Raw genomic sequence first — 144179 nt, 5'->3', positions numbered from 1 at the left:
ACATTCCCGAGAAAACTCAATTGGGATAAAACCCGGGTGAGGGGAAACGAGTACGGCTCGGAGAATATTTTTTCTTAAAAGTTAAAGTACTTGAGGTGGGCGATTTTCAAGTTGTTTGGTAGTGATTTTCCTTCTATCGTTTCTAGCTGAAATGAACATTTGTTTGCTATCGCCGTGATTTTGTAAAGGTCGTTGCAATTTGTTCCCAGTTTGCCTTCTCGAGGGTCCTTGCTTGCCTATGTTTTGGCCTTGAGTACGTAGTCCCCAACTTTGAGTGGTCTGACTTTGTTTTTTGTTGTAGTAGTGTTCTTCTTGTTATTTTCGGGCAATCATCCTTATGTAAGCCATATCTCTTCGTTCTTCAGCTTCGTCAAGGTCTTGCCTTCTACTTTCGTCGTTTCTTGACCCACTCTCCTGGGAGTATCTCAGGCTTGGTTCTCCGACCTCAACTGGTATTACTGCATCAGTCCCATAGACTAACGAGTAGTGTGTTTATCATGTCCTTGTTTTTGGCATTGTACAGTATGCTCATAGCACTTCTGGCAGTAGTTACGGCCATAGCCCCTTGGCTTTCTCGATATTTTTCTTCATGATGTTCAGTATTGATTTGTTGGAGGATTCTGCTTGTCCATTGCATGTGGGATGGTGCGGACTAGAGAGTATTCTTTTGATATGCCATTTTTCGAAGAACTCAACGATCTTCTCCCCGGTGAATTAGGGTCTGTTATCACAACTAATTTCTTGACAATTTCCTAATTATTGTATTTTCTTTTCTATTTTAATAAAAAACTAGCCCTAGGCAAATACAACAATTAGAAAATTGTCATTGTCTTCCTTCAATGAAAGGAAATAGACTTTGCACTCTAATGTAACGTACTATCAAAATTGAGCATAATACTCAAATTGATATCACATTATGCCTACTAAAACTTTGTAGTTGTCAAAACAGCCCAAGTGAGTCCATGTCGACGTTGTATCTACAGTTCAAAGCGTCCCAGTTCTAGAGTTAAATTTGATTTGCGTGAATAGCCGCCTTTCAAAAACTTCACGTCGACCCACCAATTTGGTAGTTTGGTACTGTAGCATACGGCACTGTAGCATACGACACTGTAGCAGACGTTAGCTTTTGAAGACTTCAGGCTTGCTTCCCAAAGCACATGCCTTCCTCTTGCATGTGCCCATTCTTTCTCCAAGGATCATGTTTTGAGGCTTGTGTATACCAACATTGGGAGATGATCCATGTATTAAAAATTGTACCAACTCCTCCACCCAATGTTAGCTTTTTTAAAATTCCAATAGGGCCTTGTTTGTCCAGACCATTCAGCTGATTTCCAGTGGACTCCAATCCTCCTTCCCATATTTTATCATAGGCGTGCAAATTAATACTAGTATGGAATTTATTTAATGCTCATTTGACTCCTCGAAATCCCGCCAACTCCACATGTAGCATGCTTCCTTCTTGATCATCAACAATTTGCAGATTCCAAGCTTGCAAACTCATGTGATGGTGTAAGCATCACCTCGATCCAGCGTTACCATTGACTCTTTGTCAAGACATCTTTTCCAGTAGCTCTCTTTTTATGCGTGACATTGCCAAGCTTTTGTATGTTTTTTACTGTTGTTGTGCCTCTATGCCTACCTTGATTGACGAAATCCCATGTAGAATCATGCTTCCATTAAAAAATCCATAAACAAGCGTGCAAACTAGCTGTTGGACGAAGCATGCTTTAATATAAAAATCAAAAAACTGCATTGGCCTTTGTTGCCACCTTTTCTCGAAGACATTCTTTCTGCACATGCTAGTTGTGTTTCCAATGCGTTTTGGTTCTTGTTGTGCTCGAAATGATGATCAATCATTTTTATATTCCTAGATCATGTCTCGAACTGAACCATGCGTGTGTTTTGCCCCTTTAAAATTGCATTTCCTGCTTCTGTACAAATGCATGTAAAGTAGTGAATCTCGGCAATTGTCCAAGCTATTAAAAGCTGCGTTTGCTTTTGTTTAAATGACATATTCTCCTCGAAATTAAGCACTTCTGCACCATGCTGGTTATATATCCAAGGAATTGAAAGCATGCGATCACCCCATGCTGGTTGGGTTTCCAATGCCATTAGTCTTTGTTGTTTTGCTCGATTATTGATGTATTTTTGTTCTTTAGCAAAGGTTATCTCGAAAAGTTGTTGCATTGAGTGCCATAAGCAAATGTAGTGGCACCTCCTGCTCTTCCTTTTCTCTTTGATTCTTATCTCATATCCACCTTCACCCTTAGCCTTGGACATTGCATCTTATCTTCATTAACTAACCTCCTTCCATGTGCATCTAGATTCCAGAATTGTTGGCATTCTATTTCTCTATGATCTCAAGCATAATTAGCCAAGTGATCTGCCAGCTTGTTCCCCTCCCTATGAATATGAGTAACTGGGTAACTGCCCCTATTCATTAGTTGCATCATTTCCTCTACCTGCTCAGATATGATCCATGGTGGTTTCCAGATCCCATCCATTATCGTTTTTAATAACATTGAGTTAGTTTGAAGCCATACATGAGAGTATTGTTGAAATCTGCAGAACCTTAGTACTTCTACCATGTCCTTCGCTTCAGCTACTGTGTTTGTTGTCTCCTTAATCTGCTTCCCTACTGACTTGACTATGTCACCATTTTCATTTCTTATACAAAAACCTATTGAGCTCTTGCCTGGATTTCCCCTCGATGCACCATCCGTATTAACTTTTAGCCATCTTGCACTTGGAAGTTCCCACATGACTTTGGTAACCTTAAGTTTAGGAGTGAAATTTTCCATCATAACTAATAGATCTTGTCGTTTGTGAGGTACCATTTCCATCCCAGGCTTTCTCACTTTTACCAATGCCTGTAGACTTGATGAAACTTGATAAATCACCTTGCTAGTTATCACAACGTCACTATACTTCATACAATTTCTTCTTTTCCAGAGTTCCCAGACTACACACGAGGGGAGTGCTTGCATTACTGGTTTGAGCCTTAAGCACACATTTGTAGTGCAACATTTTATGATTGCTTGGTGCAAAGTAAGTCCCTCCACAGCTATTCCTGCCCTCGATAGAAAATACTTCCAAGTTGTCCTTGCAGTTTCTGATCTAAAAAACAAGTGCTGAAGAGATTCCTCATCAGACTGTACACAACACCAACATTTTGATGGCATGCAGTAGCCTACCCTTTTCAGAAATCATCTAAAGGTAGCTTTGCTTTCCACACTTTCCACATGAAAAATGCTATTTTAAAAGGCAGTCCCTTTACCCAAATCATCCTATAAGTTGTTCTTGATTTGTCTCTTCTTCTCGTATAATCCCATGCTGACTTAACACTGAAATATCCTCTTGTTTCCAGCATCCAACAAGGCATGTCAAGAACCTGCTGAGGTGAAGGTGGTTTGATTTTCTCCAGAATGTGTACTGTTAAGTCTTCAGGAAGCATTTCAAATAGCCTGTCCACATCCCACTCACCATCTAAGGTAACATCATGTACATTATGTACATTTTCATCAATGCCAAAGTCCTGAGGAACTAAAAAATATAGTGCCCCAAGACCTGTCCAGTTTTCATACCAAAATAGTGAGGATCCCATTTTTGTTTGCCAAAAGATTTGATGTTCAATAAGATCTCTGCATTCCAACATTTTTCTCCAAATGTGAGACCCCTTTTTCCATGGAAAAATTACAGAATTCAATTTTTTACAGTATTTTTGACATACGAAAGAGCTCCATAGGCTTGGTTTTGTTCTAAAATTCCACCACAACTTGCTGAATAATGCCTTTGCTACATCATGCAGTGACCTGAAACCTATTCATCCTTCCTCAACTGGCATGCATAAGGTATTCCATGAAGCACAATTCCTACTAGTTCCTCCTACAGAGCTGCTCCAGAAAAACTAAGCAAACAATTTGTGCAACCTATTTATCACATAATTTGGAGGGTTTACAACTGATAATAGATGCATAGGCATGCTTTGCAGTACATGGGATATGAGAACTATCCTGCCCCTACTGATAATAACTTACCCTGCCATGATTGCAGTTTGTCCATTACCTTAGTAATTAGGGGCTGATAGTATTCTAGCTTTCTCCTTGCATAAAATATAGGACAACCTAGATATATGATAGGAAAATCATTCATATGAATGTTTGTGATCCTTTCCACCTTGCTGACCACTTCCATGTCTGTTAAATGATGTAGGTACACAACTAATTTGGTTTTGTTCACAAGCTGCCCAGATGCAGCTTCATATGCATTCAACACTGGCATAATCAACATCAGAGATGTTTCATCTGAGGATGAGAAAATAATCATGTCATATGCATACGCCAAATAATTGATCTTTAGACACCACTTTGGCATCCCAAATCCACAAAAAAACAGGTTAGTATGTAGTGCATTGAGACCCCTAGATAATGCTTCTGCTGCCAAGATAAACAAAGTTGGAGATACAGGATTACCTTGTTTTACTCCCCTTGATGACTTAAAGAACCCATGAGCTTGACCATTGATTAGAATAGAATACCAATTGTTTGAAACTAATCCAAAGACAATCCCTATCAACCTTTCTGTGAATCCCATCTTTCTCAGTACCTTGGTTAGGAATAGCCAAGATAATCTATCATAAACTTTGGTCATATATAGCTTCAGGATGACATTAGGTCCAGCCTTAGTTCTAAGCCTAATGTCAGTCACTATCTCCTGAGTTAGAAGGATGTTTACTACAATATTCATGCCCTTAACAAAACCTGACTGTTCCTCCGATATCAGAATTGGGAGAAATTTCACTAGCCTTTCATGTACCACCCTCGATATAACCTTATTTGAAAAATTACTGAGGCTTATTGGTCTTAAATCAGAAAAAGTGGTAACTTCTTTTTTCTTTGGTAGCAGAACTAGGTTGGTGTGTGTTACACACTTGGGTAGCTCATGACCATTGAAAAAGGCCCTCACCATGTCGTACAGGTCATCCCTTATTATGTCCCAACAAGAATGATAGAATTTGCCTATCATACCATCTGGCCCCCAGCACTATCACCATTAAGTCCGAGTACTGCACTTTAACCTCCTCTTTTATTGGCTGCTTAATCAATTCTGCATTCTGCTCAGTGTTAACCAGATTAGGAACATGCTCTATGATATCAAATGATGAAGGAGTAGATGCTTCTATGAACTGTTCCTCGTAGAATTTGATAGCCTCTTCTGCAATTTCTTGTCCTTCTTCAATCCAGGCTCCTCCACTATTTTGAATTCTATTAAGCTGAAGTCTCTTCCTCCTACCTCTCACTTGTGCGTGGAAGAACTTAGTATTCCTATACCCTTCCTTGAACCAAGTCATGCCTGCCTTTTGTTGCCAATATTTCTCCTCTAGTGCAAGACATTTGATCAATTCTGCCTGAACCTTTTGTAGCCTTTCCCTGTTCATCCCTATAGGATTTGCTTCAAATTCTGCTTCATGAACCATCACTACCTCCTCCATGCTTGCTATCTTTTGGAAAATATCTCCAGATGTAGCCTTGCTCCACAATGAAAGGGCCTTCTTTAATTTTTTTAACTTGTGATTAAAAAGAATATAAGGATTTGCACTGAAATCAGCTGTCCAATTCTCTTTCACCACATCTTTAAAAGTCGCATGTTCCACCCAAAAATTCAAGAACTTAAAAGGCTTTTTTATTGGTGGAGTCTCAATATCACACTTCAGATACATTGGACTATGATCGGAACCAGTCTTTGACAAATGTTGCACCTCTATTCCTGAAAATGTTTGTTGGAACTGAACATTGGCCAAGCATCTGTCTAGCCTTTTGAATATACAGTCTTCCTCTGCTCTCCCATCCAACCATGTAAATATGCTACCTTTAAATCCAAGGTCGAAGAGATTGCACGTGTTGACGCAGTGTCGAAAATCATCAATTTCATTCAAAGACACAAGTAACCCACCAAACTTCTCTTCTTCGTCCCATATTACATTGAAATCTCCTCCTACAAGCCATGGTGCATCCATATCCCTTGCCATTGCATATAATGAATCCCATAATTCTATCCTCTCAATTGCATCACATTTAGCATATATCAATATTAGGACAAACTCCACATGCTTTTCAGTATGAAACAATCGTAGTGTTAATTGTTGTACCATATTGTACATAACAGCTACCTCAAATACCTCATCTATGAAAGCCCAGATCTTGTTGGAAACATTTGAAATTGCTTGTGCAAGTCCTATCTTGTTTCTGTACCTTTCCAGTTTTTTTGCTTGTTGCTTTGGCTCCATTAATCCTACAAATTCATAGTGATTTTTCCTGTGCATTTTTGTCAATCTTTCAAAGGCCTGCTGTGTGTTGACTGACCTTATATTCCAAATGAGAGCATCCATCACTGATTGTTTGATTTAGTTAGCATTCTCCTTGTGTGAACTGATTTCTTTGGGGAGGCCAAAGCGGCATACAATATTCTTCCATATGAAGGCGATCACTTCTTGCTCGCGTATCTGGGTGAATGCTCCTACTTCTACCTACTTAGAGAAGTAGTCAGTTAAAACCAAAAAAAAAATTGTATGTAACCTCACCTTGTTGGAAGGGGCCGATGATGTCCATCCCCCATTTGATGAAAGGCCATGGCGAGGTGATTGAGTGGAAGTGCTTGCCCGCTTGGTGGATCATAGGGGCATATTTTTGGCATTGCTTGCAATTTCTAATGAAGTCAATGCCCTTTTTTCATGGTGGGCCAGTAATAGCCTGCTCATATGAGACATCTAACCAGAGCCCGATTGCCTAAATGTGCTCCATAGTAACCTTCATGGACTTTTTCTAGAACACGTCGTGTCTGGTCCGAGCCCTAGCATTTTTCTAGGGGGCCGCCATACGTCCTTTCATGAAGGTTGTTGTCAATGATGTTGTACCTGTCCGCTTGCATTTGAAGCTTCTTGGCTTCTTTTTTTATCATCATGGAGCATGTCGTCCATCAAGTATGCAACAATATGATTGCACCAGTCCCAAGTTATGCTTATAGTTCTTACCTAGATTTGATCGATCGATGAGTAGAGGAGAGTGACCATGTTTCCTTCTCTGGTTATGCTTTCGGTGGCTGCGCTAGTTTGGCAAGGCCATCTGCTTTGATATTTTGTGCTCGATGGTTCTGGTCGAGCTGGTACTCGTCGAATTTAGGTAGCAGCCTGCAGATCTCGTCTTGATACTTCTATAACCTTTGCTCTTTGATTTGGAAAGTCCATGTGACTTGGTTGGCCACGAGTTGAGAGTCATAGTGTAAGATGAACCATCTTGCTTCGTACATGAATGCTAGTCTTAATCATACAATCACGGCCTCGTACCCGGCCTCATTGTTAGTCATGTCCGGATATCTAATGGACTGGCAAATTACTTTTCCCATCGGGACCTTGGGAACGAGTCCCAATCCGGACCTTGATGCATTAGAGGCGCCATAGGAGTACAAAATCCATATATCTTGTATTAGATGAGAGGTGTTGGCAACTTTTATTTGGACTTCAGACATTATTTTTGCGCTGAAGTCGGCTAGTACTATAACTTTATCGTGGCTCGCGATTGATATGTGATATCATGTTCGCTTAACTCTATGTTCCATTTGGCCAGTCTGCTAAAGACAGTTTGGGCTTATGCAAAATACTTCTTAAGGGGAAAGTCATGACTACCGAGATGGGGTGGCATTTAAAGTAAGGTCTAAGCTTCTGTGAAGCTATGACCAAGACCAGAGCCAATTTTTCGAGGTGGGGGTACCTCTTTTTGATGTCGACTAAAGTTTTTCTAATGTAATAGATGGGAGATTGCGTACCTTTATTTTCTTGGACCAGGAATGCACTCACCGCCACTTTTGATACTGCCAGATGGACGAGAATGCGCTCTCCAGGTTCAGCTTTGGAGAGTAGTTGGGGCGACGATAGGTAGACCTTTAGTTCTTTCAGGGCGTCGACGCATTTGGCGGTCCATTGGAGGCCGTTGTCTTTTTTTAGTACGCTAAAGCACTTATGGCACCTATCGGAGTACCGCGAGATGAATCTCGACATGGCGGTTGTACGGCCGGTCAACTATTGAACCTGCTTTTTGTTGCTTAAGTTATCTAGTATCCTTTATATAACTTTGATTTGGTCGGGGTTGACCTCGATACCTCATTGTGACACTAAGAAACCCAAGTATTTCCCCGAGTTCATGCCGAATGCGCATTTCTCAGGATTCAATTTTATTTTGTATTGCCTGAGTATGTCAAAATCTTCTTTTAGGTGGCCGATGTGATCCTCTTTCCTTTTGGACTTGACCAATATATCGTCTATATAGACTTTCATAGTTTTGCCGAGTTTATCTTTGAACATCTTTGTCACCAACTTTTGATACGTCGCCCCCATATTTTTTAGTCCGAAAGGCATTACCCTGTAGCAATATTTCCTTAGTGGGTGATGAAGGTGGTCTTCTCCAAATCTTCCTCCACCATGAGGATATAGTTATATCCCGAGTATGCATCTAAGAAGCTTAGCAACTCATGCCCGACCGTTGCATCAATGAGTTGGTCGATGTGAGGAAGTGAAAATGAATCTTTTGGTAGGCTTTGTTTAGATCTGTGAAGTCCACGCACATCCGCCATTTTCCTTTCTTCTTTTTCAACATGACCACATTGTCAACCCATTGGGGGTATTTTGACTCTCTGATGGAGCCGTTTTCCAACAACTTTTCAACCTCTTTGTAGACTGCACATTTATGACTGAATTAAACATCCGCCTAATTTTTCTAATCGGAGGGTAGAATGGGTCGATGTTCAGCTTGTGTGTCTCTATCTCCTTTGGGATACTTGGCATGTCTGCATGGGAAAAAGCAAACAAGTCTACATTACTGTTTAAGAATTGACGGGATTTACCTAGTTCTTGAAGCTTGTGGTCGATGTAATCTTTCCTGTTGTGGTCATTATCATCAAGTTAGACGGGGTCGATATCTTCTACAGTTGATCCTGTGGCTTCTACGATTTTTGGATCTTTGACCACGTCCTTCTTCTCATCACTGCTCGACCTCAACCCCGTTGAATGTTATGTTTCGTTAGCTTTATCCTTCGTCTATTCGGTGTATGTGCAATCCTAGGCGATGCGATAACATTCTTGGGAAGTGCGTTGTTTTCCTCGAATGTTGTGTACTCCCCATGGGGTGGAAAATTTGGTGATTTGGTACAATCTGGAATGAATGGCCTATATGGCGTGTATCCAAGGCTGACTTATTATATGTTGTACATTGTGTCCTGGTCCATAATGTGGAATGTGGTTTCCAGGGTGACGCTACCTTCCAGGATGGAGAGTGTGATTTCTACGGAGGTTCGCTCAATTGCATTGTTAAAACTGGTTAGTGTGATGCAGTGTGGCACTATCTTATCCTCGAGTCTCATATGTGAAAGTACTCGAGGGTGGATAATGCATGTGTCGCTCCCTGTCTACCATAATTCGTCTCACATCTGTATCTAATATGCATAAAGTGATAACAAGAGCATTATAGTGAGGAAAAACCAAATCCTTGGTATCACACTTATCGAAGATGATACTTTCTTCGAGTTCATCGTATTGTTCGTGAGTGATCGATCAATTGAGTTTGTGGGTGGTGGAGAACTTCACGCTATTAATCGAAGCGTCATCACCCCCTCCGATGATCATTTGAATGGTTCGAGTTGGAGAAGGTGGTTTTGGTGGGACATGGTATTGTTCACTTCCTCGAGCAAAGTTCGCTATTCCTCGGTCTCTCATCAGCTCTTTCAAGTGGGATTGGTGAAGCATGTTCACGACCTCTTGCCTCAGGGCGATACAATCCTCGGTTTTGTGAACCCATTCCTAATGGAATTCGCAGAGGGTGTTTGACTTTCTGGTGCTCGGATCAGACCCCATCTTCCGCGGCCACTTCACTTTTGGGCCGAGCTTCTCCAGTGCGTAGACTATTTCTGAGGGAGAAACATAGAAATTGTGAGCAGATAGTAAGGGAGGCATACCTCTCTCATTTCGGTGAGTCCCTAGATGGGCCTTCGTCGTGACGAGAAGGCGCCATGAGGGCGCCTCTGATGTAAGGTTGATGTCTTTCTCGGTTGGGTCAGGGGCTTGCTAGATCTCTTCTGTTGTCGTTTATTCAATACTTTCAAGACTCGGCTTGTACTGAGGTCATCCGTTGGGTATGTCCATTTAGATTGTCTTTGTCAGCTCGAACTTCGACGCAATAGGCATTGTATATTTCGTCCCAAATGGTTGAGGATATTTCATAAGCCGACTTAGTAGCTTTCTGCTCGCCCTTGAACGGCTTATGTTCAGCCCGTTCTGGAAGGCTACCACAACCATTCCTTCCGATACATTTTGTAAGGTTATCCTTATGCAGTTAAATCGAACAAGGAAGTTCCTCAACCCCTCTCCGGGTGATTGTTTGATGGCGAATATATCATTTACTCTTACCTCCTCCTTCTTGGCTCTGGCATGAGCCGTTACAAACTTGTCATCCATTTCCTCGAATGTTTCAATTGAGCATACAGATAGTTGTGAATACCAAGTTAACACGCCCCCAGTAAGGGTTTCGCCAAACTTTTTCAATAAGATGGAGGGTACTTTCTCCTTGGCAAGGTCGTTGCCTTTTACTGCAGTGACAGAGTGAGTCACATGATCCTCAGAGTCTATCGTGTCATTGTATATTGTTAGGTACGGAGTCATTTTGAAGGTTTTAGGTATGGTATACGGTGCGGCTTCATCATTGTACGGTTACTCGATGAACCGGCTAACGTCTCTTTTTAGGAAGAGTTTTGGGGCGCCCGCTATTTTTTCTACCCTTTATTCGTGCTCTTTCATTTGATCTCGGAGCGTTTTGTTTTTGTTTTCCATATCTTCCATTTTTTTCATGATGGCTACGAGGGCATCGGTACATGTATCATTAACATTGTGAGTGATACCTACTGCGAGCGGAGGGGGCCATGCTATTCGACTGCTGTTGGTGCAACGCAAGTTCTTGTGCCCTTTTCGATTGTCTTTTGAGTGGGTTTGTCAAGGATGTCGGTCAGTGCATTCATTAGCCAAGCCTCAAGTAATTTTTTCACCGCCAGTGGCACTTCTTCCGTTGTGGACATGGAGGCTCCTTTACTATGGGATGTTGTTATGCTACCATGGGGAGGGGGTGATCCGTTCCTCCTGGGAGAGGTATTTGGTGTCATATCCTCACCCTCCATTTTGGAGACCTCGTTGATGGTGTTAAGGAGCTTGGCGGTGAGGTCGGCTACTGCCTTCCTTCTTTCTTCTCCATTACCTGCCATGTTAGATCTATGTGTACAAGAAAGTGTAGGGTTTTGCATTTTTTTGGTTGATTATAGATCTAGAAAAGACTAAAGTTTAACTAGAAAATCCACACAGACGGCACCAAATTGTTTGACCAAAAAATGATTATCTTTGGCTAAACTAATTAATCGATATTCAAGGGGTTAATTCTAGTTAAATATAATAACTTTAGGTCTAAGATAAGCGATGTGGGAGATATAGAAATGGATGAGGCAGATTTAATGCACTATGTATTGAATGCTACGGATGCAATAACGTGCTAGAAGTGTTAAATATTAAATAGCAATAAATGAAACTCAATATAAATAAAGAGGAAGATTCACCCAATATTGAATAAGGTGGATGATTCCTTCCTCTGACAATGATGAGTGACAAGTAACTATAAGAATATTGAAGACTTTTGAGGATCTGGTGGAAATGACATGGAATAATCCAAAAGGATGAATCTATTTAGAAATATGTTCTTTGTATTTCTCTAGAGAGATTGCTTTTTAAAAGAGTTCTTATCACCTAGAATATTACATGCCCTTTGTCTTATCTCTCATTCCTTTTTATATGGGACATCCCCCAAAGAACCCTAAAAGTACAAATACAGAGAATATTCAATGGAACATTCCCTCTAGGATCCCAATACATAACTAGCCGCTACTACTACTTCTTGATACTCGATCTCGGCCGTGACTGACTACTCAGCGACGTGTTCTGTCGATCACTGGTCGTCCTCGGCCAAATTGCTCATGATAATTATGAATAACTCTAGATAATCACCTTTTAGTGTTGAATTTCCTTAGTCAGATTTTGACCCATACACTAATTGTAATTTACAAGTCATAATCAAGATCCAATTTGGCGATTCATAAGTCGCATTCAACAGTTGATATTGCATACGCTTCGTATTCATTAAACACGATTTGTAAGTCCCATTTTATCAATTACTAAATGTGATTCACAAGTCACATTCAATAAATTCTAATTTTAAGGTCGTATTCAGTAAATAGGGTTTACAAGTCCAATTTAATATAGGATCTCAACTGAGGTTTACATGTCGTATTCAGTCATATTCGTGAATGTACGAGTACTCGATATCAGCAGAGGTACTTGGAACCTCTACACAAGTTTTCGAAACCTCATTGCTTTACCATGTGTATTCGGTACCTATCTGTGCTCAACACGAATACTTGAAACATCAGCACAGATATTCGGTACCTACTCATATTTGATAAGGGTACGTAAAAACTCAGCACGGATACCCAATATTAATTAGTTCATTTATAAGCATTCCAAACTCATTAATCTGTCAAATTCCAAGTAAACAACATTAACAATGTGGCTTTAGGTTTGGTGAGTGTATAGGTCCAAATTTGGCAACCACGGTAACGGACAAGCAAGACATAGGACAGGGTTGACCACGACACAGCGACCGACGGTCGTTGTGATAAAGGCCGACGATCAAAAGCGGGCAGCTAAGATGAAATAATAACGGTAACTTGAACTTAGAGAGAGACAGGAAGAATATTCCTTTTGATATTCTCTGTATTGTACTTTTTAGGGATTTTTGGGGAATGTCTCTTATAAATAAAAGGAGATAAAGAACGATTGGGGGATCTGCCTTTTGAGAACTAAAATACACATTGTAAAGTCAAGAGAGAGAGATACTAAGGAATTGTCTTATTCATTTTATTCAAGCGTATGCTATTCGATCTTTATACATAAACCTCAGAGATTCCACATTCATATCAACGGTATACATTTTCATGTCATCAGAAGGAAGAGACACCCAATCACACAATCATTGGGTGATAGTTCCTTTACACTATAACCATTGTCGTTTCTTGCAATCATTGCACATTTATGATATTGCATTTTTCGTCTATCACAATATACTAAATGCACTAATTAATGCTTTTACATTCATCCCACTACACAAGAATCTCGTTCTATTTAGTTTGAAATTTATTAAGCTCAACTAGGATTCACCCTATCAATTTGTGATTAACTGATTTAGCATTTATTTGCTCAAACAATTTGGGTCCGTCTGTGTGAAGTTTTTAGTTGAAACTATAGTTCTTTTTAGATCACAAAAAAAAGCACATTTCTTCCACGTTTTGCACAAACTAACCATGGTAGGAAAAGGAGATGCAAGACTAAAAGCGATAGCAGCCGTCACTACGAACATTCAGAACATCATCAACGAAGGTGGCAGGGGAGACAACGAGAATGTGACACCAAACGGTACTCCCAGGTAAAGTATTTCACCTCCCCCTCATGAAAGCGTGACGATTTCACGCGAAAAGGGAGCCTTCACATTCACAGCTGAGGAAGCACCACCAGCACTGAAAAAACTATTAGAAGAGTGGCTAATAAGCACTCTAAACAATATACTCGACTGACCTGCCCAAAGGGAAAACGACAACACCACGTAAGCAAATACCATAACAACTATTGATGAGCAGCCCCTTCCTCAAACAGGTAACACTTACCCCACTGTGGATGCAGGTAACGATGCGCTCGCAGCCTTACTAAAGAAAATGGAAGAATTGGAAAACGAAAACAAAGTGCTCCGCGACCAGATGAGAGAATACCAAGAAAAGGTCGACAAGATACCAGGTGCCCCAAAGTTACTACCAAAATGAGACGTTGGCCGATTCATCGAGCAACCATACAGCGAAGAAGCGGCCCCGTACGTATTCCCAAAACCTTCAAAATGCCATCGTCCCTGAAGATATGCGATGGTACTACAAATCTAGAAGATTATATCGTCCACTACGCTACAGTGGTGAAGGGCAACGATCTTGCGAAAGAGCAAGCACCATCGATGCTACTGAAAAAGTTTGGTGATACCCTAACAAGAGGAGACCTAACCTGGTATTCACAACTGTCGGCGCTGTCAATAGAAATGTTCAAGAAAATGGCCGACAAGTTTGTCACCACCCATGTAGGGGCTAAGAATGCGGAAGCCAGGGTGAATTACATATTCGTCGTTAGGAAATCCCCTGGCAAGGGACTCAGGGATTTCCTCACCCGATTTAATAGGGTAAGAATGAGCCTACTGAATGTATCAGAAGGGATGGCAGTAGCGGCCTTCCAGAACGGGCTGAGCAGGAATGGGTCGAGAGCAACCAGAAAACTGTTAAGCAGGCTCATAAAATACCCTCCCACCACCTTGGAATAAATCCACAATGCCTATTGCGCCGAGTTGAGAGCCAACGATGATGACCTAAACAGTCCAATCCAACAACTGACATCGGTTCAAGCAAAATCGAGAAGGGATCATTGTGATGACGGTCGAAGAGATCAGTCGGGCCCCCTCTCAGCCGAGAAAGACGTTAACCCTACGTCAGGACAGCCATGCTACCATCTCCTCGATATATGGAAGGGTCGCCCAGGCCGCACACAAGGACTCAGCGAAACAAAAAAGGTATGCCTCCACTCTTATCCGCTCACAATATTTGCGTTTCCCCTTCAGAAATAGTGTACGTACTAGAGAAGCTCGATACGAAGGTGAAATCGCCGCAAAAGATGAAGTCCGACCCAAATACTCGAAAGTTGAATGCCCTTTGTGAATTTCACCAGGAACGAGGTCACAAAACCGAGGATTGCATAGGTCTGCAACAAGAGGTAGTGAGAATGTTAAACCAATGGAACTTGAAAGAGCTGAAGAGCGATCGAGGACGAGCCAACTTTGCCCGCGGACGTGAATTACCCTAAGGACCTCCAAAGCCGCCCTCTCCAGCTCGCACTATCCAAATGATCATCGGTGGAGGCAACTAAGCAACGATCAACCATGTGAAGTTCACCACCATACATATATTGAAACGGTCGATCACCCACGAATGGTACGACGATTTCGGAGACACTATCATCTTCGATAAGTCAGATATTGACGGTTTGACTTTCCCTTATTTCGATGCTCTTGTTATTACTTTACGTATTTTAGACACTGGTGTAAGAAGAATAATGATAGATGACAGAAGTGGCATGTGTATTATCCACCCTCGAGTCCTTGCACAAATGAGACTTGAAGACAAGATAATATCGCGTTGCATAACACTAATAGGTTTTAACAATGCAGTTGAGCAAACCTCCGGGGAGATAACGCTACCTGTTTTGGTTGGGGGCGTCACCTTGGAAACAACATTACATGTCATGAACCAAGACACAACTTACAATTCCATTATAAGGAGGCCCTGGATACATGTCATAAGGGTTATCCCGTCTAGCCTCTACCAGGTAATCAAGTTCCCTACTGCATGGGGAATATTCAGTATCAGGGGCGAACAACGCACCGCCCAAGAATGTTATTACATCACCCAGGATTGCATGTACACCCAACAGATAAAGGGAGCAGACGTAGAGGCATAGCGATTACCGAAGTCGTGGACTAAACTCGACCTACAAATAGACGTCATCAAGGACCCTGACATCGTGGAAGCAGCCGAATCAATAGTAGAAGATCTCGATCTCGTCCAACTAAATAACAACGACAACAGCAAAAAGGCTTACATCGGGCATAAACTCTCAGAACCAGGTAAATTTCACAAGTTTTTAATTGACAACACCGATCTGTTTGCTTTCTCCCATGTAGATATGCTAGGCATCTCGAAAGACGTGACCACACACAAGTTGAACATCGACCCACTTTATTTGCTAGTACGACAAATAAAAAGGAAATTCAACGCCACAATCAACGAGGTCGTAAGTGACGAAGTGGAGAAGCTCCTCACTAATGGTTCTATTCGAGAATCAAAATACCCTCAGTGGGTCGCTAATGTGGTCATGGTAAAAAAGAAAAATGGAAAATGGCAGATGTGCATAGATTTCACAGACCTAAACAAGGCGTGTCCGAAAGACTCCCTCCCACTGCCGCATATTGACCAGCTCATCCACGCCACAGCAAGACACGAGTTTCTAAGCTTCTTGGACGCCTACTCAAGCTACAACCAAATCCTCATGGAGGAAGAGGACCAAGAGAAAACTACCTTCATCACTCATCAGGGAATGTACAGCTACATGGTCATGCCATTTGGGTTGAAGAATGCGGGGGCAACGTACCAAAGGTTGGTCACCTAGATGTTTAAAGATCAAAGTCTACATCGATGACATGCTGGTTAAATCAAAAAGAAAAGAAGACCACATCGATCACCTAAAGGAAGCCTTCGGTATACTACGGCGGTACGGTATGAAACTGAACCCCAAAAAATGCGCCCCTTTTTAGCATAACCTTAGGCAAATTTCTCGGTTTCTTAGTGTCACAAAGAGGCATCGAGGTCAATCCAGATCAAATAAAAGCCATTGAAGGGATATTTGGGGTATTGACTGTCACACCTCCTTTTTCACCCGCACCCGCAAAGGCGTAGAGGGAGTTTTTCCAATTAAAAGACAATCGAAATGGGATTTTATTTAAAGATTCAGAGTCGCCACTTGGGAGATTTATGGTGTCCCAAGTCACCGGTTTAATCCCGAATCGAGGAAAAGATTGACACTGTATTACAATCCGCGAACCAGAAATCCGAGTAAGGAATTCTGTTAACCCGGGAAAAGGTGTTAGGCATTCCCGAGTTCTGTGGTTCTAGCATGGTCGCTCAACTGTCATATTCGGCTTATTTATCTGATTTTAATACATGTTTAACCTATGTGCAAATTTTTAACTGTTTACCGCTTTTATTATTATTTTTTTATCGAGAATTGCAACATCGTGAAAATACATCTCGAACCACGTCACATCAATGCACCCGTGGTTATTAACACATTTCAACTCTGTTGAGATTTGGATTTGGGTCACATAAATGTGCACCCGAGTTTAAGAAGATAACATTATTAAATACGCGCCTAAAGCGACTAGCGTATCATTATTTTGGGTAGGGCCGTGAAATTTTGCTAAACGGCCCATCCCGAAATCTAAGTAATTTTACCAACATGTATAGAGGGCCCCGCAGCTTGTGTATTTTTTGTTTGTCGAGGCTCGTCTCATTCATTATTTTTAAAAGGAATTTGCATTGTCGTGGAAATGCATCTCGAACCACGTCACAATCAATGTATCCGTGATTAGCGACACATTTCGACTTCGTGGAGATTTGGATTTGGGTCACATAAATGTACACCCGAATTTAAGAGAGTAAATTATTTAAAGCGCGCCGGAAGTGACTTGCGCATTATTATCTTTTGGAGAAGGCCGTAAAATTCGCTAAACGGCTCGTCCCTAAATCTAAGTATTTTAAAACAAATATTTATTGAGGGCCCCGTAATTTTTGTATTTTTTATTCGGCGAGGCTCATCTCATTTTTATTCAAGGATATCCTAAAGCGACTATGATTTTCTATTTATTTGTCTCTAAGAATAAAGAAAAATCCTAATCAATTAGCATTAAAAGTTCGGGCTTCAAGTTCAAGTCCGGGTCCAAACAAAAGGAAATACCTTCTAGTTTGAACCCACTACCTAAATTAAGATCCGCCGCCTGCCGTTGTAAATATTAACAAACCAGCTACCATTTCGATCCAGTTCAACTTTACCTTTATTATATGAATTGGATTATTGGAATTAACTATGTGGAATACAAAGCCATTTTTGAGCTCTTTTTACGATTTGTTGAAAAATGCATCAATGCTTAAAAACTGACATCAAGCTGACATTAATCACTAAAATTTGAGAACTAACATTAGTCACTAACATTATTTACATTGCTATTTAAAATGATGTTATTTACTCAAGTGAACTCGCAATTTTAGAATTAGACCTATTAAACCAACATGCTGATTTCCATAAACTATTTGAACCCGTTTTGTGACATAAACTATTTGAAACTATTTCACGACTACTGAAAAAAGAATTAAATACAGTATATTTCATAACTAGTAATCACCAACTAAGATTAAGTACAATTGATATTACATGTTTGTAGAAATAGATTCAATTAGTCCAGCTTATGCATTCCAAAGTCATTCCAGTACATACTATGAAATATCAAGTGAACTACTGCTTATACATCAAATTCTACACAAAGAAACAGGGGAAATTCAGAAATCCATTCCAACAACTCTTTACTTCCTTTCCATTAAATTTGAGAGCTTTAGAACGTGTACCTGGATAATGGAAATACAAGAAGATGAAGGAGCAGTCAGCAACAGTAATAACACAGCAACGCAGTGACAGAACAACCCAGTGACAGATTAAAAAGGAAGGAACCAGCAGAGTTCCAGCAACACCCAATGAAAACAGTAGCCAATAACCAATAGCAAACTCAGGAAGAACCAATTGAAACCCCAGAAATACTAAACAGCAACACCAATAAAACAGCAACAGTACTAGTTCTGATATTCAGCAGTAAAAGAAAAGACCCACTTTTAAGTTTCTTAGCTCTCCAAACACTGAACCTTTTGGATTAAAAACCAGCCTGTTTTTTACTCTCAAATTACTGAACTTTTAAATGTTAAAATCCAGCCTAGACTCTCTAAAAAAACTGAAAGAGAACCGATTTTCTTTCTCCTCCAAAAACCAGCCCCTTTTTCTCTCTTGAAATGACCCTATTTATAACCCAAGAACAGGTATGGACAACATATTTTAATCAATCCTTTTTAAGCTTTTCATACCATTATGTTTTGTTCCCCACATTTTCATGCCTTGTTCCCCACACTTGTATGCTTTGTTCCCCACTAGCCAATGTCTTGTTCCCCACTAGCCAATGTCTTGTTCCCTACTAGCAAATGTCTTGTCCCCCACTATGTATTATACAATGCCTTATTATAATATTATTAGTGCTTAGTAGACAGAGCACTCAAATTAATCATTTTTAAAACATTAAATCCCAAAATACCCCTGAAACTATTGAAATTACCATTCTACCCTATCAGCTATATCCAATCCTAAGTGAGAAATCCTAACAATTGACTAATTAAACACATGAAACTAACTCCCAATCAACGACATTAAGATTCATCAAACTCAAAATTTAAGCTTGAAACTCAATTCAGACCAAATATCATCAAAATAAAGACTCAGTGATTAAACAACACACTTCTAGATTAAACCTAAATAAGAACAAATGAACACTGTCAACATACTGAATGAAAACAAACTGACTTCATATGCAAGAAATGATGAACAACGACAAGAAAAGAAACAACATAACATAACTAAGAAAAGATAGAAACTAGAACGAGGCAAGATAATTAAAACAAGCAAGAAGAACAACAGATTCATGAACTTGTACTGTTGCTCACTACATTCGATCATGGAAACACGCAGCTCATTGATATCAGTTTAACCAAAAGACAAGATGAAAAGAAAAAGGAGATGGACCTTCATTGTTGCCAAAAATGAATTTCCCAAGTGATTGAATACAGAAAACTCTTTGAGCAGAGCTGTATAGCAAAGTCAAACAACGAACAAAAGTTTCAAGCTAATGTTCCAAGAAACTCGAGCAAATCTGGAACCAAGACCCCGTCGGAAAACTCGAACTCGCGGACTGAAAAATGAGTCATTTTTTTAATGGAGGGTTTTGAAGGTTTTGAACCAGAGTTTCATGGCTGCTCAAGCATGATGACTGGCGGAGTGTTTGGTCATTTCTGTGAAGGTTGCTAGTCGACGATTGTGGAGCTGGAGGGGCGGACTGTTGGTGACTGGTTGATGAGTGACGACGTTGGGTTTGTTTGGACGTCGATGGAGAAGGATAGATCTCGCGACTGGAGGGTCGTTGGGCTATAGGTTGTCGACGGGAGGTGGTCCGTGTGGCAGTGGGGTGGTCGTTGGTTCGAAGAAGAAGGAGGAGGGAAGCCATGGACATGGTCGTGGGATCTGGAGGGGTCGTTTGGAGAAGAAGAACAAGAAGAGGGGGCGGGTGGTTTAGGGTTTTTTGTTAGGGGTTTGGAAATGAAATGAAGAAAGGGGGTGGTTGTTTGGGCTATGGGGCAGACCGGGTCGGGGATAGGGTATGGGCTGGGTAACCGGGTTTCAATTTCAAAGGGGAAGAAAAATTGTTTGGACTTTAAATTGATTTGGCCCAAATATGACTTAACACTCTTTTATTTTGCCTTTCTTTTCTTAAACTAATAAAACTAAAAAATCCAAAAATCCTAAATTAACTTATAGGACTAGATTAATTTACAAAAGTACTACTAACTTTTAATAACAATTAACACACACAATCAAATAAAACCACATAACTTGGACATGAAATGCTAAAAATGCAAAACAATACATTATTTTGTGATTTTCTTTCTCTTAAAAACAAAACATGGTTCAATTAATTCCTAAGTACACAATTAAATCTTAAATGTGCATGCAACATATATTTTTATATTTTTAATTAATTAAAACAAACTAAACATTCACAGACAAAAATAATTATCCAAAATGTCTCGCAAAGTTCTCAAAATTGTACCCAAAGGCAATTTGTTTTATTTTTTGATTTCTTTGGGAGTAGTGTTCGTGAAGCAAAAATCACGTGCTCACAGCTGCCCCTCTTTGTTCGAAAACACAAAGAGTTTTCGTGCAAAGATAAAGTGAGCGGATACGAGCGATTTTTGCCTGTTGGAATACTCCGTGTGAAGCATTTTTGAAAAGATTTAACCGAACCTTTGCTTCACAGGTTTCCTACATATCCCTGGCTAAAAGGGAATCAGGTTAATGTAGTTCGGGAAATTTTGGTAGCTGAGACTACCATGGGACTGCAATGTTACTGTTGTTACTGCTGCTACATGCCGTTGCTACTACTTTTCGATCTCCTTATTACACCTTGCCAAAAGAAAACAAGAAGCTAGACTTAGACTAATGATTACAGAATCTTATCTATCTCTGACTTGCTCTTGTAGTCTTCTTTCTGATTTGTGAAATGGGATTCCTGCTGGGTATTTTTTGTTGTAACCCTCCGCATTACTAACTTCTGGCTTGATCTTGAAATGTATTCCTCTATTCTGCAGGCGGGCTCCTGACTTCAACTTGAATGTGTACTCCTTTGTTCTATAGGCGGACTCCTGACTCCAACTTGACTTTAAAAGATAATACGGCCTCCATTCTCCAGGAAGGCTCCTGACTTCTTCAACTTCAAATATGACAACCTCTGTTCTAACAGGCGGGCTCCTGACTTCGTCAACTTAAAATATAACAACCTCCGTTCTACAAGCGGGCTCCTGACTTCGACTTGAAATTGTAACAACCTCCGTTCTAACAGGCGGGCTCCTGACTTCAACCACAACTTGAAAATATAACAACCTCCATTCTACAGGCGGGCTCCTGACTTCATCAACTTCAAATATAACAACCTCTGTTCTACAGGCGGGCTCCTGACTTCAACAACTTCTTAAAATGTAACACCTATGTTCTTCAGGCGAGCTCCTGACTTCATCAACTTCAAATATAATAACCTCCGTTCTACAGGAGGGCTCCTGACTTCAACAACTTCTTAAAATGTAACACCTCCGTTCTTCAGGCGGGCTCCTGACTCCAACTTAACTTTAAAAGATAATACAGCCTCCATTCTCCAGGCGGGTTCCTGACTTTAATAATTTAAAAGTTAATGTCTCCATTCTCCAGGCGGGTTCCTGACTTTAACAACTTAAAAGATAATGCCTCCATTCTCCAGGCGAGCTCCTGACTTCCAACACGACTTAAAAATACAACACCTCCATTCTTCAGGCGGGCTCCTGGCTTCAACTATTTCTTAAAATATAATACCTCCATTCTACAAGCGGGCTCCTGACTTCAACTACAACTTGAAAATATAACAACCACTATTTTTCAGGCGGGTTCCTGACTTCAACTTCAACTTGAAATGACAATAACCTCCGTTCTAACAGGCGGGCTCCTGACTTCAACAACTTCTTAAAATGTAACACCTCCGTTCTTCAGGCGGGCTCCTGACTTTAACAACTTCTTAAAATTATAACACCTCCATTCTCCAAGAGGGCTCCTGACTACATCAACTTCTTAAAAATATGACAACCTCTATTCTACAGGCGGGCTCCTGACTCCTTTAACTTAAAATGTAACACCTCCGTTCTACAGGCGGGCTCTTGACTTTAACAACTTCTTAAAATTATAACACCTCCGTTCTCCAGGCGGGCTCCTGACTGCATCAACTTCTTAAAAATATGACAACCTCCATTCTACAGGCGGGCTCCTGACTCCTTTAACTTAAAATATAATAACCTCCGTTCTACAGGCGGGCTCCTGACTGCATCAACTTCTTAAAAATATAATACCTCCATTCTCCAAGCGGGCTCCTGACTTCTGTTATGACTTAGAAAGATAATACCTTCATTCTCCAGGCGGGTTCCTGACTTCGACTGCAACTTAAAGATATAATACCTCTGTTCTCCAGGCGGGCTCCTGACTGTGATAACTTCCTAAAATATAACACCTCCATTCTCCAGGCGGGCTCCTGACTTCATCAACTTCTTGAAAATATAACACCTCTATTTTTCAGGCGGGCTCCTGACTTCAACCGCAACTTGAAAATATAACAACCTCCATTCTCCAGGCGGGTTCCTGACTTCAATAAACTTTAAAATATAACACCTCCATTCTCCAGGCGGGCCCCTGACTTCAACTATAACTCAAAATATAATACCTCTATTTTTCAGGCGGGCTCCTGACTTCAATAAACCTTAAAATATATCACCTCCATTCTCCAGGCGGACTCTTGACTTCAACAACTTCTAAAATTATAACACCTCCATTCTCCAGGCAGGTTCCTGACTTCAATAAACTTTAAAATATAACACCTCCATTCTCCAGGCGGGCTCCTGACTTCCACTATTTCGTAAAATATAATACCTCCATTCTCCAGGCGGGCTCCTGACTTCAATAATCTTTAAAATGTAACACCTCCGTTCTTCAGGCAGGCTCCTGACTTTAACTATTTCGCAAAAATGCATTTTATTGTTGTTTCTCCTTCCTGCGTTCTAAACCATTTTTCTTCTAACTTGAAATTATATTTTTTAGAACTGCTTCCCTCTAAACTGGTGTTTCATTCCTCTGAAAACTGTTGGGGATAACACCGGTGTTTTATTCAAAAATATGTTATTTTCCTCCTTCAAAGATTACTTCCCTTAAAGCTTGTTTGGCCTTCTTCTGAAAACTGCTGGGGATACCATCTTTCCCCAAACTTGTGTTATCTTGCTTCTTCCCCCAAGTGGGTACCGGACTTCCATAAAATTTTCAAAATGAAAGAAAACTTTCTGCCTCAGTTTGACAATCATTCTTGTTATCATGATGTCTTTTCATCATCTATAACATTTCCTGTCCCTACTTCAAATCCAAAAAAAATTTGTTAGTTTAAAATGTGGCGAATGGTCGTGTCACTCCTGCTGAGGATGGTTTTCTCTTTCTCCTTTCCCGACTTTGTGTTTTATTATAAAACTTGTCGGGGATGATATTATTTGTTGGGGATGATATTCCTGCTGGGGATGGTTTTTCTTTTCTCTTCCTTCCCCGCTCTGTGTTGTCCGACCATCGCGGAACTTGGTCGATAATCTGTCGGAGTTGTTCCTGTATATCGCAAATCTGCTGGGGATCCTCTTGGAATTTGATCCATAACTTTTCAACTGTTGTTTTTTTCTATTTTTCTCCAACTTCCCCTGAAAATTCGGTCCTCTTGGAATCTAGACCCATTCATCATTTGGTCTTGAGACAAACTCCTTTTCGTTTTGGCGCCTTATCTTTGGCCCGTCCTATCCACATTGTGTTTTTGCACCATCTTGGCAACTAGTAATAAGCTCTGAAAATCCTTTTCAAAAACAAGTTGCTGGGGAGGTAAAGTCTTTAAACCAAGAAATGAAAAAGTGATGATTTCAAAAGATAGAAAAAGAAGAAATCTTTCTGAACAAATGCTGGGGAAAAGGAAAGAAAAGAACTTATCTGAATGATATAACCAATCCCAACGATCATGTCATGCATTCTGGATTAATCAACCTAGTCTATTTGTATCAATCAATCTTTCGGACGGCCTCATCTTGCTGGGGATAAACAGGCACTCAACTCTTTGCCAACTGCGGATCCTTTCCGCCAATCTTGTCTTGTCGCCTCATAGTGTCCTTCGAGGGGTTTTCACTAATAAGACTCTCTCATTTCTTTCAACTCCCGTCGCCTTATGGTGCCTATGAAGTTTTTCACCGATAAGACTCTCTCATTTTATTTCTCTCAACTTACGTCGCCTTATGGTGCCTGTGGAGGTTTTCACCGATAAGACTCTCTCATTTTATTTTATTTTATTTTTCCAGATAGGGATCGGAGTGTTACCGATATGACTCTCTCTTCTGGGGGTTCTTTCGGCTACCAATTTATTTCCAGCTTATGATCCTCTTCTCTGCTGGGGATCAGAGTGTTATTCCCGACTTCCATTTGCATGACTTGGCACTTCTCGGATACTGATCGGGAGGTCTTTTTTGGACATTAATATGGGTTTTTGTGTATGGCTAATAGAAAAAGGGTAAAAGGTTCAAAATAATTTTGATGGGTAAAACATTACAACTCTTGGAATCAACTTTCTTTCCCAAAATTATAAACACAACTTCTGCCCCAGTTTTTCTTGCTTGGGGATTTTTTTGTTTTTTTGTTACACTATGACCGAGCCGTGAGGCACCTACGTATCCTCTTTAAGGAATCAGGTCAAACGTAGTTCTCAATTCCTTTGTTTTTCTTGTGACTTTTCTTTTGTCTTTATTATCATTATTTTTCTCTTCTCTTTTTCTTTCATTTTCATTACTGATTCCAAAATAGGGGTATGAAAGAATAAATAAGACTCAAAAGGGGAAGCAAAGGTTAAAGTGTTTGGATAAAAGAAAGAATTGCCTCTGTCATTTCATTCTCCGATAAATGCCAAGTACAAACAAACAACAATTACAATTAAAAGAAATCATACATAATATCTCTTAATTGCGTTAGAATTGATAGCCGTGTCAACGCATTTCCCTTCGATATCTGTTAAACACAGAGTGTCATTGGACAACACTCTGGTTACAATGAATGGCCCTTGCCAATTCGGGGCGAACTTGCCTTTTGCTTCGGCCTGATGTGGCAGGATTCGTTTTAACACCTGCTGGCCCACTTCAAACTTCCGGGGATGCACCTTTTTGTTGTATGCTCTTGCCATTCTTTTTTGATATAACTGGCCATGATACACAGCTGTCAATCTCTTTTTATCAATCAAGTTCAACTGCTCCAAACGGGTTTTGACCCACTCGTCATCATCAATCTCAGCCTCAGCGACAATCCGAAGGGATAGAATTTCGACTTCTGCCGGTATTATTACTTCAGTTCCGTATACCAACGAATAAGGAGTTGCACCTACTGAAGTACGCATAGTAGTGCGATATCCCAACAATGCAAATGGTAGCTTTTCATGCCATTGTCTGGACCCTTCTACCATCTTCCTTAATATCTTCTTTATGTTTTTGTTGGCTGCCTCAACTGCTCCATTCGCCTTGGGATGATATGGGGTGGAATTACGGTGTGTGATCTTGAACTGTTGACATACTTCTTTCATCAAACTGCTGTTAAGATTAGCACCATTGTCCGTGATGATCACTTTTGGGATCCTAAATCTACAGATGATGTGGGAATGAACAAAATCTACCACTGCTTTCTTGGTTACCGACTTGAAAGTTTTAGCTTCAACCCACTTAGTGAAATAATCGATGGTCACCAGAATGAACCTATAACCGTTGGTAGCTGCCGGCTCAATAGGTCCAATGACATCTATGCCCCAGTACAAATGGCCATGGCGCTAATATTGTATGCAATTCTGTCGGCGGAGAATGAATTAGATCTTCGTGTATCTGACACTGATGGCATTTCCGCACGAAACTGATACGATCACGCTCCATAGTGAGCCAATAGTACCATGCTCGAAGAATCTTCTTTGTCAATACATATCTGCTCATATGTGGCCTACAAACTCTAGCATGTACCTCTGTCATAACTGTCGCGGCTAGACTAGCATCTATACATCTCAGCAATCCCAAATCTGGTGTTCTTTTGTACAACACTCCTCCACTAAGGAAAAATCCATTTTTCAGTTGACGAATGGCTCTATTTTGATCTCCGGTGGCCTGCCCCGGGTATATCCCCATCCTGAGGTATTCCTTAATATCATAGAACCATGGTTCGTCATCCAGTTCTTTCTCTAACATGATGCAATAAGCATGCTGATCACGAACCTGGATATGCAATGGGTCAACATAAATTTTGTCTGGGTGGTGCAACATCAATGCTAAAGTGGCCAAAGCATCGGCGACCTCATTATGAACTTTTAGGATGTGTCTGAACTCCACCGATCGAAATCATTTACTCAGATAAAGCAAGCATTGTCGATATGGTATGAGCTTCAAATCCCTTGATTCCCATTCACCCTAAATCTGATGCACCAGGAGTTCTGAGTCTCCCAAGACCAAGACGTCCTGTACATCCATGTCTGCAGCTAGCCGTAGACCCAAAATGCATGCCTCATACTCAGTAATGTTGTTGGTACAATAGAAACGCAGCTGAGCCGTAACAGGATAATGATGTCCTGTTTTAGAAATAAGTACCGCTCCTATTCCAACTCCCTTCGCATTTGCGGCTCCATCGAAAAAAAAGCTTCTATCCTGGTTCCTTGGTCATTTCCAACTCATCTATATGCATCACTTCTTCATCAGGAAAATATGTCCTCAAGGGCTCGTATTCTTCATCAACAGGATTCTCAGCCAAGTGATCAGCCAATTCTTGGGCTTTCATGGTCGTCCTCGTTACATAGACGATGTCAAACTCCGTGAGCAATATTTGCCATTTCGCCAATCTCCCTGTGGGCATAGGCTTTTAGAAAATATACTTCAATGGATCCAAGTGTGAAATGAGGTAAGTAGTATATGATGACAAATAATGCTTCAATTTTTGGGCCACCCAAGTTAGGGCGCAACATGTCTTCTCGAGTTGAGTGTACTTAATCTCGTAGCCTGTAAACTTCTTGCTGAGATAATAAATGGCTTGCTCCTTCCTTCCTGTAATGTCGTGTTGCCCCAGTACGCAGCCAAACGAATTCTCCAGGACCGTTAGATAAAGAATTAACGGTCTTCCCGGCTCAGGTGGAACCAACACAGGTGGATTTGATAAATATCCTTTGATTTGGTCAAATGCTTCCTGACATTTTGCCGTCCATTCTACCGCAGCATCTTTCTTCAGTAGCCAAAAAATAGGTTCACAAGTTGCTGTGAGTTGAGCAATAAACCTGCTGATATAATTCAACCTTCCCAACAGACTCATTACTTCTGTCTTGTTCTTCGGCGGTGGCAAATCTTGGATGGATTTGATCTTTGACGGGTCCAACTCAATGCCTCGCCGACTGACGATGAATCCCAACAGCTTTCCAGATGGAACACCAAATGCACATTTGGCCGGGTTGAGCTTAATATCGTACCTTCGAAGTCTTTAGAAAAACTTCCTTAGGTCTGCTACGTGGTCTTCCTGATGCTTGGATTTTATGATCACATTGTCCACGTATACCTCAATCTCTTTGTGTATCATGTCATGAAACACAGTAGTCATTGCTATCATGTATGTTTCCCCAACATTCTTCAAACCAAATGGCATTACCCAGTAACAATAAGTCCCTCACGGCATAATGAAAGCCGTCTTTTATGCATCTTCTTTATCCATCAGAATCTGATGATACCCAGCATAGCAATCCACAAAAGATCCGATCTCACGTTCGGGACAATTATCGATCAAGATATGGATATTGGGTAATGGAAAGTTATCCTTTGGGCTTGCCCTGTTCAGATTGTGGTAATCGACACACACCCTGATCTTCCCATCTTTCTTCGGCACTAGCACCACATTAGCCAACCAATCAGGATATCGAGTGACCCGAATAACCTTTGCTTGCAGCTGCTTTGTTACTTCCTCTTTAATCTTCACATCATGTCCGTTTTGAACTTCCTCAATTTCTGCTTGACGGGAGGGCATATCGGGTTAATGGGCAATTTGTGAACCACTAAATCCGTGCTTAACCCCGGTAGTCATCATACGACCATGCAAAAACGTCTTTGAACTCAATAAGTGCTTTGATTAGTTCTTCCCTGATATTCGATGCAATGTGGATGCTTATTTTAGTTTCTCTGATATCATCTACATCCCCTAAATTGATGGCTTCTGTGTCATTTAAGTTGGGATTAGATTTCTCTTCAAACTGGCTTAACTCTCTGTTTATCTCTTCGAAGGCTTCATCCTCATCGTATTCCGATTCATCATCATAATCGACCTCTTGTACAATTAGTTCGGAATCAGATTGATTTTTTAGACTGGGTTAAAGATCCGTTGTGAATGCCATATCATTAGAACCAATATAAAGAGAACTGTTCAAAAAGAGAAAAGAAGAAAACAAAATTAGAAGAAAATAAGAAGAAAAAGCTTTCACTTTATTAAAATACGGGATAACAGAGCTTCACACCTTGCCGAATACAAAACAAAACTAGATTACAACCCTGGAATAATCCAAAAACGAGAAAGAAAAATCAGAGCCCACTACCAAGACTCCCTCCGGGTAGGAAGGGGAGTAGCTATCCAATTGTTGATATTTGCCATAGGCCCCACAAACTGTACATCTAACCTACTGGACCCTTCTCCAGCTTCTATCATGTTGACATCGGTGAACAGCCTTTCAAAGCCCTCATTCAAATCTCCATCTATCCCAATCAGTGATCCGAGAACTTTCGGGACCGACAACTTTCTGATACATGCTCTGACAAATGATCTAGATAGGTGCGGTATTGGCTTAGGAAGGACCACGACTCTTTTTTTCAACTTGCGAGCCCATCTCACATCAGCCGTTGTAGGCTTGAACCCCAACCCAAAGGTGTCCAGATTTTTGGGCAAAGAAACCGGCTGAACAATACCCTGAAGATCAGCCCCTAAACCTTTTTCTGGCACAAACCCGTTCTTCAACATCTCCGAGGCTACCATGACAGTTGCAGCTGCTATTCTGGGAAGTGGGAGGTCCTCGCCTTCAGCATTTGATTCTCTGTCCTTTCATCCTCGACACTTTGGTCTGAACTAGTCATGCCTTTTAGTATGGGCCATTTAGATCTTGTTTGGTAATGGTAATATGCCAGAACGTTCTAACTAACTGGTTCGAAATCTCTTAGAAAAACAACAAACTTGTTAACGTTAGAGTTTAACACATATTGCAATTTCACGTTGGGGGATGCAATGTTCCTAGGCAGTTTAACCATTTCTAACATGTCTTTGCTTCGACTGCATGCGTCATTCCGACTTACTTTGTTTGTGCCTCGTTTAAGTGTTTCTGAAACTTTCTTTATCTCTATTTTTATTTTTTATTTTTCCTTTCTTTTATTCACTTTGCCTTTTCTCTTTTTCTTTTTAGTGGTGGTTGTCGCACCTCCTTTTTCCGCCCCGCGAGGGGTGAAGGGAGTTTTTTCCAATTAAAGGACAATCGAAACGGGATTTATTTCTTTATTTCAGAGTCGCCACTTGGGAGATTTAGGGTGTCCCAAGTCACCTATTTTAATCCCGAATCGAGGAAAAGAATATGACTCTGTCTATTTAACAGTCTGCGCACCAGAAATCCGGATAAGGAATTCTGTTAACCCGGGAGAAGGTGTTAGGCATTCCCGAGTTCCGTGGTTCTAGCACGGTCGCTCAACTGTTATATTCGGCTTGATTATTTTGATTTGCTAAATACATTTTTTATTGCATGATTTTATTGTTACCGCTTCTATTTAGATTTAAAGTCCCTTCTTTGAATCGAATCACGCGTACGTATATTCGTGTTATAAATTATATTTTTTAAAACATGCGGAGTTGTGTCACGCGCACGTGTACACAATAATATAGATAATATTTTTATTAAAATAATTATTTTCGAAATTATGCTTTAAATAAAATCAAGAATATTCGCCCTTTTTGTATAATTAAGTAGTGAACCTCACATCTCGGGTTTTTATGAAATTAATAATGATATTCTCCGAGAAATCCCTTTTATTAAATATTCAATCGAAGTTGCGCGAACGCATAATCCGAATTGCCTTTAGAAATATAATTAGGTTACGCGAACGTATCCCTAATCACAAAAATATTCTTGATGGTAGTATAAATTTGTTTACAAATTGTTTATTATATCCACGTATTTTTATGTGAACATCATGAGAAATAAATATTCTTTTAGTCTCTAAATTCCTTAAAGAGAATTTACAATTTATTGGACGTTGGTCGCAATTTATGTTTTTCGCGTATGAATACCATTCGAATTTGTGGAGTAAAAATAAATGTGTGATTAATACTACCATTTAGTGAATACAATATTTGCCTACCCAAATAGACAAAATGCAAATTACGTATAAAAATTGGGAAAGAATGGATGTAAGGAAGTGATATTTTTGAAGAATTTTCATTGTTCTATTTGAAGCGAATGCTAAAAAAAATGTTATAATCTATAAACCTAATCACCTTCTACATTAATTGTTTTTTAATCCAAAATTATAATCGTTTGATTAATTTGTTTATGATGGTAGATAGGCATCAAGTTGATAAGAAAGGGAATTATTATACAAATCGATTGAATAAAATTGCCTTACATGCAACACAATTGTCCGTCTAAAACATTCATAACACTCTAACATCGTAACGAGCTATATCAAATCACCTTCCATATATGATTATATATATACTCATCATCATGCCATATATGAACATACAACTTATATCAATCTAAACCAAAATCAGATTTTTTACAAGATATACTAATAATGTAATTTCTTGATACTTCCATTCTACTTTACATTTAGCTAACAATATTACGGGATGTAATTAATGGCCCATTTTATGTCATGTTCCCTACCTTGATAATTCAATCATGACTTCACTTAATGAAAATTCCGAAATAGGTGATATTATTACAACACTTATACGAACTTTAAGAGGTAACAATTATCTTATATTCATCACGACAAACATACTACTATATTAATCAACTGAAACAAAACCAAATTTTAAACTAATGAACTTGAACGAATGGAAAACAGAATTATAATTCCCGAACTTCATTAATGTCATGTTGAAGCTTTTCATGACATGAATTTACAGATATGTACCTGATATTGGAAGCAAGAAAATGAAGATGAGAATCAGCGGCAGTAATAACAGTACAACATCAACAACTGCCCAGCAACAGTAACAACCCAGTACAAACCGGTGGAGTAGTAATCCCAAAAACAAAAGCTTTAAGCTTTAAATGAAACAACAACCATTAATACTAATTTCAAACAAAGAAAGAAAGCAGTAGATTTTTTAGCTTTTATTTTTATTTTGAAAGCTTAAATATTTTTCGGAATTTTTCTCTCTTCTATTCTCTGTCCGTTTTTTTCTCTATCTGTGTCTGTATTTTTTCTCGTATCTTTTATGTTCTCTCTGTATTCTTGTTTATTGTGTTCAAGACTTCTTCTTATAACCCATCTCATAAACCTTTCAATTAATTAAAATCCATACTTTTTCTCTACCCAACCCATTATCTTTCCACTCATCCCCATTACATTAAATAAACATATCACACCACCCCATTATATTTTGTCCCCCATGCTTCATTTAAAATAATGCAAGATTCCCCTTTAAATTAAATCTTGTCCCCCCTTTATATTAAATAATCATATCACAACCCACCCCATTTCATTTTGTCCCCCATGCTTCAAATAAACAATTTACAAAATGTACAATTCCTAAACTACCCCTCACGACCTTACTGAAATTACCAAACTACCCCTGAACGTACTACAAATTACCAAACTACCCATCAGCTATAACACATCAATTAATCAAACTTAACCAAAATATAGACAATATGATCAATTTCTAACAATGTTCTAACAACAATATGAACACGGATGAACATCATAACAACAATATCACATGAACACGATTTTAACAATATTTCAACAACAAATCACATGAACACAAATTGAACAACAAAGAACAACTAAAATTTGATTGAACAATATTTTAGCAACAAATAATCCTATTTTCGGATTCAACAACAACAACAAACAAAGTATGAAGATTTCTAAATTCAATCATATTGAACTTAAAATCAATTCTAACAACATTACAACAAACAATTCTTATATTAAACTTTAAACAAGATTATGAGAACAATTCAAGAAATAATCATAAATGGTAAACAAGAAATCAAACTATACAAAATTCGGATTCAAGATCATCCAAACAAAGTATGAACATGAATGAATCTATTTTAAGCAACAAAACATGACAGATTCAATGATTCAAATAACATTACTAATTTCTGGAAAATACATAACAACATGAGACAAATTGAAGAGATAATTAATTAAATTTCAATTTGAATCTAACAAACATTAAACTAACACATGTTCACTTAAACAATAATCCAAACATGAAAACCAACGAATTAATCTGAAAATTAATTTAACAACAACACATGAACATGAACAAAATAAAACATCAAATATCTAACCATAGACATGAACAAAACAAACATTTGCCGATTTTAGATTTGAAAATATCAAAACAAAATACGGATAAAATAAAACTCAAAATCTACTAACTGGATCGACACAAAATATGTACGGACTGTTTCGATGAGCCTCGACCAAAACTCGACCAAACGACGACGAACACATCTAAGAAGCAACGCCGACTTAAGGGTGCGGGCAGCAGCGAGCAGAACAAAAGCAGCTGGGTGCGTTTGGTTTGTTTGCATGAAAAAGATGAAGTGAGGCAGCAGCTCGGAGAAGATGAAGCTTCGACCAAATGACGACGAACTCGACGGAACGGAGCAGCAGCTCGGAGCAGATGAAGCTCGGAGAAAATGAAGCTCGCAGAACAGGAGCAGCTAGCCGCGACGGGGTTTTTTGGACGTGACTGAGTTTGGACAACGCAGCAGCGGCTGCTCGAGTTCCGACGAGGGTGAGGAAAATGAAGCGACGGGTTTGAGCCAACATTTTCGTGCAACTGGAGCTGGTTTTACGACTGGTTTATGGAGCTAGGATGAGGAGCAGCGTCGACGAGCCTCGACGAGCGTCGACTGGCCATGGCGAGTTGTGCGACGAGGAGGACGAAGAAGAAGCAGCCATGGATGGGCTGCTGCGTGTGTGCGTGTTGTGTATGGGGAGGCATCTATGGTTGGCCAAGGCTTGGGATGAAGGTTTGGGAGAGGGGCAGCCATGGAGGGAGTGTCCGGGAGGGAGTCGGACTGGTGGTTTCGCGGTGGTCTCGTGATGGGTGGTGGACAACAGGCGAAGCTATGGGAGGTAGCCATGGATGGGGTGTGAGGAAAGCTTGGAGAAGAAGAAGCAAAGGGAGGGGGGGCGGATGTGTTTTTTAGGTTTTTTAGGGTTTTTGGTTTTTGTCTTTTGTTTTGTTTTGTTTTTATTTTGTAAAAATGAAAAAATGAAAATGAAGAGGGGGAGTTGGGTTATGGACTGGGTCGACCCAGTTCGAAATGGACTGGGTCGTTGGGAAGATTGGGCCATTTTTTGGGCCTATGACTTGAAATTGAAGAAGAGGCCTAATTCCGACTTTCTTTATATTTTCGCTCTCTTTTCTTCTTTTATTTTTTCTAAAACTAAATTATAAAAATACTTAAACTATTATTAAGAACTAAATTAAGTTATAAAAGCGCAAATTAACTCCCAATAACAATTAACGCACAATTAAGTATTAATTAAGCATAAAATTGTATATTTGGACATTAAATGCTAAAAATGCAAACGATGCCTATTTTTGTAATTTTTAATTTTTGTAAAACAAATTTAATTACTAACAATTGTAGAATTAAATCCTATATGCAAAATGCGACATATTTTTGTATTTTTATTAATTTAGCGAATAAACACGCACAGACAAATACAAATAATTCTTCAAAATATCACAAAATTGCACACCAAAGAAAAATCATTTTATTTTTGAATTTTTTGGGAGTAATTCTCATATAGGGCAAAAATCACGTGCTTACAGCTGCCCCTCTTTGCCCGAAGACACGAAGGGTTTTCGTGCAAAGATAAAGCGAGCGATTTTTGCCCATCCGAGTACTCCGTTGAAGCATTTTTTTTTTGAAAAAGATTTGACCGAACCTTTGCTTCAAAGGTTTCCTACATATCCTGGGCTAAACAGGAATCAGGTCAATGTAGTTCGGGAAATTTTGGTAGCTGGGACTACCGTGGGACTGCATTGTTACTGTTGTTGCATGCTATTACCACTGCTTACCGATCTCCTTGTTACACCGTGCTTAAAAGAAAACAAGAAGCTAAGCTATACTGCAATTTTTCTTGTTGCCTTGCTTTCTTGTCTGCTTGCATTTTTTTTTCGGTGCTTTTCTTCTTTTTGACACATGCACTTGAGTTTGTGCTGTGACCTCTTGTTGCAACCTTCTGTTTCCCGGTGCCGGGGAATTTTATTGTTTCCTGCTGGGGATTCCTATTGTAACCCTCTGTTTTATTGTCCTTTGACTTGATCTTGAAATGTATGCCTCTATTCTATGGGCGGGCTCCCAACTTCAATACTTGAAATTAAAGACTGAATGTATGCCTCTGTTATCTGGGCGGGCTCCCAACTTCAATACTTGAAAAGTAAAGACTGAATGTATTCCTCTGTTATTATGGGCGGGCTCTCAACTTCAACACTTGAAATGTAAACGTCATTCCTCTCTTCAGGCGGGCTCCTGACTTCAACAACAACTTTGAAAATAATCGTCATTCCTCTCTTCAGGCGGGCTCCTGACTTCAAACCATACATCGCCATTCCTTTCTTTAGGTTGGCAAGATTTCAAACACTAAATCGCCATTCTATTCTTCAGGGGGCTCCTGACTTCAACAACTTCTTCTTTTTTTTTCAAATTCAAACTTCTTCTTTTTTTCAAATTATCCTAATTATCCTAGGAGAAAATTCATCAGACTAGGATTTGATATCTTATCTTAGGAGAAAGATTCATCGGACTAAGATTTGATATCTTATCTTGGGAGAAAAATTTCATCAGACCAAGATTTTGACTCTAGGAGATAAATCGTCAGACTAGGTCCATTTTGTTGTGATCTTAGGAGAAAGATTCATCCGACTAAGATTTGATATCTTATCTTGGGAGAAAAATTTCATCAGACCAAGATTTTGACTCTAGGAGATAAATCGTCAGACTAGGTCCATTTGTTGTGATCTTAGGAGAAAGATTCATCCGACTAAGATTTTATCTTGGGAGAACAATTTCATCAGACCAAGATTTTGACTCTAGGAGATAAATCGTCAGACTAGGTCCATTTGTTGTGATCTTAGGAGAAAGATTCATCCGACTAAGATTTTATCTTGGGAGAACAATTTCATCAGACCAAGATGTTGACTCTAGGAGATAAATCGTCAGACTAGGTCCATTTGTTGTGATCTTAGGAGAAAGATTCATCCAACTAAGATTTTATCTTGGGAGAACAATTTCATCAGACCAAGATTTTGACTCTAGGAGATAAATCGTCAGACTAGGTCCATTTGGTTGTGATCTTAGGAGAAAGATTCATCCGACTAAGATTTTATCTTGGGAGAACAATTTCATCAGACCAAGATTTTGACTCTAGGAGATAAATCGTCAGACTAGGTCCATTTTGTTGTGATCTTAGGAGAAAGATTCATCCGACTAAGATTTTATCTTGGGAGAACAATTTCATCAGACCAAGATTTTGACTCTAGGAGATAAATCGTCAGACTAGGTCCATTTTGTTGTGATCTTAGGAGAAAGATTCATCCGACTAAGATTTTATCTTGGGAGAACAATTTCATCAGACCAAGATTTTGACTCTAGGAGATAAATCGTCAGACTAGGTCCATTTGTTGTGATCTTAGGAGAAAGATTCATCCGACTAAGATTTTATCTTGGGAGAAAAATTTCAACAGACCAAGATTGTATCGGGAGGGAAATTCATCATACTAGGACTTTTTATCCTAGGAAAAAAAAATGTAAAGTTCAATGATTTGAGAAACTTACCTTCGTAATTCCTTCTTTTCTTTTCTCCTTCCTTCGCGCTGCTTTGTTCTTGCTTGCTGGGGATAATACCACTGCGGTAGTTTTCTTTCTTCCCCTCCTTCAAATTCAATTTTTTTTTCAGAATTTATTTTCTCTCAACACTGCTGGGGATAAAAGTGTTATCTTCTTGGGATAACGTCGTTGAGGATAACGTTGCTGGGGAATTTTATCCCTTCAAATCGATGCTTCATTCTTCTGGAAGCTCCTGGGGATGATAATGGCTTTTGTTTTTCTGAGCACAAATGTCAATCCCTTTGTTCTGTCTGCTGGGTATCAATTTCCTCCATTGAAAACTTATTATAATGGGGCAACACTGGTTCAAAAGACCACTTCTCTTGAGACTGGTGTTATTTTTTATTCTTCCTCAAATGGGTACCTGACTTCCAGAAAATTTTCCAAATGAAAGGAAAATTTTCTGCCCCAGTTTTACAGTCTCCCTTATGGCATGCATTTCTGTCATCAATGCCATTTCTTTTACCTGTTTCAAAACAAAATTTGTTAGCTTAAAGCGTGGTAGTTGGTTGTGATACTCCACTGGGACGGCTTTTCCCTTTTTCCTTCCTTGCTCTGCATTCCACAAGGGATGATATTATTTGCTGGGGATAATCCTTTTCTGCTGGGGATATCCCTCTTCTTTCGTGGCATGGCTCGGAGACTTGCATTTTCCCGACCTTTTAGTCTCGCATGAATTTTCCAAGTCATGCTTATTGCTCTCCTTGTTTTGTCCACGGGCCTTGGCCTTGAGGTTTTAATAACCTCTGATTTTGGCAAGGATATCCCTCTTGACACTCGTTGATCCTTTTGTCAATTCCCTTTTGCTGGGGATATCTTTCTTGACATTGGCCTCGTGCTTGTTCCTTCCTGACTATATCACTTGGATGTATTAGTCAGATCTTATCTTGGAAAGCTGATGGCCTATTTTGAAGTCATTTCCTACTGGTTCCGACCAAACAGACTCTACTGGGGAAATTTCTATGAAAGGAAAAGATAAAAGGGAACAGAATAAAAGACAACGGAAAAAGATGACTCTTTAACAAAAGAAACTATAAATAAAAACCTATCAAACGCAGACACCGACTCTAATGGTCATGACATGAATATGTGGCCTATCCTCCGTCGTCAATCGTCTTTCAAGATCTTCCCTTGATTATCCTCCATCTGATTCCCAATCTTATTCGACTTGTAGTGCCCAAAAGGTTTTCACCATCAAGTCTCTCTCATTTTGGTTTTTCTCTCAGCTTTCATCGCCTTATGGTGTCCGTGAAGATTTTCACCGATAAGACTCTCTCATTTATATCACTTTCCAGCTGGGGATTTGGAGTGTTGCCGGTATGACTCTCTCTGCTGGAGATTAGAGTCCTTTCTGCTGTGGAACAGAATGTTATGTTCGTCGGTAAGATTCTCATTTGTCTGACTTGGCATCTTTTGCAGACTGATCAGAAGGTCTTTCTTTGGACCGTAATGTGGGTTTTTTGGATAGGCTTAGAAAGAAAGAGTATTAAAGGCTCAAAAACAAATCAATTTGGGGTTCAAAATTACAACCTTCGAAATCATATTTGTTTATAACAAGCGCAACCCTTGCCCCAGTTTCTTGCTTGGGTATTATTTATTTATTATATATATTTTTTAAATTTTTTTGTTACACTATGCATATTACGCACATTATGCGCACTATGGACCCTATGACCGAGCTGTGAAGCGCCTACGTATCCTCTTTGAGGAATCAGGTCAAACGTAGTTCCCAATTCCTCTTTTTTCATTTGACTTTCTTTTGTTTTTTTCATTTTTCTTTTTCTTTTTCTTTTCTTTTCTTTTTTTTTTTTGATTTTTTTCTTTACCTTCCAGACTCGTATTTCCTAGTCGTTGCTATTGATTCCGAACGAGGGGTATGAAAGAAAATAAATAAGGCTCAAAAGGGGTAAAGAAGGATAAAGTGTTTAGATAGCAGAACAAAATGCCTTCGTCATTCCAGTCTTCAAAACATGCCAAATGCAAACAACACAATTGATCATAGATTTATAGTCTCTTCCGATGGTGCTGGATTTGACAATTATGTTAAACACTTGCTTTTTCATTTGTCATTTCTAAAGCACCGTTGGGCGACACTCTCATTCTCATGAACGACCCTCATGCCAATTTGGCGAATCTTGCATTTAACGGTTTTCTTTAAGTTTTACTTGCCCCAGTTCCACATGACTCGGGCTTCAAATAATTTCAAACTGTTCTTATTTCCCTTAAATGCTTTGATCACCTCTCCAGGGTTTTATGATTATCTTTAAGGACTAGGCCCAAACTGTGTGCGCATGTCATGTCACTAGAATCAGCGCTTGAATAAAAATGATAAAAGGACTAGTCAAAAGAAAACTGGAAATAATAAAAGACCGGCTTTTGTATTAGACTACTGGCGAAATGGTTTAAATAATAAAACAAACAAAACAAGCAGAATAAAATCCTAACACAGCCTTGACAAAACTTAAACAAACTGATATGACAAAATGGAAAAATAAGAAGGTTTGACTCGAGACAATATTCGGATTACAACCCTAAGAATAATCCGGACAACAGAAATGACAACAAAATAAGCCACCACAAGCTTCTCTCTTGCTAACCAAGGAACAGAGCGTCCTCCCATTTTATCAAAGTTGGCATCTTTAGCCACTGAGCTTTGCAGTATTGTCCAGACCATTTCCAACTTCGATATCATTATCATCGGTTAGCGGCTTTCCGGGATGACTCTAAAATCCCATGTTACCAGGCATCCTCCCTATAAAGTGTGCATCATGATGTGCAGGTAAAGGATTCTGCGCAATATTCTGGGTGTCATTACCTTGGATTACAATCAGATTTTCCTGGATCATCCTTTCTATTTCTTTTTTCAAATCCCGACAACTTTCAACATTGTGCCCCTAGGCATTGGAATGGTATTCACACCTTTTAGAAGGGTCAAAGCTTCTTGCACGTGTGTCCAGATGATTTGGAGGAATAGATGCAATCATGTCGTGATGCTTTAACCTCTCAAATAAGCTTTCATATGACTCTCCTATTGGTGTAAAATTATCTTTCAACCTTCGTTCCCCTTTATACTTCTGGCTTGGATGTGGGTTATAGGGCACCTGAAAGTTATGTGGAGCCTTCTGGAGATTTTGTGATGCTCGTGCTCACCTTCTGGGGCATTTTGGTGGTCGGGCAACATACTGAGGTGGAACAATAGAGTGTTGTGGGTTCTGAGGGGGATAATATTGCTCAGGGGATTCATAGATAACTTTAGGAGGCTGCTCATACCTTCGAGATGTTCTCCTAGGACCTCTTCTTGACCCTGATGTCATCATGATTTCTTCAATCTTCTCATTTGTGTCGCAAAAATTATCAGACTCAACCCGGACAGCGTGAGTTGCAGCTTTAAAAACTGCTTGACTCATAATTTTTCCTGTCTTAAGACCATTCTCTATTATTTCTCCCATTTTGATTGCTTCCGAGAAGGATTTGCCAACTGCGGACATCATGTTCTGAAAGTAATCTGGCTCTTGCGCTTGAAGGAAGACAATTATTAGCTCGTGGTCATCCATGGGTGGCTTAACTCGAGCTGCTTGCTCTCTCCATTTAATGGCATATTCCCTGAAACTTTCACTTGGTTTCTTTTTCAGGTTTGAAAGGGAAATGCGGTCTGGGGCAATGTCGACGCTGTATTGGAACTGTTTGACAAATGCTTGTGCCATGTCGTCCCAGACATACCAGCGAGACGTGTCTTGATACATAAACCATTCGGAAGCTACTCCCGTAAGGCTTTCCACAAAATAAGCCATCAACAATTCTTCATTTCTTCCCGCACCTCTCATTTGATTGCAATACCTTTTCAGGTGGGCAATGGGATCTCCATGTCCATCATACTTTTCAAATTTGGGAGTCTTGAAACCAGGCGGCAAGTGGACATCGGGGAACATACATAGATCTTTGAAGGCAACACTCTTTTGACCAGACAACCCTTGCCTGTTTTTCAACCATTGTTCTAAGTTTTTCACTCTTTGGGTCATTTCTTCTTGTACCATCTTTCGGGCAGGCTCTTCAATCTTTACAGGAAGATCAAACGAGTACGGGTGGTACTTAGGAGAGTGGTACTGCTCTTGTTGTGTCGCAAATTGTGACTCATGATAAGGCTGTCCTTGCCCACTGGCCCATGCTTGACACACTCTGGTCATTTGCTGTTTCAGTATTCTATTTTCCGGCACAATAGACTCTTGTTGAACCCTCTGAACAAACCGACCAACTCAACTTTCTTCACAATTCAAAACAAAACATGTTAGAATGGACTCAGTCGGTTCTTATTACTAGCAACATCTTTTTCCCTTTTTTTCATTTTCTTTTTCATTTTTTGTTGTGGTCGAATCTTATGGAGATTGCCTACGTATCATGACCCCGCATGAATCAGACCTTGCGTAGTTCGGACCAATAAAAGATAAACAATACTAATTTTTTTCAATTTTCATATTAAACAAAACTGGGTTTCAAAGGTTTGAAGATGACCTACAAACTCGAAAATCAAACAACCCACATATTCTAATTAAAAGATTTACAAACTCCAAAAACAAACGACCAGCTTCTTTTCACGTTTGACAAAGACAACCAAACGGTTATTTTTCAAATGTGGCCCCTTCCAAATTTTGAGGCCGGAGAGGATTATTTTACGACACTTTACAAACTTGTTCATTCTTTTACAAAAATAGCCTTTCAACAATTGAAAGATACTCTAGGGCTATTTCGGCAAGAACGGTTTAAGACGCGGCCGAAGCTGGCTCGGCTTATTTTGACCAAAAATCTAAACGGTATTCACCTGACCGTTGACTCTCTTTTTTTCAAGTTATAATAAAAACCGGGTGTTGCAAACACGGCCCTTCAGCGCCTCGGGGACGAAGATTTTTTTTAAGGCTGTGTAGGTCAAATGGACCAAAAATCCTAAACATGACCCAAAAGGTGGCTGTTTATGCAAAGTCAGCCTTCCGGCGTCCCTTTCGGGAACATTCGGCTATGTCTTGATAAAACAGCATCACCCGACTTCTTTATGACAAAATTAAAATTTGACATATTTTTTTTTTTGTTGCTATTTTTTAGCAAAAGGGGGGGGTTGGACACCACCCGACTTATTTATGACAAAATTAAAATTTTGACACGTTTTTTATTTATTTATTGGTTTTTGGCTATTTTAGCAAAAGGGGAAGCTGGACACTTCCCGACTTATTTATGACAAAATTAATTAAAATTTTGACACGTTTTTTTATTTATTTATATTTTTTGGCTATTTTAGCAAGAGGGGAAGCTGGACACTGCCCGTCTTATTTATGACAAAATTAATTAAAATTTTGACACGTTTTTTTTTATTTATTTATATTTTTGGCTATTTTAGCAAAAAGGGGGGTTGGACCCGATGAGGGTTGCCAACGTATCTCACATCCGGTGAGAATCAAACTCGCGTAGTTCGGGCAAGTCGTGAATAAAGTAAATGAACTAATTTTTTTTTTATTGGAACTGTGAAAGAACTGCTCAAAGGAAGTATATATTTTTTTTTTGTTTGATTGATTTCTTTTTGAAAGAAAAACTCGTAAAAATTCCTTTTCTTTTGATTTGAACTTTGAGAATTTCAAAAGTAAAAGGAAGTTTTTTTTTTTCGAATTTCCATTTGTCTTTTTTTTTATTCTAAAGAAAAAAAAATATTTTTGGAATTTTACTTTTGATAAAAGAAATGCTTCTAAAAAATATTTTTTGAATTTTGAATTTTCTTTTCAATTTTGAAAGAGGAATCAAAATATTTTCGGATTTTTTTTTCTTAAAAGAAAACATTTTTATTATTTTTGTTTTATCAACAATGGAAAATAAAGATATTTATATTATTTTTTGCAAGACATATTTTTTGGAATTTTATTTTGAATTTTCTTGGCAAGACAAATACTCTTTGCAACAAATAAAGATATATATATCTTTTGGAAATAAAAAAAACTTTTCGGATTTATATATATATATATATATATATATATATATATATATATATATATTTGCGACAAATAATGAAAGACCTTTTTTTTTTTTTTTGCATTTTCATAAGCAAATAAAATAAAATAAACCATTTTAAAATAAAGACTCTTTTTTTATTTTCATTTTCTATTTTTCCTTTGCTTTTAATAAAACAAACTAATAAAACATTTTTTTTTTCATTTTCTCAAAATTTCGGCAGAGTTTTGAAAGTTATTTGGGCATTGGGTTTTTTTTTTCAAAAATAAACAGTCAATTCCCTAACCGCTATTTTTTTTCAATTTTAAAATATTATTCATGATATTCAAAAGTCAGTCAACACACAAATCCGGATCAAATAAATGCGCAAGTAGCAGCAAGTAAGATGCATCAGGATGGTCATTTCTTTTTGGTACACCTGTCCTAGACAGACCCAACCCCTGTGTTGAGTCTCCAAAGTCAAATGCACGTGATGCAAACAATCGCTCCTACTAGGGATCCGGCATGAAGCTGAGTTATTCTAAGTGAAAAAAACCTGAGGCATATTGATCTAGCCCTGGCTTACCCAAACGGACAGTTTGAGCCGAAGCGGGGGCAACGTACCGGGAGCACGAAAGTCTACCCGGCCTAGTTACTTGTCCCAATTTCGTCTTATTTGATATGACTTTAACAGAAAGGTGGGTCACGCGCACGTGTGTACCATAAATTTAGAAGACTCAGAAAGAAGGGGGTTTCGTAGCAGTTGTATATATTCATAATTCAAATAATATTAAAGCGGTAAAAGTGTCATTTAGCACATTGGGCATATATCATGTAAAAAAAAATCAGATAATAAATAAAGCCAACTATAACAATTATTTTAAGCTCGAATTCTTGAACCCTGAACCAGTGGTTCTGGGTTTTATCCCCAGCATAGTCGCCAGAGCTGTCGCACCTCCTTTTTCCGCCCCGCGAGGGGTGAAGGGAGTTTTTTCCAATTAAAGGACAGTCGAAACGGGATTTATTCTTTATTTCAGAGTCGCCACTTGGGAGATTTAGGGTGTCCCAAGTCACCTATTTTAATCCCGAATCGAGGAAAAGAATATGACTCTGTCTATTTAACAGTCTGCGCACCAGAAATCCGGATAAGGAATTCTGTTAACCCGGGAGAAGGTGTTAGGCATTCCCGAGTTCCGTGGTTCTAGCACGGTCGCTCAACTGTTATATTCGGCTTGATTATTTTGATTTGCTAAATACATTTTTTATTGCATGATTTTATTGTTACCGCTTCTATTTAGATTTAAAGTCCCTTCTTTGAATCGAATCACGCGTACGTATATTCGTGTTATAAATTATATTTTTTAAAACATGCGGAGTTGTGTCACGCGCACGTGTACACAATAATATAGATAATATTTTTATTAAAATAATTATTTTCGAAATTATGCTTTAAATAAAATCAAGAATATTCGCCCTTTTTGTATAATTAAGTAGTGAACCTCACATCTCGGGTTTTTATGAAATTAATAATGATATTCTCCGAGAAATCCCTTTTATTAAATATTCGATCGAAGTTGCGCGAACGCATAATCCGAATTGCCTTTAGAAATATAATTAGGTTACGCGAACGTATCCCTAATCACAAAAATATTCTTGATGGTAGTATAAATTTGTTTACAAATTGTTTATTATATCCACGTATTTTTATGTGAACATCATGAGAAATAAATATTCTTTTAGTCTCTAAATTCCTTAAAAAGAATTTACAATTTATTGGACGTTGGTCGCAATTTATGTTTTTCGCGTATGAATTATATTCCTCAAACCATTCGAATTTGTGGAGTAAAAATAAATGTGTGATTAATACTACCATTTAGTGAATACAATATTTGCCTACCCAAATAGACAACATGCAAATTACGTATAAAAATTGGGAAAGAATGGATGTAAGGAAGTGATATTTTTGAAGAATTTTCATTGTTCTATTTGAAGCGAATGCTAAAAAAATGTTATAATCTATAAACCTAATCACCTTCTACATTAATTGTTTTTTAATCCAAAATTATAATCGTTTGATTAATTTGTTTATGATGGTAGATAGGCATCAAGTTGATAAGAAAGGGAATTATTATACAAATCGATTGAATAAAATTGCCTTACATGCAACACAATTGTCCGTCTAAAACATTCATAACACTCTAACATCGTAACGAGCTATATCAAATCACCTTCCATATATGATTATATATATACTCATCATCATGCCATATATGAACATACAACTTATATCAATCTAAACCAAAATCAGATTTTTTACAAGATATACTAATAATGTAATTTCTTGATACTTCCATTCTACTTTACATTTAGCTAACAATATTACGGGATGTAATTAATGACCCATTTTATGTCATGTTCCCTACCTTGATAATTCAATCATGACTTCACTTAATGAAAATTCCGAAATAGGTGATATTATTACAACACTTATACGAACTTTAAGAGGTAACAATTATCTTATATTCATCACGACAAACATACTACTATATTAATCAACTGAAACAAAACCAAATTTTAAACTAATGAATTTGAACGAATGGAAAACAGAATTATAATTCTCGAACTTCATTAATATGTCATGTTGAAGCTTTTCATGACATGAATTTACAGATATGTACCTGATATTGGAAGCAAGAAAATGAAGATGAGAATCAGCGGCAGTAATAACAGTACAACATCAACAACTGCCCAGCAACAGTAACAACCCAGTACAAACCGGTGGAGTAGTAATCCCAAAAACAAAAGCTTTAAGCTTTAAATGAAACAACAACCATTAATACTAATTTCAAACAAAGAAAGAAAGCAGTAGATTTTTTAGCTTTTATTTTTATTTTGAAAGCTTAAATATTTTTCGGAATTTTTCTCTCTTCTATTCTCTGTCCGTTTTTTTTTCTCTATCTGTGTCTGTATTTTTTCTCGTATCTTTTCTGTTCTCTCTGTATTTTTGTCTTGTGTTTAAGACTTTATCTTATAACTCATCCCATAAACCTTTCAATTAATTAAAATCCATACTTTTTCTCTACCCAACCCATTATCTTTCCACTCATCCCCATTACATTAAATAAACATATCACACCACCCCATTATATTTTGTCCCCCATGCTTCATTTAAAATAATGCAAGATTCCCCTTTAAATTAAATCTTGTCCCCCCTTTATATTAAATAATCATATCACAACCCACCTCATTTCATTTTGTCCCCCATGCTTCAAATAAATAATTTACAAAATGTACAATTCCTAAACTACCCCTCACGACCTTACTGAAATTACCAAACTACCCCTGAACGTACTACAAATTACCAAACTACCCATCAGCTATAACACATCAATTAATCAAACTTAACCAAAATATAGACAATATGATCAATTTCTAACAATGTTCTAACAACAATATGAACACGGATGAACATCATAACAACAATATCACATGAACACGATTTTAACAACATTTCAACAACAAATCACATGAACACAAATTGAACAACAAAGAACAACTAAAATTTGATTGAACAATATTTTAGCAACAAACAATCCTATTTTCGGATTCAACAACAACAACAAACAAAGTATGAAGATTTCTAAATTCAATCATATTGAACTTAAAATCAATTCTAACAACATTACAACAAACAATTCTTATATTAAACTTTAAACAAGATTATGAGAACAATTCAAGAAATAATCATAAATGGTAAACAAGAAATCAAACTATACAAAATTCGGATTCAAGATCATCCAAACAAAGTATGAACATGAATGAATCTATTTTATGCAACAAAACATGACAGATTCAATGATTCAAACAACATTACTAATTTCTGGAAAATACATAACAACATGAGACAAATTGAAGAGATAATTAATTAAATTTCAATTTGAATCTAACAAACATTAAACTAACACATGTTCACTTAAACAATAATTCAAACATGAAAACCAACGAATTAATCTGATAATTAATTTAACAACAACACATGAACATGAACAAAACAAAACATCAAATATCTAACCATAGACATGAACAAAACAAATATTTGCCGATTTTAGATTCGAAAATATCAAAACAAAATACGGACAAAATAAAACTCAAAATCTACTAACCGGATCGACACGAAATATGTACGGACTGTTTCGACGAGCCTCGACCAAAACTCGACCAAACGACGACGAACACATCTAAGAAGCAACGCCGACTTAAGGGTGCGGGTAGCAGCGAGCAGAACAAAAGCAGCTGGGTGCGTTTGGTTTGTTTGCATGAAAAAGATGAAGTGAGGCAGCAGCTCGGAGAAGATGAAGCTTCGACCAAATGACGACGAACTCGACGGAACGAAGCAGCAGCTCGGAGCAGATGAAGCTCGGAGAAAATGAAGCTCGCAGAACAGGAGCAGCTGGCCGCGACGGGGTTGTTTGGACGTGACTGAGTTTGGACAACGCAGCAGCGGCTGCTCGAGTTCCGACGAGGGTGAGGAAAATGAAGCGACGAGTTTGAGCCAACATTTTCGTGCAACTGTAGATGATTTTACGACTGGTTTATGGAGCTAGGAGGAGGAGCAGCGTCGACGAGCCTCGACGAGCGTCGACTGGCCATTGAGAGTTGTGCGACGAGGAGGACGAAGAAGCAGCAGCCATGGATGGGCTGCTACGTGTGTGCGTGTTGTGTATGGGGAGGCATCCATGGTTGGCCAAGGCTTGGGATGAAGGTTTGGGAGAGGGGCAGCCATGGAGGGAGTGTCCGGGAGGGAGTCGGACTGGTGGTTTCGCGGTGGTCTCGTGATGGGTGGTGGACGACAGGCGAAGCTATGGGAGGTAGCCATGGATGGGTGTGAGGAAAGCTTGGAGAAGAAGAAGCAAAGGGAGGGGGGCGGATGTGTTTTTTAGGTTTTTTAGGGTTTTTGGTTTTTGTCTTTTGTTTTGTTTTGTTTTTGTTTTGTAAAAATGAAAAAATGAAAATGAAGAGGGGGAGTTGGGTTATGGACTGGGTCGACCCAGTTCGAAATGGACTGGGTCGTAGGGAAGATTGGGCCATTTTTTGGGCCTATGGTTTGAAATTGAAGAAGAGCCCTAATTCCGACTTTCTTTATATTTTCGCTCTCTTTTCTTCTTTTATTTTTTCTAAAACTAAATTATAAAAATACTTAAACTATTATTAAGAACTAAATTAAGTTATAAAAGCGCAAATTAACTCCCAATAACAATTAACGCACAATTAAGTATTAGTTAAGCATAAAATTGTATATTTGGACATTAAATGCTAAAAATGCAAACGATGCCTATTTTTGTAATTTTTAATTTTTGTAAAACAAATTTAATTACTAACAATTATAGAATTAAATTCTATATGCAAAATGCGACATATTTTTGTATTTTTATTAATTTAGCGAATAAACACGCACAGACAAATACAAATATTTCTTCAAAATATCACAAAATTGCACACCAAAGAAAAATCATTTTATTTTTGAATTTTTTGGGAGTAATTCTCATATAGGGCAAAAAATCATGTGCTTACAGTGGTCGAATCTTATGTGGATTGCCTACGTATCATGTCCCAGCATGAATCAACCGTGCGTAGTTCTGCCACAAGTGCGGAAAATAAAGACACCATTTTTGGATTTTTCAACCTTTACTAGCAAAACGTTTTATTACAAGGCAAAACATTTTTGAAAGGAAATTGACAGACTTGATACAGACTACAGACTTTATGCCAAAAAGGGAAATACAAACTCTGGCGGACAACAGACTCTGAAGACAAGGAAAATACAGAATAAAACTATGAATGTTTCAGAGTTTTGAATTTCGGCACCCGCGGGGCGTCGTTCGGCCTCGCCGAGGGTTTAGGTGTAAGGTTCCTTTCCAGCTGTTCCAATTCATACATGATTTGCTTCACAAATATCATCACCGCCGAGAAGAAGGTAGTACGGGTCATGTTTTCACATTCCCAACATTTCCTGGTGACAGCACGTGCGATAGTCAGAATCTTGTTCCTGGTTCGGTCTTTCTCTAGGAGTAGGCGTTCTATCTGATCCCCTCTAGCCTTCAAAACCCGAGAATCATGCAGATGTTGTTTTCGTAACTGCTGTATTTCATCTTCCATTGAGGCCATCAGATTATAGCAGTGTTTACTCTCGGTTTCAAAAGCCTTGGCTTGTTTAGCCGTCTCGCTCTCAAGGTTGATCACCTTCCTTTTTAGACTGACAATGGTCTTTTCATGATCTTTCCTTGCCTGCTGTAAGTACTGAGTGCGCTCTTTCGTTCTCTTTGCCCATTGTGCCTGGAGTCGTGCTATGGTATCCTTAGATTTCTTCAAATCATCTCGGCACTCACCGATTTCCTTTTTCAACCCTTTTATTAACCGCTCATCCGACCGACTCCTTTGTTGTTTGTCAGCATCTCTCCTCATTTGTTGGATTTGGGCTTTCAGTGCCTCATTTTCTTGAGCTAGTTTTCTCTTTTCTTCCTCATCTGCAGCGATATGCAAATCTTTCTTAAATTTCAAATCTATAACTTGCCTCTCCAACTTGCCTATAGTAACCCTGTACTCGTGCTCTTTAGCCAACCAATCCCACTGTTCTTGCGACGCCTTGACGAATTCCTGGATATGGGGTCTTTTAGCCGGCCTTTCATGCTCAAGTTCTCTCTTGTACCAAGCAAGGTATCCTGGCGCCACTTCGCCTTTGGCCCGATCCTACACGCATGTATCTGCTTTTAAATATTTGTATTCACTCTAGGTCTGACAGACTCTTGCTTCAGGGAACTGTCCGTCAGGGTTAATCTCAATTACTTGAGTACTAAGATCTTCCTCCTGTGGCACTGTTTGGCATCTCTCAAGTTGTCTCAAAACTCGATATGGCGCGTAAGGCTGAATGCTCTTGAGCCCCATCAATAGGAAGTGGGTCCTAGCTGCCAGCATATGGATGACCTCGTCAACGGGCAACCATCCTAGTGTCCACTGTATTTGGCTGGCGTTGAGGGCCCGAAAGAATGATGTCCACGCCGTAACTCCCTCGGGTAGACTGACCCCCTTGATTCTTGTGTAGAACTCTTCTATGCAAGTTTTCTTCGAGGATCCATAACTCAAGAGCTGGGAACGGTGGCAGAGATGCTCAGTCATCCATATTTGTAGCAACAAGTTACACCCCTCGAAAAAGTTCCCTCTGGCTTTGCAGGCTGTGAGAGCTCGGAAGATATTAGATACTATTATAGGCGCAAGAGTGCTTTTGTCTTAAATGAGCAAGGTGCTAACGACCCCGGCTATTTTCAGATCAATGTTTCTGTCTTTCCTTGGAAATACCAAAAGGCCCAAAAAGGTTATCATAAAAGCCACTCGTCTATGCTCGTCCCATTTCTGACGGTTACTTTTGCTGCATAACTTGTTACCCGGGTTGTTGAATCCTCCGACATGACCGTATCTGTCGTATATGAAGCGCGGATTACAAAAACCTGCGGCTAAATCTGGGTTATGGACCGTCCTGGGTATCTTTAATGAATCTAAAAATCGATGCACAGTGATAGCTCTTGGAGCAACCAGGTATTTTTGCCTTAACGGAACCTCAACATTTCCGATGTACCCTGCTATTTCCTCCAAAGTCGGTGTGAGTTCAAAATCAGAGAAGTGGAAGACATTGTGTGTCGGGTCCCAGCAGGTGACCAAAGCTCTTATGATATCCCCTCGAGGCTGGATTTCCAATAAACCCGTAAGACCTTTTAGATATTTCTTGACCTCATCTTCCCTTTACCACCTAAATCATCCCACCATAGCCGTAACTTGAAAGAGATTTTAGTCATTATTGAAAAAGGTTCATTTTGCATCATGCTTATCCTGCACATTTATTAAGGTGATTAAGACATAAAATTTATTTGACTCAACAAATTGACTATTTTTTAATTTTTCACAGATTAGAAGGAAGATCCGGTTTCGCACACGACTTTTCAGCACTTCGGGAACGAAGATTTTAAAGCTGGGTGAGTCAACCGGTCAAAAATCCAAAAATGACTAAATGTGGCCGTTTATGCAAAGTCAGCCTTGCGGCATCCCTTTCGGGAACATTCGGCTATTCGTGCCAAAAACGGCATCACCCAACTTATTTATGTTGACAATTAAAATTTGACATTTTTGGCTATTTTTGCAAAAGGGGAGGTTGGAACCGATGAGGGTTGCCTATGTATCCCGCACCCTGTGAGAATCAAACAGGCGTAATTCGGGTAGATAAAACAAACTTCTTTTGAAAACAAGACTCTTTTCGATGGCAAATGAAACCATTTTTCATAAACAAGACTTTTTTTTTCAAAAATTCGACAGAGTTTCGACGCTATTTGGACATTAATTTTTTTCGAAACAGGCGATTAACTACCTCTATCTCTCTTTCCTCAAAGTATTCAAAAGCCGGTCAATATGCAAGTCCGAAGCAAACAAATGCACAGGTAGCAAGTTGGATGCATCAGGATGGTCTTTTGTCATTTTGGTACACTTGTCCTAGACAGACCCAACCCCTGTGTTGAGCCTCCAAAGTTAAATGCACATGATGCAAACAAACGTTCCTACTAGGGATCCGGCATGAAGCTGAGTTATTCTAGGTTCATAACCTGGGTATTTGTTCTAGACTGTGTACCCGAGCGGACAACTTGAGTCGAGGAGGGGGCTACGTACCGGGGACCCGCGAGATCGTCCGGCTTTGTAACTTGTCCGGCCTCTTTCTTATTTCAAGGTATGACACTAACAGAATAGGGAGTCTTAACCAGTAAGCACATCCCCGGAGGTAAGAAGAGAAGGGTTTTAGCACAGTTTATATATAGTTCAGATAATATCAAAGCGGTAAAAGCAGCATTTAGCACATTTGGCCCAAACATGTAAAAATCTGATAATAAACAAAGCCAAATATAACAATTTATCTAATCTCGAATTCTGAACCCTGAACCAGAGATTCTGGGTTCGTTCCCCAGCAGAGTCGCCAGAGATGTCACACCTCCTTTTTCACCCGCACCCGCAAAGGCGCAGGGGGAGTTTTTCCAATTAAAGGACAATCGAAACGGGATTTTATTTAAAGATTCAGAGTTGCCACTTGGGAGATTTATGGTGTCCCAAGTCACCGGTTGAATCCCGAATCGAGGAAAAGATTGACTCTGTATTACAGTTCGCGAACCAGAAATCCGAGTAAGGAATTCTGTTAACCAGGGAGAAGGTGTTAGGCATTCCCGAGTTCTGTGGTTCTAGCATGGTCGCTCAACTGTCATATTCGGCTTATTTATCTGATTTTAATACATGTTGAACCTATGTGCAAATTTTAAATTGTTTACCGCTTTTATTATTATTATTTTTACCGAGAATTGCAACATCGTGAAAATACATCTCGAACCACATCACATCAATGCACCCGTGGTTATTGACACATTTCAACTCTGTTGATATTTGGATTTGGGTCACATAAATGTGCACCCGAGTTTAAGAAGATAATATTATTAAATACGCGCTTAAAGCGACTAGCGTATCATTATTTTGGGTAGGGTCGTGAAATTTGCTAAACGGCCCATCCCGAAGTCTAAGTAATTTTACTAACACATATAGAGGGCCCCGCAACTTGTGTATTTTTTGTTTGTCGAGGCTCGTATCATTCATTATTTTTAAAATGAATTTGCAACGTCGTGGAAATGCATCTCGAACCACGTCACAATCAATATATCCGTGATTAGCGACACATTTCGACTTCGTGGAGATTTGGATTTGGGTCACATAAATGTGCACCCGAATTTAAGAGAGTAAATTATTTAAAGCGCACCGGAAGTGACTTGCGTGTTATTATCTTTTGGAGAAGGCCGTAAAATTCGCTAAACGGCCCATCCCTAAGTCTAAGTATTTTAAAACAAATATTTATTGAAGGCCCCGCAATTTTTGTATTTTTTATTTGACGAGGCTCATCTCATTTTTATTCAAGGATATCCTAAAGCGACTATGATTTTCTATTTATTTGTCTCTAAGAATAAAGAAAAATCTTAATCAATTAGCATTAAAAATTCGGGCTTCAAGTTCAAGTTCGGGTTCAAACAAAAGGAAACACCTTCTAGTTTGAACCCGCTGCCTAACTTAAGATCCGCCGCCTGTCATTGTAAATATTAACAAACCAGCTACCATTTCGATCCAGTTCAACTTTAGCTTTATTATATGAATTGGATTATTGGAATTAACTAAGTGGAATACAAAGCCATTTTAGAGCTCTTTTTACGATTTGTTGAAAAATGCATCAATGCTTAAAAACTGACATCAAGCTGACATTAATCACTAACATTATTTATATTGTTATTTAAAATGATGTTATTTACTCAAGTGAACTCACAATTTAAGAATTAGACCTATTAAACCAACATGTTAATTTCCATAAACTATTTGAACCCGTTTTGTGACATAAACTATTTGAAACTATTTCACGACTACTGAAAAAAAGAATTAAATATAGTATATTTCATAACTAGTAATCACCAACTTAGATTAAGTACAATTGATATTCCATGTTTGTAGAAATAGATTTAATCAGTCCAGCTTATGCATTCCAAAGTCATTCCAATACATACTATGCAATATCAAGTGAACTACTGCTTATACATCAAATTAAACACAAAGAAATAGGGGAAATTCATAAATCCATTCCAACAACTCTTTATTTGCTTTCCATTAAATTTGAGAGCTTTAGAACGTGTACCTGGATAATGGAAATACAAGAAGATGAAGGAGCAGTCAGCAACAGTAATAACACAGCAATGCAGTGACAGAACAACCCAGTGAAAGATTAAAAAGGAAGGAACCAGCAGAGTTCCAGCAACACCCAATGAAAACAATAGCCAATAACCAATAGCAAACTCAGGAAGAACCAATTGAAACCCCAGAAATACCAAACAGCAACACCAATGAAACAGCAACAGTACTAGTTCTGATATTCAATAGTAAAAGAAAAGACCCACTTTTCAGTTTCTTAGCTCTCCAAACACTGAACCTTTTGGATTAAAAACCAGCCTGTTTTTTACTCTCAAATTACTTAACTTTTAAATGTTAAAAATCCAGCCTAGACTCTCTAAAAAAACTGAAAGAGAACCGATTTTCTTTCTCCTCCAAAAACCAGCCCTCTTTTCTCTCTTGAAATGACCCTATTTATAACTCAAGAAGAGGTATGGGCAACATATTTTAATCAATCATTTTTAAGCTTTTCATACCATTATGTTTTGCTCCCCACATTTGCATGCCTTGTTACCCACACTTGCATGCCTTGTTCCCCACTAGCCAATGTCTTGTTCCCCACTAGCAAATGTCTATTCCCCCACTATGTATTATACAATGTCTTATTATAATATTATTAGTGCTTAGTAGACAGAGCACTCAAATTAATCATTTTTAAAACTTTAAATCCCAAAATACCCCTGAAACTATTGAAATTACCATTCTACCCTATCAGCTATATCCAATCCTAAGTAAGAAATCCTAACAATTGACTAATTAAACACATGAAACTAACTCCCAATCAATGACATTAAGATTCATCAAACTCAAATCACAATTTAAGCCTGAAACTCAATTCAGACCAAATATCATCAAAATAAAGATTCAGTGATTAAACTAACACACTTCTAGATTAAACCTAAACAAGAACAAATGAACACTGTCAACATACTGAATGAAAACAAACTGACTTCATATGCAAGAAATGATGAACAACGACAAGAAAAGAAACAACATAACATAACTAAGAAAAGATAGAAACTAGAACGAGGCAAGATAATTAAAACAAGCAAGAAGAAGTACAGATTCATGAACTTGTACTGCTGCTCACTACGTTCGATCATGGAAATACGTAGCTCATTGATATCAGTTTAACCAAAAGACAAGATGAAAATAAAAAGGAAATGGACCTTCATTGTTGCCAAAATGGATTTCCCAAGTGATTGAATACAGAAAACTCTTTGAGCAGAGCTGTACAGCAAAGGCAAATAACGAACAAAATCTTCAAGCTAATGTTCCAAGAAACTCGAGCAAATCTGGAACCAAGACCCTATCGGAAAACTCGAACTCGCGGACTGAAAAATGAGTCATTTTTTTAATGGAGGGTTTTAAAGGTTTTGAACTAGAGTTTCATGGCTGCTCAAGCATGATGACTGACGGAGTGTTTGGTCGTTTCTGTGAAGGCCGCTGGTCGACGACTGTGGAGCTGGAAGGGCAGACTGTTGGTGACTGGTTGACGAGTGACGACGTTGGGTATATTTGGACGTCGATGGAGAAGGCTGGAGCTCGTGACTGGAGGGTTGTTGGGCTATAGGTTATCGACGGGAGGTGGTCGTGTGGCAGTGGGGTGGTCGTTGGTTCGAAGAAGGAGGAGGAGGGCAGCCATGGACGTGGTCGTGGGATCTGGAGGGGTCGTTTGGAGAAGAAGAAGAAGAGGGGGGGGTGGTTTAGGGTTTTTTGTTAGGGGTTTGGAAATGAAATGAAGAAAGGGGGTGGTTGTTTGGGCTATGGGACAGGCCGGGTCGGGGATGGGGTATAGGCTGGGTAGCCGGATTTCAATTTCAAAGGGGAAGAAAAATTGTTTGGACTTTAAATTGATTTGGCCCAAATATGACTTAACACTCTTTTATTTTGCCTTTCTTTTCTTAAATATAAAACTAAAATTCCAAAAATCCTAAATTAACTTATAGGACTAGATTAATTTACAAAAGTACTACTAACTTTTAATAACAATTAACACACACAATCAAATAAAATCACATAACTTGGACAAGAAATGCTAAAAATGCAAAAAATACATTATTTTGTGATTTTCTTTCTCTTAAAAACAAAACATGGTTCAATTAATTCCTAAGTGCACAATTAAATCTTAAATGTGCATGCAACATATATTTTTGTATTTTTAATTAATTAAAACAAACTAAATATTCACAGACAAAAATAATTATCCAAAATATCACGCAAAGTTCTCAAAATTGTACCCAAAGGCAATTTGTTTTATTTTTCGATTTCTTTGGGAGTAGTTTTCGTGAAGCAAAAATCACGTGCTCACATTGATCAGCAATAAACAAGTGCAAAAATTGGCTGGCCACATAGCCGCTCTGTCAAGATTCATCTCACGGCCATTCGACAGATGCCACAAATTCTTCAACATGCTAAAAATAGATAACGGGCTCCAGTGGAATTCAAAATGTGTCAATGCCTTGAGAGAAATAAAGACGTACCTGTCCTCGCCCCCACTACTCGCTAAAGCAGAGCCCGACGAGCACCTCCTAGTATATTTGGCCATCTCGAAAGTCACGGTAAGCGCGGTGCTGGTTTGCGAGAACAAAGGTATGCAATCTCCAATTTATTATATTAGCAAAACATTGATCGACGCCTAAACGAGGTACCCCCACCTCGAGAAGTTGGTCTTAGCATTGGTTATAGCTTTACGAAAGCTTAGACCTATTTTCAATGTCACCCCATATCGGTAGTGACGGCCTTCCCTCTAAGGAGCATCCTACATAAACCCGAATTGTCGGGAAGACTGGCCAAGTGAGCCATCGAACTAAGTGAGCATGATATAACATATCAGCCGTGAACAGCGATAAAATCGCAGGTACTCACCGACTTTGTCACCAATTTCAGTGCCAAAATAATGCCCGAGGTCGAGCAGGAAGCTTCTCGTACATCCCCTGGGCAATCCAACCTCTGGTTCCTTTACATTGATGGTGCATCCAACGCGTCAGGATCATGACTGGGACTCATACTCGAGGTCCCAATAGGGGAAGTTATCCTCCAGTCCATACGATGCCCCGATATGACTAACACTGAGGCCGAGTATGAGGCCGTAATTGTAGGGTTAAAGCTAGCTCTCAAGTATGCAGCACGACGTCCTCAGATGTGACTCACAACTCGTCGTCAACCAAGTCACAAGGACTTTCCAAATCAAAGAATAAAACCTACAAAAGTACCAGGTAGAAATTCACAAACTACTGCTGGAATTCGATGAATGCCGACTCGACCAGATACCTCGAGCTCAAAACATCGAGGCGGACGGTCTCACCAAACTAGCAGCTGCCACCAAAAATATCACTAAAGAAAATGTGGTCACCCTCCTCCACTCATCAATAGACCAACTCGAGGTACATTCCATAAATTTGACTTGGGACTAGCGCAACAGCATCATGACATATTTGCAGGAGGGAATACTCCCGCAAGACAAAAAGGAATCCAAAAAGCTTCGAATACAAGCGGTCAGGTACAACATCATAAATCACGACCTATACAAGAGAACGTTCAGGGGCCTCTTGGCCAAATGTCTAGGGCCGAGTCAGACCAAGCGTGTGCTCGAAGAAGTACATGAAGGCCACTGTGGTGCCTATGCAGGCAATCGAGCCCTTATCATATTCCTCATTCAGGCAGGATATTACTGGCCCACTATGAAAAAGGAAGCCGCAGATTATGTCAAGAGATGCGCAGGGCCAAAAGTAAGTGCCTATGATACATCAAGCGAGAGAAAACCTCCACTCTGTCATCTCGCCTTGGCCGTTCATCAAATGGGAATGGATATCGTCGGACCCCTCTCAGTGGGGTGAGGTAAGACACATTTCCTTTTAGTTTTAACTGACTACTTTTCCAAATGGGTGGAAGCAGGTGCGTTCCCCAAATACGCGAACAGGAAGTCATCACATTAATATGAAGGAACATCATATGCCGCCTCGGCATCCCCAAAGTGATCAGTTGCGATAACAGACCCCAGTTCACCTGGAAAAATACAACTGAGTTCTTCGACAAATGGTGCATCAAGCAAATGCTCTCCATGCCATATCACCCCACTGTAAACGGTCAAGTTGAATCCTCCAACAAAACCATATTGAATATCTTAAATAAAAAGCTTGAGGAAGCCAAAGGGCTATAGCCGGAGTTGCTACCAGATGTATTACGGGCCTACCACACCACTCCAAAAAACAAGCACCGGCGAAACAACCTGTTTGTTCAACGCTGACAACTCTGCCTCTAGATCTTGGATCCGTTCCTCCAACCTTGCTACCTTGAGCGCAGATGTCTCTACCTCATTGTCATGCTTAGACCTACAAACACGAAGGGCATCTTCCAAAGCTACTACCTCAGAAACAACAGTCACCCTGCCCTTCTCAGCACGAGCCAATTCATCAGCCTTAACTCCCAGTTCACCCCTCAGATCGACAACCTCCACCTCTCTTCGACCAAGCTCAGCAGTCAAGGTGGCAACCCACGCCTGAAGGTCGACATTCTCGGCCATCACCCCCTTGCTCACTTCAAACTTGTCCTCTTTGGCCTTAAGGGCTGCCTCAAGTTCACTACATCATCCAATAGACGTCATCAGCTCTTCATCCCGCTCTTTCAGCTCTTCAACCTTCTACGCTAACTCTTTCTCCTTCTGCTTAAGCCTGTCACAAAATAGCTGAAAACGGTTGTCTTGAGTGAGGACATAAGCCAATGTGTGATGCTTGGTGCGGTACCCTTTGTACTTAGAGGCCACCTTCCCAAAAACAGTCGCCCTTAGCCTTTCCCTTCGGTCGTGCTCGTTGCTGGCTTTATCGCCGCTTGTGTATGGTCGGTTTGGCATGGTCGATTGTAGTCCTTGATAATCCGGGTGAGATCGAGTGTTTAAGTAATTCGAGTGAGGTCGAATGTCAAGCCATTCGAGCAAGGTCAAATGTTAAGCCATTCGAGCGAGGTCGAATGTTAAGCAATTCGAGCGAGGCTGAATGTTAAGCCATTCGAGCGAGGTCGAATGTTAAGCAATTCGAGCGAGGTTGAATGTTTTCTTTTGGCAATGTCCTTTGTCCGTAGATGTGTTATCTCGAGTAGGGTTAAAATGTTAACTTGTTGTAATTCGAGCAAGGTCAAATGCTTTCTTTTTGTGATGGCCTTTGACCGTAGAGGTGTTATTTCGAGTTAGGATCGAAAAGTTAACTTGTTGTAATTCGAGCGAGGTCAAATGTTAAGATGCAAAAGAAAACGATGGAGGATAAAATGTTGCTTTATTTCACTTTGTTGGAGAATATCTTGATGGAGTACAAAATGCTGCTTTATTCCATTTGTTGGAGTACTATACATGTCTATTTCATACATATGTTAGAGAAGTTTCCATGTATCTAGTCCCTTCATCGTTCGGCCTGGAGAGGTCGTCGGTAGGTGGGGCGCTGAATTATACTTTGAACTTTGAGACGTCCCCCCCGTCGCCTCGTTAAAAACCTCCCCGGGAAAACCCAATTGGGACAAAATCTGAGTGAGGGAAAAAGAGTACGACTTGAGGGACGTCCTTTTTCAGAAGTTGAAGTATTTGAGGTGGGCAACATTCTAGTTATTTTGTAGTAGTTTTCCTTCCATTGTTTCTAGTTGGAATGCTCATTTTCTTGCTGCCGCTGTGATTTTGTACGGTCCGTCCCAATTGGTTCCCGGTTTGCCTTCTTTTGGGTCTTTGGTTGCTTGTGTTTTGGCCTTGAGAACATAGTCTCCGACTTTGAGTGGTTGTATTTTGGCCTTCTTGTTGTAGTACCTTTCTGCTTGTTGTTATTGGACTACCATCCTTACGTAAGCCATGTCTCTTCGTTCTTCTACCTCGTCGAGGTCTTGTCTTCTGTTCTCGTCGTTGTTTGGTCCGCTTTCGTTGGAGTATCTCAGGCTAGGTTCTCCGACCTCAATAGGTATCATGGCGTTAGTTCACAGAAACAGCAAAGCAGAACAAAGTAAGTACAACAGCCCTACGCCGCGTCATCCCCCACAGTATACTCCTCGTTATACTAAGAATCGGAGGCGAGCCTGTCCACATCATCATCATCATCATCATCGACGTCATCCCCGCTGGGCGTACCAGGATCATAACTGCAGGCCTCACGGGCTGCATGTGCTTACCCGCAAAGCCATGCCGGAAATACTTCACGATAGCTCCACGTCACTCATAGTCTGAAACGCCGTGCTCTCGAAAGCAGCGCACAAAGGGGAAAATGCCGACGCTGCCTGCTCAGAGTTTTCCAAAAGGTCGTAATCCACAGGAATGACCACATGTCTATTAAGACCCTTCCTCCTCACTTCCACGTAGGTATGTCGCTCAAAGAAAGCTCGCACATCTTTGGGATCGATGTTCGAGCCCGAACAATCATCTTCCGTGTGCAACGCTCCGTCTCCTTCAGTAGTAGATGACACGCTACCTTCAGTAGATCGTACAGGTCCCCTGCCTTGATATACCTCTTCCGCCCTAGGGGACCTCCCCGCCAAAATGGTGTCCGCCATAAAAACGGCCCCCATGCATGACCTAGGAAAGGATACCACTCTCGAAGCAACAATTTTTCTCTTTTCAATATCGGTGGCGACGACCTTCTCGAGCTCCACCCTCCTCCTCTTTCTTGACGGCGATTCATCCCCGTTGGAAGATTCATCTAGGAGATGGTAGGGATGTCGAGAAGAGATCTCGTCCGAGGAGGGTCTCTTGTTGGTCTAGTATGAGTATGACCTCCGCGGACGGACTCAACTAAAGTAAATTGCATCCCCACCGATGCAACGTCCTAGCAAAATGCCGGGATTAGAGCCTTCTTTTTAGAAATCCGTCGGCCTGTCACCACAAAGAGATCATATCAATAAACGATGACATACAGCCGAAGGCCGGGGCAAAAGAAACACTTACCGGAAGGAACCTTCGGTCCAAAGCATTTGAGGAAAGCAGCCCAATCTCGAATCCTCACTATGTGAGGTAGTAAGCGAGCTACCCAATCCTCAATACCGACGACGAGAAAAGGTGCATGTCTCTCAGATGTACAGAAAAGTCACAGGTGAATAAAAATCAGAGAGAGCAAAAGTAGATAACAAGCGTACACCACCAACACGTACGGTTATGATTCCATTGCTCTGGAAATCCAACGGGGTCCGACACCATGTGCTCGATTTTGATGAAAAAATTACTTGTGCAAATAATTCCGACTCGCCCTGTCATCCGTTCCAACCACCAATCCCCTGGTCCTATGATGTCACAAATGTATTATGGTACCCCTAGAAAGCTCGGGGAAAATAAATGTAAAAGGTGGTGAATGCTGACCTCACACCCAGCCAACTCCGCATACTTCGTCAGTACTAGAAAGATTTTATGCAAGTAGGGAGACAATTGTGCCGGGCAAACTTTGTAAAACCCACATAACTCCTCCGCCAGCGGAAGAAGAGGGAGGTTATGACCAATCACGAAAGGATACACATAAAAAGCACAATACCCTAGTCTGTGGACTTCCACAATGTCCCTCCCAGCCGAAACCATCTCGACATGAAGAGGAATATTTTACGTAGACTGGAGTTCATTTATCTGAGATGACCCGGTTTCAGAGATCACCAAAATGGGAGAAGGAGCAGGTTCCTTGTGGAAATCGTTTCGAGACATAGGGTTTCTGAGAAGTTTTTCTTCTACAGTAGGGAAGCTGTCACCCTCCTCAGCCGCGATATCCTCGCCACCGGAAGGAGGGGCCACTGATAACGGAGTGACGTCGGAAACTTCATCCTGTGCACGAGAGGTTCGAGGCATCTTGATAATAGAGGGTGTACTAGTAAAACTTGGAAGGAGGAACGATGACTGAACGAGAGGACAAGAAAAACAATCAGAGGAACAGAGCTGGGAATTGAGAAAGATGGTCAAAGGAGAGTAATGTATACACAAGGAAGGAAATGGCAAAAAATTTCTAAAAAAATGAAACCCTCACCTATTTATAGGGCTAAATGGCGCGAGAATAAAAGCGGAAGACCACCAATAGCGTTAAAACCAAAGCGACAAGCATTCAGACGTTATCTCGGGAAGATGCATAATGATGACGCGTGTGGGAGTGACGTCACATCTTGATAACCACATTAATCAGGATTTTGCCGGATGCGTCACTCTCTCGATCCTGGTCAACCCCATGTAATTTAGTAGCCAATTCTCCCACGACGGAAATGAACATTGTCTGCTTATCAAGGACGTGCAGGGCTACGACCTCAACAAGCGGAGGGACTAATTGTATAGGTCCAAATTTGGCAACCCTGGTAATGGACAAGCAAGACATAGGACAGGGTCGACCACGACACAGCGACCGGCGGTCATTGTGATAAAGGCCGACGACCAAAAGCGGGAAGCTGAGATGAAATAATAACGGTAACTTGAACTTAGAGAGAGACATGAAGAATATTCCTTTGGATATTCCTGTGTTGTACTTTTTAGGGTTTTTTGGGGAATGTCCCTTATAAATAGGAAGAGACAATGAATAATTGGGGGATCTGCCTTTTGAGAACTAAAATACACATTGTAAAGTCAAGAGAGAGAGATACGAAGGAATTATCTTATTCGCTTTATTCAAGCGTATGTTATTCGATCTTCATCCATAAACCTCAGAGATTCCATATTCATATCATCGGTATACCTTTTCACGTCATCAGAAGGAAAAGACACCCAATCGCACAATCGTTGGGTAACAATTCCTTTACGCTATAACCATTATCATTTCTTGCAGTCTTTGAACATTTATGATATTGCATTTTTCTTCTATCATAGTATACTGAACGCACTAATTAGTGCTTTTACATTCATCCCTCTACACAAGAATCTCGTTCTATTTGGTCTGAAATTTATTAAGTTCAACTAGGATTCACCCCATTAATTTTTATTAATTGATTTAGTATTTATTTGCTCAAACAGTGAGTGTAACTAATCTTTATCCAATCAATCAAACAAATTTGAGCAAATTGTGTCATGACCCTCAACCTATGGGCTATGACAGCTCTACTTGCAATGTGTTTTGCTTTTTCTCTTCTCCTTGTATAAGCAAGTCGAGAAACAATTGGAAAACTAAGAAAAGATAGAGGGTGTATTTGGTATGAAGGAAAATATTTTCGAAAAATATTTTTTAATTTTTTCACATTTGGTTGGCTTAAATGTTTTGAGAAAAATATTTTTCTCATGAACTCGTTTTTCTCTAATTGGAGGAAAATATTTTCCCTATCAAGGGAAGGAAAAATATTTTTCAAAATTCTTTTCCAACCTTCCTCCCATTCCCCATCCCCACCAACTCACCCCCATACCCCCATCCCACCCCACCCCACCCCCACCCTAAATAAAAATATTATTAATAGTGCTTTCTTTTCAAGTTATAGATAGAATCTTTTCATTTCAACAAATGAGTATTTTCTTTTCATGATATAAAAAAAGTTTTTTTTTCATTTTAACAAAAAAAGTACTTTCTTTTCATGATATAGAAAAATATTTTCTTTCATTTCAACAAAATGAGTACTTTATTTTCATGTTATAAAAATATTACTTTATTTTTCAATAAAAAAATATTTTTTTAAGTTATGGAGCACTAACTTTAACGTTGTTTTTGCGTAAAAAAGTAAAGCAACACATTAGTTACTTTGAGTTTGTGGAAATTTTTAGAAGAATAATTAATTCTTGAAGAAAACAGAGTAAAGAAAATATTGGGTATTTGGAAGGAGAGGGGGGGAGAGTACAGGAAACATAGGGTAGGGCTGGGCATATATCGGGTATAACCGATAGCTCGAACCGAAAAAAGCTTATTGGGGTATCGATATTGGATTATTGGGTTAACGATTCGGTAATAGTTTAGTATTTTTTTCACTATTGGGTTATCGGTTTGGGACAGGATTTGCCCAATTTCTTAACGGTTTAACCGATAACCCAATAAGAATTAGTACTATGTCAGTTGTGTTTGGACAACTGTTGAATTACTAGTACTCTTGTTGCTCTTGCTAGAATTGGACTCTGAAAAAAGACATTGATCTCTTGATTATGGTTTGGCAGAAAACCAAAAAATTGTTATTTATGTTCTTGTTAACTGCTATTTCTAGCGAATTGGAGATGGAATGCTTGTGGAGTTGTAGTATCAATTTTTGAGATTGCACATGTCTTGTATTTGTCAAAATGAAGCATGCTTCAAATATTAGTTGTGGCCAGAACGCAGAAGTGACGGTACCTGTGAGCACGTGATTTTTGTTTACACGACAATTACTCCAAAAGAAATCGAAAAATAAAACAAATCGTCTTGTTGTACAATTTTAGAATTTGCGTGGCATTTTTGGTAGTTATTTGTAGTTTTTGTCTGTGATTTGTTTAGTTTTATCAATTAAAAATACAAAAATATATGTCGCATGTAAGTTTAGGATCTCGTTCTACTATTAGGAATTAATTAAATCGTATTTGGTTTTGAATGAATAAAAAATCACAAAAATATTACCTTTGGTAATTTTGTCATTTTTATCATTTAAAGGTTGATTTTTGTTATATGATATTGTGGTTAATTATTACTAAAAATCAATTAATGTCTTTTTAATATAATTGTAATTTTGCAACTTATTTTAGGATATTTGGTAGATTTAGTATTTAGATTAGAAATTAAAAAAAAAAGCAAAAAGAAAAGAGTGCAAAATTGAGGAAAGGATTCGGACCTGGGCTCGTTTTAAACCCACAAATCAGGCCCAAAACACACTGACCCAGTCCATCCCTCAGACACCATAAAGAACGACACCATTTTGGCACCCTCCATCTGAACCGTTAGTCAAACAGATCCAACGGTCCAGTTCAGGTCCCTCATTAATCCAAACGACGTCGTTTAGGCATGACCAATCAGAGCCGTTCATCCCATCCAATCCAACGGCTCCAGGCTTTCCCCAGATACCCGACCCACTGATACCCGGATTGACCCATTCCCAACATTAAACCAAACGATGTTGTCTCTTTAAGTTGAGAGATCAAGGTCGTTGATCATCAATGATCCAACGGTCAATATTCAACCCCCGTCCCGTATATGAACTTTCCCCTCTCACCCCCGCGCCCTAAGCCAGACCCCTCCTCCCTCATCTTCGTCTCTTTCAGAGACTGAACCCAAACACCCCCAAGAACCCTAGAGCCGCCCTTCCACCCCCTCACCGTAAACCCGGCGGCAACGATGCCGGCGACCACCAGACTAACACCCCTAGTGCACCTCGACCCCCTGGACACGGATCTGCAAACCGTTGGTCTCGAATCTTTCCCCATCGTCTCGAATCTTCATTTGAAGATTCGAGCCAAACCCCAACCTATGCCAAACCACCCCAAATCCATACCAGTTACTCCCGACCTCCCTCGTGACCAAACCAAGCTTGGTTTGGTTCGAATCTAACCAGAAAACTCCAAGTCCCAAATCAGCCCCAAGAACCCTAGGAAATCCAGAACCTGAGGGTTTTGTCCAATTATACGAAAGGGTTGGGGTCTAATAGACCTTAATCGAGGTGTTCTCAGTTGAGAACACTTCGATTAAAGTCTGTTCAACCCCAAAAGAAGTCCGAGTCAGAATCCAAGACGGGTTCGTCTGATCTTCAATTTCTTAAGGTATTTTTTTTCTTTTCCTTGTCAGTTCCATGTTGTTTTCTGTTGATGTTTGTTTATGTGTTTAAATGTCAGTTGAGTTATTTTCATTTTGTGTCGACTATTCTGTCCACCTTGCCCGGACCTTTTATTTGGTCGAATTTTTTCCTCTATTCATTGATGAGTGTATGTGTTTAACTATATAATCGATTGAAATGAGTTTTGATCGATTAATTAGTTTCCAGGGCAACTCTTTGTTTTTGACAGTACAACTTGAATCACCTGTTAATACTGTTCGATTCTGATCATTTGCTACTGAGTGTATGTGTTGTAATTTGCGTAGTCGATTTGATATATGTCGTCGATTAGTTTCAGTTTGGAATGGTAGTAATCTGACTCGTGCTGTTTAATTTTGTTTACTGAGGCATTGTTTGAATTAGCTGAGAATTGATTATAACTATTTGTAGTTTGTTAGTTGAATCAAAATCATCTAAGGATTGGTTATAGATGCAGTTTTAATATAGATTCTAGAGTTTAGTTTGAATTGATTGCTGGCATGTTTACTCATTTTAGATCTTGGACAACATGTGCATTGTAGTTTATAATGAATTAAAGTAGAATGGACAGCATGTGCTGTCAGGACATACTCATGTTGTCCATACTTGCTTTAATTAATAAAGGATAAACCTTTATAATAAGGAAAAGAGGGCTGTCAGGGGGAATCTCATGGCGAATACTTTTCTTTTGAATTGTGAGTGGAAAAACAGAAAAGAGAACATGGGGGGTCAGTTTTAATGGGCTTGAATAGGCTGTGGAATGAAGTCATTTTTGGCTATAAAAAGGGAAGGGTTTTCAGAACTAAGGGGAGACACCAAAACAGAGAGAGAGTTTTTGACATAACATTTTGGGACACCAAGAGCTTTAAAAAACCAGAAAAAGACAGAACCCAAGAACTGAAGAAAAAGAACTAAAAACCAGAAAGAGAGAGCAGGTTTAGGACCAAAAAGAGATTTGGGAACAAAGAAAGAAGTTGAAAGCTTTTCTTTTCTTGCCTTTTGTTTTGAAATCAACATTAACTGCCTCTTTCTATTCGAAACTTGGGTTTCTTGCTTTAAGTATCCAAAAACCAGAAACAGTTGTTCCACTGTCATTGCGGATACACCTATTTCTGTCTGCCTCAACTGAGTCTCCGGAGTCTGTTTTGGCTCGGATTTTGAGTGCTATTTGCATTGAGTTTTATGTTGTTTCCATTTGCTGGTTGTATTCTGTTGGTGGTTACTGCAGTGGCTGTTTGTGTTGTTGTTGTTGTTGCATACTTCATCTGTTGATCCTCCTCTTTTCCTTCTTGTGTCCAATATCCAGGTACACATTTGAATCTCACACTGATGTAACAGTAACAATGAGTACGAAATGAAAGACGCGAAGAATTTTCAATCATTTGGTGTTGTACCTATAGTCTTATAAAGTGTTAGTAGATTTGTGTAATTCTTTAGGTTGTAACTCAATAGGAAAATACATTAGGTAGATTGAACTTACTGAAACTTAATTTGTTCAATATTGTGATCTATAGTTATTTAGTTATATATATGATATGATTATGTAACCTGTGGAATGCACTAGTAGTTAGTATATCGATAACTAGGCTTCACCTTTAGTCGTATTTTGCGCATATAAGGCAGAATGTTTCCAACCTTGCCAAATGCAATATATCTTTCAATCATTTGAGTTAACTCTATCAAAAAATTGGATTCCATTAGGCAGTTTATAGGACAGTGTTCGAATCCCATTAATAACATCCTCTAGTAGTTAATTCCATTAATCTCATAAAAAATAAGTTAGTTTAAATTCAACTTGGAGAACGTTTAGCGTTAGTTTAGCATTTTATCAATCTTGTATGCAATTTTTTAATTAAATTAAAAGCATGTTCGCTCATGGAATAAGGCATGAAATAATTCTCCGTCTCACAAATAATTAATCTCATAATTAATAAGAGGTTGCAGCTGGCCAAGCATGTAATTTAATTAGCGTATATTTTCTTTCTTTCATTTTTAGAGACAAACATAATAGAAAAATGTAGTCACTGTAGGTTTATCTTTTCAAAAAACTGAGACGAGCCTCGCCAAATACAAATGCAAATTGCGGGGCCCTCAATAATTGGTTGTAATAAATATTTAGATTTCTCGGGATGGGCTATTTAGTGAACTTCACTGCTTTCCCTAAAGATAATAACGCGTTAGATTCTTTAGGCGCGATTTAATTAAATTACCTTCTTAAATTCGGGTGCGCATTTATGTGACCCAAATCCAAATCTCAACGGAGTTGGAATGTATTAACAACCACGGGCGCATTGATTGTGACGTGGTTCGAAATGCATTTTCACGACGTTGCAATTCCATAAAAAATAAATAATAATAATAATAATAATAATAAAGCGATTTAAACCTAATAAAAGCACACAATCTATAACATGTATTACAATCTATAACATGTATTAAAAATCAGATATTTGGCCATTGTAATAATTTAAGCGACCGTGCTAGAACCACGGGATTCGCGGGTGCCTAACACCTTCCCTCGGGTCAATAGAATTTCTTACTTAGAATTTCTAGTTCGCAGACTTCATTTGGAAAGTCTAATATTTTCCTCGATTTGGATTCAAGATAAACCGGTGACTTGGGACACCAAAAGCCAAACCTTTCCCAAGTGGCGACTCTGAATTAAATAAATAATCCCATTTCGAATATTGTCACTTATATTGGAAAAACTCCCTCACGCATTTACCCTTCGGGGCGGGCGCGCAAAAAGGAGGTGTGACATATACTATATGTGAATTCTTCTATTTTTTGTTTATCTCCAATGAATTGTCTTCTCTTTTTTACATAACTCTAGATTGAGTTATCTTATCGGGTAAATCGATAACCGAAGCGATAATGGTCGATAACTGATTAATCGATAGCCGATAACCGATATCCTATTGCTTCGGTTATCGGTTTATCATATTTGTAAACCGATAACCGATATGTTAAACCTATAATATTCGCAACCGAACCGATGCGACCGATGCTCACCCCTAACATAGGGACTTGGGGGAAGAGGGCAAGAGATTAGCATAAAAAAATATTTTCTACTATCTAATCAAATACTAAAAAATATTTTCGGAAAAAGAATTTTACTCATCAACCAAACAAGAGAAAATAAGTGGTTTTCCTCGTACCCAAACACACCCAGAGCGGACACGAAGTTTCCTCGTACCCAAGCTCAAAACAATGTGTCAAACAAAAGGACAATATTGTCTTTTGACCTTTTGTGAGGGCAAATATGAGAATGGTAGCTTGGCCATTTCAACCTGTACAACGGCTACTTATTTGCTGGCCGTTAGATAAAATCATAGTATTATGTGGGAAAAGAACAGAAGTCACTGCACGCTCCACTAGAAGTTCGAGTGCGGAACCAAAATATGGTTTATTTTTACTCAAAATACTCAAATAAGTGTAAAAAAAAAGTTACCAAACTATATATAACGCCACTAATAGTGGCGCTATACAGTAACGTTAACTGTACTGTTACTGTATAGCGCCACTATTAGTGGCATTATACTGACAAACTTACATAGCGCCATTAATAGTGGCGCTATATGTATATTACCTGACCCCACCAATAATGTCTGGGTTCAGTAATTTAAATGCGTATAAAGCCACTTTTGTGGCGCTATATACAAAAAAAAAAACCTCCCCGGCTAGCCATTTCCTATATAAACATCGTAGAATCGCCACAACTTCATTCAAAAAAATTTTTTAACTCTTGTTGGTTTCTATTGTTGTTAAATTCTCCAGCATTTTTTCATTATGTCTGAAGAACGTAGAATAAGAGTATCATTATATTGGGGGGGTGAGGTTGTGATGGAGAATAACTCTGTGGGCTACAGTTTACCTGCTAAGTGTAATGTTAAATTGCCACTTTCAATGGAGTACGAAACATTGATATCGTTGTTATGCAAAAAAATGAGTGTGAGAAAACGTTCAGTGATACTCAAAGTAACCGGAAGATATCCGTATTCCGTTACGCCGCAAGGGGTTGCTTTTTACTCAGAGTTTAACATCGACGATGATGACACTTTGAGTGATTTCTTGAGGACTCCGGACAAATGCCGGGAATTTCTTGTAATCACAATGTTGGAGATGTACGTGAAGATCGAAGACGTTCCAAAAAATGAGGTTGTGCATAGTAGAGATAACCCCCAGTCATCGGGTGGTTATTCTGGATCAGTTTTTGCCGTACATGTTCCAGATGAAAGAATTTTTCTTGATTTAAATTTATCACCGTCGGCGAATGAGCAGCGAGAAAATAATTTATACCCTGCTTTCCATAATTCACAAGAAGAGTGGTAAACTTCAATTTTCATTTGTGTTAATTATGTATATTTTTGCGTATTGAATTAAATTTTAGCGCTCATTTATTTAATAGGGGGTACCGGCCAGATATGAATTTTACAAGTGACCCATCCGGTAGTCATCACCTAACTGAAAACGTCCATCATGGAATGTCATCACATTACAACTTGTAAGTGAAAAGCTACAGCCATATATAAAGCATTTATTAATTTAGTAGCTTATATTTTTGTTGAAATGTGCAGTGAAAACGAGCAAGTTGAACTACCCGTACTCACTCAATTGCCCAAAAACGACGTATTACATCAGGATCTGGCAGATGAACAGAGTGAGGAAGAGAACAGCGATTACGATAACAATGCCGATGAATCGGGAGACGAGACACCATTTGCTCGTGAGGATGGTGATGAAGAGGACGAGGATGAAGGACCGGATTTGAAGAGAGCCCCCCATAGACGAAAAGTGAACGAGTCTGAAGTGCCGTTTCATTCAAGGGATTTTCCTTATATTGATAACTTGCCAGCCGTGCCGGATGTGGAAGCTCTCATAAGGAATTTTGATGAAATCCGGACAGCAATGTGGGATGATTCTAGACCAACGGTGCTTGCAAAGGGGATGCTTTTTCCTGATAAAGCACGCGTAAGCAGGGCTTGTAAAATGCACAATGTTAAAGAGTGTCGTGAGATGCAGGTATCGGAGTCAAGTCTGACGGTATACAAGGCTATTTACCGCAGGTGGTTTTGGCCATGTAATTGGATGTTGCGTGTGTCGAAGAAGAAAACAGGTATGTGGAAAGTGGGTAAATACATTCCCACCCACACATGCGAAATGGACACTTTCAACGGGAATCACTTCAACTTGGATATTGACTTGATATCTCTTGTACTTATTCCGCACATCGAAGCGTCCATAAGGTATAAAATCAAAGAGTGCATTACAGCATTCTACCAGGAATATGGCCACACAATTACTAAAAGAAAGGCATATCTTGGGCGCAAAAGAGCGTTTGAAATAGTTTATGGTAACTGGGATAAGTCATTTGCAGATCTGTCTAGCTACATGGCTGCACTGCAGCACTTTAACCCCAGAACAATTATTGAATGGAAGCTTGAGCGGAGTCCAGGTAAACCACAATATATATTCAATTACGTGTTCTGGGTGTTTAAGCCAGCAATTGATGATTTTCTGTATTGCCGGCCCGTAATATCCATAGACGAAACTCATGTCTATGGAAAGTACGATATCAAGCTATTGATAGCCGTGGTTGTGGATGCTAATGGACAGATATTTCCTCTAGCCTTTGCTATTTGTGCAAATGAAAGCACAGAGACGTGGACAATGTTTTTGAACCACTTGAAAGAGCACGTTGTCAAACATCGTTCAGGTATTTGTCTAATATCTGATCGGCACGGGGGTATATTAAGTTCTGTGGAGAACCTTCCTGCCTGGCAAGAACCTTATGCATACCACCGTTACTGTGTGAGGCACTTTAAGGCCAATTTCAAGAAGGCACATCCCAAAAAAGATCTACATGATTTGATGTGGATGGCAGCAACAGACCACCAACAACATAAATTCCGGAGGCATATGGATTCTATCAGGCAAGAAGACGATGCAGCATATCGTTGGTTAATGCGACATGATCCTGAAAAGTAGATGTTGCATGCAGATGGTGGCAGACGCTGGGGAATTCTTACTACAAACGTGTCAGAATCCTTCAACGGGTTATTAAAGTCGGCAAGAGGATTGCCCGTCACAGCCATGGTGCGTATATCGTTCAAGCAGATGGCGGAGAGGTTTGTACAACGGTCTGCAGCTGCAACGGAATTGATGGAAATGGGTGTTGAATTTATGCCAGTGCCTATGAAGAGATTAGAGAAATACAGACGGCGAGCACATTGGCATTCCTTTTTGCAATATGATAACGAACGAGGTATTTTTGAAGTTCGCACCGCTATCCATAATAATCGGGGTAATAATGTACATACTGTAAATGAATCCACAAGGTTATGCTCATGTGGGAAATGGTCAATCTACCACATGCCTTGTTCACATGCCATCAAGTGTTTTCAACGTGTTGGTTATGCGGAGACCAACTATATTGATCAACAATATAGTGTTTCCAAATACCTAAACACATATAGTGGTCAGTTGCAACAAGTGGGTTCTGAGCATTACTAGCCCCCAGAACCATTTAAAATGGTGTGTAACAAGTCCTATTTGCGTAAAAGACAGGTGCAGAAGAGAACGCGTATACGGAACCAAATGGATGTTAGTGATATCGTATATGCACGCAAATGTGGTATATGCTCGCAAACAGGCCACGACCGTAGAAAATGTCCTTTGGGTGGCAACAATAATCAAGCTCAGGGCGGGTGTTCTTCTATTGTACCTAACTACCCATGAGTTCATGTTGTAATAATTAGTTGTTATATATACGATTTAAGTATTTATGAAATAATATTTTCTTGTTTGTTAATTATGATTTGTACTTTCCCTTTTTACCTATTTAAATAATAATTTAATATAATTATCGGTATATTTATTATGTGTGTTGTCATATCGCTATGACGATATTTAATACACAAAATATACATATGGCGCTATGTGTGTCTTGTCTTGTCGAACTGAAAAAGCTGAAAACATCATGATATGGCGCCATTAGATATGTGTGACCGGCTGACATAAAGTCGTCTCGTCAACATCATGATATGGCGCCATTAGATATGGCGCTATCTAATATAGCGCCATTAGATATGGCGCTATATATGTCTTGTATAGCCTATAAATAATGGGGTCATTGTAGTTATTTTGTGTGCTAAAAATTTCCCCCAAGAAATATTTCATTAAAAGTAAGTAAGGTTTTTATTATAAGCAAATAGTTCACAAATGGCTCAACCTGGTCGTCCACCAATTTGCTTATGTGGAAAACCATGCATGATGGATTGTGGGTGGGAAGGTGCTAACGTTGGACGCCGCTATTGGTGTTGTATGAACAAGTTGTACAAGCAACCCGACGAACCTACTATTGAATTTGATGAATGGGCTGAGGAACCATGTTATCAGGAAAGCTACAGGGATAGATTACAGGAATTTCATAATATGTTGTTATACTAGCATAGAATACAAAAGGAGGGAGATAGAATTATTACAGAAATGAGGGAGAAACTGAAGGAGGTGGAAGATAAAAAATGGAGAGCAGAATGGAATTGTGAAGCACACAAGGAACACAATGAAAAATATAAACGGGAACTTGCGGAGGTGAAGGCGAGAGTGAAAGAGTTAGAAGAAGAAAAAGAACAAATGGAAGAACGATTTAAGTGGTTGGAGCGAAGAATAAATGACAACTGAGGATGGAGCATTGACGTGTATGTGTTTAGTGTCATTTTCATTTGTTATGTATTTTTATTATGTTGGCCTGTTATGTTTGTGTTTGTGTTGTAGTAATGTTTTCCTTGTTTGTTGTACTAAATTTTATTTTAATTTAAGTGGAAGTTAAGTTTAAGTTGTTGTGTTACTATACCAAAAACTATAAAACGAAATGAGAACTAAAAAAAAGTAACTGTCATATTCGACTAAATATTGTTATTAATGTACACAAAAATATTATTTACACCAAAAAAACAAAAATATGGAAGACCGAATCAATGTGTCCCGCATCCGATGTGTCTCAAAGTAGCCGTTGGCTGAGGCGCATCCCCTGCCGCCCGGGTACGCTATCAGGATCATCATCATCAAGTCGTCTCCTTATGGCTGGATGCGGCACAGGATGACATGTATCGGTGGTGCTATCAGGTCCAGTAGAAGTCTACATAATAATATCAAACTTAGTATAGAAAACTACATAACAATTCCCAAAAATTTATATTGTCTTACCATAATCGTGTCTGGATCCTGAATGTAGTCATCTGTCGCAGCATCACATGAAGCCTAAAAAAGTAAATTAATAAAGTTAAAACAAAATAAATAAGTTATAGTAAAAACAGTAATAAAATTAATACTAATAAACTCATACCTGCGCATGTGATGAGCTGCCATAACTCAGTCGATGCCCACTATCAAAATCTCGGATCGGTCGAGACTCATTAGTGGTAGACGGGCCAGGGAAATATCTACCCAACTCCACTCCTTGAAAATCCGAGCCCATGATCAAGAATTGACCCGATGGGGTCACCTGCGACGTCCCTGGAGTGTCATAAATGCTAAGGCTGTAAGACGGCATGTCGGTCTCATGCATGCCACCTCCTATATCAGCAGCAACATCATCAGTAGGAGCCTCAAAGCCCCCTTACTGGGGACCTCCTCTCCACCCACGACCACGTCGTCCAACACCAGCAGGTCATCGTAGAGCAGCAGCAGCTCGTCGGCCACAACCCCGTGGCATACCACGACCTCGATGGTATGTGGCTGGGTCAACATAATCTGGCTGGTGTGCCAAACGCTGATCCGATCGGCCTCGCTGCAGTGTCTGGGCAGCCACATCCATTAAGCGACGACTATAGTCCTGCATGATCACAGGGTCGTGGACATAACTCTGCACCTGCTGCCCCATACGATATACGGTATGCAATCCAATCGCCTGCACAAAAGTTTTTAACAGAAAACATACCAGAGCCTCATGTCTCCCGGCGTATGAGACGTATCGACTATCTACCTGATGAACTGGGTTCCCGATAAAAAGTCAGGAAACAGTGCGGTACCATGCCATATAAACTTCGATAGGAAAGTGTTGCGGAGCTGGGGTCAAGTCCCCTCGGCTGTCCCAAATACCCAACTGCGCTGTCAGCCACTCAATAAATGTGTCGTCCACTCTCATTTTATCATCCCTCTCATAATGTAAAGGATCCCATGCAGGCTGAGTCGGTATAGACTGCGAAAATCCAAACTGACGAAATACTCGCTCTGAGGCATGATGCTCAACAATATCGAGGCACGTGAGAGGGATGGAAGCCCTCCAAATATGGCGACCGTGCATGCAATACGCTGGCAGGGTACCTATCAGCTCTTCGCTGTACGACGTCCAGATGAACTATTAAATAATAACACAAACCGTTAGTATGTGCAACACCTAGTTAAAAAATAATTGGTAAGTTTAGTTAGATGTTCACCTGTGCATCCTCCAGAAAATCCAACACATCCCTACAGAAGGGGAGATTATGATGGCCATGATACTCTCGTGCAAGTCTACGACGCAATACCCACATACAAGCTAGAGGGAGATCAGGAATATGTACATTAGCCGGTAGCTGTGGTAGAGGTGGCCGAAGTTGCAGAAATCGCTCCCACACCCAAACTTAAAACAGAAAGTTGACGTAAAGATTAACTATAACTAGGTAGAATTGGTTTCTAAACGACAAATTATTTGAATAAGTTGTCACCTGTAGAAGTGGCAGAAAGCCAGAAACGTCTTTCTGTGTGCCCATGGATGCCCGGCACATCTGCCTGTACAAAAAAAGATAGGACAGCACCACCCCAGCTGTAGCTGACTGTATCATCAAAGTCCGCAATATGATGCAGAAAACGAAGGCTCACTAGGTTCCCCGAAGTGTTCGGGAACAAGAACCCCCAAATAGAAGGAGCAACAACAGCCTCGTATATTGCTCCACATCCACCTCCGCTGAATCGTCGGTGATAGTATCGTGGATCTGCACCAAGTGGTCTCTAATGGGGACCAACTGCATACGACTGCTCCCAATTGCTACATTTGGGTCCTCGGACCTGAAGCCCGTGAGCCTGTGCAGCATATCCATATATGAAGACCGGTTAAAATATCTCATGTTCCCAGGCAGTAAAACTGGCAAGCCATCGGTGGACAGGCCATATAAAATCTCGACGTCCTGGAGTGTGATGGTGGCTTCGCCGATGGGAAGATGGAAAGTGTGCGTCTCCGGTCGCCACCGCTCAATCAACGTCGTGATCAAAGCATAGTCGAACTGTATCCGGCCAATGCTAATGATCCTATATAATCCCATCTCCTCCAGGTGATGGACCACACGGGGATGTAGAACGCGGGGAGGAGTCAAAAACTCCCACAATAAATCCACTCTCCTGCCTCGAAAAGTCTGCGTAAGCAACTCACCCCCCCATATATGCTCGGATCTATGCTGGGGCTGTAGGGGTAGTAGCTCCGACGTCCGAGGGCCGGGATGTATAGGTGCATCCATGTCGTCAACTGCAAATTCATAATTTTTAATAACTATCATTAAAATTTATGTGTGTTTTTTATAATTTAAATTCATATTTTTTAACAACTTAATTGTAAAAATTATATATATATTTATGGGTTTTGTGCTAGATTTTCTGAGGCCCAGTGGTACCAAACTATCATTAATAATTTTATGTTTTTTTAATAATTTTTATTCATATTTTTTAATAACTTAATTGTAAAAATTATATATATATAATTTTTATAATTATGGGTTTCGTGCTAGATTTTCTGAAGCCCAGTGGTACCAAACTATCATTAATAATTTTATGTTTTTTTAATAATTTTTATTCATATTTATTTAATAACTAAATTGTAAAAATAATATATATATATATATATATATATATATATATATATATATATATATATTATAATTATGGGTTTCGTGCTAGATTTTCTGAGGCCCAGTAGTACCAAACTATCATTAATAATTTTATGTTTTTTTATAATTTTTATTCATATTTTTTAATAAATTAATTGTAAGAATTATATATATATAATTATATATATATATATATAATTATGGGTTTCGTGCTAGAATATAAGATAATTAAACAATTACTACACAATACTACGCTACAAGGCTCTACATTTTACTACGCTAAAGGGGTCTACGTTTTACTACGCTAAAAAGGTCTACGTTTTACTACGCTAAAAAAATATACATTTTACTACGCTAAAAAATAATCTAAACTAAACGGCATAAAAACACATAAATATACATGAGGATATTAACAAACACATTTTTTAGACTAATTTACATATTTTTAAACAACACTAAAATTAAATCCGGATAAAATTTAACATGCTAGTTTCGGAAAAAATAAACACAAACCGAAATAGAACACATACAAATCAAGTAATATGCATTGATATAAAAGTTTCAACTTAAAATAAATCGAAATATCTCGATTGAGATTTCGAAATGTAGATAGATCGAAATTTTGACTCCGGAAGAGTGAATCCACAATAACACGAAGCTCTACTCGACAGTGGGACCACAAATATTAAACTTTTATGTGACGGGGGGCCCAAAAAAAAATTTAAAAAAAATGGGGGCAGAATCAGTGGTGGGGCACCAGAAATGAAAATGAGGGAGATGGAACGAAGAAGAAGAAGATGGAGGATTTGTATTAAGGGGTATAGCGCCACTATTAATGGCGCTATGTCTTCAGGTAATATACATATAGCGCCACTATTAATGGCGCTATGTAAGTTTGTCAGTATAACGCCACTAATAGTGGCGCTATACAGTAACGGTACAGTTAACGTTACTGTATAGCGCCACTATTAGTGGCGTTATATATACTTTGGTAACTTTTTTTTTTATTACACTTATTTAAGTATTTTGAATAAAAATAAACCATATTTTGGTTCCGCACTCCTTTAAGTTCTGTAGGCGGCCGCTACCATTTGCCACTCTCTGCTCTTCTTCACTCTTTTCCTCTTTTACAGAAAAAATCCAAAAAGGAAAAAGAAGAAAGAACCCATTTTGATCGGCCATTTTCATGATTCAGGTCTTTTTCAACAAAAATTAGGGTTCTTTTCCCATTTCAAGAAAATTTTAGGGCTTCTTCCACCCTTTTTTTTTTCATCAGAATCATTAATTTTTGTCAAAGAAAATGGAGAAGTTGAACAACATTTTCAAGAAGAAGACTTCACCCAAAGGTAAGATCTTTCCCCCCTTTTTCTCTAATCCCACTTTCTCTATTAATCTTCCTTCAGCTTAGTATAGGGACTTTAGCTTGTTTCTTATCACATTTTTTTATGGTTTTATTCTTTGTTTTGAGTGATGATCTATGGTGAAAGTTTTGTAATTGATTAACAGAAGCACTAAGGACCAGTAAAAGGGAAATGGCTGTTGCTACCAGAGGTACCATTACTGTCTTGGGCTTCTATTTTCATTGAGTTTTGTTTTGATTAAAGACAACTTTTGACTTAATGAAATTTTGAAGGCATTTTTTTCAAATTTAGAAATAATGGATGTTGATTCCTGATTCCCGATCCCAATTGCACTGGCTGACTTTGATAGGGATGCCATTTGGTTAAATTCCTCTTGTTTTGATTTTAGATGTACTTCAAACACTATGCTCTTTACATTAGAACAGTCTAATTCTCCAATATGTTGAGCAAGAGATGCTTACTAGGAATAAATGTTCCAGCAAAAAGGAACAAAAGGATCACGCTTGCAGAAATTCTTATGTATTTTATATTGGGAAAGAGAAGTACTTAAGCATATTGAGGGTTGAGGGTAAACTCAAGCAATTTGATTGTAATGATGTAAGGTATTCAACAAAAGCAAAATCAAATAAGAATTGTTGTGCCTTTGCAATAAGAATAAAAAGGATGAGTGATCCTTCAGAATACGATAGTAAAAGAGGTGAGGGAGATATAATACTGGTTGAGAAGGTTCGTTAGTAAGTGGATAACCAAAATCATGTAATATCTGGTATTATAATTCTGTACGGCAATGGTGCTTCATAATATGATAGTATGATATATTAGGAAAATTGTCAAATTAGTTTTGGGGACTAAACCGTAGTTCAGGTGCATTGCAAATGATAGGCAAGCTCAATATAATTTACTCTAACAATCTAATCTGCTTTGCTTGGACAATCATTGGCAGAGTTGGAAGAATTGCTATATTGGCTAAAAGCTAGATGTACTTATTTCCTTTGCAAGTGACTAAGCGTCTCAACTCAACTACCTATAAGTTTTATTGATCTCTTTTCATTATTACAGTTGAAAACCATCAGTAGTTGGTTTTCAACAGAAATAAGCAAGGCGGTGGACAAGCCAAAAGCATTAATACTGTTGAAAATAAACTGTGTCGAAGATGTCTGTCTCATGTTTGGGTGTCGTTCTTATTTTTGACTAAAACCATCAGGGTCAGCTATTTTGCTAAATGAGTAAACAAATTGCATATTTGAGGTTTTATATTTTGGACTGTTGATAAAGATTTGGGATATGATCATTGTTATGCTATTCTAGTAAATTGCGTGTCATTGTCATTTGCATAAGCAAGGAGTTGGATAACACCAAAAGCTTTAAACAGTGTTTGGAAAAAATTATCCTTGTTGAGGATGTGTCATAGTTGGATGTCATTCATACTTTTTACTTAGCCGTTATCAGCTTATTTTGGTAAACAAGAAGATAACTTTGTATTCCATGCTATCTTTTGTGTTGTTATAGAGCGCTGGAATATGATAATTGGTGTGCAAGTTTAGTATATTTCACTTCATTTTTCACTTTGTATTGTCTTTCTCATTCTTTATTTGGTTCTTTTGTACTTTCATCAGTTCATTTCTTTGTTCATGTTTAACTTTTAGGCATTGAGCGGGAGATTTCATCTTTACAAATGGAGGTAAGTTACTAGAAAAATGTTCATAGACATGATGCAAGTGTTGTTTGTTCAGTTAGTTCAGAGTATTCTTGCCAATTTATGGTCAATTATGTTCTGAGTATTCTTACAGTACCCAATCTTTTTCTTCTGTGTTAGTTATATTCTTATTTATTAACTTATGTAATTCTTATTTTACCATCTTGTAGGAGAAAAAGTTAGTTGCAGAGATCAAGAAAACAGCCAAAACAGGAAACGAGGCAAGTGTTTGTTCATTAAACTTATTTTTTGTTACTAACACCACACTTGGAATCGCGATCATATTGATATTGGTCTCCCTGGGTGCTTATTTGCACTAGAAACTGCATGCTTTTTGCAGCCTCTTATTTCTTTTGGTATGTAAGAAAGAGGCCGAACAAGTTACAAAGCCGGACGATCTCGCGTGTCCCCGGTACGTAGCCTCCTCCTCGACTCGAGCTGTCCGCTCGGGTACACAGTCTAGAACATATACCCAGGATGAACCTAGTATAACAAAACCTCATGTCGGATCCTAGTAGGAACGCTTATTTGCATCACGTTGCATCTGACATAGGGGACTCAACACAGGGGTTGGGTCCGTCTAGGACAAGCAACCCGAAATGAAAAGACCATCCTGTTGCATCCCGTTTGTTTTGCGCATTTATTTGCTTCAGATCTGCATGCTGACCGGTTTCTGCATAGAAAAAAAAATCTCTTTTTAGAAGAAAAGAACAGCGTAGGGAGATAACTACTTATTTTTAGACAAATAAAACCAATGTCCAAGTAGTGTCAAAACCTCGCAGAAATTTTCTTAAAAAAAATGAAAACAAAATTTGTCTTTTAGTTTGATTTATTAAAAAAAATATATAACACACAAAAAAAAAATTCCTTTTAATCACTTTCAAAATCCAAAAAAATGTATTGTTTAAAATTAAAAAAAAAAAAGAGAAAATTCAAAATTCAAAAATATTTTTTTTTCCTTTTGTAGAATCTCTTTCATAAATTCAAACTAATAGTCCAAATATTTCCTTAAGAGATTTTTTGAAATTTCAAAAAAAAAAAAGTGAAAAGAAGTAAAATTCAAAATGTTTCTTTAGTTGTCGTTTCTTTTCAAAAAATATATAAAAAAAATACACCAAAAAAAAATACAAAAATATTTTCTCCTTTTCTTTAAAAGGTTTTATTAAAAAAAAGGGTTTAGTTTATTTCCCCTATTCCTGATCGGCCCGAACTACGCCGGTTTGATTCTCGCAGGGTGTGAGATACGTAGGCAGCCTTCATCAGGTCCAACCTCCCTTTTTTTAGAAATAGCCAAAATGTCAGAATTTTAATTTATGAGTCAGGTGATGCCGTTTGTCAAGATTAGCCGAATGTTCCCGAAAAGGGACGCCGGAAGGCTGACTTTGCATAAATAGCCATTTTGGTCATTTTTTTTTGTGACCAAATTGCCCAATGGCCTTAGGATCCTCGTCCCCGAGGCTCTGCGAGGTCATGTTCCCAATGTCGGGTCACCATTCTAAAAAAAACAGAGTCATAAATAAATCAAGTGATTGTTTTGTCAAAAAAAAGCCAAATGTTCCCGAAAGGGACGGTGGAAGGCTTACTTTGCATAAACGGCCACTTTCGATCATCTTTTAGAGTTTTGATCGGTTGACCCTCACAGCCTTAAAATCTTCATCCCCAAAGTGCTGAAAGGTCGTGTTCGAAAATCGGATCTTTCTTTCTGAAATATAGTCAAATCATTTTTGAGTCAAATCATTTTTGCTTAAGTCACTTTAATAAATGTGCAGGATGAGCACAATGCAAAATGAACGCTTTACGATAATGACTAAAATCCCTGTCAAGTTACGGCTATGGTGGAATGATCTAGGTGTTGAAGGGCAAGATGATGTCAAGAAATATCTGAAAGGTCTCACGGGTTTATTGAAAATCCAGCCTCGGGGAGATATCATAAGAGCTTTGGTCACCTACTGGGACCCAGCGCACAATGTCTTCCACTTCTCCAATTTTGAACTCACCCCGACTCTGGAGGAAATAGTCGGGTACATCGGAAATGCTGAACTTCCATTAAGGCAGAAATACCTGGTTGCCCCAAGAGCTGTCACGGTACATCGATTTCTAGATTCATTAAAGATACCCAGGATGGTCCATAACCCGGATTTGGCCGCAGATTTTTGTAATCCGTGCTTCATATACGACAGATATGGTCATGTAGGAGGATTCAATAATCCGGTTAACAAGCTATGCAGCAAAGGTAACCGTCAGAAGTGGGATGAGCACAGACGAGTGGCTTTCGTGATAACATTTTTGGGCCTTTTGGTATTTCCGAGGAAAGACGGAAACATTGATCTGAAAATATCCGGGGTCGTCAGTACTTTGCTCACTCAGAATGAAAGTACTCTCGCGCATATGGTAGTATCTGATATCTTTCGAGCTCTCACAGCCTGCAAAGCCAGGGGAATTTCTTCGAAGGGTGTAACTTACTGCTACAAATATGGATGACTGAACATCTCTGCCATCGTTCTGAGCTTTTGAGTCATGGTTCCTCGAAGAAAACTTGCATAGAAGAGTTTTACACGAGAACCAAGGAGGTCAGTCTGCCCGAAGGAGTTACGGCATGGACGTCGTTCTTTCAAACTCTCACGGCCAGCCAAATACAGTGGACATTGGGATGGTTGCCTGTTGATGAGGTTATGTATATGCCGGCGGCTAGAACCCACTTCCTATTGATGAGACTTAAGAGCATTCAGCCTTACGCGCCCTATCGAGTTTTGAGACAACTCGGGAGATGCCAGATAGTGCCACACGAGGAAGATCTTAGTGCTCAAGCAATTGAGATTAGCCCTGACGGACAATTTCCTGAAACAAATGTCCGACAGATCTGGAATGAATGTCAATATTTGAAAGCAGATACTTGTGTGCAGGATCGGGCCAAAAGTGAAATGGCGCCAGGTTACCTTGCGTGGTACAGAAGAGAACTTGAACACGAAAGGCCGGCTAAAAGACCCCACATCCTGAATTTTGCCGAGTCATCACAAAAGCAATGGGATTGGTTAGCAAAAGAAAGAGGCTATCGTGTCAAAATCAGCAAATTAAAGCGACAAGTCGAAGGTCTAAAATATGAGCACAACGTGCAGTTTGCTACTGATCTGGGAGAAAAGAACAGGTTGACCCAGGAAAACGAGATGCTCAGGGCCCAGATCCAGCAGATAAGGATAGCCGCTAATAACCAACAAAGGAGCCGGTCGGATGAACGATTGATAAAAGGTTTAAAAATGGAAATTGGTGAGTGCCGGAGTGAGTCGGAAAATCTTGAGAGTACCATAGCAGGACTCAAAGCACACTGGGCAAAAAGAACAGAAAAGTGTAACCGGTACCTGCAACAGTTGAAAAGGGATCACGAGCAAACCATTGCCAATTTGAAGAAAAAGGTGGTCACTCTTGAGGACAGAGCAGCTGAGCAAGCCCGAACCTTTGAAGCTGAAAATAGACGTTGCCACAAGCTACTGGCCCAAATGGAAGTAGAAATTCAGCAGTGGCAAAATCAATATCTCCAGGATTCTCGGGTTTTGACAGCTCGTAATGATCAAATAGAGCGCATACTCATAGAAAAAAGGCGAACCAGGGATAAGATTAAGACCATTGCCCATGCCATCATCAGGAGATGTCTGCGATGCGAAGATATGACCAGTATTACCTTTTTCTCGGCAGTGATGATTTATGTCAAGCAGACCATGTATGAGCTGGAACAACTTGAAAGGGACCTCACACCTGAGACCGCGGCAAGGCCGAACGATGCCCCGCGAGCGCCAATTCTTGAAACCTTAATGTATTTATAGGTCGAGTCTGTATTTTTGGTCATAGCATCTTCTGTCTGTCTTTTCGCATCAGGGTGTATCAGTAGTGGTTTGAGTTTGTCTGTTATTTTCACTTTTTCAAAAATGTTAGTTTGTAATAGATTGTTTCAGTAATAAAAAAATGCTTCTTTTTACACGCGTTTGTCTTTGAACTACGTAATGATCTGATTCACGCGGCATCGTGATAAGTAGGCAATCCTTATCAGATCCGGTCACATTTTAACTGCAAATGATGAAAATAATAATAAAAATAATAAATAAAGGGGAGCATAAAGAGAAGCCGGAATGACGTATGTCATCGATGCAAACATGTAGAAATTCACTTAACTGTATAGGTGCATCACACCCCAAAGTGAGATTACCTGTCTGTTATTTGTTTCAAACTAACCATTTGCTTGCTGCTAAGTCCAGGTTTTTAGAAAAGGTGGTTTGGTTTGGTGAAGGTCTGGCCTCGCATTCATACTTTACGAGGTCGAAAGGAAGTGTTCAGTTACCCGTCATTAAGTCGAGAGGAAATATTCACACTTACTTCACAAGATCAAAGGGAAGTGTAGAGATGTCTTCAGAAATTCCTTTGCCGGCAATTCCTGTCTCCGAGGAGAGTTCAATCTTGGCCATCCCAACTTCCGAGTCAGCAACTGCTGAAGAAAACAGAATCTTGCGACTTCGCATGTTGGAAATGTTGGATGACTGGAACAACAGAAAAGAGCCGCCGAGTGTAATCCCTGGATTCCCCGAGTTGTTCTCTAGGACAAATGGGACTTTCAACGTCCCCATAAGTTATCCAACTGCCCCATTCGGGTACCCGACCATTTTCAGCCCACTCTGCTGGATCACCCTCTGATTCTTATCCCCGGATGTCAACGACAGATGTAGCTACAAACACATTCACCGTACCGCCCTGTCCAATCATGGCACAACCCGCTACACACAGGCCTAATTTTGACTCTTCCTCATTCACATTTCAAGCACCATCCTTCTCACTGGAACCAACTCGGTTTACCACCAGCACTCACCCTCAACAGCCTCAATACGGGCTTACGCCTGGGAAAGACCAAAATCCCAAAGCTTTTGAATAAGATGAAATGGCAAAAAGAATGAGGAGCCTCGAGCAGAGTTTGAAAAATATGCAAGGTTTGAGCGAGCAAATGAGTGTTTCCTATACTGATCTGTGCATGTTCCCTCACGTGCACCTACCCGAGGGGTTCAAAACACCGAAGTTTGAGAAATATGATGGGCATGGCGATCCCATTGCTCACCTCAAAAAGTATTGAAACCAATTGTGTGGAGCTGGCGGCAAAGAAGAATTGTTGATGGCGTACTTCGGAGAAAGCTTGGTAGGAATAGCCTCAGAATAGTATATGGATCAAGACATATCTCGATGGCATATTTGGGATGATCTCGCCAGAGATTTTGTAAGACAGTTTCAGTATAATATCGACATCGCGCCGGACAGGAATTCGTTGTCAAACTTGAAGAAGAAACCCTCGGAAAGCTTCAGAGAATATGCTATTAAATGGAGCGAGCAAGCATCAAGGGTAAAACCTCCCATGGATGAAATAGAAATGGTCACTACTTTCCTCCAGGCTCAAGAATCAGATTACTTCCAAAACATGATGTCAGCCATGGGAAAGCCTTTCGCGGAAGCGATTAAGATCGGGGAGATGGTAGAGAATGGTTTGAAAACGGGTAGAATTTTGAGTCAGGCAGCCATAAGGGCAACCTCCCAAGCCGTCCAAAGCGGGTCCGGAGGAATGGCAAGAGTGAAGAAAAAGGAAGAGACATCCATGGCGGCATCAGAAGCAAGAGAATATCGTAATCCCAAGCCCCGTTTTCCAGAAAGAACCCCACAACATTACTACCCCCACCAAAATGCGACCTATGCTCTTCAACCCTACATGGACATGAATACTCAGCCTTATGTCCAGCCGCCGCAACAAGCCAATCGGGGCCAAGCTCCACCTCCCAGAAATCAGCCTCCTTACCGAAACCACTATAATCCACAGCTACCTCAAAATAACTTTCGTCCTCAAGAACCACCCAGAAGACGGACTTTCACACCCATTGGTGAACCATATTCTACCATATTCCCAAAGCTAGTCCAGATGGGTTTCCTGCAACCAGTCCCTCAGACAAGGCACAATCCAGCATCACCTGCTTACAAAGTCGGTGTCAGGTATGCTTATCATTCGGGAGCAGAAGGGCATGATACCAATGATTGTTGGACTTTAAGAAGGGTGGTAGAGAACTTAATAGAACAGGGAAAGATAGTGTTAAGGGATGAGGAGGTCCCAAATGTGACCAACAATCCGTTGCCCGCTCACAATAATGGCCCGTTAATTGGGATGATCTGTGAGGACAAGGAGTTTGATCCCGCCCTGAAAGCTATAATCGCCATTGTCGATGCAGGGAAAAAGCCTAAAGCAGCCCCGAAGCTAGAGAAAGGAGAAAAGAAGACTAGTATTGTCAAGGGTGAGCTCGAAGAGAAGGCCGAGACAAAGACAGTGACGATGGTGCCCGCGAAGAATGAAGTTCTTTATATTCCACGAGGTCGATCAGAGAAGCCGCAAAGATTCGAAGTCAAAAGGGCAATACCAATGTACGTATCGAAAGGGGCCTATGTGGTTCGGGGACGATTAAACCACCTCGGCTGAATGAGCCAGTGGTTATCGGACACGTACCACAGAAGCCAATGACAGACCCGTCCACAGTACCGTGGAACTATCAAAGAACATTGGTTACATACAAAGGCAAAGAAGTCATGGGGGAACTTCCAGAGAATACTTTTGTTGGAAAATATTCAGACACTCAAGAGTTAAACAACGCCACACGGAAGCGCTTCCCACCCAAGAAGCCTGTAAGCGTTGAAGAAGCGGAGGTTTTCTTTCAAAAGATGAAAATGCCTGACTACGAAGTGGTGGATCAGTTACTCAAGTACCCTGAGCGAGTGTCGATGCTATCTTTGCTAATGAGGTCGGTCGAACATCAGAAGATCTTGCTCAAAACCCTGAACGAAGCATATATACCGGCTGAGACTTCAGTTGAACAACTGGAGAGAATGACGGAAAGGTTCTTCGAAGTTAATCAGGTTTCTTTTAGTAAGAACGATTTACCTCCGGAGGGAGCGGCTCACAACAAGGCTTTACATCTGACAATTAAGTGTGAAGACTACTACGTCAAGCGGGTAATGTTGGATGGAGGTTCGGGTGTTGACATTTGTCCACTCTCTACGCTGCAAAGAATGGAAATTGGGACCGGAAGAATTCGCCCCAATAATGTCTGTGTAAGGGCTTTTGATGGCATCAAGAGGGACACCCTCGGGGAAATAGACTTGGTATTGACTATAGGACCGGTGGAGTTCGAAATAACTTTCCAGGTACTTGATATGGATACGTCTTACAATTTTCTCCTCGGAAGACCTTGGATTCATGCGGCAGGGGCTGTACCTTCCACTCTCCACCAAATGGTGAAGTTTGAATATGAATATCGGGAAATTGTGGTCCACGGAGAAGACGAACAATCTATTTATCGGGACTCATCGATCCCATATCTTGAAGCAGGGGAAGGGAGTGAGCACACAGTTTACCAGGCTTTCGAAGTTGTGCTGGCAGAGCAGTATGAAGAAGGAAAACCTTGCCCCCAACCTTTCTTGTCCAACGCCTCATTCATGGTTGCTAAAGAAATGATCCGATGGGGATTCAGACCAGGGAAAGGGCTTGGGCGAACGCTGCAAGGAATAACGGAACCCATCACCTTACCTTCCACTAAGAAACTCTTTGGGATAGGTTTCCAACCCACTCCAAAAGATGAGGATTGGGCGAAGAAGAGGAAAAATGAGGGTTGGAAGTTGCCTCGACCATTGCCACATTTATACGAGACTTTCGTCGGACCAAAATACATTGAAGAGGAAGACGACGAGGCTTTTACGGTCGAAGAGATCGAAGAAATATGTGGGGGCAATGAGAGGAATGCTTTATGAAACTCACATGGTTCAACCGGGAGAAGGCACAAGCACCGCTGAGATGCTATATGTGGGCCAAATGCTAAGCTTCAGAATTGGGAGGTCACGCCATTCCCAACTAGGCAGGAGTCCGGGTAGACCTGTCTTGCCACCTTTCCTGCATCACGAGTTATCCCAGGATGTAACTCGGATGTTTTTCTTTAGTTTCCTGTTTTGAATCCCTGAATTATAAACATTGTTATCTTCCCAATTCCAAAGAATAAAATCAGTATTTCCTCATTTTTTTCCTTTATTCTGATTTTTGCTATTTTTCCTTTATCTTTTCCTTTCAGTTATAATAATGCGGCTTTAAATAATATGACGTGTTTGCGGACTTCACGCCCAGAACCTAACGAGCTGTTTAATTGTGAAATAATGAACCAAGAACCGAAATATGACGAAGAAGAGGCTTTTAGGGAAATAAATCGAGAATTGGAACACTTTGAGAATAAACCTAAGCCGAATTTGAATGACACTGAACCGGTTAATTTGGGAACTCCTGAAGAAATCCGAGAGACCAAAATAAGCATTCACACGGACAAGAAAACGCGAGACGCAATAATTCAACTCCTTTTTGAATTTAAAGATATGTTTGCTTGGTCATACGATGACATGCCAGGATTAGGTGCTGATCTAGTTGGTGCATAAATTGTCAATTTACCCTGATTGTCCTCCCGTTCAACAGAAGCAGAGAAAGTTCAAGACTAATGTCAGTGATAAGATCAAAGAAGAAACACCAAGCAGTTGAAAACAGGAGTAATCCGGGTAGTCCAGTACACTACGTGGTTGGCGAATGTAGTTCCGGTACTGAAGAAAGATGGGAAGACTCGGGTATGTGTGGATTATCAAGATTTGAATAGGGCGAGTCCCAAAGACAATTTCCCATTGCCCAACATCCACATCCTTGTTGATAATTGTGCCAAACATGAGATACAGTCTTTCGTAGATTGTTACGCTGGATATCATCAGGTGTTGATGGATGAAGAAGATGCCAAGAAAATCGCCTTCACTACACCTTGGGGTACTTACTGTTATCGGGTTATGCCATTCGGTTTAAAGAATGCCGGGGCAACTTACATGAGAGCCATGACTGCCATTTTTCATGATATGATGCATCAAGAGATAGAGGTGTATGTGGACGACGTGATAGTCAAGTCCAAGACTCAGGACGATCATGTCCAAGACTTGAGGAAATTCTTCAAGAGGCTGAGAAAGTACGCCCTGAAGTTGAATCCGGCTAAATGCGCCTTCGGAGTCCCATCGGGCAAACTTTTGGGTTTCATAGTAAGCAGGAGAGGTATCGAGTTAGATCCAACAAAGATAAAATCTATCCGAGATCTACCTCCTCCAAGAACGAAGAAAGACGTGATGAGTCTGTTGGGCAGGTTAAATTATATCAGTCGATTCATTGCCCAGCTAACCAGCACATGTGAGCCCATATTCAAGTTATTGAGGAAGGATGCAGCAATCAAATGGATGGCTGAGTGTCAAGAGGCTTTTGACAAGATCAAAGAATATCTTTCAAACCCTCCAGTTTTGGTCCCGCCAGAGCCAGAGAGACCCTTATTCTTGTATCTGATGGTCTTGGAAAATTCTTTCAGTTGTGTCCTCGGGCAACATGACATAACCGGAAAGAAAGAGCAGATGATATATTACTTAAGCAAGAAATTCACCAGCTATGAGGCCAAGTACACTTTGTTGGAAAGAACGTGTTGTGCTTTGATGTGGGTCGCTCAAAATTGAGACATTATCTCCAAGCTCATACTACTTACCTCATAACCAGGTTGGATCTGTTGAAGTACATATTCCAGAAACCAATGCCTACTGGCAGACTAGCCAACTGGCAAATCTTGCTTACTGAATTCGACATAGTCTATGTCACTCGCACGACAATAAAAGCCCAGGCGTTAGCGGATCATTTGGCCGAGAACCCGGTTGATGAGGAATACCAACCATTGAGTACTTATTTTCCAGATGAAGAAATAAACACCATAGAAGTAGTCTCGGAAAACGCCCATGTTTGGAAGATATTCTTTGATGGGGCCGTAAATGCCAAAGGTGTAGGAATTGGGGCAATCTTGATCTCACCCACTGGTCAGCACTATCCGGCTACAGCTAGGCTTTGTTTCTTCTACACGAACAATACAACTGAATATGAAGCCTGCATCATGGGCATGAATATGGCGATCGATCAGGATGTTGAAGATTTGTTGATTATGGGGGATTCTGACCTGATTATCCGGCAAGCCCAAGGTGAATGGGAAACTCGAGATGTCAAGCTTATTCCTTACCGACAGCACGTGGAGGATCTCAGCAAGCGATTCAAATCAATAGAGTTTAGGTATATCCTGCGGTGTCACAATGAACTAGCTGATGCACTTGCCACCTTAGCTTCAATGTTGCCTTACCCAGGCAACGCCCACATCGATCCCTTGGAAATCCAAATCAGGGAAAGACACAGTTACTGTATTGTAATCGAGGCAGGATCAAGTACCCAGCCATGGTACCACGATATCAAGAGGTTCTTGAAGACACAAGAATACCCCGAACATGCTACTGGAGATCAAAAGAGAACTATTAGGCGGCATGCGGGTGGTTTCTTTTTGAGTGGCGAAGTATTGTATAAGAGAACCCCGGATCTCAACTTGTTAAGATGTGTTGACACCGAGGAGGCAGGAAGAATCATGCATGAGGTACACGCGGGAGTATGCGAGCCCCACATGAACGGGTATGTTTTAGCAAAGAAAATTCTTCGAGCGGGTTATTACTGGATGACCATAGAGAAGGACTGTTTTAGTTTCGTTCGGAAGTGTCATCAGTGTCAGGTGCACGGTGATTTGATTCATGCACCCCCCACAGAACTACATCTTATGTCGGCGCCGTGGCCTTTTGTCGCTTGGGGTATGGACGTCATTGGTCCGATTGAGCCAAAAGCCTCAAATGGGCACAGATTCATATTGGTCGCTATCGACTACTTCACAAAATGGGTCGAAGCTGTCACTCTCAAATCGGTCACTAAGAAGGCCGTGGTGGATTTTGTACATTCAAATCTTATCTGTCGTTTCGGTATTTCTGCAACTATCATCACAGATAACGCGGCAAACCTGAATAGTCATTTGATAGAGGATGTGTGCGAACAGTTCAAAATAACGCATAGGAACTCCACTCCTTATCGGCCCAAGGCCAATGGCGCTGTTGAAGCAGCAAACAAGAACACCAAGAAGATTTTGAGGAAGACGATCCAAAGTTCCAGACAATGGCATGAATAGTTACCTTTTGCCTTGCTAGGATATCGCACTACAGTGCGCACATCAGTAGGGGCAACCCCATACTTGTTGGTTTATGGGACCGAGGCTGTGATACCGGCAGAGGTAGAAATTCCTTCGCTCCGAACCATTGTTGAAGCAGAAATTGAAGATAGCGAGTGGGTTAAGACTCGATTGGAGCAGTTGACTTTGATTGATGAGAAACGAATGGCCGTGGTTTGTCACGGGCAGTTGTACCAACAAAGAATGGCCCGTGCTTACAACAAGAAAGTGCAACCCAGGAATTTTGAAGTAGGGCAATTGGTATTAAGGTGCATTCTGCCACATCACCAGGAAGCGAAAGGAAAATTTGCTCCTAATTGGAAAGGCCCGTACATCATCAGGAAGATACTGCCAAGAGGAGCGTTGTATCTGGGTGATATTGAAGGAAATGATCCTGAGACAGCGGTGAATGTGGATGCAGTCAAAAGGTACTATGTCTGAGTTTACTTCGGTGATGTCTTGGCACATTTGAGATGATGAAGGTTTTATTCCCACTACCCAAACACTATCAACTCTCTCTACAAGCCCTTTGAGCCGGTTACATTTCTTTGGCTACCTTCTTTCAAAAAAAAAACAATCGATTTGAGCCTGAAGTACGTTTGACTTGATTCCGAAAGGATACGTAGACAGCCTCTCTCTGGGGTTCAGTCACACCAAAAATAAAATCCAATTTACCCTGAAGTTGAAATTGGGGCCCACCAAATGGTTCCGAAGTTGTAACGTCATCCACAATTTTTTTTACCAAAACCCAAGTACAAGTCCTTCGGATCAATTGCCAAAGGCGGGGAAAACCAAGAAATATCATTATTGGAAGCTGATGCATTCTGAAATTGAGAGAAATAAAATGAGAGAGTCTTGTCGGTGAAAACCTTCGGGCACCATAAGGCGACGGGAGTAGAGAAATCGAAAATGAGAGAGCTTGTTTAGTAAAAACTCGCAAAGAGTGCTATCAGGCTACAGTGAGAAGAGAAATGAGAGAGGTCGACTAGCAAAAACCCGCAAAGGGCACTGTTGGCCGAAAAGATGATTCCACCTCAGAAAGTTCTGGCAAGGTTCCATGGTTTGGAAACATAGATCCGTTTTTGGTTCATGAGGAAATGCAAGTTCGTGAGGGTCGGGCATCCAGTCCAAAAGACATGTCATGTCAATTTAAAGCCAGCATGCACCTCAGATAAGTCCTTCTTTTCCCCCCGAAAGGGACGCTTCTCTTTTAAGTTCGTTCCTCCGCTTTTCGTTTACCTTTCCTTGAATCCCTTTCGTTTTAACTCTAAATTCCAAAATGTGTTAGAAAGAAAAGGTGGCAGGACCGGTTTACAGAACTCCGTCTATGCAAGAAGTGGAGAAAATACTCAGCCCCAGTGGTGCGTCAGTCCAATCCCGACTGATCATGATGTTGATTGCCCTCAAAGTAAAGACACACACACAAAAAAAAATCCCCAACGAGTCTGCCCCAGTAAAAATCCCCACTGAGTCTGCCTCAGTAAAAATTCCCAAGCAGAATGAGATGGAAGAACCAAAGCATTACACGGGCGAATCATCACAAAATCCGGAAATGCGAGTCTGATCAGTTCGAAAGGGGGTCGCCTGTTGAATCCAATCAATGGCGGAGTTTCTCAAACGGAAATGAGGCCGGGACCAAGCAATCAAAACCACCGAACCAACCACCATTTTCAAACTGACAATTGTTCTTTGTTTGGAAATTGAAACAGGTGCGATCCAAAGCAACCATGCAAGAAGCAAGTGCCGCCCAAAAGGAAAAGAAATGCACAAGTGCAAGAAACAACTTTGCAGCAAGGAATCGACCCAAGAGGGAAGTTTCCTCCAAATTCTTTCCTGCATTTTTACTAAACAAAAAAAATAATTAAAAAAATATATATAAAAAACGAAAAGAGAAATAAGAAGAAAATTCCAAAAAAGGGTTAGTTTAGAATCCCCAAAATCAATCCTTCACCTGTTGCCAACGTTAGGGCCCCAATCCCTGAGTTGAGAAATTTCTTTTAGCCGGCGTTAGGGCTCCAATCCCTTAGTTGAGTAATTTTCCTTTAGCCGACATTAGGGCTCTAATCCCTGAGTTGAGCAGTTTTTTTCTTTAGCCAACATTAGGGCTCCAATCCCTGAGTTGAGCGATTTTCTTTAGCCGACATTAGGGCTCCAATCCCTGAGTTGAGCGATTTTCTTTAGCTGACATTAGGGCTCCAATCCCTGAGTTAAACAATTTTTTCTTTAGCCAACATTAGGGCTTCAATCCCTGAGTTGAGCAATTTTTTCTTTAGCCAACATTAGGGCTCCAATCCCTGAGTTGAGCAATTTCCTGTTAGCCGACATTAGGGCTCCAATCCCTGAGTTGAGCGTTTTCCTTTAGCCGACATTAGGGCTCCAATCCCTAAGTTGAGCATTTTCTTTTAGCCGACATTACGGCTCCAATCCCTGAGTTGAGCAATTTCCTGTTAGCCGACATTAGGGCTCCAATCCCTGAGTTGAGCATTTTCTTTTAGCCGACATTAGGGCTCCAATCCCTGAGTTGAGCATTTTCTTTTAGCCGACATTAGGGCTCCAATCCCTGAGTTGAGCAATTTCCTGTTAGCCGACATTAGGGCTCCAATCCCTGAGTTGAGCGTTTTTCCTTTAGCCGACATTAGGGCTCCAATCCCTGAATTGAGCGATTTTTCTTTTAGCCGACATTAGGGCTCCAATCCCTGAGTTGAGCGATTTTCTGTTAGCCGACATTAGGGCTCCAATCCCTGAGTTGAGCGAGTTTTTTCTTTAGCCGACATTAGGGCTCCAATCCCTGAGTTGAGCGATTTTCTTTTAGCCGACATTAGGGCTCCAATCCATGAGTTGAGCGATTTTCTTTTAGCCGACATTAGGGCTCCAATCCCTGAGTTGAGCAAGTTTCCTGTTAGCCGACATTAGGGCTCCAATCCCTGAATGGAGCAGTTTTCTTTAGCCGACATTAGGGCTCCAATCCCTGAGTTGAGCGTTTTTCTTTTAGTTGACATTAGGGCTACAATCCCTGAGTTGAGCGATTTCCTTTAGCCGACATTAGGGATTCAATCCCTGAGTTGAGCAATTTTCCTTTAGCCGACATTAGGGCCCCAATCCCTGAGTTGCGCGTTTTTCTTTTAGCCGATATTAGGGCTCCAATCCCTGAGTTGAGCATTTTTCTTTTAGCCGGCATTAGGTCTCCAATCCCTGTGTTGAGCGATTCCCTTTCAGCCGACATTAGGGCTCAAATCTCTGAGTTGGGCAATTTCCTGTTAGCCGACATTAGGGCTTCAATCCCTAAGTCGAGCGGTTTTTCCCTTTTAGCCAATATTAGGGCTCCAATCCCTGAATTGAGCGTTTTTACCTTTTGCAAACATTAGGGCTCCAATCCCTGAGTTGCGCCTTCTAGACTTGAGATTTCCAATCCCCTCATCAATTCTGTAGATTTTTATGGCAATTAACTCACGAAATTTTCCTAGTGAAACTGGGGCAGAAAATTTCGTTCGTTTGTTTTGTTTTGTCTCAGCAGGTCTGACCTTGAGGCGCATGGATCGAGATGACCTACAGAGTGAGTCTCAATCCAGAATAAAGAAAAGAAGAAAAGAACAAAAAGAAGATTGTTCCCAAGGAACAAACAAAGTGCAGGTTGCTCAAAATTTGATTAAATTCCCGAGCTCCGCCAATCCCGTTTCACTCAAATGCTGCAGAAATGAACAAGCACCTACAACTTGCGAGCATCAAGATTCGGATCGGAGTCTACAAGCAGAATCAGCTAAGACCAAGATCAAGTTGCGAAAGAATTATAGATAGGAATCTTGTAACTAGCGGTTGACAGGCATAACTAGTTAGTTCAGTTTCAATTTTCTTTGGTTGTAATAAGGAGGTCGGTAAAGCAGTAGCGGCAACAGCAACAGCAGTAACAGCAAGCATTGCAATCCCATGGTAGTCCCAACTACCAAAATTTCCCGAACTACATTGACCTGATTCCTGTTTAGCCCAGGATATGTAGGAAATCTTTGAAGCAAAGATTCGGTCAAATCTTTCAAAATGTGCTTCACACGGAGTAGTCAAACAGACGAAAATCGCTCGTATCCGCTCACTTCATCTTTGCACGAAAACCCTTCGTGTTTTCGAACAAAGAGGGGCAGCTGTGAGCACGTGATTTTTGTTTACACGACAATTACTCCAAAAGAAATCGAAAAATAAAACAAATCGTCTTGTTGTACAATTTTAGAATTTGCATGGCATTTTTTGGTAGCTATTTGTAGTTTTTGTCTGTGATTTGTTTAGTTTTATCAATTAAAAATAAAAAAATATATGTCGCATGTAAGTTTAGGATCTCGTTCTACTATTAGGAATTAATTAAATCATATTTGGTTTTGAATGAATAAAAAATCACAAAAATATTACCTTTGGTAATTTTGTCATTTTTATCATTTAAAGGTTGATTATTACTAAAAATCAATTAATGTCTTTTTAATATAATTGTAATTTTGCAACTTATTTTAGGATTTTTGGTAGATTTAGTATTTAGATTAGAAATTTTAAAAAAAAAAGCAAAAAGAAAAGAGTACAAAATTGAGGAAAGGATTCGGACCTGGGCTCGTTTTAAACCCAAAAATCAGGCCCAAAACACACTGACCCAGTCCATCCCTCAGACACCATAAAGAACGACGTCGTTTTGGCACCCTCCATCTGAACCGTTGGTCAAACAGATCCAACGGTCCAGTTCAGGTCCCTCATTAATCCAAACGACGTCGTTTAGGCATGACCAATCGGAGCCGTTTATCCCATCCAATCCAACGGCTCCAGGCTTTCCCCAGATACCCGACCCACTGATACCCGGATTGACCCATTCCTAACATTAAACCAAACGACATCGTCCTTTAAGTTGAGAGATCAAGGCCGTTGATCATCAATGATCCAACGGCCAATATTCAACCCCTCGTCCCGTATATAAACTTTCCCCTCTCACCCCCGCGCCCTAAGCCAGACCCCCCTCCCTCATCTTTGTCTCTTTCAGAGACTGAACCCAAACACCCCCAAGAACCCTAGCGCCGCCCTTCCACCCCCTCACCGTAAACCCGATGGCAACGATGCCGGTGACCACCAGACTAACACCCCTAGTGCACCTCGACCCCCTGGACACGGATCTGCAAACCGTTGGTCTCGAATCTTTCCCCATCGTCTCGAATCTTCATTTGAAGTTTCGAGCCAAACCCCAACCTATGCCAAACCACCCCAAATCCATACCAGTTACTCCCCTGACCTCCCTCGTGACCAAACCAAGCTTGGTTTGGTTCGAATCTAACCAGAAAACACCAAGTCCCAAATCAGCCCCAAGAACCCTAGGAAATCCAGAACCTGAGGGTTTTGTCCAATTAAACGAAAGGGTTGGGGTCTAATAGACCTTAATCGAGGTGTTCTCAGTTGAGAACACTTCGATTAAAGTCTGTTCAACCCCAAAAGAAGTCTGAGTCAGAATCCAAGACGGGTTCGTCTGATCTTCAATTTCTTAAGGTATTTTTTTTCTTTTCCTTGTCAGTTCCATGTTGTTTTCTGATGATATTTGTTTATGTGTTTAAATGTCAGTTGAGTTGTTTTCATTTTGTGTCGACTATTCTGTCCACCTTGCCCGGACCTTTTATTTGGTCGAATTTTTTCCTCTATTCATTGATGAGTGTATGTGTTTAACTATATAATCGATTGAAATGAGTTTTGATCGATTAATTAGTTTCCAGGGAAACTCTTTGTTTTTGACAGTACAACTTGAATCACCTGTTAATACTGTTTGATTCTGATCATTTGCTACTGAGTGTATGTGTTGTAATTCGCGTAGTCGATTCGATATATGTCGTCGATTAGTTTCAGTTTGGAATGGTAGTAATCTGACTTATGCTGTTTAATTTTGTTTACTGAGGCATTGTTTGAATCAGCTGAGAATTGATTATAACTATTTGTAGTTTGTTAGTTGAATCAAAGTCATCTAAGGATTGGTTATAGCTGCAGTTTTAATATAGATTTTAGAGTTTAGTTTGAATTGATTGCAGGCATGTTTACTCATTTTAGATCTTGGACAACATGTGCATTGTAGTTTTTAATGAATTAAAGTAGAATGGACAGCATGTGCTGTCAGGACATACTCATGCTGTCCATACTTGCTTAAATTAATAAAGGATAAACCTTTATAATAAGGAAAAGAGGGTTGTCAGGGGAATCTCATGGCGAATACTTTTCTTTTGAATCGTGAGTGGAAAAACAGAAAAGAGAACATGGGGGGTCAGTTTTAATGGGCTTGAACAGGCTGTGGAATGAAGTCATTTTTGGCTATAAAAAGGGAAGGGTTTTCAGAACTAAGGGGAGACACCAAAACAGAGAGAGAGTTTTTGACATAACATTTTGGGACACCAAGAGTTTTAAAAAACCAGAAAAAGACAGAACCCAAGAACTGAAGAAAAAGAACTAAAAACCAGAAAGAGAGAGCAGGTTTAGGACCAAAAAGAGATTTGGGAACAAAGAAAGAAGTTGAAAGCTTTTCTTTTCTTGCCTTTTGTTTTGAAATCAGCATTAACTGCCTCTTTCTATGCGAAACTTGGGTTTCTTGCTTTGAGTATCCAAAAACCAGAAACAGTTGTTCCATTGTCATTGCGGATACACCTATTTCCGTCTAGCCTCAACTGAGTCTCCGGAGTCTGTTTTGGCTCGGATTTTGAGTGCTATTTTCATTGAGTTTTATGCTGTTTCCATTCGCTGGTTGTATTTTGTTGGTGGTTACTGCTGTCACACCTCCTTTTTCCGCACCCAAAAGGGGGCAGGGGAGTTTTTTCCAATTAAAGGACAATCGAAACGGGATTGGTTATTTATTTCAGAGTCGCCACTTGGGAGATTTAGGTGTCCCAAGTCACCAATTTTAATCCCGAATCGAGGAAATGAATGACTCTATATTACAGTCTGCGTACCAGAAATCCGGATAAGGAATTCTGTTAACCCGGGAGAAGGTGTTAGGCATTCCCGAGTTCCGTGGTTCTAGCACGGTCGCTCAACTGTTATATTTGGCTTATTTATCTGATTTTAAATACAATATGAACTTATGTGCAAATTTTATCTTTCAACCGCTTTTATCATTTACTGTTATTTTTATCAAGAATTGCAACGTTATAAAATGTATCTCGAACCACGTTACAATCAATGTACCCGTGGTTGTCGACACACTTTGACTCCGTTGAGATTTGGATTTGGGTCACATCAATGTGCACCCGAGTTTAAGGAAATTAAATTATTAAAGGCGCGCCTAAAGCGACTAGCGTATTTATTTTGGGTAGGACCGTGGAATTTTACTAAACGGTCCATCCCGAAGTCTAAACAATTTTTAAAGTAAATATTTACTGAGGGCCCCGCAATTTGTATTTTATTTGGCGAGGCTCATCTCATTCTTATTTTTTAAAATGAATTTGCAACGTCATGGACACGCATCTCGAACCACGTCACAATCAATGTACCCGTGATTAGAAACACATTTCGACTCCGTTGAGAATTGGATTTGGGTCACATAAATGTGCACCCGAGTTTAAGAAGGTAAGATTTATTAAGGCGCGTCCTAAAGAGTCTAACGTATTGTTATTTTAGGAAGAGGCCGTGAAGGTTCATTAAACGGCCAAATCCAAAGTCTAGTCAATGGTTATGTATTTTATTGAGGGCCCCGACGATTTTGTGATTTATTTGGCGAGGCTCGTCTCATTTTTATTTTTTAAAGGATAAACCTATAGTGACTACATTTTTCTATTAAGTTCGTCTCTAAAATAAAAGAAAATCTCCTAATTATTTACATGCTAAAAACGCAACTTATTAGTTATTAAGTTACGGCTAATGTGAACGGAAAATTGCGATCGCGTTTGTACAAGGAAAAACTGCTTTCATTCTACATTCTATTATTTGCTAGAACATGAGATTAGATACACAATAATATCAAAACAGATTAACTATTCTTCGGTTAATTTAAACTAACATTATTAGATGAAGAAAGTATACATATGCAGCCTCATTACTCATTAATTAATCGACTACATTTTTATACAAAGAGAGGAAAATTAATATTCAAACACAGATCCAAACAAAAGAATTCAACAGGAACAGGAGCCTGATTAATATTTCATTTTTCGCTTCAAGCCAAGAGTGTACAAATGTGTACCTGGAAACGGCAGTACAAGAACAAAAGAAGTAGGAGTCAGCAACAGTAATAACGCGGCAACAGCAGGTTCAGCAACACCGCAAAACCAATAACAACCAGTAGAATAACCCAGCAACGGATTGAAAAATCAGCAGTGCCAAAATGCAATCACAATCAAAGCAGAGAAGAGAAAAGATACGAGATGCAGTAGCTTCGGATTTTTGAATAACACTCGAAGAAAAACAAACAGAATTGTTCGAGTGAAAGTTCAAATTGTCTTTCTCTTTTACTATCACAAACTCTCTCAAGTATCCAAGTATGTCAACTCTCCAAGTCTCTCTTAATAATATTCAATTTCTAAAAACTCTCCCAAAAATCCTCCCAAGGTTCAAGTTCTAGTCCCTTTAATGTCAAGAATAGTCCTCTATATATAGCAAGACAAGTCTTCCATTCCCAACCCCAAAATTATTCCCCCAATGGCATGCTTTGGCCCACTATTAAATGTCTTCTTTATTTTAAATTTTGTCCCCCATGCCTACATTAAATAACTAACACATTCCCAACCCATTACAATTTGTCCCCCATGCCTATATTAAAAAAGTACAAGATTCCTCCCCATTATAATTTGTCCCCCATGCCTATATTAAAAAAGTACAAGATTCCTCCCCATTATGTTTTGTCTTGTCCCCCATTATATTAAACAAATACCTCAAAAACCCCACCCCATTATATTTGTCCCCCATGCTTAACATAAAGAATCAAAATAATGTTCAATTACCAAACTACCCCTCCGACCTTATTGCAATTACAAATCTACCCCCGAATGCAATGCAATTTACCAAATTACCCCTCTGCTCTAAACAATCAATTAATCATAACTCAACCAAAATATAGTCAAGATGACCAATTTCTCAACAATCTTCAACAACAATTATATGAACACGATGAACAACACAACTCAAAATTAATGGAATGAATTAACCATATCGGGAACCAATCTTGGTTAATTTAGACCATCAATGGATGAACAAAGATACAACAATACCAACAACAATATGCATGATTCAAATTAAATCAACAAATCACAAACAAACATAAACTCACATTAGATCACTGGATTTAAGACATGGACTTCAAACAAAGATGAACATGAATTAAATCTATTTTTAGCAACAAACATGACAGATTCTAACGATTCAAACAACATTAATATTTTCTGGAAAATTCATAACAACATGACACAAATTGAAGAAATAATTAATTAAATTTCAATTTGAATCTAACAAACATTAAACTAACAAATATTCACTTAAACAACAATACAAACATGAAATAAACATGAAAAATAACTAATTAATCTTTCATTTGAAATCTGAAAAATTAATTTAACAAACAACACATGAACATGAACTAAAATTAATTCAAACGATAAACAAAACAAACATTTGCCGATTTTAGATTCGAAAATATCAAAACAAAATACGGACAAAATAAAACTCAAAAACTACTAACCAGACCGACACGAATATGTATGGACTGTTTTGATGAACCTCGACCAAAGCTCAACCAAACGACGATGAACGAACTTAAGAAGCAAATTGAAGTCGCGCCGAAGCAGCAGCAGCAACAGTTGTCGCGGCAGAAGTGATGAACGGAAGCAGCTAGTTCATTCATGAGGAAAATGAAGGCAGAAGAAGCAACGATGGAGACTGGCCATGGTGCTGCTCAAGCTCGAAGAAGACGAAGTGAGGCAGCTGTTCGTGCGTTCGGCTAGCCATGGAGTCAGCAGCGACGAGCTGCAGACATGGCATCCATGGGGTTTCAGAAACAAGGGCAGTAGCGAGAGACAAAAGCAGTAGCACGAGCTTGAAGCGGACACCGCAACAGCAGTTGGGTTCGTTCGAAGAAGGTCGATTTATAGGTAGCAGCTGCGACGAGAAAATAGCAGCAGTACGGAGGAGCTGGAGCAGTTGTTGGCTGCGTCAATGGGGGACGTTCGCGATGGTGAGGTCGAGGAAGAAGAAGGCAGAAGCGTCTGGTTAAGGGCAGCCATGGGAGGTCGTTTGGTGGTTCTTAGTTTTTGGAGAAGATGGAGCGTGGGGGCGGGTAGTTTTCTTTAGGTTTTAGGGTTTTTTGTTCTTTTTGTTTTTTCTTTTGTTTTGTTTTTTGAATGAAGAGGGGTGTTGGGTTAATGGGTTAATGGGGCAGATCGGGTCGACCCGTGTGAAGTGGACTGGGTCGTGGACAATTGTTTGGGCCTGGGGTTGAAAATTGAAGAAGTGGCCCAATCCGATTTTTATTTATATTTTTGTTATCTTTTCTTCTTTCATTTTCTAAAACTAAATTATGAAAATACTTAAATTATTATTAAGAACTAAATTAAGTTATAAAAGCGCAAATTAACTACCAATAACAATTAACGCACAATTAGGTAATAATTAAGCACAAAATTGTTCATTTGGACATTAAATGCTAAAAATGCAAAAGATGCCTATTTTTGTAATTTTAATTTTTGTAAAACTAATTTAATTACTAACAATTGTAGAATTAAATCCTACATGCAAAATGCGACATATTTTTGTATTTTTTATTAATTTAACAAATAAGCAAACACAGACAAATACAAATAATTATCCAAAAATAGCACAAAATCTCACAAAATTGCACACCAAGGAAAATCATTTTATTTTGCATTTTTTGGGAGTATTTCTCATATAGGGCAAAAATCACGTGCTTACAACTGCAGTGGCTGTTTGTGTTGCTGTTGTTGTCGCATACTTCATCTGTTGATCCTCCTCTTTTCCTTCTTGTGTCCAATATCCAGGTACACATTTGAATCTCACACTGATGTAACAGTAACAATGAGTACGAAATGAAAGACGCGAAGAATTTTCAATCATTTGGTGTTGTACCTATAGTCTTATAAAGTGTTAGTAGATTTGTGTAATTCTTTAGGTTGTAACTCAATAGGAAAATACATTAGGTAGATTGAACTTACTGAAACTTAATTTGTTCAATATTGTGATCTATAGTTATTTAGTTATATATATGATATGATTATGTAACCTGTGGAATGCACTAGTAGTTAGTATATCGATAACTAGGCTTCACCTTTAGTCGTATTTTGCGCATATAAGGCAGAATGTTTCCAACCTTGCCAAATGCAATATAGCTTTCAATCATTTGAGTTAACTCTATCAAAAAATCGGATTCCATTAGGCAGTTTATAGGACAATGTTCGAATCCCATTAATAACATCCTCTAGTAGTTAATTCCATTAATCTCATAAAAAATAAGTTAGTTTAAATTCAACTTGGAGAACGTTTAGCGTTAGTTTAGCATTTTATCAATCTTGTATGCAATTTTTTAATTAAATTAAAAGCATGTTCGCTCATGGAATAAGGCATGAAATAATTCCCCGTCTCACAAATAATTAATCTGATAAATTGCATGTAATTTAATTAGCGTATATTTTCTTTCTTTCATTTTTAGAGACAAACATAATAGAAAATGTAGTCACTGTAGGTTTATCCTTTCAAAAAAAAATGAGACGAGTCTCGCCAAATACAAAAAAATGCAAATTGCGGGGCCCTCAATAATTAGTCGTAATAAATATTTAGATTTCTTGAGATGGACTGTTTAGTGAACTTCACTGCTTTCCCTAAAGATAATTACGCGTTAGACTCTTTAGGCGCGATTTAATTAAATTACCTTCTTAAATTTGGGTGCGCATTTATGTGACCCAAATCCAAATCTCAACGGAGTTGGAATGTATTAACAACCACGGGCGCATTGATTGTGACGTGGTTCGAAATGCATTTTCACGACGTTGCAATTCCATAAAAAATAAATAATAATAATAATAATAATAATAAAGCGATTTAAACCTAATAAAAGCACACAATCTATAACATGTATTAAAAAAGCGGTTTTAACCTAATAAAAGCACACAATCTATAACATGTATTAAAAATCAGATATTTGGCCATTGTAACAATTTAAGCGACCGTGCTAGAACCACGGAATTCGGGGGTGCCTAACACCTTCCCTCGGGTCAACAGAATTCCTTACTTAGAATTTCTGGTTCGCAGACTTCATTTGGAAAGTCTAATATTTTCCTCGATTTGGGATTCAAGATAAACCAGTGACTTGGGACACCAAAAGCCAAACCTTTCCCAAGTGGCGACTCTGAATTAAATAAATAATCTCATTTCGAATATTGTCACTTAAATTGGAAAAACTCCCTCACGCATTTACCTTTCGGGGCGGGCGCGCAAAAAGGAGGTGTGACATATACTATATGTGAATTCTTCTCTTTTTTGTTTATCTCCAGTGAATTGTCTTCTCTTTTTTACATAACTCTAGATTGAGTTATCTTATCGGGTAAATCGATAACCGAAGCGATAATGATCGATAACTGATTAATCGATAGCCGATAACCGATATCTTATTGCTTCAGTTATCGGTTTATCATATTTGTAAACCGATAACCGATATGTTAAACCTATAATATTCGCAACCGAATCGATGCGACCGATGCTCACCCCTAACATAGGGACTTAGGGGAAGAGGGTGAGAGATTAGTATAAAAAAATATTTTCTACTATCTAATCAAATACTAAAAAATATTTTTCGGCAAAAGAATTTTATTCATCAACCAAACAAGAGAAAATAAGTGTTTTTCCTCGTAGCCAAACACACCCGGAGCGGACACGAATTTTCCTCGTACCCAAGCTCAAAACAATGTGTCAAACAACCAAAAGGACAATATTGTCTTTTGACCTTTTGTGAGGGCAAATATGAGAATGGTAGCTTGGTCATTTCAACCTGTACAACGGCTACTTATTTGCTGGCCGTTAGATAAAATCATAGTATTATGTGGGAAAAGAACAGAAGTCACTGCACGCTCCACTAGAAGTTCTGTAGGCGGCCGCTACCATTTGCCACTCTCTGCTCTTCTTCACTCTTTTCCTCTTTTACAGAAAAAAATCCAAAAAGGAAAAAGAAGAAAGAACACATTTTGATCGGCCATTTTCATGATTCAGGTCTTTTTCAACAAAAATTAGGGTTCTTTTCCCATTTCAAGAAAATTTTAGGGCTTCTTCCACTCTTTTTTTTTCCATCAGAATCATTAATTTTTGTCAAAGAAAATGGAGAAGTTGAACAACATTTTCAAGAAGAAGACTTCACCCAAAGGTAAGATCTTTCCCCCCTTTTTCTCTAATCCCATTTTCTCTATTAATTTTCCTTCAGCTTAGTATAGGGACTTTAGCTTGTTTCTTATCACATTTTTTTATGGTTTTATTCTTTGTTTTGAGTGATGATCTATGGTGAAAGTTTTGTAATTGATTAACAGAAGCACTAAGGACCAGCAAAAGGGAAATGGCTGTTGCTACCAGAGGTACCATTACTGTCTTGGGCTTCTATTTTCATTGAGTTTTGTTTTGATTAAAGACAACTTTTGACTTAATGAAATTTTGAAGGCATTTTTTTCAAATTTAGAAATAATGGATGCTGATTCCTGATTCCCGATCCCAATTGCACTGGCTGACTTTGATAGGGATGCCATTTGGTTAAATTCCTCTTGTTTTGATTTTAGATGTACTTCAAACACTATGCTCTTTACATTAGAACAGTCTAATTCTCCAATGTGTTGAGCAAGAGATGATTACTAGGAATAAATGTTCCAGCAAAAAGGAACAAAAGGATCACGCTTGCAGAAATTCTTATGTATTTTATATTGGGAAAGAGAAGTACTTAAGCATATTGAGGGTTGAGGGTAAACTCAAGCAATTTGATTGTAATGATGTAAGGTATTCAACAAAAGCAAAATCAAATAAGAATTGTTGTGCCTTTGCAATAAGAATAAAAAGGATGAGTGATCCTTCAGAATACGATAGTAAAAGAGGTGAGGGAGATATAATACTGGTTGAGAAGGTTCGTTAGTAAGTGGATAACCAAAATCATGTAATATCTGGTATTATAATTCTGTACGGCAATGGTGCTTCATAATATGATAGTATGATATATTAGGAAAATTGTCAAATTAGTTTTGGGGACTAAACCGTAGTTCAGGTGCATTGCAAATGATAGGCAAGCTCAATATAATTTACTCTAACAATCTAATCTGCTTTGCTTGGACAATCATTGGCAGAGTTGGAAGAATTGCTATATTGGCTAAAAGCTAGATGTACTTATTTCCTTTGCAAGTGACTAAGCGTCTCAACTCAACTACCTATAAGTTTTATTGATCTCTTTTCATTATTACAGTTGAAAACCATCAGTAGTTGGTTTTCAACAGAAATAAGCAAGGCGGTGGACAAGCCAAAAGCATTAATACTGTTGAAAATAAACTGTGTCGAAGATGTCTGTCTCATGTTTGGGTGTCGTTCTTATTTTTGACTAAAACCATCAGGGTCAGCTATTTTGCTAAATGAGTAAACAAATTGCATATTTGAGGTTTTATATTTTGGACTGTTGATAAAGATTTGGGATATGATCATTGTTATGCTATTCTAGTAAATTGCGTGTCATTGTCATTTGCATAAGCAAGGAGTTGGATAACACCAAAAGCTTTAAACAGTGTTTGGAAAAAATTATCCTTGTTGAGGATGTGTCATAGTTGGATGTCATTCATACTTTTTACTTAGCCGTTATCAGCTTATTTTGGTAAACAAGAAGATAACTTTGTATGTTATCTTTTGTGTTGTTATAGAGCGCTGGAATATGATAATTGGTGTGCAAGTTTAGTATATTTCACTTCATTTTTCACTTTGTATTGTCTTTCTCATTCTTTATTTGGTTCTTTTGTACTTTCATCGGTTCATTTCTTTGTTCATGTTTAACTTTTAGGCATTGAGCGGGAGATTTCATCTTTACAAATGGAGGTAAGTTACTAGAAAAATGTTCATAGACATGATGCAAGTGTTGTTTGTTCAGTTAGTTCAGAGTATTCTTGCCAATTTATGGTCAATTATGTTCTGAGTATTCTTACAGTACCCAATCTTTTTCTTCTGTGTTAGTTATATTCTTATTTATTAACTTATGTAATTCTTATTTTACCATCTTGTAGGAGAAAAAGTTAGTTGCAGAGATCAAGAAAACAGCCAAAACAGGAAACGAGGCAAGTGTTTGTTCATTAAACTTATTTTTTGTTACTAACACCACACTTGGAATCGCGATCATATTGATACTGGTTTCCATGGGTGCTTATTTGCACTAGAAACTGCATGCTTTTTGCAGCCTCTTATTTCTTTTGGTATAATGTGTGGTGTTATTCTGATCAAAAGCACATCAACCTGATTCTACCTGGCTAGTTAATGTGAATTTACCTAATCATCCCAAGCATACAAGAGTTAGATATAAGAGTTCTATTATTTATCACATTATATTTGAACAGTTTAAGATAACTAAAACACTGATTAGACTAGAGTTAATTTGTATGTACATAGTCTTGAGTCATTCTCAGCTTGCATAAATCATCCTTCTAAAGTACTCATGCATAAACATCTTGTCACAACCTTAGAGAAAGATATTATTTGACAGGAAAGTATCAGAATTTGAAAGACATATATATGGTTTATGTCTGCAATTGAATTGAACCGAGTCAAATACCCAAGGTATTGACTTGATTAGAGCTTGAGCTAGAGTTCGAGCTCAACAAAAGTTTAACTGACTAGAGCCTGACAATTGTTTAACTAATTTCAAATTCTTAAGGTTCATTCTCACACCAGCAAATAATCCACAGAATTTGTATACGTGTACGAATCCTATATAAATTTTAAAAAATACTTGTATGAGGGTGTGAGCCATGTTAGCTAGCTTTCTCTACCCGAGCATCTCCTTTTCATATTCAAGATCAAAATTTATTTGAGCCCTTTTTTTAATTTTTTTTTCTATTCGAGCTCAATAAGATTTTAAGTTTGAATCAAGACTAATTAAATTCGAGGTGTAGTTATTCATTTAGGAGTTGATTCAGTTGCAGCTTTTGTGGTAACATGAATGTTATACTATGTGATTCAAGTAGTTCTTTTTATGTAGCATGCTCAACCGCTGTGGAATTATCTTGTCAAACTCTTTGATGTCAAATGAATGGCATTTTTTTAAGAAGGGATGAGCAAATAACTCATTCATCCGACGTAATCTGTACATCAGCCATTTCTTTCTCCTCAAAGTAAATCTTGCTCATGCATTTTGACTTGTCAGGCCGCCACTAAAATTCTAGCTCGTCAACTTGTGCGACTGCGGCAACAAATTGTAAATTTGCAAGGTAGTCGTGCTCAGATTAGGGGTGTAGCAACTCATACACAGGTGAAATCTTTTCTCCAGATAACTATTGTTTATGACCAAGCAATTGAAAATTTTTGGTGGATCTTATACATGGCTTCCTTTCTCTTCTGTAGGCACTGTATGCTAGCACCTCTATGTCTACTGGAATGAAAGGTGCAACTAAAGCGATGACTGCCATGAACAAGGTACTGATTATTTGCTGGTAGTGAGTTTCTTTTCCTCTTTTCTTCTTAAATCATTCGAACATATTAAAATGAAATACAAAACATATGAAAGTGAAAGATTTGTCACCTACATCTTTTCTCCTCCATTTTGTTTGCCGTTGTGCTATCATTTAGGTTCTGTGCTCCACAAGCTAATCAAGGTGTAATTCCATCTAATTGGTTTGTTCTTTGTGTGTTAACTTCTCAGCAAATGGCACCTGCAAAACAAGTTAAAGTGATCAGAGAATTCCAGAAGCAGTCATCACAGTTGGACATGACAGTAAGCACATTCATCAATGCAGTTTCTTCAAGGCAACTAAGCAAAATATTTTAGCTTGGTGAAGTTCAGCCTATGCATACTGATAAAAATATCTGATTTTTTCAGATTGAGATGATGTCAGAGTCCATTGATGAAACTTTGGATAAAGATGAAGCTGAAGAAGAAACTGAGGAGCTTACAAACCAGGTTCAATACTCATTTTTCATCATGCAGTTTATCTGTTTCCTAATTGTATTTTTCTGGTCAACTTTTCTAATTTGGATTTTCATTTGTTAGGTGCTGGACGAGATTGGTGTTGACATTGCATCGCAGGTAGATTGTTGATTAAGGATAGTTGAGCCATCAGTTGTTTTTCTCATCTTTAGTTTGCAAGCTGGTTTATTCATTATTGTTTTCTATTTTGGCAGCTATCTTCAGCTCCAAAAGGTCGAATTGCATCGAAGAAAGTTGAAAATGTTGCTCCCCCTAGGTACGTCGAAACTGTTTTTATATCATGTCAGACATGTATTATCTGATATACTTAAGTTGGATTGTGTGTCTACATGTGTCAAGCTACATTTGTTGTGCATTTCCGTATCAATACTGATAGAGCCAATTCTCAACTATATAGGCATAGTATTCTTCTTGATATGTTCCCTTCTGTTCTCTAATTGTACTCCCGCTGCGTCTGATCATGATGATTATTTACTGCTTTGACCAAGTGCTGACTATGAACATTGTATTGATGCATGTACCAATCTAGAATTTCTAAAAGTTCGTTTTAGTTCTTCCTTCTATAATATGTTTTTGGTGGTCAGAACAATCAGAAAATAATATATTCTTTTGGAACATGAAGTTTATACAGATGGCTTCTTATCTTCTCCTTTTCAAATACTTTGTTATGTTCTTGCTGTTTGATTTTGTGGCAATACGAGATGAATTCTAGCTACTTAGAATACCTAACAATTCTTCTGTTTTAATGCAGTTCTGACTCTGCGGACATTGAGGAACTTGAGAAGAGGTTGGCCTCTCTTCGACGAATTTGAGGAAGAACGTGCATATTGGACAGCTTCTTACATTGATCCCCTTTCTTCTTGTATAAATTCTCTTTAGCATAAACATATAGTATGTACTAAATTGTATTTCTCTGACTATTGTTCTCTAGCACTAAACATCAACATTTATGAATTAATATCTAGAGGTATAAATGCTGTAAGAATGATAATGGATATGTTTTTGGTTTCATAAATCCTTCTTCACGTAGTTTTGTAATTCAGCATTCATCAATTTCATTTCTCAGTTAAATCAACTGCACAAAAATATGTTAAATCTTCATTATATTAATACAAACTTCTGCTACAATCCAAATGAAAACCAAAACTTAACTTATTTTTACTTTTACCTTAAATTTTACAATACAACATCAAACCAAAAGTAATGCTTCTTCAGTGAATCAAACTTTTCCCTTCTTTTCCAACTTTAAAAGGAAGGATTGGGAGACTTTGTTCATGCCAAAAAAAGTTATCAGGATCAACCTTAGTCTTCACAAGCACAAGCCTATCATAATTATTCTTGAAATACTTTTTACCCCAAACACTAGCTTCCAAGAAATTTGAGTTGGCATTTCTATTCATTCCCAAATCAAGATCTCTATAATTCACATAAGCTTCTCTAGGAAACTTGGATACAAAAGTGCCCATGTACTCATATAGCCCTCTGATCCAGTTGATATGTTTATCTGCAGATTTCTTGTCTCCTTCTGTCCAAGAAGTTAAGTACTGTATCTTGCATATGACTCCTTTTCTATGTGGGAAAGGAATGGAAGATTCTGATATCTTTCCCATCATTCCTCCATAAGGATTCCATATCATCATAGGTGAATCTTCTTCCAAAAACTTCTTCCACATACCTTCAAGTCCAGTTTCTGGAACTGGTACGCGGAGAAAGTCTGATTTAGCCTTGAAGTTTACTGGAGGGAATAATGACTTCCCTTGAAGTAGAAACTCAGGCTTAATGCTACTTGGATATCCTGCAATATAAATGACTGATTCAATCCAGCTCATTTCGACACAATCCTTTCGCGTCAATCCCAATTCAGGGAAGCTATGATTCATCACATGAAGAAGCCTATCAGTTTTGCCAAGAAACAATGCTTGGTAAGCTGTTTGCACTGTTTTCTTCCCATTTTTAGTTGAATTGGCTGTAGTTATCAGTACCCTTATGAAGAGATCTTCATCAATCTTATTTGCAACATGTTGCCATTTATTCAGGACTTTTGTTGCACCAGTTTCCAGTGTCTTTGGAACAGTGAAAACTGTGACAGTTGATGGAACAGGAACAAGTCTAATTTTCCAAGCCAAAAGTATACCAAAACTACCTCCTCCACCTCCTCTGATTGCCCAAAACAAGTCTTCTCCCATTAATTCCCTATCAAGAACTCTGCCACTAGCATCAACTATCCGAGCATCAACAACATTGTCAGCTCCAAGTCCATATTTTCTCATCATAGGACCATAAGCTCCCCCAGTGATATGACCACCTATTCCTAAGCTGGTGCATAGGCCAGCAGGATAACCATGTGTCTTGCTTTTTTCAGCAATCCTATAGTACACTTCACCAATCGTCGCGCCAGCTTGAACCCAAGCACTGTTATCCTCAATGTCTACTTTGATCGCGCGAAGTTTAGCTAAGTCAAGCAAGATGAAGGGCATTGATCTTTTCATTTCTGATGTATAAGAGATGCCCTCATAATCATGGCCTCCACTCCTAACTCTGAGCTGAAGCTTTAGCTCTTTCGCGCAAATGACTGCTGCTTGTACATTGGATTCACTCAAAGCAGTGAAAATAAGCAGTGGTTTTGGTTGAGAAGGTGCCAAACACCTTAGATTTTGGGCAGTGGATTTAAGGACAGAGTTGAATGAAGTAGCATTGGAAGTAGGGGTGAAGAAAGCTGTGGAGAAAGGTATTGAACGGTCCGAATGAAGAGTAATGCATCGATAGAATTGATCTTGAATTGTATAAGAAACAGCACATGAAGCTGAAAATAGGACTATGAATGAAGAAAGAATGATAAAGATTGATGAAGCCATGAGCCCCTCTTGTTTTCTTGCTTGTTCTGTTCTTAGAAAGATTGAAGGAGAGAAGACTTATATTTCAACTTTCAATGCCTCTGGGTTCGTTTGGTTGGGAAATAAAAAACGCTACAATCCCAAATAACGAATCCTAAGATTAGTTATGCCACGATTTTATCCCTACCAAACATGGGGTACTCATCTCAAATTTAATCTCAGAATTAATTATCTCTGGTCCGTCCTACCAAACCAGTCATTAATCTCATATTTGGACGGTAGGAAAGAGAAAAGAAAAGAATAGAAAATGGGGAGAGGGGAAATTGTGGAGAAAGTGGGGGAGAGGAAAAAAGGAAATAAATGCCTCTTGTTTGGGTTGGAAGAGAATTTAAGGAGTAAAATAAGGTATTATTTATTTTAAGAAAGACTTTGTTGTCAAAAGAGAAACAATTTCACTCTTTTCTTTTTTGCTTACATTCTTTTTTCCATTTTACATACTTTCTCCGTTTCAATTTATGCGAATCTATTTGATTGGGCATGAATTTTTAAGAAAAATTATAAGACTTTTAAACTTGTGGTATAAAATAATACACATATATTTTATGTGGTTATAAATCATTTTATAAAGATAAATTATTTTTCAAATATGAAAATGGGGTCATTCCTTTTAACATAAACTAAAAAGAAAATAGGCTCACAAAAATAGAAAGGGACGGAGTATTTCAAACAGAAGAAGGGAAAAATTCAAAATATTTTGGTTTCCCTTATCTTCCTTTATCTCCTTGCCAAACTAAGCAAGTTTTGGGTAGGTAACTTAATGGTCAATCTCTTTTTAAGAAAGTAAAAGTGGAGAATATGTGGAAAATAGCTAGGTGGGGTCATGGGAGTCTAAAGCTTAAAGATTGCAAAGCAGAGTCAACATCAAATAATGCCTTTAATTTTGCCCAAATTATAGGTTACATGTTGGAACTTACACTATAAGGGACTTGGAGAAAATGGTTTGGAAAACGACATTGTATAGTCGCTCTTAAAATAATAATCGAAAAAATATATTTTTTTTGTATATATATATATACATTTTGTATGTTATATACAAATTTTATATACTTTTTCGACTACCAAATATAAATAATTTCTGGCGTGAACTAAAAGTGAAAAAAACTCAAAATGAGTTTGCCTTCCAATTGGGTTGAAAGACACTTGTCAAATTTCTTGCCTTAAAGAATTGCAAAATCTTGCGTTTCTTCGTTCCTAGGTTTTGTATGACTTACGTATTTTGTTTGTAGAACTGAAACTAAAAATAAATCTAAAATGGTTGGCTTAGTTTCAAGAATCTATCTTTTGCAGGGGAGAAAATCATTTACACCCTCCAACTTTGCTCTAAAAATCAAACTCCCCCTTACCTTTGAACAATAGTCATTTTCCCCCTCTTATCCTATGCAATATCAACTTTGCCCTTGACATTTTTAATTTTCCATCTATATAATACCTTTTAATATTATATAGAATAATATTTTATTTTTTAACCTAGACATTTTACCTATAGTTTAAATAATTTTCTATCTTACTATAGATCTTTACTTAAGTTTATAAACATTATAAGTAAAATATTCTTTTAATAATTATTACAAAATCTAATGTTATTTTTTTATGATTGTTATCAAAATATTACGTACATTAAGTATGTATATCTGAGTGTGTGCATACATATATATTTAAGTTTCACTCTCTCTTATTCTCTATCATCTATATAGATAAATGAGTTTTGATCGTCATTAATAAAATAATATTTAAATTATAATTTAGAATGAATTTATAATATAAATAGATAATCTTTTAGAATTTTGTTATAAAATTTATTTCTATTTTTATATCATTAGTGGTGACTAAAACTCATTTATCTATATAGAATTCTATTATAAATTAATCTCTAATTTTATTCATTATCTTTGTATTACTTGCATTCAAATATTTATAAAAAATTTACTCCTTTTTATTGTCACTTTATAAATATATATTAGAGCTTTGATTGCTATAAATAAAATTAAATTATTTTTATTCTGCCCATTTATTTCACTATAGAACATATTACTTAATTACTATTTCTCACTTCTTTTTCCGTCTCAAGAACAATTTTTCTTTTGTTATATAAATTTTAAAAAATGAAAGAAAAATATCATGATTCTAAAAAAGTAAAGAAAAAAAAAGAAGAAGAAGAGACAAAGGTTGATATGTAAGGGTAAAATAGGTATTAAAAAGTCAATGGACATGGGGGGGGGGGATGACTGTTATTCAATGTTGAGGGGGGAAATTTAATTTTTAAAGCAAAGTTAAGGGGTAAAAATGATTTTCACCGATTTTTGATGTGTAAAAATAATTTATACCATAATGACACATAATGTAAAAAGAATCTCTTTGTTTTTCTTTTTAGGCAAAGTGATATCGTAAATTATCTTCTAAGTATAAAAGAAATCCCTAACCACACTCAAAGAATGGCAACTTGGATTCTTAAAATGTGAAAATATTCTTAAATTGTCCTCGCAATTCCAACGGTAAGCCAATTGTGATTATCTATTTCTATTTATTTGGCTAAAAATAGTAAGTTTTACCTTCCATATTTTGTGGTCTGAGTCCATTCCTAGAGACAATAACCTTTCAGTTTTCTGGTTTACTATACTCTCAAAAGCTCTTTCTGTTATTATAATTTTGGGATAAGCATAGTCTTACTTATTTCCTTTAAAGTTAAATAGTTATAAGTTATTTATTCTAACTACTAGCTATCACTATAAGGAGTTAAAGAGTAACATCATATCATATATTTATTTGTCCATGCATTTCGTGTGCCAAGAATACATTGTAGTTTCTTAAAACGAGAGAATTGATTTTGTAGTCCTTTACAATTTTATTTTATTTTTGTTTTATGTCTTTTTTATAAGAGATCTTCATTTTTATATATAAGAGACCTGAAAATAACACGCAAGAGACCTGAAAAGATTATTTTCTTCTATTCAAATTGTAAGTGGTCACAGGATCATTTCCTCTCTTAAACCCGAGGACAAATACATACGCAAAATTATAATTTCAATCACGAAATATTAAGCTTTTCATTAATCATTTGTTGAGGAAAAAAACTCTTATAGTACTAATATCCAATTGACATATAGATTAAGAAGTGACTTTGATAGAAGCTCATATATACATGACAATACATTGAAAAATGTTTCAAATGTAAATTTATGTTTCCTTCGTCGAGGATCCATTTGACATAAAAAATTTAAAAATTTAAAAATAATAATAAATTATATATATATGTTGTACAGAGGAACTATCCAAAGATATATAACCGTAGCAAAAGAAAATAACAAAACATTGAACCTCATTAAGTAGAAATAACAACAAAATGTAATGAATTACTACTAATTAAGGTAAGTGGTTTAGTTGAGATCTCCAGTTTGTTTTTTCATATCTGTTTATTTCTGTTTCACATGGAATTCTTTCGTTTTTTGTGAAATAGAATTATTTGTACTTAAAAAAATACACTTGAGAAATCTCCAAAATAAAAAGAAAGTTGAAAAGCCAAGTCATTGATGAAATAAGTCAATGGTAGGTCTAACAACCATAACTAAAATGATATAAGCTCATTTTTTTCCTCATTGTTTTCTGGCGGTATTTTAACTCATAACTCTTGTATTTATTATGGGATCATATAATTATGAAAAATATCTTCTATCATACATTTTTTTGCCCTTCTTTTTTTTCTTCGCTTTGCTTTAAGTATTTGTATCCAAAATTTATTGGTCTGATTAATTAGATTTGGGTATGAAAGGACCACTAAAAATGTAGCAAAGCATTTGCTTCCGAAAGGTTTTTAATAACGAAGATTAGAATTTGAGATCTTTAGTTAATAATTTGTCATGTCCCACCACTCTTTTTGTTGTGTGATCTTCTTGTTGTTTAATTTCTGATGTTCCCTTTTTTTTCTTTCTTTTTTTCACTCAAATTCAAAAACAAGAAATAGTCTGCAGGCACAAACAATTTTTATTTCAGCTAACAAAAAAGAAAGTTTTGATTTGTCAGAATTATTTGTTTAAATCATTGAAGGTTCATTGTTCTTACTTCTTAGGCATGGAGAAAAAATATCAAGAGTGAAGTTTCTAAGGCTCGTTCTTTTCCTTTTTTTTTTCTTTTCTGAAAAGGGAGTTGGTCGACTTTTTTCTTTTCTTTTTAAGCCTCTACAAGTTGTTTTCTGTTTAATGAACTACTAACATTATGTGATGTTGTTATTCATATCAATGAATATAAAATTTGAAAATTATACAAAGATTATCAAACTATGTGATGAGTTATAAAATAAATAAAAAAAATAAAACGTACAAGCTTAATAAAGACTGTTGATCCTTTTTAGCCAACTTAATAAAGAAAAAAATTATATCACGCAAAAGTATTCTAATACCTTTACATAACTTCGATATATGAGTTGTGCATTTGCTTTAATAGCTCAAATAGAGAATAATATGTTGACTTGTATTCAAGTATCATGTAAAATATACTATGTTCTCATAGCCTTAAAGAAATAAATTCTATTTGCTCAAAGTACCTAATATAAATTTCATATTAATCTTATTGAATTCAAATTGAAAAATGCGAAAAATAATAAGATACTCCATATATTGTTAGATATAATTAATATATAAAGAATTTTATTAGATTAGTAATACTAAAATCCAACAAAATTTATTTCTAGAAAGAAATAAATGATATAAATTTAATCATTATATCATTATGATATAATTAAGTTAAATTTGCTTAAACATTATTTATATTGTTAATGTACTCAAAATAAATTAAATTATCTACGTTGTTAGAGTATTATTTGGGGCATTTGCATCTATATCCGCTTTTTGTGTCACATTTTAACTTGTGCCCGCTTTGCAAAAAAAATTGCAAGCGTACCCGCTTTTTCGCAAAACTTCAGCATTCTAGTAGCCGGGCCTGAAGTTCAGCTCTAGAGCTGAAGTTTTTGTTTGTAAGCTTCAACTCTAGAGCTGAAGTTTTTGTTTTGTAATTGTCGAATTTCAGCTCTAGAGCTGAAGTTTTTGTTTTGTAACTGGCGAACTTCAGCTCTAGAGCTGAAGTGTTTTCTGGAAAAATCAGCTTTTTATGTTATCGTCCGCTTTAAATGCAGCAACCTCATTTCGTCTAACTCACACTCAGCTTTGCTCAGCCATTTTTATTGTTAAGCAACTGATATTCGAAAATACATTATACAGTTCTATTATACATTCAGACAACACAAATTTTTCTTTTTCTGAACACATGAACACAGAACACATATAATTCACATATACAAGGTTAGCTTTCTACTTGCTTCAATTATGCTTCTGGCTATAGCAATAAGTTTCTCCACAAATTATGTTGGAAAAATCCCAAGTACTAGAGGCTCTTTCTAAAAATAATTAATAATTTCTTGAAAACGAAATCCTAGATAAAAACGTTGTGTGAATACAAGTTATATACATAGCCGTAACAGATTTCTTGCAGAAAAGGGAGAAGGAGAAGTTTGAGAAAGAAGAGGCGGATATAACTTTGAGGAGGAGGAAAAAGGGGATGAAGTTGTTTAAAAAGTGATTACAAATTAAAAGTTTTTAAAAAATGGGTATTGGTTAAATGGGGGCGACCAAATAGGACACCCCGTGCAATTTTTACGTATTATTTAGCTGCAGAATTCCAATGTAGGATATAGTGTTGAGTACAAACTCATAATCAAACATTAGTAAACAACTATTAAACAGAAAATTATAATTTGAGATTTTAACCAATATAAAAAATATGCATATACACTTTGTTTCGGTTATATAAACTAAATTTATAAAACGTGTATGTTTTTGCATGTCACACTTATAAAAGTTCCCAAATGTTTTTTAGATATTTCAATATAGTTAGTAATCTTCCTTAAATATGTAGTACGCTTGCAAATTTTATTTTTTTTAAAACCTAGATATTAGGAGCTTTTACATTAATTATATAAGGAAATATATAATAACAATAATTTTAGTTGATTTAAAATCCTAAATTTTAGGAAAAATTATCAAATGACAATTTTGTCTAGTATGAACTTTATTTTTTAAGGGTGTAAAAGGCGAACGACATTTCGCTAAGGGTCTTCGTGCTTTTAATATAATATATAGATATAGATTAACATGTTCCCATCGACGTGCTAAATAACAATTATTGACCCTACAAAATAGCTTTCCTCCTTTTATATTCAAAAAATAAGAATATAGTATTTATTAATTCCTTCAAATAACATGTTCCAGTTGTTTTATTATTCCTTCTAAAAAATAGAAAATAGCTTTAATAAAAATAAAAAAGGTGAAATTTTTAAGAATCGTTAGCATGTCAGAATCACCATGAGGCTACCAAATCTTTTTTTTTTTTTAATTGTCAGACTATCACATCAGCTGTTTAAGTATTAAATAATGCCTATTTTATATAAGGGGAAGCAAAGGATTTGGAGGGAAAGGGAGTCATTGAATCACGTCGAGGAGTAATCAAAGTTAAAATGAAATTCTAAATCCAAAAGTAGAGCGTGATAAATAATTTTGCTATTTTTAATTTAGGTATTTGAATGAGCGGCTTCTTAGGTTAATTCTTCTTTTTATTATTCGATTTATAACAATTTTCCTAAAAATGACTTCTTTTGTGTTCTTTTTCTTTTTTCATTTTTTTTTGGGGGGGGGGGGGGTTGGGGGTGGGGGGGGTGAGGGTGAAGGAATTGGTGAAGAGGGGAAGGAGGTAATGGCTAAGGAAGGGATTTAATGAAAGTCAAATAGCTGACGCTAATCGTGCTAAAACAATGCATAATGTATAGCTCTTTTTTTAAAAAAATAAATAATTAAATAACAACAGTTTGCAGTATAGAGACTTTCCTTTTAACTTAGAAAACTTTATGGTCAACACAAACCAACAACTTTCCAGAATACTTGACCCTATCAAACTTATTATTTTACATGAAGTTTTGGTTGCCATAGTTCATACTAATAATCCTAATGCTCAGATTCTAATTTGTTGTTAAGGTCCTCTTAAAATTTTGAATCTGAATCAAAGATCAATGGGAACTATAAATGACGTTCTTAGACAAGCAAAAGGGCGACTAAAATGAACAATTTCACACTTCCATATACTAGGTCCACACTACACACAAGATCCAAAGTAATCAATGTTGTATTCTGTTCATATCAATTGAAACAAATCAAGAAAAGGCTAACATGCAGATTGTCAAATGTCCAGAGGCTCAGCCCCGCGAAAACAAAAGAATGAATTTAACCAAGGGCAGTAAGCAAATACAAGCAAAAACAGGATGGTAAATATAGCATAAACTCTGCCTCATGGCTTTGATTCATCGGCATAGGTAGTACTGGGGAACCAAGTCTGGCATTTAAGTAGAGAAGGGTAGAAGGGAAGACCATTATTCACAGGATTTGAAGAGGGAACAACATAGTTATTGGTTATCAAAAAGAAAAAATGACAAAAACTCATGCTTGTGAACAACTTCGCCATACCTATGTAGATACAAGGCTAGTCCAAATCATTGGCATATATTGCTCCAACAGCATCTGCAAAGAAACTAAAGCCACCAAGCATAACGATCAACAAGAATTGAAGAGTGTAAGAACTAAACATATAACCAATAGCTCAGATGTCTATTGGGAGAGTGCAGAAGATTTCCTGCTGGAATCAAAATGAAAGATGTAGATCCCATTATCCCAATTCTCCAATAGAGAGAGGGATAGCTGTTTCCTTTATCAAAAGACAAGCATTTGTAGTCTGAAGGAAACACCATAAATCCAGATGTACTATGATTTACTTGGATGCATAAGTTTTGGTCCTAGTTTTAGACATGAACCAAGTTTTTCTTTTTTTTCCCGGATCAATTGTTATCCAAGTAACCATACCACTGAACAAAGTTAAAAATCTCAGAAATATAGGAACTTCTCCTTTTATAATTGCCTCTGCCGTCCCTAAATGGAGGTGTCTTTGCACATCCTAAATTACGCATTTAAGTCTCTAAAATGAGCACTCTCTTTTCTTCATCTACCTTAGTAGTTTATTGAATAAACTAATATAACATAAGATGTGCAGGCTACAGAAAATAGTTAAGAAATATGCTAACCAAAGATAACGCATACTCCAAGGCTTGTGATGGTGTTAGTAAAAACGAAAAGCATAAAAAAGAGCCAAGGTCTGCTGGAACTTAAGTGCAAGGTAAAGAACTGCGAAAATGAAGGGAAAAGGGGATTGGCATGCAAGCTCATACAACAATTGTTTTAACTAGAACGGAAACTTTTGTATAGTGTAAGGATTAAAAATCAAATCAGTCGATTTCAAGAACCATTTTAGTTTCCGATTCAAATGCAAATTTACAGTTTTAAGTTTCTAAGACAATTTTACTGACTCATTTCCAATTCCTTATCGCTAACATATATGCATTTCCTATTCCTAATCACTACTAATATATTCATTCATAGTATTTCCTTAACCAAAAACGTGAGTTGCCAAAAATGGATCCGGGGGACTTGAGGTATTCCTCCATACATTCTACAAACGGCTGATAGGAGATAAAGGAAAAGATAAAATAGTATAGGAAGACAAAGGAGAAGATAAATTATTACAGGAAGGGAGAGGAGTAAAGTCATTCACGGTCTCGTCATTCTACACAAAGTTCGTTGTAGCTGGGAATAGGAACAGTATGGGAGACCAAAGCACCTCAAATGGCAGCTTTCTCCACTTGATCTGCAGTCTGAGGTGAAATTAATCTGAAAAATAAAAAAGGAGAGTGGGGAGGAGCTGCTGTTATGTTATGTGAGGAGTAGTGGGAAATCACTGATCATAACTTACTTCAGCTACAAGTTATTGCTCCTCAGATTTTCCTTGTTCGACAGCTTGGGTGATGCCGAGGACAGTGGAACAGACTGCTACTTGTTGAAGCGCATAGAGTGTAGGCAAGACAACTAGGGCAGTATGGAAGATCATACTTATGCCTTCTCTGGACACATGGAATATAAGGAATAGGAGATCATTTAAAGAAGCGAGAAGGATTTAGGATGCATCCAAATGTCTCTTTTTCACGTATCATTTTGGTGTAACGGTAGCATTCGGGTGTATATGCGATTGGGACAATTTGATGAATAATGGTGGTTGAACAGGGTGGTATGGAAAAACACTCCCTTATGCCTTTATAGACTACATAGACTGAAAGGAATAGGAGATCATTTCATAGCAGTTAGAATGATATTGAATTTGAATGTATCAAAACATAGTTATTTCATGTATCTTTTTTATGTAAAGAAGCATTCGAGTGTGTATAGCCGAGTGGGACAATTTATAGTCACAGTGTTTGAGCCTCCCATATAGTTGTACGTATTTTTTGACATTAACTTGGTGTCAAGGATTTAGCTTTACGGAATAAATGCTTATTAATGAAGCGGCTATGGAGGTACATTCAGGAGAATAACTGTCTGTGGAAGGAAGTTGTCAATGCCAAACATGGTGTACAGAACCACTGATGCACTAAACAATCTAAGAGCACCACATGGAGTTGGAGTTTGGAAGCATATCTGTAAACTTTGGGAGGAGTTCTCACAGAATATGCACTTTGTAGTTGGGAATGGACATCATATCAAGTTCTGGAAGGATAAGTGGCTGGGCAGCACAACTTTAATGAATGCCTATCCTGCAATGTACCAGAGAGCCTGACTCAACAATATGCCATTACAGGGAAGACAACACTTGGAACATAATTTACAGAAGGAACCTACAAGATTGGGAATTTGAGGAATTGCTCAGACTACTGGCCACCCTAAATGGCTTCTCGAGCAACCAATTAGCACCAAATCAACTCATATAGGGAACTACACACGCAGGAAGATACTCAGTGAAAGCAGCCTACAAATTTACTGGAACTCATAATGCAATTACTGACCAGTGGCCATGGAAGCTAATTTGGAAGGTCAAACTACCACCTAAAGTTTTTTTTTATAAGGTAAGTTGTATTAATCAAACGGGAGAGAACTCCCGTATACAGGAAGTATACCAAAAAGTAGAGAATTTACATCAGAATATGATTCTCTACAAAAGACGCCCGATTTTCTATACAAGTAGGGGCTATATGAGTGTACCACAAAGCGATCAAAGATAAAAGACTATTCTTAAGATGTGGAAAAGGAGACTCAATCCCCTCAAAAACTCTCCTATTTCGCTCCCCCCAAACTATCCACATGACAGCTAACGGAGCGAACTTCCATGCTTTTTGCTTTCTTCTTCTATGGAAACGGGCCCAGCTACATAACATTTCCTTTACTGTGCTTGGCATCACCTATTGAACACCAAAAAGATTCAGGATTGCCCTCCACAAAGCCAAGGACATAGGGGAATGCAACAAAAGATGGTCAACTTCTTCCCCTGAGCTTTTACACATGTAGCACCAACTAACAAGTGTAATTCCGCTCTTTCGCAGATTTTCAGCAGTCAAAATCACTCCCCTCGCCGCTAGCCATGGGAAAACACCCCTTCGTGGGCGCCTAAGGAATTCAGATCGAGGAGTATGGAAAAGTGTCCTCCTCTCTCACCAACATACTCTGGTAAAAGGACTTTACGATGAGCAAAACATCGCCACGCAAACCCCATCTCCAAGAATCACAAGATGGTTGGGGCCTGTCTTGCCCATATAGCAGTGTCAACAAATCTTGGAGCTCAGCAATCTCCCAATCTTGCATGTTAACTACCACCTAAAGTTATCTGCTTCAATTGGACTGCACTTCATGGAGCTTGCCTAATACAGGATAACTTGGCCAGAAGGAACTTCTCTATGGCTAATAGATGCTTTATGTGCCAGAGGAAAGCAGAGTCACACAGTCACCTCTTTCTACATTGCACAATCGCCGGAGGTCTTTGGAATATGTTTTTATCTCTTTTTGGACTCAGATGGGTCAAGCCACAAAACTTCAGGGAAGCTTTTGAGAGCTGGAGCCTTAGGAAAGTTGATAGCTCCATCAGGAAAATATGGAAGATGATACCTGCAGCCATTTCTTGGACTATCTGGAATGAACGGAATAGAAGGTGTTTTGATGGGATATCAACTGCTCAATCTCTCAAAGCTTTTTGCCTAGTGTATTAATTTAGTTGGGCTTATTTAGCCCCTGTAGATTCTCCTGATAGTTATCTGAACTTTGTTAGCTCCCTAGTACTAAGCTGATTTTTTTTTTTTTGCCCTTTTGTATTGGAGCTAGCAATTTTCATTACTTTTGTAACTATTCTGCATCTTCTTGATGCCATCAATGAAACCAATTACTTCATCAAAAAAAAAAAAACTGTGTGATATCGAGCCATCGAGGAAATGATCTTGACTTTTCAACAAAAAAAAAAGACCAGCTTAATGCTGCCAAATTGTCGTGGCTACAGCAGTTAGCAGAATAATTCTGATCAAGAAGACAACTTTATCAATGAAATGAAAAAGAGAGACGAGCGGAAAGTTGCCATCTACTGCAGTATATTGTAGTAACACTTATGGACAGCTCAGGATAATCAATTAAAAGCACAGAACATAGGCGTACTGTATGATTCAAAGTGATATATCTCTCCTTTACTATGACATTAGGTTATATTTTTGGAATAATTAGGAAGAACTCACCTTGCCATACAGCAGACACATTGGAGCATGAAACAACTGCAGAGCAGAGTCAATAATGAAATTCCTCAAGAGACTGCTAATAACGTTTCTCTGAAAGCACTCCAGAGTCCAGACACAGCATATATTACTTCGCAAGCAACAATAGCACTCATGGGAAAACCAAAGAAGTGGGAGCCAAACTCTTCACTACCCTCAGTTAATACGTCCTGCAGTTCCTCAGGAGACACCTCGTCTACAGTATGAATTTGAAACAGAGCCGCGCTCTCCTGATATGACAAGAAGAAGAGGGGCCTCATACAGCAATAGACTGCCACTGACACCCACCTACTTGACACCAACTTCATTTCCTACCCCCGGTTACCAATAACCAAATACCAGGATGGGACCACATAAGTTTGCTTGGTTAAAAACCAAACCATAGTTGTTTTTTAGCTATCAAGAAGTGGGTTCACTTGACTCTGACAATGTAACAATTTGGTCACAATTTGCTTGGACTGAGTTTCACTTTAGCCTCCTTTTTTCTATTCTTCAAATGAACTTTTTTTCTTTTCAAAACCCATTTCTTTGAAAATATGTTTAGTCTCAAATAAAGATATTTTAGTCAATTTGATTAATCATAAAGGCTCTAAAATGCTTTAAGAGTTTTCGTCATATTATTTTCCAATAAAAGAAATTCAACACCAATTCTTCCAAAAACAAATCCAATGTTTGTTAAACACTAAATACCAATAGTCAAACTCACATTTGTTTTCCGGAAAACAAAATCAGTACCAATTCTCCCAAAACAAAATCATTTTCTAACCAACACCATCATAATGTCTCCACGCAAAATGGTGATCAGCTTGTTCATTGATACAACATGTCTTACAATCTTTTTCATCGAGACAAGTATCTGCTCATCAACTGAGACATGAACCAACAAATTATTCTCAGATTTCATTGCATCGGGAGACGAGTAATGATTGATTCAATCAAACAGAAACTTTATAACAGAAATATAAACAGTATGAAGATTATGCAACACGGAAAGAAGAAGACTCAAGAAAAGGAGTCGCAGAGCACCTACATTGTGAGTATTTGTACAGCAGAATACATCATTGATGGACATAACAAGCTCCTTACAATGGAACTTTGTCCCTTGCTTCCAACAAGATACAAATGAAGCTCACTAACCAAATCAATTAACACAATCTGAATTCTCAGTGCCAGATGATTAATGATTTCCATACTAACCACTAAGCCCAAAGAATGAAACAATTCCCATTGCACTGCTCAGCCGAACAGACAGAAATACCGAATAGATGATGATAAGGCCTACACCAAGCATCTTGTTAGGGCGCATGTCATTCCTGGGAAGAACAAAGAGGGCCCATAGCAAACCAGACATGAGGAAACATATGGTGAAGAACAAGCTTTTGTCCCGTGGAAGTATGAAAGAAGAAGGCTTCTCTGACCAGGCACCGAGAAATAATGAGATTCCTAACCCAATAAGTGTATTGAACATGGGACCTGCATAGCATCCAGATAAAGCAATCTGCACACCATCTCCACCATTCATCGCCAAAGCAACATTTGAGACCAGATCACCCATTGAATTGCCCCAAGCCAAAACAGTTAGACCAAGAATTGAAGGATTAACCCCCAGTACCACACCTAATCCAACCAGCAGTGCCACCAGTTCATTCGCAATCATATAAAACCAAACGATACTCATAATAAAACCCCCTAAAACCCATGGAAGCAAAAACCTCTGAGGTGGACGGTCAGCTCTTGTATACTTGTATGCAAGAATACCCAACGTGCAACCAGTAGAAAAACCAAAAAATATTGCAACATTTCTACCTAGGGTACCGGCATTGTCTTGAGTATTCCATAAAGCTGCAAGAAGAACAGGAGCTAAAGCAGCACTGCCTACAGCATATGGCTTTGACCAAGTTTCCTCCTCGACTAGGGGAATTGTCAACCGTCTTGGCACAGTCAATGGCAGCTCCAGAAGTGAACAGAGCTGAGAGCAGGAAAATGACGGGCTTTTGACTTCTCCATCCTCCTCAATCCATCCCCACAAAGGTCTTTCCCCATCATGCACCTTCAATGACTGATTAGAATATATTGCCACATTTGATGCCCACATCCACTGCGGCAAGGAACTATGTGACTGTACGCTCCTCTCTTCTGTCTCAACATCAAGCAAAGAGCTATAAATGGAGTCATCCTCCTGAGTCCCTTCAGAAAATATACTTCCTCTAACAGGAAGCAAAGGGGTAACAACATCCAATCTCAATTGTCGCGCATGCTTCCTCAACATCTCATTGGCAGCAACAACAAAGGCATAAACAACATATATCAATATAAATGCAATGGTTGCTCCGACACTAACCTCACCAACAATCAAGATTAACAATAGTGACATCAGAGTCACAATGAAGAAGACAATATCCCTAATAAAGCATTTCCGGTCAACCTGAACATCCTGATCAGCTACACAAAGAGAAACAACACCCACAACAATACAAGTAACAAACACAGCCCCACCTAAAACACTGTTAAGCCCAACATCACCAGCACCACTTCCTACAAAAGCAGCAATACTCGCAAATACATCCGGAGCGCCATTACCAAGCGGGAGTAAAACAACTCCAGCAACCGTAGGCGATAGCTTCAACAAGCTAGCCAGTTTCTCCAAGGAACCACAAAAGTAATCAGCTGCAGTGTTACCCAAAAGATAGAACAATGCAGCAAGCCAAACACCAAACACTACATAAGCCCACGCACTTCCATTACAATTACAGTAATAGAACTTTAAGTAATCAAAGAACCCCCCGGAGGAGCAATCCGGATGAGCTTTCAAGAAATCACAACTACTCTTATACCCCGTGTGATCAAACAATCCTGCACATAACTGAGGCTTTTTTACAGCAAAATCATTAGCATCTGCAGACCCGTTTACTTCTAATACCCCTCGACGAATCACACGTGTATAGAAAGAATAACCACCAAAACTACTCCTTGTGTGCCACTGACTAGGAACTAAAGATGACTCTTTTAAAATTGGATTGGTCACAATATCTTCACTGTTATAGAACATAAACAGTAGAACTAGGGCACATACAATATTGAACAACCCACGAAGCCATGGACTTTTTCTAATGAAAAAACCATTAGATTTCTCCATTTGTCAACAAATATTTCAAATTACCCAAGAACCATGATCCTCGGTTTTTCAATTAAAAACCTACTGTAACTCGGGTAAAGCAACGAAAAGTCTTCGAATTGGCCTTGAATTTCGTGTAAGACCAAAAAAATAGCTCAAAAGCAGAAAAGGGTACTTACCAGATTGATAGGGTTCTTGGGGAAAAAACGAGGGTTTGAAATTCAAAGCGAGCTTTGAGGGGTAAATGAAGGAAGTTGAGGTTTAAGGAGTTAAGGTCTAATGGAGATTGATTGTGATGAATTGTCTTTGCTCCTTTCGGAGAAGCTTCCTGCAATGGATTCCCTTCACAATCCTTCAATGTTCCCTTTGGAAGGTAATAATGGTAATGGGTCCTAGTAAAGTCGTATTTCCTTTTTCTTTTTCTTTTTTTTGTTGGTTAATTTCCTTTTTCTTTTTTGGTTTAAATAAATAATATCATTTGACATACTTATTTTTCTTATCAGTACATGTGTTCGCTTTTTATACATATTTTGGCTACTTGATTTTGTTACGCCTCATCACTTATTAACGTGAAAATAACATGAGCTAGCCAGTTTTTTGAAATGGTAATCAAAACATAGCTAGTAATTACAAAATTATTGAAAAATAGTCATTATTTTTGCTGAAACACGGAAAATTTCTGCATAATATAATGATTTTGGATCTCCTACATATAAACTTCTAACATATTATGTTGGAACTCCAAGATATTATGTTGGAATCTTGTATGTAAAAGATTCGAACTCCAACATATTATGCTGGAATTTTTTCTAATTTTTAAAGTTATTTTATTGAGATTTTATTTTTTCATAAAAAAGTAATTACTACTTTTCAATTACCAATTATAAATTTGGCTATTTCTCTTTTTTTTCCCCATATTAGTCTCTTGCTTTTAGGGGCGGTCTCCATACTTATTTTTTTAGAATGTAATAATTCAAATGTAAATCCATCATGGTATATAATTCCTAAGTTAAAATCCTTTTTGTCTATCATTAAATTTTTTTGGAATTAACTATATGGATTTAGAAGATCCAATAAATAAGTAGATAGTGTTAGTATTTTAGCATTTTAATATTAAAATAAAATATGGCATAATTCTCACTACTCCATGATGTAGAAAATGACCATCACTCTTTTGTAACTCTTCTCACATGTTCTCCATGATTTCATAACTTACTACCCCACTTTCTTCCAATTTAATACAAGGAAGAATTTTTACACCTATAAATAGGAGTCTTTCTTCCATAATGTGGTATATGAAAAATAATTGAGGTTGTTTCAATAAAGTTATGAAGAAAAAAAAAGAGTTTTTACTTTTGTTGAAGGAAGGTGTTCATCTGGGTGGAGTTTTGGACTCAACAACTTGTCCAGAGTTTGTTCGAGTCATACGACGTGATCGGGTTGTTGTATCCTGAGGGAGACAAGTCAAGAAGATTACTGTTGGACCAGTTGTTGCAGTGGGCTTGAATCTCTTTAAATAGAGCGAGATATCCACACCTCAGCCTTAACATATTTTATTTTTTTCATTTTATTTTTCAACTGTAATTGTATTTTCACCAATAATTTTAAGGAGATTCAAATGGCTACAGTTAAAAAAATCCGCGGATACCAAGGTAGGAGATCTCAACAAGCCATTTTGTTTCAATGGTGCTCATTTCAAGAGATGAAAGGGTAAAGTACTTTTTTATTTGAGTCTTCTCAATGTTTCTTACGTTTTAACTGAGAAAAGTCCAAGCAAATAGACAACTCCTCCATGAATGATGATGAGCTAATTGCCCTTCAAAAAAAATTGAAAAATATAACGATGATTCATACAAGTGTCGGTATTATCTTCTTAATTGTCTATCTGATAATTTTTATGATTATTATGACAAAACTTACTCTACTGCAAAGAAAATTTGGAAAGCATTGTAGAGTAAATATGACACTGTGACGACCCGACCAGTCGTCTCATGAGTTACCACTTCGGTTTCCCCTATTTCAGCTTATTTATGCTTCGTTATCCGTGTTTTATGTGATCGGGTTGATTAGTTCGAGTTCGGAGAGGATTTGGTAAGAAATGAGACACTTAGTCTCTTTTAAGAAGGGTTAAGTTGGAAAAGTTAACCGGATGTTGACTTATGTGTTAGAAGGATCGGAAGTGAGTTCTGATGGTTCGGTTAGCTTCGGGAGGTGATTTGTGACTTAGGAGCACGATCGGAAAGGGTTTTGGAGTTGTAGAGAAGATTTAGGCTTAAATTGGCGAAGTTGATATTTTGGCGGTTCCGGTTAATAGGCGAGATTTTGATATAGGGGTCGGAATAGAATTCCGAAGTGTCAGTAGTTTTGTTGTGTCATTTGGGATGTGTGTGCAAAAGTTTAGGTCATTCAGACGATATTTGGTAGACATTTCGATCGAAAACATAACTTAAGAGTTCTTGGAGTTCTTAGGCTTGAATCCCTTGTTAAATTGGCGATTTGATGTTGTTGTGAGCGTCCCGAGGTTTTGAAAAAGTTTAAACGATGTCATGGGATGTGTTGGTACAACTGGTTTGAAGTTCCGGGAGTTTCGGGTAGGTTTCGAGATGTTTTGGGCCAAAAATCATAGCTGTAACAGGTCCAGAAACGTTGCAGGCCTTGGAACCTACCCGCGCGGACCGCACAAAAGGGAGTGCGACCGCAGTATGTGCTGTGCAGACCGCACAAAATGAAGTGCGGCCGCGGTGGTTTTGTGCGGGCCGCGGTGCTTTTGCGCGGACCGCGGTGGTTCTGTGCGGACCGCGGAGGCTGAGATATGAGGGTACTCTATAAATACGAGGTTTTGGGTTTTATTTGATATTTTGACCTACAGAGCTCGGATTTTGGCGATTTCTCGAAGGTTGTAAGTGATTCTAACTCAGATTTGGCTAGAGTACATGAATCTATCATTTAATTCATGATTTGGGAAGGAAATTGTGAAACCTTTCAAAAATATAAAATAATGATTTGAAAGACCAAATGGTATCGAAATTGGATAATTTTGGTATGGTTAGACTCGTGAGGGTATGAGGATTCTGAAAATGTAAATTTTACCCGATTTTGAGACGTGGGCCCAAGGCTCGGGTTTTGCTAATTTTGGATTTTTTGATATTTTTCGAATGTTTTCGCTTGGGCTTTGTTCCCTTAGCATATTGTGACGTATTCGTTCTGATTTTGGATAGATTTGATGCGCGTTGAGTCCAATTCGAGGGGCAAAGGCGTCGCAAGCTAGAGAATTAGTCGGTTCGAGGTGAGTAATGAATGTAAATGATGTTCTGAGGGTTTGAAACCCCGGATTTGCAGATCGTAGTGTTGTATTGAGGTGAGACACGTGCTTGATGATGAGCGAAGGGTCGTTTACTATTGGGGATTGTGACTTGGTTCGTCCCGAGTGATGCTTTTACCGCGTATTTTGGTTGAAACTTATTTGTTCTCATCAATGTTTGAATTGACTGCCATATTTGGGCTTCGTGCCAATTATTTGAACCCTCCAGGGAGTTTTATCACTATTTCCTCACTGTTTTGACTTACTACTTGAACTCAGTCGTACCGTTTTCCACTGTTTTACAACTCAGCCACTTTTTTACTCGGTTTTGAAACTAAAATGATATATTAAATGATGTTTTGGGATGAGAACTACTATTTTACTAATGCCCGAGGGGCTTATATGATTTTTGGACTGTACGGCCAAGGGCCAGATGTGAGGATACTATAGGATCGGGCTGCGCGCCGTAGCAGTTTATACTGATATTGATATGAGTCTAAGGGCCTAGATTTGATGCCACGAGATGGCTTGATATTACGCTTGGGCCGTAAGGGGCCCCTCCCGGAGTCTGCACACCCCTAGTGAGTGCCGTCAACGATAAATGTATGGATCGGGCTGCACGCCGTAGTGGGTACTGTAGGGTACTGTTCTATGTGTTAGTTTTCTTTATATGTCTGTCACTTAACTTCTTATTTGTTGTAGCATTTCCATATTTCGTTTCCATTGGTTTATTGGTTCCATATTACCTGTTTAAACTGACGCATTATAGATTACTCTGTGTTTTCCATGATTTCTTATTCTCAGTCATTATTTATGCTTATTACTCACTGGGTCGGAGTACTCACATTACTCCCTGCACCTTGCGTGCAGATCCAGGTGTTCCAGAGGCTGAGTGAGGATTTTCAGTCGATCAGTTCATATCCGGGAGTATCGAGGTAGCTGCACGACGTCTGCAACCCGGATCTCTCCCTTCTATCCTTTCATTTTATCCCATTCCCTAGATTGATATGTATTAGGGTGATAAACTGGTATTAGAGGCTCAGACTTGTGACACCAGATCTATATAGGCTATGTAGTAGTAGTTTTATCATTTGAAACTCCGCCTATTTAACTCGGGTTTCAGACTGTTAATATGGTGTTTTGGAAATTTAACTGTGTTAGCTAATAATGAACTATATAAGAAATGGGTTGAGGTTGTTAATTGGTCAAGCTTGCCTAACAGTGTGTTGGGCGCCATCACGACCGGGGTTGGGGTCGTGACAAGTTGGTATCAGAGCCTAGGTTACATAGGTCTCGCAAGTCATGAGCCGGTTTAGTAGAGCCTCGCGGATCGGTACGGAGACATCTGTATTTATCCTCGAGAGGCTGTAGAACCTTTAGGAAAAACTTCATATTCTTGAAATTCTGGTCGTGTGACTTTGTTGATCCGAAAACTAAACTTCTATTATTCCATTCTCTTACAGATGGTGAGGACGCGAGCTACCGGACGAGGTGGACGACCACCAGTGCCACCTACTGAGGCCACCAGAGGCCGGGGACGCGGTCGTGGACGTGGCAGAGGCAGAGCAGCGAGGGCAGCACCTGTTGATCCCCCAGCTGCCCCGGCTCCAGATCAGGCTCCAGCAGCACCACTAGTTGTGCCCATCGTGATTCCGGGTCTTCAGGAGGCCTTGGCACAGATCTTATCAGTTTGCACTAGCCTAGCTCAGGCAGTTTCAGCTACCACAGCAGCGGCTACTTCACAGGCCGGGGGAGGCAACCAGATCCCCGCTGCTCGCACACCTGAGCAGGTAGTGCAGAGACTACAGACGCCGGGGAAACCTCTTGCTCAGCCGGTTGCACCAGTTCAGGAGTTCATGGTACCAGTTATGCCGGATGATGAGCAGCGTCTTCTTGAGAGGTTTGGTAGACTCCAGCCTCCGTCATTCAGTGGTGCTGAGGGTGAGGATGCCCAGAGTTTTCTTGACAAGTGTCAACGGATGCTCTGTACAGCAGGGATCCTTGAGTCTAGTGGTGTAGCATTTACCACCTTTCAGTTCTCGGGGGTTGCCTTTACTTGGTGGGAGGATTTTGAGAGGCGTAGGCCTGTCGGTACCGCACCCCTTTCTTGGCAGCAGTTCTCCGCTCTCTTCTTGGAGAAGTATGTACCGCAGTCCCGTAGAGAGGAGCTGTGTAGGCAGTTTGAGTGGTTGACGCATGGGGTATGACCGTGACCCAATATGAGATGAGGTTTTCTAAGTTGGCTCGTCATGCCATTTTGATGATTCCGATAGATCATGAGAGGATCAAGAGATTTGTGGATGGCTATAACTACCATATTCGTATTCTGATGACTAGAGAGAGAGTATTGGGTGCTACGTTCGAGGAGGTGGTTGATATCGCTTGTGAGATTGAGACGGTTCGCCGAAGGGAGCGAGAGGAGAGGGAGGCCAAGAGGCCTCGAGGATCGGGCAGTTATAGTGGAGCTCCGTCGAGGGGCCAGTCCCAGCATGGTAGAGGTCGTTCTTTCAGGCCTGCTCAGTCGGCCCGTCTAGAGTATCATGGGGCATCTTCAGGTCATGGTCATAAGGGGTCCCAGCAGGGCCAGCCTTCATTCAGCGCCCTCCCAACTCAGAGTTCATCTCATGCCCATCAGCTTAGGGTTTTTATGCGCCGAGTGCATCTGCTAGTCACTCCGGTGCGAGGAGTTCCCTTCAGTCTCCATCTCCAGCACCGGGTAGTTGTTATGAGTGCGGAGAGTTTGGACATATGAGGAGGCAGTGCCCTCGACTTCGTGATGGTCAGTTTCAGCAGAGGGGTCAACCCTCGACTTCTACTCCAGTTACTTCACCACCCGCCCAGCCAGCTAGGGGTAGAGGTCAGGCAGCCAGGGGTTGCCCCAGAGTGGGAGGTCGATCAGGCCGTGGCCAGGCTCGTTTCTATGCTATTCCAAGAAGGCTAGATGCTATTGCTTGAAATGTTGTCATTACAAGTATTGTTTCAGTCTGCCATAGAGATGCCTCTGTATTATTTGATCCCGGTTCCACCTATTCTTATGTGTCCTCATATTTTTCTCATTATTGGGGTACGCCCCGGGAGTTTCTTGCTTTACTTGTTCATGTGTCTACCCCGATGGGCGATACTATTATTGTGAACCGTGTGTACCGGTCATATGTTCTGACTATTGGGGGTCTGGAGACCCGAGTTGATCTATTGCTAGTGAGCATGGTGGACTTTTGATGTTATTTTAGGCATGGATTGGTTATCTCCGTGTCATGTTATTCTAGACTGTCGTGCTAAGATAGTCATTTTGGCTATGTCGGGCGTACCACGGATTGAGTGGCGTGGCGTGACTGATTATATTCCTAGTAGAGTGATCTCTTTCTTGAAGGCCCAGCGTATGGTTAGGAAGGGTTGTCTATCATATCTAGCGTTTGTGAGGGATGTTGGAGCTGAGACTCCCAGTATTAATTTTGTTCCAGTCGTGAGGGATTTTCCCGATGTTTTTCCTGCAGACCTGTCGGGCATGCCACAAGACAGGGATATTGATTTTGGTATTGACATGGTGTCGGGCACTCAGCCCATTTCTATCCCGCCGTATCGTATGGCACCAGCAGAGTTGAAAGAATTGAAGGAGTAGCTTCAGGAACTCCTAGATAAGGGGTTCATTCGGCCTAGTGTGTCACCTTGGGGTGCACCGGTTTTGTTTGTGAAGAAGAAGGATGGCACGATGAGAATGTGCATTGATTATAGGCAATTGAACAAAGTAATAATTAAGAACAAGTATCCTTTGCCTCGCATTGATGATTTATTTGATCAGCTTCAGGGAGAGAGAGTGTTCTCCAAGATTGATCTCCGTTCCGGTTATCACCAATTGAAGATCAGGGATTCAGATATTCTTAAGACTGCCTTCAGGACCAGATATGGTCATTATGAGTTCCTTGTGATGTCTTTCGGGCTAACCACTGCCCCAGCAGCATTCATGCATTTGATGAACAGTGTATTCTGGCCTTATTTGGATTCGTTCGTTATTGTATTCATTGATGATATTCTGGTGTACTCGCGTATTCAGGAGGAGCACGCAGAGCATTTGAGAGTTGTGTTGCAGAGATTGAGGGAGGAGAAGTTTTATGCAAAATTCCCCAAGTGTGAGTTTTGGCTCAATTCAGTGGCTTTCTTGGGACACGTGGTGTCCAGCGAGGGTATTTAGGTTGATCCAAAGAAGATAGAGGCGGTTCAGAGTTGGCCTAGACCATTCTCAGCCATAGAGATTCGTAGCTTTCTTGGATTGGCAGGCTATTATCGCCGGTTTGTTCAGGGATTCTCATCCATTGCATTGCCCTTGACCAAGTTAACTCAGAAGGGTGCTCCATTTGTATGGTCGGACGAGTGTGAAAAAAGCTTTCAGAAGTTCAAGACAGTTTTGACCACAGCTCCAGTGTTGGTTTTGCCATCAGCTTCAGGTTCATATACCATGTGTTGTGATACTTTGAGAGTTGGGATTGGTTGTGTATTGATGCAGGAGGGTAGCATTATTGCTTATGCTTCTCGTCAGTTGAATCCCCATGAGAAGAACTACCATGTTCATGATTTGGAGTTGGCTGCCATAGTTCATGCATTGAAGATTTGTAGGCATTATTTGTATGGTGTATCTTGTGAGATATCCACCGATCATCACAGTCTTCAGCATTTATTCAAGCAAAAGGATCTTAATTTGAGGCAGCGGAGATGGTTGAAATTGCTTAAGGATTTTGATATCACCATATTGTATCATCCGGGAAAGGCCAATGTAGTGGCCGATGCGTTGAGCCGAAAGGCAGTGAGTATGAGGAGTTTGGCATATATTTCAGTTGGAGAGAGACCTCTTGTAGTTGATATTCAGGCCTTGGCCAATCGGTTCGTGAGGTTGGATATTTCGGAGTCCAGTCGGGTGTTGGCATGTGTGGTTTCTCGGTCTTCCTTATATGATCGTATCAGAGAGCGTCAGTATGATGATCCGCATTTTCTTGTCCTTAAGTACAGGGTTCAACATGATGATGCCAGAGATGTGACCATTGGTGACGATGGTGTGTTGAGGATGCAGGGCCGGATTTGTGTGCCCAATGTGGATGGGCTTAGAGAGTTGGTTCTGGAGGAGGCCCATAGCTTGCGGTATTCTATCCATCCTGGTGCCGCGAAGATGTACCAGGATTTGAGGCAGCACTATTGGTGGAGAAGTATGAAGAAAGATATTGTGGGATTTGTAGATCGGTGTCTCAACTGTCAGCAGGTAAAATATGAGCAACAAAGATCGGGTGGCTTGCTTCAGAAGATGGTTATTCCCGAGTGGAAGTGGGAGAGGATCACTATGGACTTTGTGCTTGGACTTCCTCGGACTTTGAAGAAGTTTGATGCTATTTGGGTGATTGTGGATCGGCTGACCAAGTCCGCGCACTTCATCCCTGTGTGTACTACCTATTTGATTTTTGACCTTACCCAAGATTTTTATATTTTAGCATGTAAATATTTAATGTAGGCCTAATATAGCTATTTCAACTATTTTTGACTTCTTTACTTTATTTTCGTCATAAAAATGAAAGATTACAAAAAATATTTTAGCTTACGTATCTTTCATAAATTTAAATAAAAATATACAAAAATAGTACCTTATTTTTTATCTTTACATAATCTTGAAAATACAAAAAATATGTTGCATTCGCATCTAGGATTTAATTTTTGCATTTTTAAATCAGTTAGTAATTTATCTGCTTTACAAAATTGAAAAAATCACAAAAAAATGTAGTTTGCATTTTTATTGTTTAATTTCGAATTTTTGTAATTTTATTTTAATTTGGTATTTAATTAGGTGTGGTAATTATTATTCAGAGATAATTAAGTTAATTTGGTAGAATAATTTGGTTTAGGGGTTGTTCAATAAGGGTAATGTTTACCTAACTTTAGGAAGTTTCTACAATGGTAGGGTCTAGGAAATGCACTACTAAATTAAATAAAAGCACTAAGCTAGTTGAAAAATGGGAATGAGTAATGGAAATGACACTAACTTAATGCCCATTTAAGGGCTGAAAATCATGGTCAGAGGGGGAGAACATTCAAAGAGGGTAGAAGGCTAGGAAATTCGGAGCGGAAAAAAAAGAAGGGGGTGGAGAGAGTGGTATACACTCGATATACACCCTGGATACATTGGATATACATGAGAAGAGAGCTAAGAAAACTTGGAAGGGATTCTAAGAGAGATATAGGAAGAGAGATACACAGAAATAGATACAGAAAAAAAATCAAAAACGATTGCAGAATTTCAGAAAAATACACTGTTTCATTGAGTCATTTGGTATTTTCTGAAGTTTTCTTCTAGTATGGAAGAAATTCCTGGTTAGCTGATAATAAAAAGGGTTTAAGTCGAGTCGGGTTTGAGGTCTGTTGATTCACTAAGATTGAAATTAGGGTCTGACTATCGTATCACATCCCTTGGTTTCAAAATTAGTCTGCTGGTTCATTTTCTGGTGTTGGTTACTGCTGATACCTCATTTTTCTGCTTCCTTCTTTCATTTCCAGGTGCACACTTGAACTCAAATTGATGTAGCTTTGAGATGAACATGAAATGAAAGTACTCAGACATTTGTTTACTGGATGATGCATGTTTGGACGACTATACATCTGTAGTTAAGTAGATATTAATGATATGTAATTGTGTAGTGTAGTCTAATTGGATTTATATTCACATGAAACTTGGACTGCGTAATTTGTACCTAATTGGACTGTTTGGGACTGTTAATTTGTGGTTATCCAGTTGTAGCCTTAGTATAGCTTAGAACTTGCTTTAGTTTAACGGTTTTGTTTTAAAAAATAAAAAAATCAGAAATAGTTTGGGTGTTGCAATTGATTTTGAGATCAGCGTATGATATCCACATTAATTTTAATTTCAAGCTGAAGAGACGTCTCAAACAACTTTGTATTGCAGTAGCTAAGATCAGTAGATTAGTTACTCTTATCAACATATGTGTTTCATTAAGTAGTTTAGTTTAGCTGTATGATGATTAGATGTGAATAAAGTGTGAAGTTAGGCTATTAACCTGTTCGTGTTAGTGTAAGTAAAATCTCGTAATTAAGTTGCTTAGTCTGCTCATCTGAGGTTTATATTCATTACTATTTTTATTAAAATTCAATTCACATTTCCAAGTTTGTTTTGCCTTTAGTAATATCCAGAAGTTTACTAGTAGGTAAATAGATAAGAAAAATCTGAATTTTAGAATATAAATCCAATCCAGTCGGTTTAGACGTCTAGCTGTTTTGAATTTTATTGAGATGAGCATATGAGTATGTCAAGTGTTGATTTGAATAAATATGAAATCCCTCCATCATTTGCAAGTTAATAAGCTTGAATGTCAAGGGTGGGCCTGAATGAAGTCTGTCCGAATCCCAACTTGAGTTTTGACTGTGTCTTATTCTTACTGGGCTGAGCTTGAAGCCCAAGGGAATTACTGAAATTTTGAATAAAAGTCAAGGACGTAAGTATATTAGTTCTTGAACAATACTAATTAATTAGGGCTTTTTCTGTTATTATTAGAGACAAACTAAGTAGAAAATTGTAGTTTGCTTTAGGTTGGCCTTTAAATAATAAATGAGGCGAGCCCTGCTAAACAAAAATGCATAAATTGCGGGGTCCTCTTAAATGTATATAATAAAATACTTAGAATTCGAGATGGGGCATTTAACGAATTTCACAGTCCTCCCCAAAGATAGTAACGCATTAGTCACTTTAGGTGCGCTTTTAATAATTTACCTTCTTAAACTCGGGTGTGCATTTTGTAAGCACGTGATTTTTGCCCTATGAAAGAATTACTCCCAAAAAATTCAAAATAAAATGATTTTTCCTTGGTGTGCAATTTTTTGAATTTTTGTGGTATTTTTGTGTAATTATTTGTATATTTGTCTGCGCATGTTTATTTGCTAAATTAATAAAAAATACAAAAATATATCGCATTTTGCATGTATGATTTAATTTTACAATTGTTAGTAATTAAGTTTGTTTTACAAAAATGAAAATTACAAAAATAGGCATCTTTCACATTTTTAGCATTTAATGTTCAATTGTACAATTTTACGCTTAATTATTACTTAATTGTGTGTTAATTGTTATTGGGAGTTAATTTGCGCTTTTATAAATTAATTTAGTTCTATATGATAGTTTAAGGATTTTTAGAATTTAGTTTTAGAAAAATAAAAGAAGAAAAGAGAGCAAAAAATAAAGAAAATCGGAATTGGGCCTCTTCTTCAAATTCAAGCCACAGGCCCAAATAATACCCAACCTTCCCCATGACCCGGTCCATAACCCAAATACCTAACACCCCATATCTTACATTTGACAAAAAATAAACAAAACAAAAAGACAACAAAAACCCTAAACCTAAAAACAAACAACATCCGCCACCCCCCTCATTTTCCTTCTTCTTCTTCCCAACGTCGACCACCCTCACACGACCTCCCCCTCCCCATCGACAACACACACACACACACAGAGCAGCCCGTCCATGGCTGCTTCTTCTTCTTCTCCTTCCAGCTTCACCATAACCATGGTGATGCGTTGATCCGTCTTCTGCTTCTTCTTCTTCATTGTCACCACGACCACCCCAACAGTCCACCCTTCTGCTTCTTCTTCTTCTTCGTCTTCTACGTCATGGAACCCCCAGTCCGTCAACCACCACGACGCACGACCATGCCTGCCCGCGTCGCTGCTGCCTCACCACCGTCCGTCGCCACTACTGCTGCATTTTCTTCTCCAGCTGCTGCTGCTTCTGTTTTCACCTCGTCGCTGCTGCTCCATCACGTTGCTGCTGCCTTGGTCTCGTCCGTGTTGTTGTTGCTCGATGCTGCTGCTTCGTCCAGCTTCGTTCAACATCCATGATGGCCACTGCTTAACCACAAACAATTGCTACTCGACGATCTTCAGTTTCAGTCCGTCGAGGTCGTTGTGTGTTGTTTTGAGTTCGTCAAGTTTAAAAGGAAGGTGAGTTTATCGTTGAAGGCAAGATCCGTTAGGGCGTTGGTAGTCTTGGTACGATAATCGTTTTCGGGCAGATTTGTTTTCATTCAAGATCATCGTCGTTTCGATCCGGTTAGTGGGTTTGAGTCTCATTTATTGTCCGTAATTTGTTTGATATTTTTCGGATCCGAAATCATTAAATGTTTGATTCTTGTTCTTGATTTTTATTTAGTTGTTTTATTTTTCTTGTTTATTTTTAGGTAGAAATTGTTAGTAATTATGATGTTTTTAGTTTTAAGTTGAAGTTCACTGAATTTTGTCTTTAGTTTATTCTGTTAATTTTGAAAGGATTTAGTATAGAAGAGTGTTAGTTTAAATCATTTGAATCTGTCATGTTTGTTGTTTAAAATAGATTTAATTCATATTCATCTTTGTTTGAAGTTCGTTTTTAATCCAGTGATTTAATGAAGTTATGTTTTGGTTTTTAATTTTTGTTTATTTAGTTTGAATCATGTATCTTTATTGTATTTTGTTGGATTTAATTGATTATTAGAAGTTTAGTGATTTGAATATGTTTATTTATTTTGTTTAAGCTTAATTCAGGTTTAATTCGAATTTGAATAAAACTTGCTTGTTATTATTGTTGAATCTTTTCATTTATGTCCATACTTTGTTTGATTGTTCTTGAATCCGAAATTAGTATAAGTTTGATTTTCTTGTTTATTGTTTATCATTTATGATTATTTCTTGAGTTTGTCTCATAATCTTGTTTAAGTTTAACATATGAATTGTTGGTTGTAATGTTGTTAGATTTAATTTTATGTTCAAATGATTATTGAATTTAGAAATCTGAATATACTTGTTTGTTGTTATTGTTGTTGTTGTTGAATTTGAAAGTAGGTTTGTTTGTTGTTAAAAATATTGTTCAATCAAAATTTTAGTTGTTCTTTGTTGTTCATCATTTAGTTTGAATTTGTTGTTGAAAATTATTTAGAAATTGGTCATATTTGCTGTATTTTGGTTGAAATTGATTAGGTGAATTGGTTATAGCTGATGGGGGTACTTTGGTAATTTGCAGTACGTTCAGGGGTAATATGGTAATTTTAGTAAGGTCGGAGGGGTATTTTTGGAATTAAAATTCTGAACAAATGTTTATTTTGAGTGCTCTGTCCATTAAAATTAAATAATTTGTTAATTATATTAAAATAATGTTGCATGGGGGACAAGACATAATGGGGGGAATAATGTATTTGTTTAATGTAAGCATGGGGGACAAGACATAATAGGGTGAGGTTTGATATATTTGTTTAATGTAGTGGGAGACAAAACATTAGGTAGTGGGATTAAAAGGGGGATGAGTGGGAAGATAGTGGGTTTGGTAGGAGAAAGTGGTGATTTTATTAATTGATTAAAGGATTTGGGATGAGAAATAAATAAGAGATTTTGATCAGATTTTTGAGAGGACAGAATACAGAAGAAGAGGAAAATTTTAAGAGAGAGGGGAGAGAGAGAAAAAAGGGAGTTGGATATTAAAGAGAGAGAAAATTCCGAAAATACTAAGACTCCAAAAATAAAAAGAAAAACATTCTGGAAATTCAAAAGAAGAATAGGATACACCTGATATATAATTTAAGTATTCTGATATACGGATTCAGAAATTAAGGGTTGAACATTAATTAGTCTTTCAAATCTGAAAAGATTCCTTTGGCTTCTGCCCGTTGATTGTTGTTGGTGTTTTCTGGATTTTTATCTTGAGTTTTAAAATCCGTCACTGGTTTCTCATTGATGGTTGCTGGGTGTTGCTGTTGTATGCTACTGAATTTCTGCTGATCTCCCTTTTCTTTTGCTTCCAATATCAGGTACACAACTGACACATTGATTATTGTAAACTGAAACATGTAGCATGAATATGAAAATGAAGAGTTGAAGTTCCAGATTTATTTTAATTATATTCTAAATTTTATTTGTATATATAAATTGTTTAGCTTACTCTAATCAGAATCATGTAGCTATTTAATATATATAGTGAAACATCAGACGATAACTTAACGGACGAACTATCTATATATTGCCTAAAAATAAATAAATGGTGTAGTAACTTCGTCTAGTTAATTCGCTATTGTTGGATGATTACCATGTCTCAAAAAGCACGTTAGTTCATCAAGCGGATAGACCATTTTGGAACTTGGAAGAATGTTGTTTAGTTAAATATTATTGGTTAATTTCAGCATGTAAATAAATTAAGACATTTTTATTTTTATTTTGTAGAGACAAATTTAATAGAGAAAAATGTAGGCATTTTAGGATTGTTTTTTAAAAATAAATGAGATGAGTCCCGCCCAATAAAACGCACTAATTGTGGGGCCCTCAATAAACGTTTAATTGAATATTTCGAATTCGGGATGGACTGTTTAGTGAATTTCACTGCCTTCCCCAAAGATAATAACGCGTTAGACTCTTTAGGCGCATTTTAATAATCTTACCTTCTTAAATTCGGGTGTGCATTTCATGCGACCCAAATCCAAATCCCAAAACATTGAATAAAAATGTGTTCCGGATTGCGGGTGCATTTCATGTGACGCAATCCAAAGACATGTTTTTAAACGATGTTCACATTCTTTTGAAATATAATAATAAAAGCGGTAAAGAGTTAAAACTTGCACATGAGCTCATAATTGTATAAAATCAGATAAATAAGCCGAATATGACAATTAAGCGACCGTGCTAGAACCACGGAACTCGGGAATGCCTAACACCTTCTCCCAGGTTAACAGAATTCCTTATCCGGATTTCTGGTTCGCGGACTGTAATACAGAGTCATTCTTTTCCTTGATTCGGGATTAAATTGGTGACTTGGGACACCCTAAATCTCCCAAGTGGCGACTCTGAAATAAATAAACAAATGTCGTTTCGATTGTCCTTTAATTGGAAAAAACTCCTTGTACCCTCGCGGTGCCGGAAAAAGGAGGTGTGACACATTTCATGTGACCCAAATCAAATCCCAAAAATGTTGAATAAAATGTGTTCAGGATTGCGGGTGCATTTCATGTGACGCAATCCAAAGACACGTTTTAAACGACGTTCAATTTTCTCTAAAAATAATTGAATAAAAGCGATTGAAAGCTAAAATTGGCACATAGGTTCAACATGTATTAAAATCAGATAAATAAGCTGAATATGACAGTTGAGCGACCGTGCTAGAACCACAGAATCCGGGAATGCCTAACACTTTCTCCCAGGTTAACAGAATTCCTTACTCGGATTTCTAGTTCGCGGACTGTTAAACAGAGTCATATTTTCCTCGATTCGGGATTCAATCGGTGACTTGGGACGCCATAAATATCCCAAGTGGCGACTCTGAATTTCTTAAAATAAATCCCGTTTCGATTGTCCTTTAATTAGAAAAACTCCCTTTACATATACCCTTTTCCGGGGTGTAGGTGAAAAAGGAGGTGTGACAGCTCTGGCGACTCTGCTGGCGACAAAACCCAGAATCTCTGGTTCAGGGTTCAAGAATTCGAGTTTATATAAATTGTTATATTTGGTTTTATCTGATTTTGTCACATGCTTTGGCTCAATGTTCTAATTGATTGCCTTTACCGCTTTGATATTATGTGAACTGTATATAAACTGTGCCGAAACCCTTCTCTTCTTACCTCCGGGGAGAAGCTCGCTGGTGGAGACTCCCTATTCTGTTAGTGTCAATACCTGAAATAAGAAAGAGGTCGGATAAGTTACAAAGCCGGACGACCCCGCGGGTCCCCGGTACGTAGCCCCCTCCTCGACTCGAGTTGTCCGCTCAGGTACACAGTTTAGAACAAATACCCAGGTTATGAACTTAGAATAACTCAGCTTCATGCCGGATCCCTAGTAGGAACGTTTATTTGCATCACGTGCATTTGACTTTGGAGGCTCAACACAGGGGTTGAGTCTGTCTAGGACAGGTGTACCAAAAATGAAAATGACCATCCTAATGCATCTTACCTGCTGCTACTTGCGCATTTATTTGATTCAAACTTGTGTGTTGACCGATTTTTGAATATCAGGAATATGTGAAATTGAAAAAAAAAAGAAAAAAAAAGAAATAGCGGTTAGGGAATTGATTGTTTATTTTTGAAAAAACCCAATGCCCAAATACTGTCAAAACTCTGCCGAAATTTTGAGAAAATGAGAAAAAAAAATGTCTTATTAGTTTGTTTTATTAAAAGCAAAGGAAAAATAGAAAAAGGGTCATTGTTCTGTCTTGTTTTTTCAAAAAAAAAATTGAAAAGAAAATAGTTTGTCTTGCCATGAAAATGAAAATAAAAAAGAGTCTTGTTTTTAAAATGGTTTTTTATTTATTTATTTGTTTATGAAAATGCCAAAAAAAAAGAGTCGGGCGTTGAAAGTGGTTTTATTATTTGTTGCAAATATATATATATATATATATAAATCCAAAAAGTTTTTCTTTATTTCCAAAATATATATATATATCTTTATTTGTTGCAAAAAATATTTGTCTTGCCAAAATGCCTAGAAAAGTTTTTTACACCCCCAACTTTCAAAACAAATAATCCAAGAATATTTTCCATTATTGACTTCTTTAGAAAGTTTTTTTTAATTATTTAAAAAAAAATAAAAAAAAAATAATAAAATAAAAAATCCGAAAATATTTTCCTTCTTCTTTCAAAATTGAAAAAAAATTCAAAATTCAAAAATACTTTTAGAAGCATTTCTTTCATTGAAAGTAAAAATTCCAAAAATATTTTCTTAGAAATTCTTCTTTGCAAAAATGCTCCCTTTCTTCTTTATAAGTCTTTCCTTCAAAAAATAAAATAAAAATAAAAAAAAGTTAGTTCATTTGCTTATTCATGATCTTCCCGAACTACGCGGGTTTGATTCTCACCGGATGTGAGATACATAGGCAACCCTCATCGGGTTCAACCTCCCATTTTGCTAAAAATAACCAAAAACAAATAAATAAATAAAAAACATGTCAAAGTTTTAATTTTGTCATAAATAAGTCGGGTGATGCTGTTTTGTCAAAAATAGCCGAATGTTCCCGAAAAGGACGCCGGAAGGCTGACTTTGCATAAACAGCCACTTTTTGGGTCATGTTTAAGATTTGGTCCAGTTGACCCCCATAGCCTTAAAAATCTTCGTCCCCGAGGCGTTGAAAGGCCGTGTTTGCAATATTGAGTTTTCTATTTTTGAAAATGATAAAAAGAGTCATAAATAAGTCGGGTGATGTTGTTTTTGTCAAAAATAACCAAATGTTCCCGAAAGGGACGCCGGAAGGCTGACTTTGTATAAACAGCCACCTTGGGTCATTTTTTTAGGATTTTGGTCCGGTTGACCCACACAGCCTTAAAAATCTTCCCCCCGAGGCGCTGAAGGGCTGTGTTTACAACACCAGGTTTTTATTATAATTTGAAAAAAAAACACAAAGAGTCAGCAGTCAGGTGAATACCGTTTGAATTTTTAGTCAAAAATAAGCCGAGCCAGCTTCGGCCGCGTCTTAAACCGTTCTTGCCGAAATAGCCTTAGAGTATCTCTCAGTTGTCGAAAGGCTATTTTCGTAAAAGAACGGACAAGTTTGTAAAGTGTCATAAAATAATCCTCCCCGACCTCAAAATTCATGTGAAATTTGGAAGGGGTTACATTTGCAAAAATAACCGTTTGGTTGCATTTGTCAAACGGAGAAAAGGAGCTGGTTTTTTGTTTTTGAGTTTGTAAATCTTTTGATTAAAATATGTGGGTTGTTTGATTTTCGAGTTTGTAGGTCATCTTCAAACCTTTGAAACCCAGTTTGTTTTAATATGAAAATTGTGAAAAAAAATATTTATTATTGTTTATCTTTTATTGGTCCGAACTACGCAAGGTCTGATTCATGCGGGGTCATGATACGTAGGCAATCTCCATAAGATTCGAGCACAACAAAAAAAAATGATGAAAAAAAAAATCGAAAAAAAGAAAGAAAAAAGAAAAAAAGATGTTGTTAATAATGAGGACCGACTGAGTCCATTCTAACCTGTTTTGTTTTGAATCGCAAAGAAAGTTAAGGTGGTTGGTTTGTGGTAAGCCGGAAATACAAGATCCAGAAGCACATTTTGCGAGGATCAGGCCTGATGACAGAAGCACTTGAATCATATTGGGGACTTGTTGACTGAGGTTGATGATGTTGAAGCTGGTAATGGTCTTGGCAGTATTGATGCAAAGCTTAGTGGCTAAGATGCCAGTTTTGATAAAATGGCAGGACGCTCTATTCCTTGGTTAGCAAGGGAGAAGCTTTTGGTGGCTTATTTTGTTGTCATTTCTGTTGTCCGGATTATTCTTGGGGTTGTAATCCGAATATTGTCTTGTGTCAAATCTTCTTATCTTTCCATTTTGTCATAGCGGTTTGTTTAAGTTTTGTCCAGGCTATTTTAGGATTTTATTTTGGTTTGTTTCGTTTGTTTTGTTATTCAAACCATTTCACCGGTAGTCTAATACAAAATCCGGTCTTTTATTATTTCCATTCATCTTTTTGTTTGATCCTTTTATCATTTTGTTCAGCGCCGATTCTAGTGACATGACATGGGCGCACAGTTGGGCCTAATCTTAAAAGTTAATCATAAAACCCTGGGAAGGTGATCAAAACATTTAAAGGAAATAAGGACGGTTTGAAATTATTCGGAGCTCGAGTCATGTGGAACTGGGGCAAGTAAAACACAAAGAAAACCGTTAAAAGGCAAGAGTCGCCAAATTGACATGAGGGTCGTTCATGATAATGAGATTGAGAGTGTTGCCCAACAGTGCTTTAGAGATGACAAATGAAAATGCAAATGTGTGAATATAATTGTCAAGTCCAGCACCGTCAGAAGAGGCTACAAATCTTTGTTTAATTGTGTTGTTTGCACTTGGCATGTTTTGAAGGTTGGAATGACGAAGGCATTTTGTTCTGCTACTTAAATATTTTATCCTTTGTTACCCCTTTTGAGCCTTATTTGTTTTTCTTTCGTACCCCTCGTTCGGAATCAATAGCAACGGCTAGAAAATACGAGCCTGGAAGGTAAAGAAGAAGAAAAGAAAAAAAAAAAAAAGAAAAGAAGAAAAAAAAATGACAAAAAGAAAGGAGAAATGAGAAAAAAAGAGAAAAGAAAAATGCTAACAAAAAAAAAACAAAAGAAAGTCAAATGAAAAAGAGGAATTGGGAACTACGTTTGACCTGATTCCTCAAAGAGGATACATAGGCACCTCACGGCTTGGTCATAGGGTGCATAGGGTGCGTAATGTGCATAATGTGCATAGTGTAATAATAATAATA

General features: G+C 38.6%; 6 protein-coding genes across 10 annotated transcripts; 2 read left to right on the top strand and 4 right to left on the bottom strand.

Moving 5' to 3' along the window:
- Positions 1-2360: 2360 nt before the first annotated feature.
- LOC142177628 (uncharacterized) lies at positions 2361-4968 on the bottom strand. Its single transcript, XM_075246886.1, has 3 exons — positions 4038-4968; positions 3278-3567; positions 2361-3152 (listed from the first exon to the last, which is right to left on the bottom strand). Exons 1-3 carry the CDS (start codon positions 4966-4968, stop codon positions 2361-2363), a joined length of 2013 nt encoding a protein of 670 aa, XP_075102987.1.
- Positions 4969-4978: 10 nt separating this feature from the next.
- LOC107762979 (uncharacterized) lies at positions 4979-6388 on the bottom strand. The gene has a single exon (XM_016581379.2). The coding sequence runs from the start codon at positions 6386-6388 to the stop codon at positions 4979-4981; it is 1410 nt and encodes a 469-aa protein (XP_016436865.2).
- Positions 6389-76715: 70327 nt separating this feature from the next.
- LOC107829951 (vacuolar protein sorting-associated protein 2 homolog 2-like) lies at positions 76716-93778 on the top strand. Of its 2 annotated transcripts, none has more exons than XR_012707999.1 (5): positions 76716-76968; positions 77129-77173; positions 78630-78664; positions 78850-78900; positions 80449-80588. XR_012707999.1 is itself a non-coding variant. In XM_075250119.1 (5 exons), exons 1-5 carry the CDS (start codon positions 76923-76925, stop codon positions 91686-91688), a joined length of 333 nt encoding a protein of 110 aa, XP_075106220.1. In that variant the 5' UTR covers positions 76716-76922; the 3' UTR covers positions 91689-93778. The 2 variants fall into 2 exon arrangements, 1 of the variants encoding a protein (XP_075106220.1); XM_075250119.1 differs by lacking the exon at positions 80449-80588 and adding an exon at positions 91533-93778.
- Positions 93779-102865: 9087 nt separating this feature from the next.
- Positions 102866-107975, top strand: LOC107797121 (vacuolar protein sorting-associated protein 2 homolog 2). 2 transcript variants are annotated; one of them, XM_075250117.1, is made up of 11 exons: positions 102866-103171; positions 103332-103376; positions 104828-104862; positions 105048-105098; positions 106181-106285; positions 106378-106449; positions 106676-106747; positions 106853-106933; positions 107024-107059; positions 107155-107216; positions 107712-107975. In XM_075250117.1, exons 1-11 carry the CDS (start codon positions 103126-103128, stop codon positions 107770-107772), a joined length of 666 nt encoding a protein of 221 aa, XP_075106218.1. In that variant the 5' UTR covers positions 102866-103125; the 3' UTR covers positions 107773-107975. The 2 variants fall into 2 exon arrangements, with proteins under 2 accessions (XP_075106218.1, XP_075106219.1); XM_075250118.1 differs by having other exon boundaries at positions 103032-103171; positions 103313-103376.
- A 73-nt stretch (positions 107976-108048) lies between these two features.
- On the bottom strand, positions 108049-110150 carry LOC107797120 (monolignol oxidoreductase AtBBE-like 15). The gene has a single exon (XM_016619984.2). It carries the CDS (start codon positions 109813-109815, stop codon positions 108172-108174), a length of 1644 nt encoding a protein of 547 aa, XP_016475470.1. The 5' UTR covers positions 109816-110150; the 3' UTR covers positions 108049-108171.
- Positions 110151-117000: 6850 nt separating this feature from the next.
- Positions 117001-125032, bottom strand: LOC107797119 (cation/calcium exchanger 4-like). 3 transcript variants are annotated; one of them, XM_075250116.1, is made up of 3 exons: positions 122550-125032; positions 121484-121749; positions 117001-117421 (listed from the first exon to the last, which is right to left on the bottom strand). In XM_075250116.1, the coding sequence occupies exon 1, from the start codon at positions 124653-124655 to the stop codon at positions 122712-122714; it is 1944 nt and encodes a 647-aa protein (XP_075106217.1). In that variant the 5' UTR covers positions 124656-125032; the 3' UTR covers positions 117001-117421; positions 121484-121749; positions 122550-122711. The 3 variants fall into 3 exon arrangements, with proteins under 3 accessions (XP_075106217.1, XP_075106216.1, XP_016475466.2); XM_075250115.1 differs by having other exon boundaries at positions 117001-121749; XM_016619980.2 differs by having other exon boundaries at positions 117165-122386.
- Between the last annotated feature and the right edge of the window lie 19147 nt (positions 125033-144179).

The sequence above is a fragment of the Nicotiana tabacum genome, chromosome 3 (genome assembly GCF_000715075.1).
Source record: "Nicotiana tabacum cultivar K326 chromosome 3, ASM71507v2, whole genome shotgun sequence".
Taxonomy (NCBI): domain Eukaryota; kingdom Viridiplantae; phylum Streptophyta; class Magnoliopsida; order Solanales; family Solanaceae; genus Nicotiana; species Nicotiana tabacum.
The sequence above is the reverse complement of the archived record's forward strand: the minus strand, read 5'-3'. Positions and strand labels throughout refer to the sequence as shown.

What these genes read in the sequence shown, in the direction of transcription:
- LOC142177628 (XM_075246886.1), bottom strand. Translation starts at nt 4,968, where the DNA reads ATGGTGAGGGCCTTTTTCAATGGTCATGAGCTACCCAAGTGTGTAACA. An exon ending in CAAACTGCAATCATGGCAGG is followed by an intron (nt 3,568 to 4,037) that starts GTAAGTTATTAT and finishes AAAACTGGACAG; the next exon opens with GTCTTGGGGCACTATATTTT. An exon ending in CAACTTATAGGATGATTTGG is followed by an intron (nt 3,153 to 3,277) that starts GTAAAGGGACTG and finishes TGTTGTGTACAG; the next exon opens with TCTGATGAGGAATCTCTTCA.
- LOC107829951 (XM_075250119.1), top strand. Translation starts at nt 76,923, where the DNA reads ATGGAGAAGTTGAACAACATTTTCAAGAAGAAGACTTCACCCAAAG. An exon ending in GAAGAAGACTTCACCCAAAG is followed by an intron (nt 76,969 to 77,128) that starts GTAAGATCTTTC and finishes ATTGATTAACAG; the next exon opens with AAGCACTAAGGACCAGTAAA. An exon ending in CAGCCAAAACAGGAAACGAG is followed by an intron (nt 78,901 to 91,532) that starts GCAAGTGTTTGT and finishes AAATTGAAACAG; the next exon opens with GTGCGATCCAAAGCAACCAT.
- LOC107797121 (XM_075250117.1), top strand. Translation starts at nt 103,126, where the DNA reads ATGGAGAAGTTGAACAACATTTTCAAGAAGAAGACTTCACCCAAAG. An exon ending in GTGTAGCAACTCATACACAG is followed by an intron (nt 106,286 to 106,377) that starts GTGAAATCTTTT and finishes TCTCTTCTGTAG; the next exon opens with GCACTGTATGCTAGCACCTC. An exon ending in CTGAGGAGCTTACAAACCAG is followed by an intron (nt 106,934 to 107,023) that starts GTTCAATACTCA and finishes TTCATTTGTTAG; the next exon opens with GTGCTGGACGAGATTGGTGT.
- LOC107797119 (XM_075250115.1), bottom strand. Translation starts at nt 124,655, where the DNA reads ATGGAGAAATCTAATGGTTTTTTCATTAGAAAAAGTCCATGGCTTCGT.
- LOC107797120 (XM_016619984.2), bottom strand. Translation starts at nt 109,815, where the DNA reads ATGGCTTCATCAATCTTTATCATTCTTTCTTCATTCATAGTCCTATTT.
- LOC107762979 (XM_016581379.2), bottom strand. Translation starts at nt 6,388, where the DNA reads ATGGATGCTCTCATTTGGAATATAAGGTCAGTCAACACACAGCAGGCC.